This window comes from Sorex araneus, chromosome X (genome assembly GCF_027595985.1).
Source record: "Sorex araneus isolate mSorAra2 chromosome X, mSorAra2.pri, whole genome shotgun sequence".
Taxonomy (NCBI): domain Eukaryota; kingdom Metazoa; phylum Chordata; class Mammalia; order Eulipotyphla; family Soricidae; genus Sorex; species Sorex araneus.
The window spans coordinates 156569893-156711909 of NC_073313.1; the positions used below are offsets into that span (position 1 = coordinate 156569893).

A 142017-nucleotide genomic window follows, 5' to 3' on the forward strand; every position below is an offset into this window, starting at 1 on the left:
CCCAAGCCCCAGAACGTGCCCAGGTGTGGGCACTTGAGCATCCCCGGTGCTGTCACTCAGTACTTCTGAGTAGCTCCCCCATCCCAACAACAACCAATCCAAAGGAAGCCAAAAGGGCTTCCTGGAGGTGGCAGGAGTAAAGCTCAGCAATCCACGAAGGATCAGAGTCAAGGGAAAAGAGCAGCCCGAGTGGGAAAGACACACTCACTGCACAGGATGCACCCAAGAACCAACACACATCCTCCGATGCAGGGCCGTGCATTTACTGTGCGCCTACTGCATAACCGAAAGCCAGCAACCCCACGGGGAGAGGAGCTCTCAGGAGAACCTGGCCCGAGGCAGTAAAACAGAGACAGCAGTGGCAGAGACGCCCACTACCCCGCAGGACTCCCTGGGCTGGGGGCAGGAGAATTGGGGGTCCAGAGCTGACCACGCACAGTGCAGGCCAGACTCCCACGGCGAGGGCACAGCAGGGCGGGCAGGCTCCAGGCCCCCGGCTCTCAGGGGGGAACAGCCTCCACATCCCAAATTACCTTCCAGTCACTTTTCCCTCACAGGGAAGCAGGAGGGAGCAAACAGGAAGCACAAGTGGGAGCTGACAGCGTGGATGGAGAGAAGGGTCCGAAGTCACCGCAGACACAGGGATGCGCTCTGGGGCTCGGCTTCCCGGGTGGGCACAAGGCTTCCCTTCAGGCCCTCTTCACACCTGGTGATGCTCAGGATCCCTCCTGGCAGTGCTACGTGGCCATATGGAATGTGGGGGTGGAACCTGGGTTAGCCGTGTGCAAGGCAAATGCCCGCCCTGCTGGACTATGACTCCAGCCCCCACGTTGGGTCCAAGCTGCAGCCAATACCTTGGCTAAAGTCCCCATCCAAACCCTGGACCAACTCAGGCTTCAGGGCAAGTCCCCGGCCTCTGACTTGCTTCCCATTTACAAAACATGATCGCGGCCTTTTCTCTGGGACCTTCTTTCCCCAATCGGTCTGTCTCACACTCGCCCAACGGCTGCCCCGCCCCCCGTGGCCCTCCAGCCCTTTCCACAGAGCGGGGGGTCTCAGAAGCCAAAGCCTTTAAGGCTCAGGGAAGGGGCTTTACTCCTGAGGATGGCGGCTGCAGAGACCCTCCCGCTCATTTGTTCGTTTTGCGACATTTACCATACCGTTCTCTTGGGGGACGTCAGAACTGAGGCCTGGAGCGGATGTGGGCCAGCACTCACAGGCAGCTCAAGGCCTGGCCCCAAAGGTGTCTCCTGAGAGCATGTGAGCCCATATAAGGAAAATACACCAGAGCCTGGACCCTCAGGAGCAAGCCCGGCGCCCATCCCGGGCATGCACAGGCCCCTGAGCTGGGTGGGGCCCCTGAGCTGGCCCTTCCGGGGCACAGACGGAAGTCATGGGCCAGCAGGGGAGTGTCTGTGCCCCTGCAGACACAGGCCTCTGCTCCTTGGAGCTCCTGTACCAACGCGGCTGTACGGCCTTGCAGGAAGCGCCTCTGAGCCTGCCCAGAAGCAGGCAGAAGCTTGGACGAGCCTTCCCCAGTCACAGGGACCCCCAGTGAGCATGAGTCTGCGGGCACTCATGAGTATGCAGATCCCCTAGGTCTGTTCATGGAGAAATCCAGGCACCCCCTCCTGCACCCCATTCAGTCCCATACAGGCAGCTTACAGGGCTCATCTATCAACATCAGGGAGGGAGGATGGGATTGGAAAAACTGGGGCGGGGGGCAGTCGTTCACCCAAGCAGCCTGGGTCCTCGCCCTGGTTCCCAGCCCAGGTCTCCCAGGGTCTACCTCGTCTCCTTAAGTGCTATTGATCTGTTGGTCAGTCTCTTAAATATCAGCCCCGGGAAGGAGTCAGCCCGAGTTCCTACTTCAGGAGAGACTGACTAATTCCTGAGGGGTGGAGGGGCAGGAAACCTCTATCACAGCCCGCTCCATCGACACCGACACCGGAATGGCTCAGAGATCAAGTGTCTGCAGCTCCAGCCTGAATAATTCATGTCAAGGCAAGGAGCGTGCCTTTCTCAGGAGCCTGTCTCTTTAAATCATGTCTGGACCTTCTGGGGGGGGGGGGGCGGAGGGGAGAAGAGAGAGAACAAAACAAACCTATAAACATAGCAGCAGCCCCCACCAGCCCTGCCCTGGAGTCCGCTGAGATCCAAAACCTATTTTCTCTCTAGCCCAGGAGGTCCCAGGCCGCTTCCCTCCATCCCCCACCACACCCCACTGAGAGAGGCGGAGACCTGGAAAGGAGGAGGAAGGGGGTGATGTCCAAGAGCCCCGAGAGAGCGTGGGTGCCCCCAGAGCTGGGGCAGGCGGGTCCCGGTGGCAGCCAGCTGAATCACTACCCTCTCTGGGTCCCCGCGCCAGGGAAGGCGGGAGCTGCCTGGAGGAGGAGGAGACCAGAAGGAAGCACTTCCCAGGGAGCAGACCGGGAATGGGGCGAGCATCGGGCTGGGGGACAGACTTCAGGTCAGGCTGGGGTTCGGAAACGCGGGTCCCGCCTGGGCAAAGGGGGTGCCAGCACCGCCAGGCCTGAAGGCACCGGGGTGGCATAGGGACACCCCCCTTCAGGCTCGGGGGTTCTCCAACCCCTCCCGAGCACCGCTTCTCTCCGCGACTGCCAAGACAGCCGAGGAGGGGAGCCGCGGGGGCAGGGGCGCGGGGCAACTCTCCGGGCCTCGCCGGGTCGCGGCGCTCAAACATCCTCCCAGCCCTCGCGCGCCCGCGGTGCCGACCCACCGGCCCCGCGTTCCCGCCCCGCCCCGCCCCGCCCCGCACGTGCCCGGAGGGAGGAGGCGGCCGGGGCGGGGAGCGAGTCGAACTTCTCCGCGGCAGCCGGGAGTCAGCGCGGGGCGCAGCGGGGGCGGCGGCCAGCCCTGCCCAGTGAGCGGCCGGTGCGCTCCGCCGCGCGCGCTCCGGCTGCCCGTCGGAGCCCCCTCCCCGGGGCGCCTCGCCCCCCCCGCGCCCCTCCGCGACCGGCCGCCCCCCGACTCCCGGGCGGGCGCGGCGGGTGGGCGCGATGGCCCCGCGGCTGCCCGCGCTGCTGCTCGTGGCGGCGGCAATGAGCCGGCCCGCCGCGCCCTGCCCGTTCCAGTGCTACTGCTTCGGCAGCCCGCGGCTGCTGCTGCGCTGCGCGCCGGGCGCCGAGCTCCGGCAGCCGCCGCGGGACGTGCCGCCCGACGCGCGCAACCTCACCATCGTGGGCGCCAACCTGACGGTGCTGCGCGCCGCCGCCTTCGCCGGCGGGGCGGCTGACGGCGACCCCGAGCCCGCGGCGCCCGGTGTGCGCCTGCCGCTGCTCACGGCGCTGCGCCTCACGCACAACAACATCGAGGTGGTGGAGGACGGCGCCTTCGACGGGCTGCCCAGCCTAGCGGCGCTCGACCTGAGCCACAACCCGCTGCGCGCGCTGGGCGGCGGCGCCTTCCGCGGGCTGCCCGCACTGCACTCGCTGCAGCTCACGCACGCGCTGGCGCGGGCCGGCCCCGCGCTGCTGGCCGCGCTGGACGCCGCGCTGGCGCCGCTGCACGAGCTGCGCCACCTGGGCCTGGCCGAGAATGCACTGGGCCGCCTGCCGCCCGCCGCGCTGCGCCCGCCGCGCCTCGAGCAGCTGGACGCGCGACGGAACGCGCTGGCCGGCCTGGGCCCCGACGAGCTGCGCGCGCTCGAGCGCCATGGCGGCCGCCCCGCGCCGCGCCTGCTGCTGGCCGGCAACCCGCTGCGCTGCGACTGTGCCGCGCGCCCCCTGCTGGCCTGGCTGCGCAACGCCACCGAGCGCGTGCCCGACTGGCAGCTGCTGCGCTGCGCCGCGCCGCGAGCGCTGCTCGACCGACCCCTGGCCCAGCTGGACGACGCGCGGCTGAGCTGCGGCGCCCAGGACGCGGACCTGGCCGGACCGGAGCTCGAGGCCTCTTACGTCTTCTTCGGGCTGGTACTGGCCCTCATCGGCCTCATCTTCCTCATGGTGCTCTACCTGAACCGCCGCGGCATCCAGCGCTGGATGCGCAACCTGCGGGAGGCCTGCCGGGACCAGATGGAGGGCTACCACTACCGCTACGAGCAGGACGCCGACCCGCGCCGCGCGCCCGCGCCCGCCGTGCCCGCCGGCTCTCGCGCCACCTCCCCGGGCTCCGGCCTCTGAGCGCGGCGCGTGGCGCCAGCGGCTCGCGGGGGCGGCGGGGGGCTCTGAGACCTTTGTGCGATGGCGTTTCTCCGCGCCCATCCCAGCCCCGACGTCCTCAGGCCGGATCCGCCCACCGGCCGCAGCCTCGGAGAGACCTCGCAGTCAAAGACCACCTCCCCGCCGTCTGACGCACCCTCCTGGACCACCCCAGATCCTGGACCCCCTGCCGGGACTCGCCCGGAGGCCCTGTCCTAGGACGCACAAGCCCCAGGACCACCCCTAGCAGTCCTTCGGGCTCTGACCTCTCCGTCCGAAACATCAGCGCCCCCACGTTAGACAGCACGGGCCCCCCCATCCCCTTCCAGCTTGGAGCCCTCGAGCGGCCACCAGAAGGTGACTCTGGACTCAGCGCCTTTGATCTCCTCCTGGACCGCCGAGGCCTCCGTCCTGCGTGGAGACTCCCACCCCGGGGTGCCCAGGGCAGGCGCCCCACAGTCGGCGGATGTTTCCGACCACCCACCAACCCAGCGCTGGCACGCTCCACTCTTCTTAGACTCAGGCATGAGGACCAGTTGTTGCCTTGTGTCTGCCAGCCCTGGGAGCTCCCGCGCCTACCGCTGTCTCCAGTACTCAGTGCTTGTCCCCCCTTTGCTGCTGACTTCGGCCTCCGCCCGCCCCAGTCTTAGGTTCTCCCTCTCGGCTCTGGCTACACCATTGCTTGTACCCAGCCCCCACCCGCCGCCCCGGGTCAGGCTCCAGGGAGGGATTCTTCCTCTTTCCTGCCAGCAGGATGGGCTCCGGGGCGACGACGGGCACATTCCCACGGGCAGAGGGAGGGAAAGTTGGCGGTCAGGTCAGGTGGGTGTCCCCTGGAGAGGAGGGAGGGGCTCAGGGGTGCCCCAGGCCTGGGGGCTGCTCCCTGGCTCCAACCTAGCCCAGAGACACTTCCACCACCGGCGTTCGCGTCACCCCCGGCTACAGTCGTTCTGGAAGATGGTGGGGTGTCCCGGCATCTCAGGCGCGAGCCCCCCTGTGCGGGCCCAAGCTCCTGGCCTCTGCCTTCTGCATGATCCCAAAGCACAAGTGGGGACAGGGGAGGGGCCTGCCCTCCCCGACTCCCCCCCCCCTCGGTCAGGCAGAATGGCAGGCCTGGGGGGACTCTTGCCTAGGAAGTCTCCCCACTCCGCTGTCCAGGCTGGACGTCAGCCTTCCCACCCACCCCCAAACTCTTGTACCCCCTGGGCAGTTTTCTATAAAGTCTGCAATAATCTCAGAGCCTCCGCTCTTGCAAGTGATGCCTCTGTTCCTGCGGCCCTGGCGCTGGATGGGTTGGGGGGCCTGGGAGGGGACCTGCGACTTCCTTGAGGGGGTCAGTGACCACTGGTGTCTTGTGTCCTCCCACCCCCCGGGCCCTGGAGACACGGGGAGGGACTTGCTGGCACCGCTCTCCAAGCCAGGGTGTTTGCCCCAGTCCCTGGGGGTCCCGAGCATCCTCTGCATTACCGTGCTACATCTGTGCCTCATGGCGGGGGGCAGGTGGTTGGGCTGAAGGGCACGGCAGAAATCCAGCTCCAGAGAATTGGGCAGGCAATCCAGACAGTCGGGGGAGAGGAGGGGCCGCCCCCTCTGATGCTCCCTCACCTCCTGGCTATTAGAGTAAAAGTGCATTTCAGGGGTGTGAGAGGCTGAGAGGACAAGCGCTGGGGCTGTGGGAGAGGGGGTGATCCCTGCAGACGGGGACAAGGGGGATGATGAGTTCTGAGCCAGTGGGTCAGGGTAAGAGGCTTATGGGGGCCCCCTGCTTGGATTATTTGCCTTTAGGGTCACAGAATTCTAGGAAGGCTGACAGAAGTCTAGCATTAAGGCCACTTGAATCTAGAAGGTTGCCTCTGAGGTTAGGGTGCCTCTGAGATGTGAAATGGCTCTGAAGTGAGAGTGTCTGAGGTGAGGGTGGCTCTGGGTGTGGGTGGCTCTGAGGTGAGGGTGACTCTGAGATGAGGGTGCTTCTGACATGTGGGTGACTCTGAGGTGAGGGTGCTTCTGAGATGTGTGGTGATTCTGAAGTGAGAGTGGCTCTGAGGTGAGGGTGCCTGTGAGGTAAGGGTGGCTCTGAGGTGAGAGTGACTCTAAATGAGGGTGGCTCTGAGGTGAAGGTGCCTCTGAGATGTGCGAAAGGGCCTCCGAGGGACGGTGGGCAGCCCGCTCAGCTGTCTCAACCAGGAGCACCTCCTCCTGAGAAGCTTCCCCCCAACCCTGAGAGCACCCCCATTTATTGCCAGGAAGGGAACTCTGATGTCCCACCTGGGGACCCCCTAATGTCCCACCTTTTGTCTTGCTGGCTGTGTATCATCCAGGAGAGATTCCCGAGGTTGGAGTTTCCTTCTCTTCTCTTAGTTCCCGAACACCTGGTCCCCAGCCACTCCCTGGAGGAAGGGAAGCGTTGGGGAAGCTTTCCTGTCTGTCAGTCCCCTCTCAGGGGTGCCGTCAATCCTCCCAGATCAAACAGTGGTGAGCTAACAAGTCAGAGAACTGTGTTCTGGACAGATCACCTCCCAGTCCAGAGATGTGCCCGTGGGTAATGGAACCCAAGACTGGAGGGCGCGCTGGCAAAGAAGCCATGTTGTTTGCTGTGTGTTCACTGTCGGTGCAAAACCTTTGAGGGTTTTGTTGTTGTTGTATTTTTAATGAGAGCTACTGCTAAAGTAAGCATCAAATCACTAGTTTGTCAAAAATCAATTAGACTTGTGCGCCTAATATATACCAGTTGATATTGGACCTTAATGCCACTTTGTGAGCATGCCACCCTGCTTTGTAGGCTGTCAGAGTCCTTTGACCTCATGGGACAGAAGCCCCCAACCCAGTTTGCCTCTTCTGCAAATGCAGTCATTCAGCCTCTACTGCATACCTGCACACAGTTCTGTAGTCCTGGGGAAGCTAATGGCCCCAGGGAGGAAACATTTCATTGCAGGAAACTCTGAGCACCCACATCTATGGACCTCCCACCCCACCCCAACCTAGGGAGATTTCCTAGAGGAAGTCACATTGAGTGTGGAAGTTTGCAGAGCGGAAAGCTCTCAGAGGTGTCAGCTTGTGCCATGGCGGAGAGACAGGGAAATCCTGTGGGCCTGGGAATTGGAGAAGGCTGGAGGCCTGCAGCCGGAGGGAGAAGGCTGGGGGGAGGGTGTGGGGTAAGATGGATGTGTTTCCCACACTCTCCTCTGGGGGCGCTAGAGGCACTCTGCCCTCTGGAGAAGTCCGAGAAAACGGGCCTGAGCTGCTCTTTGCCTCCAGTGCCTTCTGCTCAGCCTTCACTCACGCCCTTGTATGTATTGTTGTTACTGATGTATCTTTGGTTCTGTCCATCCTTTTGGGGCCAGAGTTTATTCTGACCCTGCAGACAGAGACACCAGGCCTGAGCCTTGTCCTGAGAGGCCCCCGGGGCGGAGGGGTGGGTGGGGAGGACAGCAGTCCGGCAGGAGCCCAGGAGAGAGCTGGCAGGAAGGAGGAGTGGAGGAGGGGGGACTCGGGGGATGGGAGAACAGTGGGAGGCTCGGCGCTTCTGTACCTGGGGCCACAGGCTCCATCCCAGGCAGAAGCATACACTTCAAAGGTGCGTGGACCGCTTTGGGTGGCCCTGCCCTGCTGCTAGCCACCTCTCCACACCCCCCTCTCATCTGTGCCAGGGCCCCCTTGGGTGGTGAGCCTTCCCCCTGATCCTCTGCAGCCTTGTGGTAAAATAAGGATGCTGGGGACAGCCAGGGCCAGAGGTCTGGGGAAGTCTGGGAAAGCTCCCCCAGGCGGGCTTTGAAGGAGCGCACGCAAGAGAGAGCTCAGCTTCTGCCCTGCCCGAGCCAGCCTCACCTGAACCCTTTGGGTGGCACCCAGAAATGCTGGTGGAAACCCCCCCACACACACAACGCTGTGTGTTGGGTACGGAGCCCACCCATTGTGGGCCACCCACCTCGGACTCCACCTTGGGACCCTGGATCTGGTGTCCAGGTGGGGCGGGCCTTGTGACCTGCAGCGATGGGCCCGCCCGCCCCGTCCTGTCCACTCCTGTTCATTCCCTCTTCTTTATTTCTCTCTGGCCAGGCTTGAGTCCTAGCTCCTGGGCATGGACTTTCCCAGCTCAGTGGGCAAGGGCAGTGGTGGGCAGTCAAAGCCCCCTGGGTGCCCCTCACCGCCCCTCTCCCACCTTTTAGTGACTTTCCAGGTAGACCACCCCAACTAACCTGTAGTTTGGGGGCAGGGGACATATGGTGGAGACAGGCCCAGCATGTAGGAGCCCCTCCGGTAAAGGGAGGTGCCAGGAGGAGCGAATCCATGAATCCAGGTCCAGGATGCTGGGACTGGCCCTGCCTTGCTCTGGGGCATATGTCTGGCAGCGCCCTCCTCCCCCATCTTCCCCCTGGGGCCGTCGTGCCAGCACTGCCTCTGGCCTGAAGAGCACTGAGTGGAATGGGCGGTGGGGAGACTCAGGCTCCACAGACACTCCCGGCAGAAGAGAGAAGAGGGTTTGCACTGAGTTCCCAGACACAGACTCACGGAGTCTCCACTCGCGGGGCAGCACTAGGAAGACACACACACTGTCACTCCTCTCCTCTGAGGATGGTGGCTACAGCAGGCGGCACTGAGGGCACTAGGAAACTGCAGCGTGAGGGGGGTGCGGCTGCTGACTGCACTGAGACAGAGCGGAGAGGGCTGCCCAGGCTGCTGAGGGTGGAGGTGCTAGGCCAGCGTGTGTGCCTGCGTGGAATCTCTCCCTCTCCTGCGCTTGCCGTCCAGCCACAACAAACTATATCTTGAATGAAATGCTGCAGCCTAGGATTGGGACACTAGCCCCAGGGAGCATCGCTCGGAGCACTGCAGGGGAGTCCCCCCCTCTGCCCATGTCTCGTCACCGAGGGCAGGAGGATACCCCAGCCTCCCTGTTCCCTCTCCCTCTCCCATGGCCGCATACCCCAGATCTGTCCATGTACTCACTATTTTTCTGTCCCATTAATTGCCCCAGACTGGGAGCTCCCTGCAAAGCCTGGCCCAGTGCCTTTTGGATCTCCAGCCCTCATGCCAGAGAGATTCTGAGCCTGGATCCCCTTCAACCCTGCAAACACACTCACACATACACACACATGCACACCTGTGTGCACACCACACAAGCATACACAACATGCACACATGCACACAAGCACACATATGTGCAATGCACACATACTTGTGCACATGCATGCACGAACACATGTGCACATACATGCTCACACACATACACATCTGTACACATGCATACACACATGCACACACACAACACCAAAGCACAGGAGTGGCTCATACATGCCCTGTATGCTTGAAACTTGTGTACAATCCCTGGCACACACATAAAAGGGCACAAAGAAAGAGGCATCAAGTGGGTTCGTGGGTGTCTGCACGTCCCCCTGCACGTCAGACACTTGCTCCTCCAAGCTCCCACTCTACCAAGTCCATTTTTAAGAGCTTGTACGGCCAGCTTCTCGTCAGTGTTCAATACCCTGAGTAAGCAGGAGGAAAGGCAGCCTTAGAATATGTAATCATGCATAGCGGTTTAGCTTTTGCTTTTCCTCTTTGACTTTATTATACAATTATAGCTCCCTGGACTTCTATTTGGAGTACTTGTCCTGCCATCTGCTGCACTGGCTTGGCCTCTCGCGGCCTGGCACACTCGAGGCCAAAACCAGGAGGGACCTCTGCACCCTGATTGATGTCCCAACCCATTCTTACTGCTCTTTATAATGTGTACATTATACTGTGATATGCGCCATCTGCTGGTGAAAGATGGGTAAGTTCTTTCTTGAAACGTGAAGAAATCCTAAAAGAAATGTTATTAACTGCCTGTTATGTGCCAAATTAGAAAGAAGCTTAGAAGGCCTAAAAGACTGGAAACCAGAGGGTTATGGATCTTGGGTAGAGCACTTGCCTTGCATGCGCGAGGCCCTGGATTCAGGGAAAAAAGGGGAGGGGAGGTTCTAATAAAGTGCTATTATTTCTATTTTACACATTAAGAAATCAGGGCACATAAAGATAATTAATTTTGTTAAGGTCATTTTGATAAACTGGAGCACTGTAGCACTGTCATCTTGTTGTTCATCAATTTGCTCGAGCACGCAACAGTAATGTCTCCATTTTGAGACTTGTTTTTGGCGTATCAAATACGCCAATAGCTTGCCAGACTCTGCCTCGTGGGTGGGATACTCTCGGTAGCTTGCCAGGCTCTCTGAGAGGGACAGAGGAATCGAACCCAGGTCGGCCGTGTGCAAGGCTACCCTCTGTGCTATCGCTCCAATCCCACTTTGATTAAACAAAAAAAAAAAGAAATAGGGACTGAAACAGACTTAGATCTCAGAGCCCAATATTTAGGCCTTAAACGGGTAAAGATATAAGCAAGATTCTCCTTCTAAGAGAAAGGGGGATAATGAAGGGAGTCATTTGATGGGGTCAGCGGGCAGCCTCTGAGGCTGGGAAGGAAGGAGAGTGCCGAGGAAAGCCAGTTTAGTGGAGAAATGGCCAAGGTGCTGAGAGGCAGCGTCCAAACATGCAGTAGAGCGTCTGTGACTCCCAAGCCCGCTCCAATCTGGCCTCCTTCCACAGCCCCACCTGTCCCAGCCTTTCGCATCCCTCAGATGGACCCTTGCCCCTGCTTCCTGCCACTTCCCAGCTCCCCCTCTGGCCCACCTTCTGTACTGTAATCACAGAGATCTCACTGCTCTGCTTTAAAAGACCCCAATGTCTCCAAGATGAAGGCCAGCCATGCTCTGGGGCCAGAGAGCTCATACAGGAGGTAGGGCACTTGCCTTGCTGGCGGCCGACAGTGATTCAATCCTGGCGCTGCATACAGCCCACTGAGCATGGTCAAGAGTGATCCTGAGCCCCGAGTCAGGAGAAAGCCCTGAGCACCACCAGGTGAATTACCTGTACCCCCCTCACCGGTCAGCAGCAATTCCCTTCATCCTCAACACACAAACATTCTTCCAGTGTCCTGAAGATTGCAGGAACCTTAACACTGTGACCTTCATGTCGCTCCTGCCAGGAATGACCACAGTAAACGCCCCAGTCTGTCACTCCCTCTCATCCTTCAAACCCCAGTGGACGCACTCTGCTCCAGAAGCACGTCTGGTCCCTGTCACCCTCCTGAGCACCATAGCGTCCTCATGGCTGGCTGAGAGCTTCCGGGCCAGACCCACCTCCAGGGTCCCTCAACCACAGTCCCAGCCCTTTTGGCCATGCCTTGCCCTCCTCGGGATCTGATCTTCGAGCTCCTTGAAGAAAGTGATTGTCTTATTTATCTTTGTGTCCCCAAGGTCTAGCATAAGTCCTAGAAAATGGTACCAAACCAGTAGTGTTTGCAGCTTATGAACTAGAAACAATTTTGTTCGTTTTTTTCTTTTTGTTTGTCTGTTTGGGGGTCACACCTGGTAATTCTCAGGGGTTACTCCTGGCTCTGCACTCAGGAATCACTCCTGGCAGGTTTAGGAGACCATATGGTGTTGGGGCTGGACTGAGCTATCAGGGCGAGCCCATGTATACTGTACCGTACTACGGACAGGAACATAGGGACCCATGAAAATGGGCGAGACTTCTCGTGTGTCCTGACTGGTTTGGATGAAGCTGAACATTTTCCCCCTTCAAGCTGCCTTCAGAAAAATAATTTCAGCATACTGAAAAGAGCAGTTTTTCCTTCTCTCACAGAAGCCTGGCTGGTCTTTGACATGCAGATGGTGTTAGCCAGGCCTGACCTTTGATATTGTAAATTGTAGGCTCTGGCCCAGCATAGTCTTTGGGATGCAGATTCCAGGTGCCTGTAGAAGGTTTCAGTTTCGGTTTTGTATCTTTTCCTTCTCAGTTCTGTATTCTTTTCCCGAGGCTATAGGCCTACCCATACAAGGAAACAATATGTTTCCATTGTCTCAATGTTCTCCCTGTAACAGTTTTTGATGCCTTTGGTGATGTCACTATATTGCGTCCTTTAGAGCGACCATGATCAATAAAAGGAGGTCCACGAGGCCCTCTGCCTTTGCTAAGAGCCAGAGCTAGCCAGAGTCCTCCAATCAATGCATTTCTTCTGCGTTCCTATCTCAGCACCTCCGATTGCACGAACGTTCACGCAACAGTATGGGATGCCAGGGATCGAATCCTGGTCAGCCACATGTAAAGCAAGAGCCTTACCCACCCATTGTATTATCTCTCTGGTCCCTTTTAATCTTTTTTATACAGATACATACCCACATGGGGGGGTGAGTCCATTGTTTGCTTCTGCAGGTTTAGGAGCTTTGAAAATCAAGACATTGGGGGCTGGAGCGATAGCACAGCTGGTAGGGTGTTTGCCTTGCACTCGGTCGACCCAGGTTCGATTCCCAGCATCCCATAGGGTCCCCTGAGCACTGCCAGGAGTGATTCCTGAGTGCATGAGCCAGGAGTAACTCCTGTGCATCGCCGGGTGTGACCCAAAAAGCAAAAAAAAAGAAAAAATTAAAAAAGAAAAAAGAAAATCAAGACATTGAACAGTTTCATCACACATCATCACCCAAATCACTCCTGCTCTGCCTCTGTGGCTCATCCCCACCCCTCACCTCTGCCACTGTCAGGAAGTAATCTCTGTCCTGCCTTTCACCTTGTCAGTATTAGTAGAACGTTACATCTTTGTCCTTCTAAGTCTACCTTCTTTCATGCAGCAGAAGGCCTTTGTGACCAATCCACGTAGTCAGGCATTGCTATTTGCCCATGTTTCCTGATGGCCAGTCTCCCACCACGTACCCCGCAGAGTTTATCCACTCACGAGTTGAAGATAGCACTGTCCCACTGTAGTCCCGTTGTTCATTGATTTGCTTGAGCGGGCACCAGTAACGTCTCCATTGTGAGACTTGTTGTTACTATTTTTGGCATATCAAATATGCCACGGGAAGCTTGCCAGGCTCTGCCGTGCGGGCGGGATACTCTCGGTAGCTTGCCGGGCTCTCTGAGAGGAACAGAGGAATCAAACTCGGGTCGGCCGCATGCAAGGCAAATGCCCTACCCATTGTGCTATCGCTCCAGTTCACGAATTGAAGAACAAAAACTATTTCCAGTTTTTCACTGATATGCATAATTAACATTCATGTACAGGCTTTTGTGGGGATGTGATTTCAACTCTTTGGGGATATGACCCTTAAGTCTTTTGTTTGTTTAGGGGCCACACCCAGATGTGCTCAGGGCTTAGTACTGGCTTAGTACTTAGATCAGGGATCACTCTTGGAGAGCTTGGGGGACCATATGGGGTTCCAGGGATCAAACCCGAGTCTGCCACACATAAAGGCAACTCCCTCCTCCCTATACTATTGCTCCAGTTCCTGGCTGCTAAAATCTTACTAGCAAGTAACAATTCAATGTCTAAAATACTGCTGTGCTGTTGTCCAAAGCACTGCTTACCGAGGAGAAAACACGCAGATTCCCCTGCACCTTTGTGGAAAACAACTTGGCTCACATCCACTTGACTTCTGGGCTCCGGATTGGCCCTGTTGATGTCTTTTGCTGCACGGTGTCCCCTGGCGCTTCACAGCCAATCTTGAGAATAAGTGGTGTGGTTGAGTCTCCCAACGCTGCTCTTTCTTTTCAAAGGGGTTTTGACTATTCTAGTGTCTTCATTTTTCCATATAAATCTTACAATCAGCTTGTCATGTCCAAAAAATGAAAAATCCTGCCAACATCTTGGGTTTGGTTTGGGGACGGGTTTGGGAGGTGTTCTCCTAAGCTGTATTTGAGGGTCCTCAGGGCCCCTCCTACTGACTTTTGACAGCTCTGTGCTAGGGTCCCAGGATGTGCTATGGTGCCCGGCCAGCCTGCTGGTCCTTGGGGGCCTCAGGGCTACACTCAGTGGTGCTTGGGTGGCCATGTGGTGCCAGGGATGGAATCCAGGTTGGGTCCATGCACTCAGTTTTTCTTTTTCTTCTCCTTTTAGTTCATACATGCATATTTTGTTAATTTTATGCCTAAGTAGTTTGGTCTCGGGTGTTATTATGGAGTTGTTGGTGTATTTTGAAGTTTTTTTTCACTTCAATTTTGAATTCTTTGATATCACCACATAGAAATATGGGTACATTCTGGATGTTGGTAACATATCCTGCAGCCCATATACACCCAGTTATTATTTCTAATAACTTTCTCATTCTTGGGATTTTTCTCTGTAAAAGATGACCTTAACTGTAAACAAGAACCATTGTTTTCTTCCTTTGCATCACTAGGTATCTTACAGTCCTGTTATTGTTGCCATATTGCATTGGCAGACCTCTTATAAGATATAAAATAGGATCCCTGAAAAAAAAGTTAAAAGTCTTTACTCTGTTTACAATATTAGAGGAAAAATTTTCATTATACCACTAATAAATGTGTTGTTAGCGATAAGTTTTTGGGTTCTTATTTTTGTAAATGAACTTTATTGGATTAAGGAGATGATCTGAGATATAAAAAGTAATGATGGGGCCAGAAGAGAGCACAACAGGTGAGGTATTGGCTGACCTGGATTTGATTCCCGGCACCACATATGATCCCCCACCCTCACTGGGAGTGATCCCTGAGCACAGAGCCAGGAGCAAGCCGTGAATGCTTCTAGGGGTAGTCAAAAAAAATTATGAATGGATGTTGAATTTTGTGTTTGTTTTTGTTTTTTAATTTTTTTTTTTTAATTGAATCACCATGAGAACAGTTACACAGCTTTCAGGCTTAAGTCTCAGTCAAACAATGATCAAACACCCATCCCTTCACCAGTGCACAAGTTCCACCACCAAGAACCCCAGTATACCCCCCATCCCACCCACCCCCCGCCTATGTGGCAGATGATTTTCACTTTACTCTCTCTTTACTTTTATTACATTCAATTTTCAACAGAAGACCCACTATTATTATTTGGAATTTCCCCCCAACAATCAGACCTGCCGAAAAGGCATCATTAGATAATTTGTTTTCTATTGCAGATAATAAAGAGTATGTGATGTTGCGTGGCCGCAAGAGCAACCACACGGTTTTGGATTTCTGGTATTTTAGTAATTAAGTCCACAGGGATTTCTGCCCAAAGCTGCTGAGTTCTGAGATTGGTTTGTGTGCCTCTGGGTTCATGGTCATTCAGGAGCAGAGGAGCCATCTGTGGGCAACTGCTCAGGGTCTCGTCTGGGTGGGGAGCAGGACTGGTTCCCACTCTCCCCCATCCCTATTCCCAGAAAGTTCCGTCTGTCCAATAGGCTCTGAAAGATGGCAGTCGCCATGTTGCCACAGAGGGGAAAAGGCCGAGGGACAAAAACCCTTCCCCTCCCAGGGGGGCATGGGGCCGTAGCTTAGTTCACAGTCCAGGAGCATTTCTGCCATAAGCCGCTTCATTCTGAGATGAGTTTGTGTGCCTCTGGGATCATGGCCATTCAGGAGCGGAGAGGCCATTAGTGGGCGGCCACTTGGGGTCTCATCTGGGCGGGGAGCAGATGGATGTTGAATTTTGTTCAAATCAACAAAATGGCTTTTCTGCACCTATTGAAATAATTTAGCTGCACCCATCCATGTAGCTGTTTGTGTTTCATTTATATATGTTCTACAATCTTTTCAGGTTCTCCCTGTGATGATCTCTTTGACCCCTTTAGAAACGTGTTGCTTAACTTCCAAGTATTTGCTATTTTCCCTCAGAGTGCTCTGTCATGGTTTCTGGTTTGATTGTTATCATGGTCCTAAAACATAATTCAACCCTCTGGTTTGCTCTAGATTTCTCGTATATAACATATGACTGGATTCTTGATCAAATCTGATCATCTGACTTTTGTTATGTTTAGACAATTTATTTTATTATTTGTTGTTAGTTTTTGGGGGAGGCCACCCCCAGCGATGCTCAGGAGTTATTTCTGACTCTGCACTAAGGATTGACTCCTGGTGGGCTCAGGAAACCATATGGGATGCTAGGGATCAAATCCAGGTTGGCCACATGAAAGGCAAGCGCCCTCCCAGCTGCACTATCTCTCCAGCCCTCGACCATTTCTTTCATTTATTATTTTTATTGCTTAGGGGCCACACCCAGTGAATCTCAAGGGTTACTCCTGGCTCTGCACTCAGAAATCACTTCTGGCAGTGCTTGGGGGACCATATAAGATTCTGGAGATTGAACCTGGGGTCAGTCATGTGCAAGGCAAGCCCTTTACATGCTGTATTATCACCATTTATTTTATTTAGTTTTAAAAGCTTTTATTTTGTTTTTTACAATTCTAGAGTTGAAATTGACTAGATAGCCAGGCTCCAATATTAAAATCAATAAGTATAAAATCAATTTTTTATGTTATATCTCATCACAGGATTAAGTCCTTGTCTTAATAATTTATTAAGTTGTATGTTGCTAGTTGAGCTTTCTGTGTTATTATTTCTGTGTGTGGAGTCTAGTTGGCTTCTATGTTACTTTCCATCTAATTTGGTGTGCTCCTACTGGAATTTCAGTATTAGGAATTTGGAAGTGTCATGAGGTCCAAAGAATTCAAGGTCTATTGTCTGCACCATTGAATATTTGAAAGATTAGTATGCTTTTTAAATACGTTTCTTACTCTATTTCAGTTGTTCTAATAATCACAATGTAGCATACATATGTAGTACATAAACATGTAATGTAACCTTTTACAGTGCACTTACAGTTAATAGTGTATTGTTCGAGTATGAAAGTCTTACAAATAGGACTTTTTACCTTCCCCCACTAATCTTTACCTAATAGTTGCCATATGCATTTCATCTATGAATGCTGGTTATCTATTAAACTATGTTATCATTTTCCTCTCATCTGTCATAAAGATTTTAAGAAACATTAAGAAGACCAACATAGCCCTTTATATTTATCCAAGTTGTTACTATTTCTGTTGCTCTAAATTCTTAACAATGTGAGTTTATCTCTAGCATTATATTCGTTTGACCTGTAGAGGGTTTTTGTTTATTTGTTTTTGGCCACACACATGATGATGTTCACGGCTTATACTCAGGAATTACTCCTGGCAGTGCTCAGGGGACCATATGGAATACTGGGATCAAAACTGCTATATTGTTTCTCCAGCCTCCTTCAGCATTTTTAAAAAATGTTTTATTAGTGAATCACTGTGAGATACAGTTACAGACTTATAAACTTTTGTGCTTGCATTTCAGTCATACAATGACCCAGCACCCATCCCTCCACCAGTGCCCATTTTCCACCACCAATGGTCCCAGCATCCCTCCTACCACCTCCACCCCATCCCCTCCACCCCACCTCTGTGGCAGGACATTCCCTTCTGCTCTCTCTCTCCTTTTGGGTGTTGTGGTTTGCAATAGAGGTATTAAGTGGCCATCATGTTTGGTATATAGTCTACTTTTAGCTTGCATCTCCCATCCTGAGCGGACCTCCTAGCACCCTTTACTTGGTGGTCCCTTCTCTATCTGAGCTGCCTTTTCCCCCAGTATGCAAGGCCGGCTTCTAAGCTGTGGAGTAATCATTCTGGTATTATATCTACTATTCCAGCATGTGAGGCAGGTTTCCAAGCTGTGGAGCAGACCTCCTGGTCCTTATCTCTACTACTCTTGGGTGTTAGTCTCCCATTCTGTTACTTTATATTCCACAGATGAGTGCGATCTTTCTATGTCAGTCCCTCTCTTTCTGACTCATTTCTCTTAACATGATACTTTCCATGTTGATCCACCTATATGCAAATTTCATGACTTCATCTTTTCTAACAGCTGCATAGTATTCCATTGTGTAGATGTACCAAAGTTTCTTTAACCAGTCAGCTGTTTCAGGCACTCAGGTTTTTTCCAGATTCTGGCTATTGTAAACAGTGCTGCAATGAACATACAAGTGCAGATGGCATTTATACTATAATGTTTTGCATCTCTGGGATATATTCCCAGAAGTAGTATTGCTGGGTCAAATAGGGGCTCAGTTTCTAATTTTTTGAGAAGCGTCCATACTGTTTTCCAAAAGGGCTGAACCAGTCGGCAGTCCCACCAGCAGCCTTTCAGCATTTTTTAAGAGCAGGTCTGCTGGTAAGAATTTCTCTTGGTTTCCCTTCATCTGAGAATCTTGGATGAATTATTTTGTATCATTCTTAAAGGATTTTTTTCACTGAACACGATTCTACCTTGATCTTGTTCTTTAAGATGGACTTTCACAATGCTGTTTCAACCTTTTCTGGGCCCAATATTTTATTTGGAGGAAAATAGACTTACTAATCATTCTTTGTATGGATAAACATCTAAGTATGTGCCATTCTCTCAGCTACTTCCAATATTTTAAATTTTACTTTTGACTTTTAGCAGTTATGTGGCATTCATAGAGTTTAACCTATTAGGGGTTTGCAGTTTCTTGAATCTGTACATTTATACATTTCACATGATCTTTTTTGCTGTACCAGTATATTTCTCTACCCCTGGGACTCTGAGATTATGAATTAGACCCTGAGTATTACCCTTTATAATATAAAACTCTTCAGACTCTTTTCATTATTTTTTAGACATTTTTCCTCTGCTTTTCAGATTGAATAATTTCTTTTCTTGTCTGTTTTTGTTTCCCAGCCACACCCCGTGGTACTCTGGGCTTACTCTTGGCTATGCGCTCAGGGATCACATCTAGTGGGTTTGGGGAACCAGAGGGGGTGCTGGGGATTAAGCCCAGGTCAGCCGCATGTAAGGCAATTGTACTATCCACCGTACTATTTCTTGGGCCCCGGACTGAATAATTTCTAGTGCTCTATTTCAAGTCCATTAACTCTTTCTCTGTCATTTCTATTCTTCCATTAGATCTATCCAGTAATTTTTTCATTTTTAGATTCTGTATTTTTATTTCTACAGTTTCCATTTGGTTCATAAAGTTTCTAAGAACTCCACTGGAAACAATTTTTTTCTATCCTCTTAAGTAATCAGATGTATCTTGGATGTTGCAAATGTTACACTGTATAGATTTTCCACAATATCCTGCTATAAAATCCTTCATGAAATTATTTTGTTATGGTTGTTGAAGAAGACAACCAATTTAGGTTCAGAGTCTAAGTTCTATCTGAGCTTTCATGGATCACATTCTTTCTTTCTTTCTTTCTTTCTTTCTTTCTTTCTTTCTTTCTTTCTTTCTTTCTTTTCTTTTCTTTTCTTTCTCTTTCTTCTTTTTCTTTTTCTTCCTTCCTTTTCTTTTTCTTTTTTCCCTTTCTTCTTTCCCTCCCTCCCTCCCTTACTCCCTTCCTTCCTTCCTTCCTTCCTTCCTCTCTACCCTTTTTCCTCCCCTCCCTTATTCCCTCCCTCCCTTTTTTCCCTTTCTTCTCTCCCTTTCTCCCTCCCTCCCTCCCTTCCTTCCTTCCTTCCTTCCTTCCTTCCTTCCTTCCTTCCTTCCTTCCTTCCTTCCTTCCTTCCTTCCTCTCTACTCTCTTTCCTCCCTCCCTTATTCCTTCCCTCCCTCCCTTTCTTTTTTCCCTTTCTTCTTTCCCTCCCTCCCTTCCTCACTTCCTTCTTTCCTTCCTTCTTCCCTTCCTTCTTTCCTTCCTTCCTCACTTCCTTCCTTCCTTCCTTCCTTCCTTCCTTCCTTCCTTCCTTCCTTCCTTCCTGCCTTCCTTCCTTCCTTCCTTCCTGCCTTCCTTCCTTCCCTTCTTTCTCCCTGCAGTGATTGGATCTTACTCCTGGCTCTGTGCTTAGAGCCCGTCCCGGTGGGGTTTGGGGACAGGATGGGACACCAAGACTCAAGCCTAGGTGAGACTTGCAAGACAGGCACCCGCAGTCCTATCACGAAGCCCAGCTTCCATGGATCACGTTCTCATCTCAGCAGAAAACCAAAGGGGGGACAAGGGAAATTTATCCCATGCAAATTATTTCTTGAACACTTTCATTGGCTAGTGGAAGCTGACCCGCCCTGGCCAACCAGGAGGGCAACCCTTTGATCCAAGGTGTACGGTATTTTCCAGGAAGGTATAAACAGTGTCTCATGGAGAATTGCTTTTCTATATTATCTCCTAGAACTTTCCATCTTCTTAGTCCTGTGTGTTCTAAGGAGCTGGCAGTGGGTAAATCATTGGAAATGGATGACTTCCCAGAGACCCCACAGAACAGGACAAGAGAACTGAGCAGGCGGGCACTGGGCAGGACTCGGGGTCAGTGGGGCCAGAGAGACAGGCGGTGTCAGCCAAGAGCAACCCAGGAGACAATGGGAAGGACCAGTAGTTTGGCAACTTCTCATAGTATGAGACTAATACCCAAGGACAGTAGAAACGAGGGTCAGGATGACTGCTCCACGGTTGGAAGCTTGTCACAAGTAGTCAGGGGTGGGGGGCAGTTACGACAGAAAAGGGACCACTATGACAATGATAGTTGGAAATGGTCACTCAGAGCAAGAACTGAGTGCTGAAGGGAGGGAAAGGAATATACATGATAACCTTTCAGTAACAGTATCAGAGAGAGAGAGAGAGAGAGAGAGAGAGAGAGAGAGAGAGAGAGAGAGAGAGAGAGAGAGAGAGAGAGAGAGAAAGTCGAATGTGTGTGCCAGGTGACATTGGTGGTAGGAAATGTACACTGGTGAAGCGATCATGTTAGAACATTGTATGACTGAAACCCCATCATAAACAACATTGTAACCATGTATCTCATGGTGATTCAATTAAAAAATATATTTTTTGGCAACTTCCAGGCTAATGAAAGGCTAATGAACCTCAGTGAGGGGGAGAAGAAAGGGCCCAGCTGTCTCCAAAAGTGGGTTTGGGACAAGGCTGGAGGTGAGCAAGGGGCAAGGAAAGGAAGCACCACCCCTGGGTTCATCCCCCCATTCCAGGGATATCTGGGGTCTTTGCCCCACCTGGTAGAAAAAAGCAAACACAGCCAAGATCTGTCATGAAAGACCTTTAATGGTCTTCTAGTTAAGGTTCCTTTGTTCGTTTGTCCTGTTAGAGCTGAATAAAGTGGAATAACTTATCTGACATAATAAGGAACGCCACAGGTACGACAGATACACCTGGCCCAGGAAAGAGGGTGTCACACAATCACCATTGAACAGAACGACCCCAGCCCGGAGACCCGTCCCGGCAGTCACTGCCCAGCCCGGGGCTGGACCCACTGGCCCTCAGAGGCCACAGCTCCCATGTGCGGGCAGCCCGGGAACCCTGCACTGTGCACCCCGGGCCCCGCATCTGTCAGGCTCCCCCCGCCCGCCCCTCTCCCGTCGCCATCTCTGTGAGGGGCAGAGCCTGGCACTGGCCTGATCAGACCCGTGGGGGAAGCAGGGCCATTGGGTTCCCCAGGGCACACGCGGAGGGAGGCCGAGACTGCCAAGGGGTGCGCTGAGCCCAAACCTCACATTTGCACCGAGGAGGGCCCAGCTGGGCACCAAGGACTCAGACGCAGGCCTCAGGCGGGAGGGGGGGGGGGAACAGGCTGGCAGGGAGGGAATTCGGAGCCCAGCCTCTCCCAGGCAGCCGGTACCCACGGATACAGGGATGCGTCCCAGCGGCCTGGCCACCAGCAAGTCTGCAGTGGACTCGGCCCCTGCAGTGCTGTCTCTGGTGGCCAAGCTGGCAGCATTGCTTCCATCACGCCAAGCCCCTCTTCTCCTCTCCCCTCACCCCACCCCCTGGGCCAGGGTGGGGAAGTGGGGTGCCCTCGTGCAATGCACAGGAGTCCTGGCTGTGTACTGGGCCTCATCCTGTTCCATGTGCTCCTCCCCGTGCCCCCTTATGCTGCCTGGGCCCATGTCACAGTCAAGACCCCCTCTCTGAGCACCGGGGGGCCCCCGCACAGACCCAACGCAGGCCAGAGCTTCAGGTAGGCAGACTGCGAAGCCATCGTGTGTGTGTGCGCGTGAGTGTGTGTGTGAGTGAGCACATGTGTGCAGGTACGTTTCAGGTATGTAAGCAAATGCTTGTGCCTGGGTCTGCGACCCAGATGCCAACACAAAGATCCTGTGTACTGGAATGCTGGAGCCATTCCGACATGAAAGCAAGACTAGAGCCTGTCCTTGCTGGTCTAAATCCAAACCTCAGAATGCAAGTTTGGAGTTTTTCTTCAAAAGAAAGTGAAGGTGAGACCCCACTCGCAGCAAGACGGTGAGAGCAGAGCTGTTCCAGTGGGTGGGGACGGGGGTCTGCCGCCACCCCCCCTTCCCACCAGGCAGCCCCACAGGTTCTGCGGGTCACCGGGGTCTCCGCTGGGTGTCTGGAGACCCCGGGTCAGAGTGTCGACAGATCGTAGGGTCCTGGGGACCTGTGCTTTGACTTCCCTTTCGGGCTTTAGAGCTGGGAGTGTGATGGGAGGATGAGCCCCACGCAGGGGGAGGGAGGGGCTGCCCCTGGCCGGCCGCTGGGTCCTGGCAGAGAAGCAGGGAGCAGCTGCGGCGCCAGGACGCCAACGTCACAGGAGAGTGTTTTGGTCCTTGTTCACTTTAAATAGAAAATCACCAGAAGACCAATGGGTTTGGGAGGCCCCGTAAAAGTTCAAGCCTGGGGGTCTACCACCTGCCTGGGTAGGCAGACTGCGAAGGGAGGGGGGCCGTGTCCAATCAGCGCGGAGGTCACGGGATGGGCTAGAGCCCTTGCCCAGGGCGAAGTGGGTCTCTGCTTCCCCGTGAGAGCTGCAGCGGACGTGGTTCCTGTGTTCCTGGAGGGGCCCAGTGCGTGAAGGGGGAAGCCAGCTTGCTCTCTCCCGCCTCGGCCTGGGGCCAGCACCGGGGGGCTCAGAGCCACAGTTCCCGGCCTCTGTGGGGGCTGAGGTTGGAGGCTGCCCGTGTGCTCCTGTCAGCCCACAGGCTGGTGCCTCTGGCCCTGGGCTTGGCACTCCCGAAGGGCCTCAATTTCCCTCCCAGCTGGGCGGCCAGTGCCAGCCTCTGGGCCCCATCACCAAGGCGACAGGGGCACAGGAGCTGGAGAGGGGGGGAGTCGGCACGAGTGACCGGGCCCGCCCAAGCACAGCAGGCACCCATGGGGCGAGTATGTCTGCTGGCTTCATGCTGACCTTCAGCCTCGCTGATTCGGAGCCAGGTGGAAGAGGGATAACTGGCCCATTAGGGAAACTGAGGCCAAAAGTCGAGTGGCTTATGCAAGGCAAATTCTTGGTGGCTTAGTGGCAGCCGAAGCTTCCAGGCCACCAATGTTCCCTTAGCACAAGGGGGAAGGGGAACGGCCTGTCTGCAACAGCCGCATCCCCAGCTGAGCCAGCACCTTGGGGGGCCACAGGCTCCCATCTGCACGCAGGCAGGCAAGGAACTCGGCCCTGCCTTTGTGGGGCAGAGGAAGGCAGGCAGGCTCTGTCCTTGTGTTGGGGCTGTGCCCTGTTCCAGCCCAGACAGTGGTGGTCACTGGTCTCATGGGCAGCCATGTGGTACGCCAGCCCCCAAATACTGTTGCACCCCGATGCCATCATTGGGGTCCCAGTGGGGCTCCCCACCCATCACCTTGTGCCAAGGTCTCACCTGCCTCCGCTTGTCACTGAAGGCTTGGTCATTTGGGGGGGGGTGGCCCCAAGGAGGAACTACCCAGAATCTTGGGAGGATGGTCTGGGCCTCCCTCTAGTGCTGCTGGCCGCTGAGCAGGGAAGTACCTGGCTCAGGGGTGCCTCCTCCCCCACTCTCAGCTGGGCTGACTCCCCTAAGGAACACCCCTTCTGATCACATGGAGGCACTGGGCACCACATGGGGCACTGACTGCAGATGCCCCTTCCCCCCAAGATCTCCCTGGCCCTCAACTTCCCGCTCTGCCTCTCCCGGGCTCGGCCCGAAATAAAGATGGGGCGGCCAGGGGCGAGAAAGCATGTACAGTGGGTGTGGGGCCGGGTGCGGTGCCCCCGGGAGCTGGGAAGGTCCATCCAGCACCTGGTGAGCCCCAAAGGGTGTGTGGGGGCTGGAGGTGAGAAGGCTCTGGATATCCTCCTGGCAACTCCTGCCTGGGCACTGGGCACTTGGGGTGAGAGGCCCGATTGACACCCACCCCCGCGGTCCTGGAGGAGGCGAGCAGGAGGCAGGCATGCAGGCTTCCAGCACGGGCCACTGCTGGGACTGGTTGCTGGCGACCCCCACGGCCAGGATACGGTTCTGACCTGGAGCTGGGGTCTTTGGGGCAGAGGGTTGCATGGGGTTCAGAAGGGCAGGACTGGGGAGCACCAGGCCCAGGACATGGGGACTGTCACCAGGGAAAGAGCTGCGCAGTCCCTCCCACTCGGGGAGGGTGGCTGGCGAGGGGCCCTCCACCTTGGGTGGCTTGGCTCTTTCCCCTGGCAGGCAAAGCTGTACGGGGCAGAGCTGGAGGGGGACCGGGCAGAGACACCCTGGGTGCGATGCTTTTGCTTGGCATTAGGTGAACCGGGGGGGGGGGTTGGCAATGGGAGTCTGGAAGGTTCTGGGGCCTTACCACAAGCCCACCGCCCACTGAGTAAATATAAGTTCTGTGCTCCAGCATACTGGTGGCAGCTGTCATGAGGAGATCAGCCCCCACCCCCACCCCCCAGACAGAGATCAGGGACTCTCCAAGGCTCTGCCACCACTAGGGTCAAGCAAACCCAGAGGCCCGACGCACCTAGACCTGAGCACTAACATTCCCCCATTCTGGAAAGCCAGGTCTGGAAGGGCCTCTGTAGGCGTCTCAAACCCTTTGGTTTTCAGAGTGAAGAACAGACGCCCAGAGAGGGCAAGGACCTGCTCAAGGTCACAAGGTCACAAGGAAATCAGCCTCAAAGTCAGACAAGAACTGTGTAACATTCGACCTCATCATCTCCTGCCCTGCTGTCCAGGAAACGTGCCACGCTGCACCCACGCCAGCCAGTGTGGCAACCATAACACATCAGACGCCCCCGGGCACCCGTTCCTGGCCCCCACGATGCCCCTTCTGCACGGACAAGGCAGCGTGCTGGGCAGCCGCCGAGACTCCACCACCCCTTCTCCGCGCACATTTATAGCTGGGCTCAAACCCAGGGCGTCACATCCGGCAGTTCTGAAATAGACGCTCCGTCACCCCCTTGCCTCGGCTGCTCCTGCCGGGAAGCAGGTCGGGCCCGCCACCCTTCCCCACACCTGAGTCTGCGAACCGTCACCTCTGTCACTGGCAGACGTGGAGGGACCCAGCAGGGACGGGGTGGGAGAGCAGAGGCAGGAGTGGGCCCCACGGGAAGGCAGGGAGAACTCCCCACTCTGCCTCTCCCGGCCAGGCGGGGCCCCCGGGGAGCCGGGACAGGTGGGTCCCCCCTCCTGGGGCCAACCCCTTGGCCCTGCCTGCTCCCCATCCCAAAGCGAGTCCCGAGTCCCGAGGCTTGAGGCAAGGGGCCTTCCTGGGGGAGGCGGGAAAGCAGGATGGTGGAGAGTGAGTGCAACAGGAGGGGGTCGGGCTGGCCCTGAGGGGAGAGGTTCACCACGGTGGGCCTGGAAGACCACTGGGGTCCCCTGGTGGAAACCAGAAGAACAAAGGGGTGGGGCTGGAACCGGAAGGGGAAGGAGACAGGAAGCTTCCGAGTGCAGGGGTGTGGGAGCCGTGGGGGCGGGCATCCCCAGCCTATCTGTGGTTGAGCTGCGGGGAGCCGGTGCCATCGTCCTCCTCCTCCTTGTCGTCCTTCATGCCTTTCAGTCTCTGGCGGGCAAAGTCCTCAAACACTATGTCGTCGTCGCTGGTGGGAGGGAGAGACGGGAAATGGGGATTGGCTGCAGGGCAAGGCCAGGAGGAGGCCCCAGGCTGGCATCTGAATGTCCCCGGCAAGGGTGGATGGGCCATGTCTGCGCCCTGGGGTCTGGGTGTTTTCTGCGCAGGAAGGGCTAGAAAGGGAGCCGTGAGGAGCTACGAGGCGGGCAGAGCCGCTCTGGGCTGGGAGAGACCAAGGCAGGGCCAGTGTCTGAACCTCCGAGCACTGACCCAAGGGCGTGAGTGTGTGCACGCACACACACTCATGTATGTAGACACACATTCAAGCAGACATGCACGCACAGACACACGCACACACTCATGCATGCACAAAGGCACACATCCAAGCAGGCATGCACACACATACACGCGTGTGCACACACACACTCATGCAAGCACAGAGGCACACATTCAAGCAGCCATGCAGGCATGCACACACACTCATGCATGTATGCAGGCACACATTCAAGCAGGAATGCACACACACACACACACACACACACACACACACTCATGCAGGCACACAATGTGGCCAAAGTACTACCCTTACGATGCATTCCCGTTCCTACAGGCTTGACTTGCTAGAAGATAAACCCTGTAGGGCCCTTTCTCTCTCCTCTCCCCTCCCCCCTCCTCCCTTTTCTGTCTCTCTTCGCTCCCTCCTTCCCTCTCTCTCCCTCTCTCTCTCCCCATCTTCTTCCTCCGTCCCTCTCTCTGTCTGCCTGTGTGTCTGTCTGTCTGTCTCTGTCCCTCTCTGTCTCTCTCTCTCTCTCCCTGTCTCCATTGCCCCCCCCCTCCTTTAGCAGCAAAGCAGGACTTTGGTTAGTCCATGGCTGGCTGCCCCGTCTTTCTTCGCCCCCGCATGGCAGGGCCAGCTCCCATTCCAGTTTGAGGGAGCTGGGACAGGAAGCTGGGAGGTACAACAGTAGCTAGAGGGCAGGGCCCGGGATAGTGGGGGCCAGGGGCCCCAGGAATGGACTAGATGAAGATGAAGACTAGAGTGTCCTTGACCCCAGAACAAGGTCACTGAGGCCCACAACTACCCCCAGGCCCAGAATTCAGACAGTCACAGCAGGTGCCCTTGTGGGATGATTTGAGACTAGGGTCCCAGAGTCTCCTGGGGCAGGGGAGACAAGGGAAGGGTGGGTTTGCAGCTGGATGCTGGGGGTGCAGACCCAGCCCCCCCACACCTGCCCACGCCCCACTGTCCAGCCATGCAGGAGCTCGGGCCACAGGGAACTCCACTCAGTCCTCAGGAGTCGGAAGCGACTGGATGCCCAGAACTCTGCCCACCCGACAGTCTGATTCCAGCGGGCGGGTGAGGGCGGGCAGGACAGCCCCGTGAAAGCCGAGCAGGACAGACGGGTGGACGTGCAAGGACGCGGAAGGCAGAGAGACCTCACCAAGGTAGGTGGAAGAGGCACAGGCAGAGGGTCCTTCAGAGTCACATGCAGGGGTGCAGGAGGCGGGGAGGCGAGCAGACAGGCTCCCGGGCTGAACAAGCATGTACACAGATGCATGACCCGGCCCGCCACCACGCTGCAGGTCGCTAGGCTTACTTCGTGTCCAGTTCTATGAGATTGGTGTCCACCGGCGTCTCGCTTTCTGGAACTGAACACAGGGAAGGCGGGGGGTAGTGGTGAGCAGGCAAGGGGGCAAGTGGGCACAGTCCAAAACCAGAGCAGAGGAGGAGCAGGGCAAGGCTACTCCCCACCTCATGGGCACACCCCAAATCAGAGGCTGGACGAGGGTCCAGGGAAGGCCCCGGGAGCCCCCAGCAGCCCCAGAACAGAAACAAAAACATCCCTGGGGCCATGTTCCTCTGGGTAAATCCCCAGGAGGGCTGAGACGCACCTGCCCAGCGCCTGGACCCACCCGTCCAGCAGGACAGGGCCGTGTCATGGCTCTGGACCTGGGCGTGTCTTACAATAAATGACACTTCACAGGTTGGCTGCCGGAGCCTTTGTCTTTCTCCTCTTTCTCCGGGGCACAGCCTAACCCAATGTCTATTGCGACCGAGAGCCTCAGGTTTCCTGAAATCATATCTATCTGCTCTTGTTCGGGGGAAATGCTGGGGTCGCTGTGTCACAGGATCCAGCCCCTTCCTGCAGCCCCTTCCCCTGCACCACATGCAGCCCCTCACTTCGCCTCATGGCCCCTGAGGGAGCATCAGAGGCAAACAGGAATGTGGGCCCCACGGAACGTTCTGGGGAGCTGGGGAAGGGAGTGGCCCTGGGCGGGAGAACCCAGAGGGAGGTGCGGCGAGGGGGAGACACGGCAGCCGGTGGAGAAGGGGGTGACCCCCAGACTCTGCTTACCTTCCCGGTGTGGGGGCTCCTCTCGGGGCTTGGGGTGCATTAAGGTGAAGGGCAACTCAACAGCCACGTCACTGAAACAGACGCAGACCCAGTGAGCGCCACGGCCTGCTCAGGCCGCGATACTCGGGGTGCAGTGATGAGGGCCCACGGCAGGAGGTCAGCCCACTGCGCCCGTCCTGCCTCGGTCCCTCTAGGGTGAAACTAATGACCTCTCTGGCTCTAGAAGGAAAGGGGAGTCCCCCACCCCATTCCGAGACCATTGCATCCCCACAAGCGAAGGTGGGGGTAAGGGTGCCCGGGCACAGAGATCTCGTCGCAGGGGACTCCAGTCGGGCCCCGGGCTCTCGGCCACTCCAGCCAACTCAACTTTTTCTGCCACTGCCCTCTCCCGCTTCCTGTTTGGATCACCCCTCCTTTCTCTCCACCCCCTCCATCTCACCTCTACCAGGGATGCCCCAGCGCCGCCCCCCCACTCCCCCTCACCCCCCGTGCACTGCCGAGATGGGACCATCTCAGAGAGGAGGCCTTGGGGCTGTACCCACGGGACTGAGCCGGGGTGCCGCTGCCTGCCAGGGCCCCTGGCTCGGCCCCTCCCAGGCCAACAGAGCCCGGACAGGAGAGGCTGCTGCTTCAGGGCCAAGGACTGGCCTGTCCCTCCCTAGGTCCCGTGGACAGTGTGGGAAATTGAGCACAGGAAAGGATGGCGCTGTCGGCGAGAGGACGCGCAGAGGGCTCTGACTCCAGAGTGCTCACCCCCAGGCCTCTGGTGACAGTGCTCTGCATGATGAGGCAGGCGCACCTCCCGGCTCCCCACACCCACTAAGGCAGCCCAGAACGCTGCCCCCACCCCCAGGCTATGGCCAGCCCAGGCACGGGCTCCTTGGCCCAGCGGGGGGAGTAAACTGGGCCCCCGCCCCCACCGCCTCTCACGGCGGCCCTCCCCCACAGCTGCCACTCTCACTGGGCACATCTGGGAAACGGGGCTCCCCGGGCCCAGCTTCTCACAACACTGCCCTACGTCCAGCGTGGGTGTGGTTCAACCAGGGAAAGTGCTGGAACCCTTATTCCCCTCAGTGGGAACCTGGGGGTGGGGTGTGCCTGGTTGTGTTATGCTCTGTTTCCTTTTGTGCTTTCTAAGGTGACGGCTCTGCCTGGTCTCCGTAGGAGAAGCATCCCGGACGGGACGCCGCTGGGGGAAGGCTGAGTTTGCCAACCTTGGTTGAAGCACCGACAACATGGGTGGGCCCGAAGCTGCCGCTGGCCCGGCAGCCATCACTGGCAGGGGCTCTGGTTCTTCCCCGGGTCCCCAGCACTCTGCTTCGGGCTGGCACAAGTCCAGTTTAGGGACACTGGGGTGCCTTCTCTTGGACCACAGATCTAAGGGACGGTTCTGGAGGTGAGTGAACTGCCTTCTTGTGGCAGGGCGAGGCCAAACAACCACCTCTGGGAAAGGCATATTTGCGGAAGGAAGCTGGATTTGGGATCCCACTTGATGAAGCGGGAATCTGGTCTACACAAGCAGATCTCGGGACTTCTCCATCATTAAACAACACACAGGAAATGGGCAAGTTTGAAAGCCAGGAAGCTCCAATTCCTCCCAGACCGCCTGTGCTTATACTGACTACTGACGGGGTGCCCTTCCCCAGATCAAGGAGGGAGCAAGGGCCCTGTTCCTAGGGGAGCCAGAAGCAGGGGTGAGGTCTCCAAGGGAGAGCCCGCAGCTCCCGGCCCCCTGCAGAGGGTTCTGGTCCCATCAGTGTCACTGCCTGGTGCTGACAGGAGAATGGCTGTAGAGCTTCCTTCCAGCTCTGAGCCCTGTCGTCGGGGTGCTGGGTGGTGGGTTCGGGGCCCTCTGGGAAGGGGCTGGTCAGGCTGAAGGGAGGGACGTTACCTGGATGCCAGATCTCTCAATAGGCTGTGCGGTCGGAGGCAGGAGAGTGGCCAGGAGAGAGTTCAGAGGAAGAAAACAGAGACCACTCATTCACCCCTGCAGCCCGCCGACTGGATAACCCCCAGCCCCCATCATCCTCCCTCCCCCACACCTGGTGATATTAACCCTGAGTGGGACACTCTGAGATCATGGTGTAGCCAACACCCCTGACCCGAGGCCCTGCTGCACCCTGGGAGATAGAGGCCCGGGGGCACAGGGAGGCCAGAGCTAGTGTAGATGGACTAGAAGGAGCCCTGGGGTTCACGAGGGCCTCCAGAGAGGAGCCTGAGGAAACCGGGTCAGCCAGACTCTGACCACGGGACGGATGTCTTCCGGGATGTCCGGGCATGCAGGCAGTGCCGGTCAGTGCTACCCACACCAAGTGGACTCAGGGTCCTGGGCTACTTAGATAGCAGGAGGGTGGAAGGGGCAAGGGAAGGGCTGAAAGGCTAGAAGGGGGTGGGGGGCGCCAGAATGAGGAGGAGAAGGAGCAGAGGTCCTTGAGCCTGGGTGCCCTCGAGGCCAGAGCGACACCCCACCTGGTCCCCGGGCACTGCCAGGAGTGATTCCTGGGTGCAGAGGCAGGAGGAACCCCCAAAGTAAAAAGCCCGTGTACCCTCAAGGAGGAAGCAGCTCAGAGCTGTGGCAACCAGGCAGAGGGTCCGGGCCGGGGCCCTGGAGGCCTGGGGGGAGACTCACCCGCCCCGGGATACTACCAGCTTCACTTTGACTTTGTAGGACACGATGATGCCCAGGACCTCCCGGCTGGCTCCTTCCCGCAGCCTGCGAGGGGCAGAGACGCTGTTGGTGGGGGCTCGAGGGAGCGGGCAGGGCTCGACCCCCTGCTCCAGGCTTCCCCCTCCCTCCCACTCCACACCCAGGGGGCCCAGAGGGGCTCAAGAGGGCAGGACAGTGGTGGGTGGAGGGCCAGGCAGGACCCTGCCGGTCGGGACAGGGAGGGTCTGAGCTTGACACTGAGAGGGGCGTGACGGAACTGCAGGGCCCAGCGTTAGTGGGATGGGGGCTCCCCAGCCAACAGCCAGGCTCAGGGGGTCGGAGGAGACGTGCCTCCCCCAGTCTCCATTCCAGCAGGCGGTCTCGGTCAGAGATGAGGAAGGGGCAGGAGTGACCATTTGGACCGCAGGCACCAGTAGCCCACCTATGAGGGACACCCCCACTTATGGGCCAGTCCAGCTCATCCGGCCGTAATCCTCATCCACCCATTCTCCTGATTCATCCTCTCCTGTCCAGCCCCCTCTGGAAGCTGCTCTCGTTCTTCCAACTTTGTCCTTCCTCAAGGACCCTGCCCTCTGACGGAAGACCCCCGGCCAGGAGCTGCCTCTTACAGGAAGTCCCACTAGGTTGCCCCACTCCCTGCAAGCTAGCAGAAGTCACACCCAGAGAGGGTGAGAGGGGAGACGCAGCTCCCGTGAGGACGATGCATGGGGAGACAGTCACCCCAGACTGTGGGTACGGGTGGAGGTGGGGATGGTGCAGGGGGGGCGGAGCCAGGTAGGGAGCATCGGGAACAGGGGGCCAGTGGCAGGGCCCAGTGACCAGGCTACTGACATGGGCAGGGGCGGGGCAGGGCCCTCACAAGGTGCTGGAAGCCAAGTTCGTGTCCTCATGCTTGAGCTTCCCGTCCAGGGCGAGGCCGCGCTTCTCGCGGTTGTTGGCCAGGAAGGGGGTGAGCGTGTAGACCTTGCAGAATGTCGAGCTGGGGGCCACGGTGTCACTGGAAAGGAGGAGGCAGGCGTGTCCCCCTCACACAGCTGCCCCTGCTCCACGCCGCCCCCACGGTGAGGCACCCCTCAAAAGGCCCCAGGGCCCAGAGCCGAGCACTGTGCTCAGAGCACCCACACGGCTACAGGACCCGGCAGGACCGAAACCCCAGACAGAGGCTCGCTCTCAGGCCCTGCTCCCCGCGAACACCTATCTCACTGCAGGTCTCTGCATCTCTGCTTGCTGTTTCCACTCTGGAGGCCCTGCGCTCTGTGCCGAACATGTACCTCCTCTCTCCCCCCTCACATCTTTCTAAATAAGTTTCATTCCATAAAAACTACCTTGCTGCAGGAGAGAGAGAGAGAGAGAGAGAGAGAGAGAGAGAGAGAGAGAGAGAGAGAGAGAGAGAGAGAGGAGAGAAAGGAGAAAGAGAAAGAGGAGGAGGAGGAGGAGGAGGAGGAGGAGGAGGACTCGACCTGGTGCCCATATGGTCCCCTGGGCATTGCCCCGAGTGACTCCTGAGCACCGCTGGCTGTGGCACACAGAGTAAGGCGCTGCCATGCTCAAAGAGAAGCTTTTGTGGAGAAACCAGGGGCTCTGCTTCTGTTGTTTTGGAATCACCCTCAGCGGTGCTCAGGGATCACTCCTGGCAGAGCTCAGGGGACCCTAAGGGGTCAAACCTGGGTCCTCTGAGTGCCAGGAAAGTGCCCTCCTTGCTGTACCAGAAGGTCTCCAGCCCACTAAAGGTAATCTTAATGACCACAGAATAAGGCTGAAATAATGTGGGGGCGGGGGGAGGGGTTAAGCCTCTTCTGGGAGCACCCCCAGCAGGACAGAGGGGCCTTCCTGGCTTGAGATTCAGGCTTCCTGCGGCAGTGCTTGGGGCCTGAGCCCCAGATGCACACCCGCCTCGCTGGTGCAGGGTGAGGTAGAGGCTCAGGTTCCACCTAAACCGTGACTGCGAGCTGCCAGCGGGGCCTGTGCTACTGCGGGGAGACAGACACACGTGCGTGGAGAAACACGTACAATGCACCTGCCCCCAGGTCGCCTGCAGGTGGGTGTTCAGGAGGTGCTGCCCGCTTCAGCTTGCCCGCTCCTCAAACAGGGCTGGGGGCGGGGGATTCCTGTCTGGCTCCCACTCACCCATTTGCCTAATGACTTTATCAGACAAGGAGTGCTGTACTGCCCCCACCCCAACCCTCCCCACACCCCACCCCCCAGATGCCGGGAGGCTTGGAGCAACAGCTTCCTCCAGTCTGCCTCTCGCGCCCGCCCCACGTCCCCGCCCAAACCCCTCTGCTTCCCAGGCACGGGCGGGTCTGCATGGCTCCGGGCTTTGCCTTCTCTGGGCGCAAGGTCAGACCGAGGCGCTTTCTGCCAAGCTGTTTAGGGTCCCCTACTCTGGGCGCTGGGGAAGCTTGGGGCCACCCCCACTCCACCGGGTAGCAGAGAATCCCCTGATCTGCACCCCGACCTCCCTGCCGCCCACTCACGTACTCGGCCTCCTCCAGGGCCACGGGGCACTTGTACTGGGCAGTGTTGAAGAGGCAGATGTCCGCGTGCTGGCGCACTGGGGAAGGAGAAGACGAGGGCTGTGAGCTCGGCGCCCCCGGGAGGGGCACGGGGCTCTCTAGCCCTGAGCTGCCGGACACTGGCCCTGCCCACACCCCCAGGAGGAGAGTCCCCTACACCCACCCCCTTCCTAGGTCCCCAGAGGCCCCCCCTCCAGGAACGGCTTCACTGACCCCCAGAACCCCGAGGGGAAGAGGTGACTAGCACAGGGAATGTATGATATTCAAAATGAGCAAGGGACAATAAATGATCTAGTGCCTGTCCCTGGCAGGCAGGCTTGAATGGTGGTGGGAAAATTCGAGCAAGACATGATGCCCAAAAGTAGGGAGAGAGTATGGGGGAGATTGCCTGCCACGGAGGCAGGGTGAGGACTGGAAAGGTGGGGGGGGGATATACTGGGGACACTGGTGGTGGAAAGTGTGCACTGGTGGAGGGATGGGTGTTCGATCATTGTACAGCTGAATCTCAAACATGAAAGCTTTCTACCTATATCTCATGGTGATCCAATTAAAAAAAGAAAAAAGAAGTAACGTGGAGTTCATGCCCAGTTCAATCAGCTTAATCAATGGCTGAATAAATAGCTGTACGCCTACATGGAGAGTAATATATATATTACTGGGAGGGCTGGGAGGAATAGAGACGTTACTGGTGCCTGCTCAAGTAAATCCACAAACAACGAGATGACAGTGATACGCCTACATTTAAAAAAATAATAAATAAATAAATAAAATTTTAAATTTTAAAAAATGTAAAAAAAATTGAAACATGGACTGTGCTTTTGTGGCCAACAGTGTCATCCTTCAGAGCCTCCCCGCGCCTGCGCCCGGCTCCCTGCGCCCGCCCAGCACCCGCCCTCGGGTACCCGAGATCTTCATCTTCCTCACGGTCTTGTTGGTGTTGTTGGTGACGTGCACATTGACGCAGATGGGCTCCCCGTGGTAGTAGATCTGGGGGAGCAGAGAAGGGGGAAGCAGGTGGGGACCCCCATGGCTGGAGAAGGGGCCGCTCTGCTGGACCCCACCAGGCAGCTCAGCCCTGGGTGGGGCCGGGCAAGCACTGAGTCACCAGAGACCAGCAAAGTTCAGCCGGCCAGCCTCAGTTTCCCCCTCTGCTCTGCTGCAGGTGCACGGAGGGTGCGGGGTGCCCCTCGGCTGCCTGGGGGGGTCTTTGGGAGGTCTTTGGGAGAGCAGGGTCGGGTGGGGCGGAGGCGGGAAAGGGTTCTGAATCCTCACTAGAGACCCAATGACTCGCCTCGTGACCCCAGTCTGGCGCCCAGCTGCCCCCGGAGTGAGGGGTGCCCTCAATGACGGGAGATGTGCCTATGGCAGCCCCCATCACTCCTGGAGGCCCCTTGGGGCCCCCACCAAGGGAAGCTGCAGGGGGTGGGCCAGAGCTTCAGGAGGGACCTGGTGGCCAGAGAAAGCTGGGACAGGGTCACCTCCCCGCCCTGCGTGCCGGCCCTTCCTACCTCCTTGTCCAGGGATGCCTCCAGGTGCAAGGGCTTGTCGGACATGAGGAACTGCCTGGTGGTCTCGGCCGTGGGCTGCGGCCCAGGACTCTCGGGCGCGTACTGAACCTTCCGGATGACCAGCCGCACGGAGTTCCTAGCGGGGAGGCGAGCGACAGGGTCACCGTCAGCTCCGGCCCTTGTCCCCGCCAGCCCCCGCCCTCTCCCGCAAAGGCCCGGGCGCCGCCCACCGCCTCCCCCAGGGCCCCGCCCCCACCCCCCTCCACACTCTCCCTAGGAGACCCCGTCTCTGGAGCCTGCCCCGGGGCCCCGCCCGGCCCCCCTCTCCCCTGCCGCCCCACTGGCTTCCATCTCCAAGGCTCAGCTAAATAGCTGCTCTGGGGCGAGGGGCGATTGCTCGGGTGGGGGTGCATGCTAGCGGGAGTGAGGCCCTGGGTGTGCCCGCCCTCCCCCACCCCTGCCCCAGCGCTGGGTGTGGCCTAGGCGCCCCCAGCACCTCCGGGCACGGCCCGCATAGAGCGTTACACCCCGTGGCAGCACCGTGGGTCTGAGCCTCACTCGGGACTCTAGTCCCGACGGGGTGACACCCGGCAGCAGGGCGGTGACAAGGGCACGGGCTTCCCTCCCTGCCCCCCTCCACCCGGCCGGGCCCACGCCTGCTGGACAGAGCCGGTCTGTCCGTCTCCACTGTCCCTGCAGCCTCAGCAGCGACGGCAGCGTCTGCCCTCGAGGGAATGCTCATTAGTATCTCTGAGGTTCCAGACACGCAGGAAGGACAGGGGGCCCACAAAGCAACGGGGGCTCCGAGAGGCGAGGGGGTCCGTGGGGGCGGAGGATGCTGTGCAGGCCAGTGAAGAGCAGAGAGACCCAGTCAGAGGACAGAAGGCTGGAGAGGACAGAGCGACCGAGGGAGGCACCAGGCCCGGGCAGAGAAGGGGCTGATGAGAGCTGGCATGGGCATGGGGGCTCCAGGGGGCTGGGCTGGCACCCCCGCTTCTCAGACCAGCCCCCTCCTCCCTGGGACCAGAGCACCGGGCTGAGGGTCTACTCCCCGCTTACTATCTGCCTCGGCTACATTCACTGATGTGCCTCAGTTTCCACCTCTGAAAAACGGGTGACAATAGCAGAACCTACCTTTCAGGCTTGCTGTAAGGGTTAAATAAGCTCACACATGTCCAGCACTTCGAACAGTGTCTGTCACCCAATAAGCCCCTGACAAATGATAGTGGCCGTATCATTATTAGTGGCAACCATGTGTCGACTCAAAAATGTCCCGTTGGTGGCGGGATAAGGGTGGGTGGGGGGCTGGCCCCGGTGTCGCCTCCTCTTTCTTGCTCAGGCCTGGCCCCCTCCCACAACCCATAGCAACCCTCTTCCTGCCCCAGGTCTCCTGTCTTTGGAGGGGAAGGCAAGGCCGGGAGGGAGCCCCGTGGACACAAGGCAGGCTCTGCATGCAGGGGGCCCGGGCTGGATCCCTGGCACCGGAGTTACCCTCGAGAAATGCACCAGGAGTAGCCCCTGAGTGCACCCCGCACTGCCCCCACCCCCCATCGAGGGAGAAAAGGCAGCTGGAGAAGCTGGGGAGAGGGTCCCCGTGCCCCAGACAGGAGGGGCCCACCGTCGGAGGTGCTTGCACTACACGCTATGGCCACAAGGTGGCACCCTCGGGCCAGCCCGACATTGGCCCTCCGTCACTGTGGACGACAAGGTGGGCGTGGGAGTCGGGGCTGAGGCCAGGAGGGACAGCATGAGAGCGGCGCTGGGAGCAGTCCCCAGCACTTTCTAAAGGCCAGCCTGGGCTTTCCACCTGCCCAATCCCATGCTTCCTAATCCCCAGTCCTGGGCTGACCCCCTTGTGGCCCTGTTGGGGTCCTTCCTCCACGTCTGACCCTTGCTCAGCCTCCAGGGACCCCACTGCACCCCCTGCCCCCGGCGCTCCTGCTGTGGGTCTCCCAAGAGGACTGGACAATGGGGGTCCATCAGGACACATCTTGGTCCTTGTTTCAAATCATCTGATTTGGGGGATTGCCCCCCCCGAACAAAACAAGACACGCAGGCTGGAGGGGTGAAGCTTGAGATAGGGAGACGGTGGAAGTGAGTTCAGAGGTGAAAGGGGGAAATACAGAGGCTTGAGCCAAGGCAAAGGAGCCACCGCCCCCGGGAAGCCCTCCGTGACCTGCCAGCTATCCGCGCACAGTGCCCTACTCTGAGCTCCCGCGGCCGGAATGGGTGACCCTCCTTACACACTTCCAGGCATTGTTACTTATCTCTTCTCGGGGCTTGGCCCGTCCTGTCTCCCTCCCTTTGCCGCCAGGCAGCCCTCACCACCCGGGCGTGGAGCCCCTCACCGCTTGTGGATCTTCTCGTCCAGGTTCTCCGCGCAGAAAGCTTTGACTTCATAGTCCACGCCACAGGCCTGTGGGACGTCAGAGCCCAGCCTCAGCCCCCACCCCCAGGCTGGGGAGTGAAAGGCGAGGGTGATCTGAGGCGGGAGGGGCCGCCCAGCCCACAGCCACAGCCACTCCCCGGGGGGACTCACCTTCCCCGTGTCCTCGGGCCCCGGCTGCAGCGTCACGGAGCAGGGCAGGTTCGGGGGGATCTGTTGGCAGGACAGACAGCGTGTGCCCTGGTCACCTTCACCACCCTGCACTGGTTTCCCCGTCATCACTCGGGGGTCACGGCTCCACCATCAGACTAGGACAGGCCCCATCTTCCCCATCAGACTGTGTTTCCCAGAGGCCAATACAGGAAAACTGACGACTTGGGATTTTCTCTGACTAGAGGCCAGCCAGGCCCAGTCCCCACAGAACTGGGGCAAGGCCTTCCCTGCTGCTTCCTGGGACACGCAGACCAAGAGGCCCTGAAGACGTCCACCCCCCAGCCCCCCCCCCAGCCTGCGATGAGGCCCCCTCCCATGGCCAAAGGGTCTCAGCAGTGGGATCAAGGCAAAAGAAGATCCCAAATGATCCCAGAGCCTGACGGTCCCCCAGGCAGGAGCCGAGGCAGGGAGCAGGAGACGGAGAGTCCGGGGCAGGTGTGTGCGGCTCCAGGACCAAGCCTGGCACAACGTGCCGAGAGTAATCCCCAAGCACCTCGGGTCTGGGCCTAAAGCAACACCCACCAGAAGGCACCCCTCTGTCCACATCTGCTCCGGGTGGATGAGAGAGAGAGAGAGAGAGAGAGAGAGAGAGAGAGAGAGAGAATGAGAGAGAATGAGCAGGTGGGAAACGGGCAGCTGCTGTGGGCAAGGCCAGATCTCCTTCTCTGACCGATGTGAGGGTCAGGCTCCCGTCAAAGAGGGGAACAGGGACACACATGGGACGGGGTGCAGGTGGGATGGACAGGTGGGACGGATAGGAGGGACGGACAGGTGTAATGGGCAAGTAGGGTGGGCAGGTGGGGTGGGGAGGGGGAACAAGTAGGACCAAATGGGCCGAGCAGACCTTCCATCCTCGTAGGCTGGGTAGAGCAGGCCAGTGATATGGCCTGAAGGGGCATCTATGGGGTGACCGAGGGCTCTCCTGTCTCTGAAGCCACGCGCGTCCCTTCCCCCTGCCAACCTAGCCTCACGAGGGTCTGAGAACTAGCTTACACACAAGGGACCCTGGCGATGGCCAGAAAAGAGACCCTTGGTCGCCTGACAGAGCCCCAGTTCCTCAGGAACACCAGGAAATCCCATACAACTGCTGCCACCCCTGTGCCACCCAGAGGGCTTCCTGGAGGTGGCGCCTCTGACAGGGGCCTGCTGACCTCGAAGGTGAAGGGGTAGGCGTGCTCGCCCAGCTTCTTGATGAGGCGCTCCTGCAGCCGCGTCAGGGGCTTCCTGTCCTCGGGGGCTGGCGGGAAGGACTGCACATTGGCCACAAACAGGTCCTTGCGGAAGGTCAGGCCCAGGACATCCAGGTCCTCCCGGCCATAGCGGAAGGCACAGGTCAGCGTCACGTAGACTGCGGGAGAGGGGCACTGAGGAGTGGCTGGGGGACAGCGAGCCGCCCCCCCAGGGTGCCCCCGCTAGCATCTGACCCAGAGCTCAGGCTGAGTTGCAGCTCCGGGGCCGGGTGGCCCCCCGGGACCGGGGCTGTGGGGAGCTGGGGGAGCACTGCGGGTGAGGGCAGAGTGCTCTGGGCAGTGCAAAGGCCTCCTGAGCGCGGGGTGCGGGGAGGGTCTAGAGGGGCAGACGGACACGGCCGGGCACTCTGGTGCTGGTGCAGAGGCAGTGACTGGACACCAGGACCACAGCACGGGCCCGGAGCAGCTGTGCAGCAAGCAGGAGGGCTGCCTTGATCCCCGGCCCCCACATGGCCCCCGAGCCCCACGAGGAGAGAGCCCTGAGCCCCGCCGGGGGGGCCAAACCAGAGACCCCGAAACGTTAGCACTGCTGTCCAGCTGCCTTGAGGTGGAAGGTCCAGGAGCCCGCGGGCGGCCGGTGGAGGCCGCTGCTGTGCTGCTCCGGTTGCTGTGGAGGGAGCAGCAGCCGCGGGTGCAGGAGGGGGTGGGGGGCAGGGAGAGAGGGGCCCCTGGGCAGGCAGGGGTGGGGGCACTCACCTCTCCTCTCCTTGAGGTACTCGGGATCCACCAGCACCACCCCATCTGGAGAAGACAACGAGCAGGTAGCCCTGCCTCGCCCCCGCCCCCACCCCCACCCGGCACCTGTCTGAGAGCACCCTAAGAAAGGCGGGAAGCACCATGAGAGGTGGGGAACACTATTAGGGAAGTAGGGAGCACCATGAGAGAGGTGGGAAGCACTATGAGAGAGGTAGAGAGCACCATGAGGGAAGTAGGAAGCACTGTAAGAGAGGCAAGGAGCACCATAAGAGGTGGGGAGCACTATAAGGGAAGTGGGAAGTATCATGAGAGAGGTAGAGAGCACCATGAGGGAAGTGGGGAGTACTATGAGAGAGGTGGGGAGCACCATGAGAGGTGGGGAGCAGCATAAGGGAGGTGGGGAGCATCATGGGAGAGGTGGGGTGCATTATGCAAGGCAGGGAGCACTGTGAGGAGGAGCACTGAGGAGAGAGCACTGTGAGGGAGAAGAGGTGCCGAGCTCCAAGGCCCCCACAGGCCTGCTGGGGCCTCAGGCAGCTGCTTCAGGCCTCTCGGCCCTGGGTAAGAGCAATAGGATGGGTCCCAACCCCATGGGGTCAGGGGTACCACTTTCTGGCATTCCCTGACACCCTGCCCTGGATTGGGGGGAGGGCAGCACCTCTGAAGAAATCTAATACTGCCACTGGGAAGCGGGGAAGCACCGAGAGCCGGGGGCATCAGGTCAAGGCTCCACCAGGGAACTGTGCCCCCAAGCTCAGGGCTGTGCGGGGCTCGAGCCTTGGGGTCTCTGGGCTCTACAGATCAAGGGATGGGTGAGGTCTCGGGGCTCTCCTCTCCCCTGCTCCTCCCCCTGTCCCCTCCTGCTCCCCCTCCCTCTCTCTCCTCCTCTCACTCTCCCTCCCTGCCAGTGTCTCTGTCAGTGTCTCCCTGTGTCTCCCTGTGTCTCTGGCCACCCCCGGTGCCACCCCAGAGCTGGCGGGGCACAGGACACCGCCTGCTAAGCAAGCCCCCTCCTGTGACTGAGTCCCCTCTGTGCCAGGCCATGGGCCCTCCAGGGGCCTGGGTCTGACACAGGGCTTGGAGCCCAGGCTCCAGGGGCCAAGGGCCATCAGTGAGGTACTAGGAACCAGCAGAACAGCTTTAGAGGCTGCTGCGGGGCGTGGCAGGACCCCCAGCTGCAGGGCACTGCGGGAGGCAGTGAGGCAGGCCGTTGGGGAGAGTCAACACTGCAGCTCGGGCGTGTCTAAATAGGGCTCCCAGGACCCAGCACAAGGCCTGGCTGGAAGCAGGTGCACTGTGAACACTTGCTGAACAAACACACACGAGCATGCACATGTACCCACAGAGGTGTACTGCATGGCTGTGTGTGCCTGCATGAATATGTGCAAGGCCACATGTGTGCATCACGTGAGGGCATTTGTGTACAAGGGCATGTGGGTGTGTGTGCATGGATGTGTATGTGTGCCTGTGTGTATGTATGGGAGGTATGTACATGGGTGTGTGTGTGTGTGTGTGTGTGTGTGTGCATCTGTATGTGTGTGTGCTTGTGTGGTCTATGTGCATGTGCATTTGTGTGTGCATGTGTGGTCTGCGTGGGGTGAGATGAGCACGGCGCCAGCTCGGCCGAGACGCAGGCAGGGTGAGAACAGCCTCCCCGTCTCAGCCCCCTGCATCTCCATGTCCTTCCCTTGGCCATCGGGGTCAGTGGATCCAGACCTGGAACCAGTCACCTGGCCTTTCTGGTCCTGCTCTCCTCTGCCAAGTGGGGACAGTCACGGAAGTGACCCACAGCTCCACAACCAACAAGCCTCAGGAGAAGGGTCACTCCTCCCCTAATCTTCTTGTCACCTCAGTCCTTGACACAATGTCTGGTTCAAAGGTCAAAGGTCAAAGGTAGGCCATCACCGGAAGCCACTTCTGCTCAGTCTGGGATAGCTGTGGGGGCGTCCTGGGTACCCCACCGCTCCGGCTCCTTCCTCCCAGGCCTGCAGAGACTCACCCACAGGGTCCACGAGGTCGATGTGGTCCACAAAGTCCCTCTTCCCCAGGTAGACGGTGAGCTGTGGGGGAAGAAGGTCGGCGGGTGAGCAGTGCTGGCTATCCCCTGCCCCGGAAGCACCACCCCTCGTCTTTCATGGAAGAGGCTGTTATTGTTCCCATTTCACAGATGGGAGCACGGAGGCCCAGACAGTGCTCCCCACCAGGCAACCCCCAGGGAGGAGTCACTTGAGCAGAGGTGCTCCTGCCCCGTGCTCACCTCAGGAAGTGGGAGCTTCAGTGCTTCGGTGTCAGACCATCATCCTACAATTCCCCGGCCCCTCCCCCAGCCCCCAAATCCTGATGCCACTCCCCCTGCTGTTTCTCACTCCACCCCCCTCCCACCCCACAGGTGCTCCCACCTGCTCTGCAGCCACACACACACACACACACACACACACACACACACACACACACACGGCTCCCCCTGCACCAACTCCTCTCCCTCCAATGCACGCTCTGCTCTGAAAACCCTCCCATGGCTGCTCTGGCCCAGAGCGACAATGACAAATAGGTTTCCCTGCAAAGGCGGATCATGGCCGACTGCGGGAGCTGTGTGGGGCCCCAGGGGAGGAGGACGCAGATCCAGCTCAGCTCTGCAGGGAAGGGTGAGGGGTCACAGGTGGTGTGGGCACAGGGAAATGTGCCTGCTGCCAGCCCAGACTCCTGCCCACCACCAGGCGCCCAGGCCCAGCTCCCCTCCCGCTGCCTCTGTCTCGGCTCACAGATGCGAGCACAGTGGCCGCCTGTCCACTCCCGAGACCAGATGTCCCTGCCCAGGCACCTGCCCCGCCAGAGAGGCGGGCCTCGTGCAGAGAGGCAGCCCCAGGACTGGGCACCACTTAATCCTACACTTGCCCCTTAACTGTACTGTTCATCTCTGGGGCCTGGGGCCATACCCTGAGGGGCTCAGGGACTGTATACTCCCGGCTCTGCTCAGGCGTCACTCCGAAATGCCCCATCTTTACGGCTGCTGCCCCATGCGGCTCTGAGCAGGGCTGGCGGGGCCTGATTTACCACCACAAGGTGTACCTGGGAATGACGTTGGAGTACCTGCTGGCGGGGCTGAGGGTGGGCTGAGGGGCCTGAGAAGGGGAAAGTGGGACAGGCAGGGGTGGGGTGGGGTGGGGCGGCCCAGCTCCTCCCTCCACACCTATGCAGGAGGAATTAGGTGCCCTGAGGCCCAGGGGCGTTGTCTGATGACTGTTGTCAAATGAGTGTTTCTCTGCAGGGGCTCCCCATACTAGAGCAGGGGCCCCTAAGTCCTAGGGGAGCTGCACCCCCACCCAGACAGAACACACCCTCCCGTGCTCACAGCCCCGAGCTCAGAGCCGGGTCTCCCCCGGGGCGGGGCTGTGGGCCTGCGTGGGGAGCTGGGGGCCGGGGCAGGGGGCAGCTGTCACGACTCACCTTTCCATTGGGGCTGGCCTTCTTGAACACCCTGTGGAGAGGAAGGGGGTGCAGTCAGCATGGCTGCCGGGGGTCTCCCACGGGCCCTCCCTCCGCAGGGCCCAGCCACGGGCCAAGAGGAGCCACCCAAGCTCTGAGCTGGCAGAGCCCCGGGCCCGCCTGTCAGCCCGCACCAGCCTCCCGTCCCCGTCCGGACGCCGCGGAGCAGGGAGTGAACTAGTCAATCCAACCCAGACGTCCAGACAGACGGCAGGACAGCCCGGACCTCACTCATTCGCACGTGGCCGTGGCCAGGGAAGCCGAGAGGACAGGGCACCCCTGGGGGACAGCCCTAGAGGCCCCGCATCAGGCCCCAGCAAAGGGACAGGGGTGACAGGGCTCCAGATGCAGAGCCCAGAGTCGGAACAGGGACCTGGGCAGTGAACAGCCCGGGGACGAGACCAGGTCGGCGGACACCGGAGGCAAGAAGGCGCGGGGAGGGGCAGGGTGAGTGAGGCCGGAACAAGGGACCCGGCCCCTCTGTGTGAACGTGACCAGCAGCTTTAACTTCTGGATTTTATATGCAAACCCTTCTTACAATTTGCAAGAACCCACCAATAAGTCCACTTTCAACAGTCCTTCCTTCATCCTCCCCATCCTCCCCCCTCCCCCCTCTCCACCCTCCCCCCCACGACCCCCTTCTCCCCACCCCAGTCCCTGTCATCCCTGTCCTCCCCAACCCTGTCCCCTTCCTCCCTGTCCTCCCCTGCTCAGCGTCACCCCTCCTGTCCCTGTTGGGTGAAACATCCTGGCTGGGCGCAGCCCTCAGGTCCATCTCCCCAGCACGAGGGGCTCTCACACCATAGTGGGTAGGGGGGCCCGCAGTGAGGCAGTGAGACCAGGACAGCACAGCTGGCCCGAGAACCCACCGACCTGAGGAGAACTGTCACAGCATCCTCCCGTCCTCCTGCCCATGACACGTGCTCACCCACCCCCGAGCCACTGTGCTGTGAAAGGGGGAGCGTCTGCCATTCTCTGGAGGAACCCCGGGACCCCTCGGTTCCGGGCGCCTTCCTGGCCTTTCCCCTCTCTCCATCCTTCTTGGCAAAACCTCTGCCTAGTTCCCCCAACGAGCCCTGCCCCACGCTGCCTGCTTAGGGACAAAAGCCTGAGCACTCTGAGGCAAAGCATGGGGTAAAATGACGCCCTCACGGATCTGGGTTAAGTCTCCCTTCAGCGCCCACCAGGCCACTGGCACACAGCCCTCTGCCTGCATTTTCATCTCATCCTGTGAAAGAGTGTGAATCAGACCGGGCCCCGATCACGCAAGGCCCTGCCTGCGTGCGTGCAGGTGACGCTCCGTGGCCGTCCTCCCTGCCCTTATTTCAGGGCTCAGCGCCCCCTCCCCAGCCCTCTCCACGCCCCTCCCACTACTCCCCCCACTCCCCGCTTGTCGGCCGCCCACACCTTCCACTATATTCCCAGGCTGCTCACGACCCTCCCCACAGCCTTCACCACAGCGTCACCAAACACAGGGGACATTTAACTCATGCATGTCTACTCAGATAATGCAGAGGGTGAGGGTTGGAGAAGGGGTGCTGTTCCCCCCCCGCTGCCCCCGTCTACTCAAGTGCCCAGAAACAGGCACCTCGCCAGAGTGGCATAATCTGACACATGGGGCATCAACTAAGTACCGGTGCAAGGGCCGTAGGGATGCATTAGGGGAGGAACACGCACCCCAGTCCAGCCCCACCCCACCACTCAGCAGGGCAGCACAGAGTCTGCGAGATCTGGGCTAACTCTCCCTCCAAGGGTTCACACCTTCTAGAACATTCCAGCACTTTCCCCCGCCTGCTGGGAGCCTGTGACCTGCCTCCCAGGAGCTCAGAGAGGCTCTGGGACGCTAAGAGCCCTGCAATCAGAGAAGACATGGAGCAGAGCGGGCCCAGGGCTGCGGGCTCTGCAGGTGTGACCAGGAAGAACAAATGACAACACAGGAAAAAGCCTTCCCCCAGCACGAGGTGGAGACAGAGCCACAACGCAGGGGGCTGCAGCCCCTGGCACCACTGGAAGCATCTGTGTGAGGAGGGGGGTGGGGCCGCCCCTCCAGGAAAGATGTGCACCCCCCACCTCTTTTTGTAGAAATCTGCCACTGAGGAGCTTTGATTGCAGAGATGGGCTTGGCACCTCCCTCCCCCGCCTCCCCAGGGAGCCTCCGGGCCTTTTTCCTCCTCATAAATATTTATCTGTGTTTGGGGTGTGAAGATGTCACAGTCGGCTGGGGTGTAATAATCCCCGAGGAGATAAAAATACAGCTCACATGGTTCCGACCACGGCTGCTGAAACTGCAGAGAGGTGGCTCAGCCTCCAAGACCCCTCCTGTCCCCAGAAGCTCCAGCCCACCCCCCCACAGCTCAGGGTCAACCAGCAAGCTGAGAGCACGAGTCCTGGAGTCAGGAGCAGCCACTCCCAGGAGCCCTGAAAGGGATGAGGGGCTCCGGGCTATGGAGAGACCAGCAAAGGACAGGGAGGGGTGGGGCGGAGCGGGAGGGGACATAGAGCAGGTAGGACGCTTGCCTTGCATGCAGCTGACCTGGGTCCACTCCCCAGCACTTATAAGGTCCCTCAAGCCCCTCAGGACTGATTTCTGAGCACTGCTGGGTGTGGCCCCAAAACAAGACAGGGAGGGCATGGGAAGGAGGGAGGGATGAGTAATTAACCACGTCTCATAGGAGCACTGGGAAACGGGTGTTCAGACTCCGACTTTAGAGATATTGTGCTCCATGTTCAGAGAAGTACAGTGATTTGTCCCAGCACACCCAGCACTCAGGACTGAGACCTAATTCTCTCTGCCTCTGGGTCCCTTCGAGCCACCCCTGCTGGCTTCCTAAGGCAGGTGTTTTTGTCAACATCTGGAACAGAATCAAGGAGCAGGGGGAGGTGCTAGTGGTGGTGGAGAGCACTGAATGGGGATAAGGACTAGGGGAGTGGGCAAGGGGAGAGGCAGGAAGCCTGGTCACTGGAGGAGAATGTCCTGTGGCTAATTCCCAATGGCCATCTCCTTCCGGAAGCTGGGACACAGATGGCTTCCTCCATCAACAGCCACTGCCCCAGCCTGCAACTGTGCCAGGCCCTAGCCCCTGCTTCAAGCCTTTCCCCCACAATCCTACTGTGCCCCCCAACAAACCCATTTCACATTCAGCAAACTGAGGTCCAGAGAAGAAAAGTGGCAGCTGATCTCTGGAGCCCACACCCTCGGCACACACAACCAAGCCCTTCTCCCCCAATCTCTCCCCTGCATCTCGGCCCTGACACAGCCAGAAAGGCTCCAGCCCACCCTCACCCCCGCAGCACACGGGGGAGCAAGTTCAACGCCCAGCCCCAGGCTGAGGGATGCGGGTGGGATGCGAGGGACCTCTTGGGTCCCTCCCCAACGGCCAGCGCTGCGCCACAAGCCTGATGTCCAGGGATAACTGGTCCCTAAGAGAAGCATCCTCAGCGCTCCGGCTGGTGAGACCAGGGACAGGAGCAGGGGTGGGGGGAGCTGGGAGAAGGAGGGGGCCCGGCAAGCAAGATCCTCACGGGAAGGATGCGCAGGCAGGACGCACGGGGCCCGGGCCCGGGGCAGCCATGGGCTCTCAGGTGGGCTCCGGGGCTGCCTGGCCTGGGGCGCCCCCCTGCCTACTCCTGGCTGGTCCGCTTCTCCGTCATTCGGGCAGGCTGGCATGCGGCTCCCACTCCAGTCCCGACTTGGCCGCGGGCTCAGCTTCCAAACGGGAACTAGCTAAGTGGCCCAATTCCAAATTCCCAGGAGAGAACGTTGATTGGTCAGCTCCGTCAGGTGCCCCGCGCCTGGGCCAATGGGCTACGCAGAGGGCGTGTCCGAGACCCCTGACAGAAAGAGGGCCTGTCCTCGGGTGCTCCTCGGACTGGAAGCCGTGACCTCGCCTTTGCTACAGAAATTCATTTTTAAAAGTTGCCACGGGCGTTTTGTTGCTCTTCAGCGGAACAGGACATATTAGCAAGAAGTGCAGATTGCAAGAAGGTATCATCTAATTTACTACCCATATTTCATTCCCTCTGTGGCTGGGCATGGGGGTGAACTGAGTTCTCAGCTCTTTGAGGCTAGGTATGCCAGTGACTTACTCTAGCAAGGAAGCTAGGAATAAACAAGCATTTAAGAACTAGTGTGATTCCCCATGCCCTTGGTATTAATTATCTATGGAGGGCTTAGTTACTTAAAATGATAAATGTATTATTATCTTACAGTTCTGTAGCTTAAAGTTAGAAATGTAACTCACTGGGTTAAGAAATCAACATGTTGGGGCTGGAGTGATAGCACAGAGGGTAGGGCGTTTGCCTTGCACACAGCCAACCCGGGTTTGATCTCTGGTACCCCAGATGGTCCCCTCAACCCTCCAGGTTTCTGAGTCCAGAGCCAGGAGTAACCCCTGAGCACCACCGGGTATGGCCCCAAAACAAAAACAAACAAACAAACAAACAAAAACTCAGTTTAATTCAACTGAGCTGGACATTCTAATTACTCATTCTGAGTGAAATTAAAGAACTATGTGCCTCAAGTCCTTTTTTTTTTTCGGGGGGTGTGCATACCTGGCAGTGCTCAAACATGCACTCCCACACTTTCACTCTCTCTCTCTCTCTTTCTGTGTATGTATGTCTCTATCTCTGTCTTTCTGTCTGTCTGTCTCTCTCTCTCTGTCTCAATCTGTTTGTCTGTTTTTCTCTCTCTCTCCCTCTCCCTCTCTCTTGTTGCCTGATTCCTAATTCCGTCCATCAGGATGCTGGTGCCAGACAGTTCTCTCTATTGTCTTCTTCTGGGGGCCCAAGGTCACACCTGCAGCAAAGGTCCCTGTTCATCACCTTCCACACGAACAGTCCCGTTTCCTGTGTGAGCAGTGCTGCCAAGGCCTAACAGGGCAGCAGAAAAGGCCTGCACCCTGCAAGGCCCACAATAAAGTGATGACCCAATAACCGAGAGTTAATTGGGTTCTATTGGGTTTTGTTTGGGGACCACACCAGGGGTGCTTGGAACTTATCACTCCTGACAGTACTCAGGGGACTAGATGAGGTATCAGGGATCAAATCCAGGTCAGCCACTTGCAAGGTAAATGCCCCAACTACTGCTCTACTTCTCTAGGCCCACAGCCTAAAGATCATAAATGTGTGTGATCCAATCAAATGGTTGAAAATATTGCATGCTCCAGAATGCAGGGAGGCTCCTAGGGTATAATATTAAGCAGAATAAGTCAGGAACCAAAACAACAAGTTCCTAACATGGGCTCAACTGTACTCATAAGTACCCCCAAAGGGAGAATGAGGAAGACAATGTGTTTAAGATGAAAATCCTCCTCAAGTTGGTCTACAAATTCAATGCAAAATCTTATAAAAATCCAAACTAACTTTTTTTTTCAAAAACTAGCAGGCTGATGCTAAAATTATAGGGAAATTTCAGGCTCCAGGAATCATCAAAACAATCTTAATTTTTAAAAAGAGAGAGAGGAGCTGGATCGATAGTACAGTGGGTAGGGCATTCATCTTGCACGTAGCTGACCCAGGTTCAATTTCCAGCATCCTATATGGTTCCCCAAGCACCACCAGTAGTCTTTTCTGAATACAGAACCAGGAATAACCTCTGAACCCCTGAGCATCACCAAGTGTGATGCAGAAAGCCAGGGAGACAGAGAGAGAGAGAGAGAGAGAGAGAGAGAGAGAGCTGCAGGAATCACAACTCCTACTTTAAAACTTACTACAAACCTACAGTAATCAAGATTGCACGATACTGGTAAAGATGGGTATATAAATCAATGAAACAGAAGTGAGAGTCCATAAATAAACCCATGTATCTATGGTCAATTGATTTTTGACAAGGAAGCCAAGACAAGTCAGTGGGGAAATAAAAAAGTGTTTTCAATAAATGATGCAGAGACAACTGGATATTGTCAAGCAACAGAATGAAGCTATACTTTCCCCCCAACCTCACACCATAATTTTTAAAAAGTAATAAGAATTAATCAAAGATCCAAGTGGAAGAGCTGTTACTAATATAAAACTCTTAGAAGAAAACACATTTACATCAACATGACCTTGGCCTAGGCAAGAGTTTTCTAGAGATCACACCCGAAGTGCAGGCAACTAAATTAAATTTTATTCACCTTGTAAAATTTATAAAATGTTTGAGCGTCACAGGTCACCATCAAGAAAGTGAAAAGGTGTTCCACAGAAGAGAGAAAATAGTTTCAAAGTATGCATCTTAGAAGAATCTAATACCCAGAGTCTATAAGGACCCCAAAAGAACACAACCTTAAACAGGCAAATAGCCCAATGAAAAAGGGCAAAGTAGGGCAAGAGAGACGGTACAGCAGGTAGGGCACTTGCCTTGCATGCAGCTGACCTGAGTTCGAGTTTGATTCTTGGCATCCCATATGGTCCTCTGAGCACCACTAGGAAAAATTTCTTTTTTTATTTTTGCTTTTTGGGTCACACCCAGCGATGCTCAGGGGTTACTCCTGGCTTTGCACTCAGGAATTACTCCTGGCATTGCTTGGGGGACCATATGGGATACCGGGGATCGAACCCAGGTCAGCTGCGTGCAAGGCGAACGCCCTACCCACTGTGCTACGCTCCGGCCCCTAGGAAAAATTTCTGAGAGTAATTTTTGAACACAGAGTCAGGAATAATCCCTGAATATTGCTGGGTGTGGCCCCCAAACAAGCAAAAAACAAAAAAAAGGACAATGGAGGGGTTGGGGAGATAGCTCAAAGGGTTAGTGCTCATGCTTTGTATGCAAGAGACAAAGGTTCAATCCCCAAACTGAGACTAGCCATGAAGCACCAACACATGTGGCCCAAATATAACAAAAGCAACAAAAATGGGCAAAGGACTGGAGCAGACATTTCTCCAAAGACAAGATATGCATGAATGTGAAAACACATGAAAATGTGTTCAGCATCATTAGTCCCTGGTGGAAAAGTCAATCCAAGTGATCCTGAGTGACTCCACTGGAATGGGTGTGGCCAGAGAGATGTGACAGCAAGTGTGTCAAGGAAGGGGAGGGAAGGAGCCCTCGTGATCCAACAGTTCCATCCTTCAGCATGTCACCAAGAGAACAAAAGCCCACACTCAGATTTGACAAAAATGCTCACAGAGGCCCAGGGACAGCTCCATGGTACAGCACCAGGCCTGAGGCTTCAAGTTGGAAACCCAACACCCCCCCACACATAGAGTGAACAGGTGGCTTTGCCACTGTGTTGCTGGCACAGAACAAGTGTGTGATCTCTGGTTCATCACTACCTAATGTGTGTGGGTTGCGACTAAAGAGTACAACCCTTCCTCCCCTCTGCACTTGTCACACACCAACAGCAAAGGGTTAGGATGGGGGGAATGTTAACAGGAGGGCGGAAGAGATAGCTCAGGTGGCAGAGCACCTGCCTGGCATGTGCCAGGCCCTGAGTTCAATCCCTGAAACCTCAGGTACCATCACCAGCACACCTAGGTGTGTGCTTGGGGGCCTCCAGGCACCCCTGAGTGTTGCTCCACTGGTCCCTGGCTCTGCCAGCCCATGCCAGGCCGAGCACTGCCAGGTGTGGTGGCCTTTATTACTGGACCAGAAATGAGCTCGCCTCTCCCTGGGATGAGAGGTTAGAGGAAATGCCTGTTTATCCTCCCTGCTGTAGGCCTCACTAGTTGATGTTGAAATGGGCAAGTTAACAAAACCCAAGAAGGTAGTGCTGGTCCTGGCCTGATGCTACTCGGGACACAAAGCAATCATGGATGGCGGCATCTCAGACAGCCCCTACAGCCATGCCTGGGTGGCTGGGACTGACCATTATCCCCGCCAGGTGACAGCTGCCATGGCAAGAAGAAGACCAAAAGATCCAGTCCTTTGTGAGAGTTAAAAACTATCTTCACTCCATGCCCACAGGACACTCCGTGGTTATTCTGTTGGTCCAAACCATCACCAACAAGGATGCCTAGAGACCCAGCTCTTAACGCACGGCCAGAGAGAGGCCAAGGGCAGCTCACAGAAACATATGAGACCGGCAGGAACAAATGGTTCTTCCAGAAGCTGCGGTCTTAGATCGGTTTTGTTTCAATCATTAAAAACAAGCCAACCCTCAAAATAAAATAAAGTTTAAAAATAAATTTAAATGCTTCTATTTATTTGACTTCTGGGACCATGCCCTGTGATGTTCAGGGGTCACTCCTGGCCCTGCACTCAGGAACCACTCCATGTGAGCTTGGGGGACCATATGGGGTGCTGTGGATAGAACCTGGGTCTTCTCCGTGCAAGGCAAGCACCTTCCCCACTACACTATCATTCCAGCCCCCCAAATTAAAATGTTAACAGGAGCATTATTCCCAAGAGTCCACATCCAGCAAGTGATGAATGTATGTTTCTAATGTGGCAATAACACACAATGAGATAGTATTCAGTCATAAAAAGAAATGAAAAACAGATTAACATGACCTGGAAAAAGCTTGCAAAGCCTTTCAAGAGAAAGAAGTCAGTTACAAAAGGCTTGGGGTCTCTTCATGGGAAGGGAAGACCCTGTGGTTCTCAGGGGGGACCAGCAGGGCCGGGGGGCAGGCAGTGCTGGGTATGCACCCACAAATGGAGACATCCCTGACCCTCCATAGACTGTCTGATTCCATTTTTATGAAATGACCAAATGAAAATGAGGCCAATTTCCAAGACAGAGGGTGGGTCAGTGTTAATAAAGACAGATAGCAGGAGGATGAAAGGCAATTGCTAACGGGCTGGAGGAGCATTAGTTCCTAGGTGGTGGTGTGTGCGTTGGGTGGGGGGGGCGGGGGGGGCGTGTGATCTGGAATTAGACAGCACAAATGATTATACAACCTTGTAGATATACAATACACAAACTGAATTGTACATCACACAGGAATGTTAAAGTATATAAATTGTCTCGATTTTAAAAAAAAAGTAAAAGCCAAAAATAGTCCACACCAGGGACTGGAGAGATAGCAGAATAGGTAGGGCACTTGCCTTGCATGTGGCTGACCCAGGTTTGATCACTGGCACCCCATGTGGTCCCCCAAATTGCCAGGAGTGAAGCCAGGAGTCAGCCCTGAGCACCACTGCATGTAGCCTAAAAGCCAAAATGAAAAGAGAGAAGTCTATGAAAGGCAAGAAAGTGTGCCTGAATATTAAGGTGGGGACTGCCTCCACCAATCCCTCGCTTCCTTCTGGCTCTTGTTTCCCCAGGTTTGACAAGAAGCTGTTACTTTATCGAGAAGCCAGGACTCGCATACAAGTCCTGCCGTTGAGTCTTGGCCACAGGGAACTTTGGGAAGAACTGTAAGTGAAATGGAGAAATAGGAGACGGATACCTGCCAGTCATTCCACGAGAGTTTCTGCTTCACAAGGCAGAGCTGAATCTAAGTCCTGGGACCCTCCCCCATCCCTGCCAAGGCCAGCTGTGTCAGACCTAAGAGTCTGTTGAGCTATCTCTGCTCAGCTCCTTCCTCCAGGTCACTTTCCTTGACCATCCCACCCCAACCAGTCTAAGTTCTATGCCCCGCCCACCCTCGACCCAGTGGGTCGGCATTTCCCAGCCTGCAATGGCACACACCATATACCTCCTTCATATAACTCAAACCAGAGTCCAGATCTTATTTATGTTTCTGAACCTGACTCCTGGGGCACCGCCTGGGCAGGATGAGCTGTGCTTGAAGATGGCGAGCGTGCTGTGAGGGTGGGCAGAACTATGAAATAAATGGGGAGGGGGGGTGCTCCTCTCCAGCTGAGTGATCCCAGGGAGTTCTTTTTCTTTCATTTTGTTTTTGGCTTACACCCAGTGGTGTTCAGGGGTTGCTCCTGGTTCTGCACTCAGGAATCACTCCTGGTGGTGCTCAGGGGACCACATGGGGTCCCAGGGATCGAACCTGGGTTGGCCACATGCAAGGCAAACACCCTGCCCACCGTACTGTCAGCTCCGATCCCTCTTTTTCTAACTGTATTTCTCTTTGACCGGCAGGATCACGGGGCACTGGGCTGAAATACCCTCCATCTGTGCAGGATGCCACAACCATCCGGCTGAACCAGGAAGACAACAGAAACGCCTGAAATAGGTCTGGGCTAAACTTTAACCAAGGCCAGGCCTCCCCCATTTGTCACTCACTGCCCCCCCCCACAAACATCAACAACCCTTAGCAGGCTCCAGAAGCACTAGTATGACTCCTGGTTCCCTCTGACAAGAAGAAACCAGCGTGCAGCTGTTAGAGAGGCCCCAAGAACGTCTATTCTCATGTTTTTGTGTTTTTGTTTTGGGACCACACCTGCCGATGCTCAGGGATTTCTGCTGGCCCTGCAATCAGAGATCACTCCCGGTGGTGCTCAGGGCACCATATGGGATGCCGGGATTGAACCCGAGCCAGCCACATGCAAGGCAAGCGCCCTACACACTACACGATTTCTCCAGCTCCATCCCTAAGAACATCTAAACAGTCCCCCACCCCCACCCCCACCTTTATTTGGAGGGACTTGGACATCTCTGAAGCTGAGATTCAGAGTTCTCAAATCATTATCCAAAGTCACAAAGCCCAAGTGGAGAGACAGACATCCGGGAGTGAAAGCCCAGAATGGGCCACCTACGGGAAAGCATCGAAGCAAAACTCACTGGCTTCCGAAAATGCATCTGCAGAGAAGCCCCAGGAACTGGGAGCAGCCTGGTCACTGCTCACACTTTTATGAGCATCAGCCAAAGCACATTAGAGGAAGATGTTATTAACACAGCGGAGGTGGGGAGCTCTCCCATCCACTCAATCTCCATCACGGCAGAAAACACACCCAGGAGAGAAACCAGGTACCAGAACTACTTCCAGTTCATCCTAAATAGTAACTCATTGATTCCTGCCACAACAAACAAAGACAGGTTACTCCTAACCACAGTGTTGCTAATGAGAAACAGAGATACAGAGAGGCTAAGGAATGTTCCCGACCTCACACAGCCTGGGAGTGCCTAGCCAAAGAGAGCTCAGTGGGCATACTGTCCCCTGCTCACAGCACTAGCTCACATGTGTATGCATGTGGGAGTGGGGGGTGGGGCTGTGAAATTCTGATAGGGGTGTCCGCTAAAGCTTCAAGGGAGAAGAGGAATGATGGAGAATACCCAGTGTCACAGCATCGGGGGTGGAAAGGAAAGGGGACAGAGGTGTGGGGGCGAAACCAGATGTGGATGAAGGGGGTCCCGAGATTCAGGGCAGGGCAGGGGCGAGAGGAGGGCTTGCTCATCCCGCGGACAGCAGGGAGCACCCATGAGCACTCATTGGTGAGCACTCCTGATGCCGGTCTCAGGCTCTTGGGCTGTATCCAGGAGGCAAAGGAGCATGGGGGGGAGGGGGTCAGGGAGGAATGACCGGCCAGGGCTGTACTGGGGGCACAATGATGCCCCTAGCCCGTCACACGCCCCCACCATGCCTCTGACAGCAGCCATGATTCAGCCACGGCTCCATGGAGCAGGGTGGGTGTGTGCAGGGGGGGTGCTCACGCTCTGTACGGCGCCCTACATTCTGACCCACTTTCCCGGGGGTGAGAACAGCCACCGGGGAGCAGGAGTCGCGAGGAGCAGGTGGCTGTGACAGCAGAGAGGTTTCTAGGGCCCTTATCGCACGCTCCCTGGTAGCGGAGTTATTTGCGTCCAGCCCGTCTGCTCTGCCAGCGCCGCGCAGCCTCCTGGTCGGAGCAGCCGCCTGTTCACGCGCCCCCTGCACCTGCTTCCCAGGACCGCCCAGGAAGGGGGTGGGAGGAGGCAGGCAGACAGGAAATGTCACCCCCACGTCACTGATTTGGGGCGCCTGAGGCCTCACACTGCAGCTGGCTTCATCTCCCAGATGGAGAAATCAAAGCCCAGGGGAAGAAGGGCCTTGAGTGGGGCCAGTAAGCGCAGGCCCGGACAGATGGGCCCAGAGCCCTAAGCTTCCGGTGAGCCCATTAAATGCCCCATCCAGACCCCAAGGGACCCCAGGGCCTCCCCTGCACTCCCCAGCACAGCTCCCAACCCACCTCCTCCAAAACGCCTTCCCTGATTGGCTGAGGGCCAAGGGAGTGGTGGGTGACGGCGGGGCTCCAGACCTCTGAGAGCAAACCCTCCAGCTCCCCGAGACCCACGCATCACAGGTCCCGGGCCACCAGCCACCCTAGTAGGATGTTCAAGGGCTGCCAAGGGAGGGCAGCACCAGGGGCCATGGGCAGAGGAAGCTAATCTCAGAGAAGCCTGGCCCTGCCCATGATGTTTTCATTGAATCACGTGCAATACACAGTTACAAAGTGGTTCGTCATTGGGTTTCAGTCATATAATATTCCATCATGACCCTTCACCAGTGTCTATTACCCACGCTGATGTTCCCAGTTTCCCTCCGGTCAACTCCCCCCGCAGCCTGTCTCTGTGGCAGACACCTCTCTCTCTCTCTCTCTCTCTCTCTCTCTCTCTCTCTCTCTCTCTCTCTCTCTCTCTCTCTCTCTCCCTGTCTCTCTCTGTGTCTCTATCTCTGTCTCTGTCTCCCTCTCTCCCTTTCTCTCTCTGTGTCTGTCTGTCTGTCTGTCTGTCTGTCTGTCTGTCTCTCTCTCTCTCTCTCTCTCTCTCCTTTTAGGCACTGTGGTCTGCAATATAGTTACTAAAGCATTATCATCATTTCTTTCCCTCCTTCCAGCACACAGTTCTTGCCCAGAGTGACCATCCCCAACTATCATTGTCACAGTGGTCCCTTCTCTGTCTGAACTGCCTTCCCCCACCTCCTTGTGGCAAATTTCCAACTATAGACTGGCCTTCCTGGCCCTTGCTTCTACTGTCTTAGAGTCCTGCTCTCACACTAGCTGGCCCATCTAGGGGTATCCAACGAAACAGGAGGGGTCAGTCAGAGGCTGATGCAAACCTCTGAGTAGGCCAGGGGCTGGATCCTCACTAGTCCACCAGGCTCTCCAGAACCTTCTCCAGCCTTCTGGGGAAGATGGGTCAGCAGGGAAGGTCGTGCTGCAGCAAGCAACCCCTGCTTGGAACAGGACCTTGAGCAAAATTCGAATCCCCTGGGAGATGGACTTTCCCTTGTTTGGAAAACTGGGTGATGTGGACCCCACAGGGTGGAGGAATCGCTCGACCCAGTAGCTGGCAGGGATGAGAGCCACGATTCAGAACTGTGACCACTGCTCTCTCATTGTCCCTCCAGCCCACACTGCCCTCCTCTCCTCCGCCAGGGGCTAAGCTCTGGCCCAAGTGTCCCCTGGGTAAGAAGCCCCGGGGTTGGGGGGTGGAGACAGCTGTATTGTCCCCACTGGAGACGGGAGTTTTGGGTTCCTGCCTCCTTCGCAGCCTCAGGTGGAATATAACAGTTTATATCTCTCCCTCCTAGTTGAAATCTTTCCGCTCAAGAACCCTCCAGTGGGCTGGAGCAATAGCACAGCGGGTAGGGCGTTTGCCTTGCACGCGGCCGACCCGGGTTCTAATCCCAGCATCCCATATGATCCCCTGAGCACCGCCAGGGGTAATTCCTGAGTGAAGAGCCAGGAGTAACCCCTGTGCATCGCCGGGTGTGACCCAAAAAAAACCAAAAAAAAAAAAAAAGAGCCCTCCAGCGATGGGCCTTTCTGGCCTCACACTCCCACACTTCTCCCAGCTTCACTCCTTCCCATGTTCCCAAGGCCCCCTCACCCAAGAAGCCTTCCCTGATTGTTTCGGCTCATTGCTTAGCAAGTGCCCTGGCCCTGGCTGCTCTTATCTCTGAATCTTTGCTTGCTGCTCCCTTCTTCCTCTTTTTTCCAGGGGGTATTACACCCATGGTGTGGGTGAGGGGCTTAAGGGTGGGGCATCACTCTGGGATCGGGTGTCCCCATGCAGAGTATATGCTCCAGCTTCCGAGCCACCCCTCCGGCCCCTCCTTCCCGCCTTTCCCTCCTTCCTTCCATTCATCTTTCATGCCTTTCTTTCCTTCAAGTTCTTCCGGTTTTTCTCTCCAGAGCCTGGCACTGTTCTCACTTTCGGGAGATACAACTCCCCAGGCACCCACCACTTGGGAGCAGAGAGACGGTGCCACAGGACTCGAACCCGCGCTCAGACCTCTGCAGAGCAAGGGGTGGGCACAAAAGAGGCGGCAGCGAGTGTCAGCAGCCAGGTCGCAGACACCCCAACACCTCCAACACGAGCCTCTCTCTGCTCGCCCGGGCCCCATGGGGCTGCAGGACTCAGGCGGGACAGCATCAAGTGTGTCTGCTCCCACCAGCCATGCTGCTTGGCAGCCATCTGACGCTCAACAAATACCCCGGGTGAATGAAGAACGAACTGGGGAGGGTGGAGCCTGGGGGAACATGATTCCAAGGCCGGCAGCATCCTTCTGGGATGAGAGGCAGAACCCCATGTGCAGGACCCCCAAAGCCAAGCTCCCAGACACTCCCCAGTGGGAGGACTGTTGCATTTCCAGGTCCAAGAGATAGTTCAGTGGGTACAGCACTTGCCTTCATGCAGCTGAACCCCACGCATGCCCCGACACCACACCACCCCTGAGCACCACCAGGCAGAGTCTCTGAGCATCACTGGGCATGGCCCCAATCCCCCATATAAACAAAATAATAATAAAGTTGCAGTTTTTAGAGTGATTCCCCCACCACCACCACCATCACCAAAGCACTGCTCAGAGGGCCTTGGGGACAAGTCCTGGTGACACTTAAGCCATCCTGGTCAGCGGTTCAATGTGAGGGTCCAAGGGTGGGGTGTCGCTGGACCCTTCAGTGCTGGAGATGACCCAGGGCCACACCCAGGGAGCTTGAGGGATGGCAGATTTCCAGGGACAGAGCCCAGATGCTTTGACTGCACCCAGCGACCCTTGTACTAGCTCCCAGCCCTGTCATTTTTAAAAATCCATTTAGCCAGATATGGCCAGAGTGTACTTGAACTGGTTGGCAGAGGCTCAGGAAAAGACCACATTTTAGGAGACGAGGTAGCTGAGTGGTTAAGGCGATGGACTGCTAAAAGGTCACATTTTAAGGGACTTTGTGGGCTTGCTGCTACCCAGTCACAGCCAGGAGGTCTCCAACTAGAGGCCCCCACCCGCAAGAGTCCCAGATGCTGTCACTGTCTGGAGACATTTCCGGGGGTCACACTTGGGGGAGTAGACAGGGCTGGTGGTACTCAGGCCCAGGACACAGTCAGGACATTCCCGGCCCCCACAGAGAAGCTGCAGCCAGAAGCTCCGAGAGCTGCTGGTGAGAAACCTGATCCCAGTGACAATCGATGCTACTCCAGCCCCGGGAGACATCCTCAGAACGTCCCCGACTTACTACTTCACTGAACGCCACTCGAATGCTCTTGAGGTTATTTATGGCTGCTGGGTCCTGCTGGAGGATGCTCGCCGTGAGACGATGACCTCCAGCGCACAGCGCCCAGCTGCACAGACTCTGGCCCAGAGTCACTCAGGAGCATTCCCCAGGTGCAGCGCTCACACCGCCAAAGCCAGCAGAAGCTGCAAGTCCACCCACTTTCCTCCAGGCTCACCCCCCCTTGCCCTGGAGAGCAGGTTTGTTTGGGGACCACTCCCAGCCCTGCTCAGGGCTTATTCCTGGCTCTGCACTCAGGGATCCTCCTTGGTGGGGCTTGGGGAGCCCTAAGGGATGCTGGGGATCAAACCTGGGTCAGCTGCACGTTTGGCAAGTGCCATACCTGCTGTACTGTGCTCTGGCCCCAAGGAGGGCTTGATTTTCCCAGTGCCCCGTTGGGTGTAACCTGGTCAGGAGAAGGAAATTCAGAAACCTGGGAGACGCTTCTGGGCTTCTTGTCCAGAGTTTGGGGTGTGGTTCCACAGCAAAGCACTGACCTTGCATGGTAAGGTCCTGGGTGCAATTCCCAATAACACACACATGCGCGCGCGCGCGCGCGCGCGCGCGCACACACACACACACACAGAGTTTCCAGCCGAGGCCAACAGCTCAGCCCTAACCCACTTATGCAGCATGGACAGTGTCTGAATGGAGCCACACACTGTGACTCTCCAGGCCTTCTACACACAGACACAGACACCATGTGCGCCATGGAGACTGCATAGACCCAGCCACCCCACTTTCATATATAAAGCCCCCACAGACACAAGCATGCTACACATAAACACACACTCACCACACCTTACACCCAATGTCACAGCGTGTATGCACATCATGGTCGCCCCACATACCAAAATTCAACACCCGACCAACATCACATGCACCTCACATGTCTCATAAGCAACACACACACACACACACACACACACACACACACACACACCATATGTAGCCCGCACATTATACGTAGCAACTCGCAGATGTCAGTGAAAGTAATGTGGGTAAATAAATTAATGGGAAAAGGTCCATCTTGGGACAGGAGATTGTACAGTGGGCAGGGCACTTGCCTTGCATATAGCAGACCCAGGTTCAATCCCCAGCACCCCATATGGTCCCCAGGCACTGCCAGCAATTATTCCTGAGTGCAGAGCCAGGAGTAAGCCCTGGGCATTGCTGGATGTGGCCCACAAGTGAGAGGAAATAAATAAGGAAAGAAGGAAAGAAAGAAAGAAGGAAAGAAAGAAAGAAAGAAAGAAAGAAAGAAAGAAAGAAAGAAAGAAAGAAAGAAAGAAAGAAAGAAAGAAAGAAAGGGGAAGGAGGGAAAGAAGGAAGGAAGGAAGGAAGGAAGGAAGGAAGGAAGGAAGGAAGGAAGGAAGGAAGGAAGGAAGGAAGGAAGGAAGGAAGGAAGGAAGGAAGGAAAGAAAGACTGTTAGGTCAGGCCTGCTCCAAGCTAAGCCCCAACGGGTCCTTTTTAGGGGCCCACCCACTGTTCACATCCCCAATCCAACTGACCAAGGCAAAGGTCTCAACCCCCTCCCAGGAGCACCATGTCCAGTGACCCCCCCCAGCCATGCCCATTTGTCTTGGCCAAGGCCCTGGCTGAGGGCTGCCCCTGCTCTGTGATGTGCCCCCCAGGCCTCCCGGCTCCCCGGAGCCACTATGCTCCTCACCGCCAGAGGCTGCTGGGTCCACGCCGCCAGCTGCAGCCAGCCCCTCCCTGCCCCTGCACCCGCTGGTCTCTGGCCCCCTCACACAAGCTCAAGCCCACTTCCCGTCTGCCCACACCTGTGGCTCGCCTGGCCCCCTCCCTGCCCGCCGCACAGGATCCTGCCCAGGAAGTGCTCCCAGCGCATCCCCAGCAGAAAGGGAGAATCGTGTCGGATGTCGACTACGGCTCCGAGCATTCTTACCCCATCCTACAGAGAGCCCTGAGTTGCAGTGAAGTTCAGGGAGCGGCCTCCAGGCTGGGGGGCAGTTCTGGGTGGAGGGAGGCGGAAAAAGATCCAGAGCGGTGGCAGGCCCTCCCCAGCCCTGCCCCGCAGGATGGACGCTCTACAGCCCCGAATGACGGGTCAGTTACAAAGGAAAGGAAAAGGCGTTCCTGATATGCGTCCTGTTTCCTCTCCTCCGGGCTGGCCCTCTCGGCCGTGGCCAGCGGATGTCCCTGGGCTGGCAGCACTCGGTCTGCAGCCTGTGCCCCTTCGGGCACACTGCCGTGTCCCTTGGGCTGGCCTGCACTGAGCTGGGGGATGGGGAGGGGGCTGCAGGAAGGACCCAGCAGTCGCCCTCCCAACTTGGCGCCCGCCACCTTCTATTGCTTTCACTCTCATCACAGCCTGGCACCTCCTGCCACCCGGACCCCCACAGCGCTTCCTCCACTGGGTTGTCTCCATGGGGACATGTCACAGGGGAGTCCTCCTGACCTGGCCCCCACCAGCCAGGTCCACAGTCTGCCCAGCTCTCTGGCTGGTGCCTACCCAGCTCCCCCATGCAGCAGCAGAGGGCAGGACACACTGAGTGTGGCTTCTCAGTGAAAGGACTAGAAGAGCCTCCGTCATCTGTCAGGGCCTTCCCAGGGGCAGAGGGCACAGAGCAGCAGAACTCTTGATCCCAGAAGCAATTCTCTGAGCACAGCAGCCACGACTCCTCCACCAGCTCGAAGGCTGCTATGGGATGAAGATCATTCCTCCATCTTCAGACAGGACTACCAGAGGGCAAGAGCCTGTGCCCCCTCCATCAGACAGGGAGTCCCCAAGACCAGATGCCGGGTCACCTCACCCTAGCCATCAGACGGGAGTGTCTCTCCTGAGGATGGGGCCATACCTTCTCCCAGCAGACCAGGAGCTCCCAAGGGGGCCTCCCCCATCTGCTGTCCCCATAACAGTTCCCAGCACCGACTTCAGCTCAGACTAAGACCCAGAAGAAGGATCTACCTCTGTGGCAGAACTGGGGGTGAGGGGCAGGCTTGCCCACATCCTCCTTTGCATGAGTTCCATGCCACCTGAGGACAGCCAGAAGCCTAGACAGGGGTCTGGGCTGGGGTCTGTGGCCAGTGGACGGGTCTCAACATTTGCGTCTTATATTCTGTTTTTTTTTTAAAATTTGGGGGCTACACCTGGCAGTGCTCAAGCTTACTTCTGGCTCTCAGACATCACTCCTGGCTCAGAGGACCAAATGGGGTGCAGGGGATGGAACCCGGGCTGGCCACGGGAAAGGCAAGTGCCCTGCCTCCTGTTTCTTGGACCCTCTAAACTTTGGATCCTTGAGAGCTGCTGAAGGCGGCCATGTGGGGGTCACTAAAAGCAGTGGCCAGGGGCTGGATGCTGGGCTAGCCGGCTCTGCCTCTGACCTGCAGCCATGCCCTCCTCACCATCTCCCAGCCCTAACCAGCACCCACTCGGCAGCATCAGGAAGGGGGTGGGTAGCCCTTCCCAGTCCCACCTTGAGGACATCATGGACCTTCTCCAGATGCCATCCCCAAGCTGAGCCAGGTCCACGCCTTCCCCGTATGTCAGCTCCAGGGAGCTGCTATTAGTTAGCATCGATCCGCAAAGTGCCTTGCTGACACTTTTTATGAGCTCAGCCTCGCTGGGGCCCAAGAACCCAGGCTCCGGGGTGAAGGGAGGTAGGAACTCATCCCCGAGACAGAGTCGCAGCAGTCCAGGGACCGCACGCGGGGAATGTGGCCGAAAGCGAGACTACTGAAAGGCAGCCTCACTGGCTCCGTAGAAGTAACTTTCGTCAGGCTCGTTTTTCATATTCACTGCTGGAGAGATAGCTCAGCAGGTTGAGCACGTGCTCTGAGGCCTGCATTCAATCCCTGGCACCACCAGGAGTGACACCCTGAGCACAGAGCCTAGAGTAGCCCCTAAGCACCACTGTGTATGTGCCCCCTGCCCAAAAATACCCAGAAAATTATTATCATAACAACTGATATTTTTGAGCATTTGGTTGAAGTCAGGCACTGATCTTGACACTATATTAACTCCTTAACTCCTTGAATCCTTTCAAGAGCCCTATAAGGTAGACACATTACTATTCCTACTCTGCTTATGAAGAAACAAGGACAAAGGGAGGTTTTAAATAACATGCCCAAAGTCACAGGGCAGAAAATAAGAGATGCAAGCAGCTCAAGCCATCTGCTTACTAAATTAATAATTGAAGTATAATAAGGGGCTAGAAGAGCGAGAGTACTGTGGGTAGGGGTACTTCCCTTACACACAGTCACCAGGTTGAATCCCCAACATCCCATAAGATCCCCTAAGCACCTCTAGAATTCCTGGGTTCAGAGACAGGAGTAACCCCTGAGCATCGCTGGTTATGGCCCCCAAACAAATAAAAACAAACAAACTAATTTTAAGTATAATAAGAATGATTTTGAATTTTACAAGAATTGGATAGCTTTTGGATTTATTTTGTTGTTTCTGGGGTTTTCTGTTTTACTTTGTTTTGTCTTGATTTGGAGGGTCACACCTGGAAATGTTCAGGGGTGATGCCTGGCTCTGCACTCAGGAATCACTCCTGGCGGTGCTTGGGGGACCAATAAGGATCAATAAGGGGCCACACCTGGGTTGGCCACATGCCAGGCATGTGCCGTCCCACTGTACTATCCCTCCAGTCCCTCTTGGGAGTTTTTTTGTTTACTTTAATTTCCTTTTTGGTTGGTGGGGAGAGGAGGGCCACACTGGCAGTGCTCAGGGGTTACTCCCAACACTCTGCTCAAGGGTCACTCCTGGCAGTACTTTAAAACCATAAGATACTACAGATCAAACCCAGGCCTCCTGCATGCAAAGCATTCACTCAGTCCATCACGCTCTCTCTAGCCCAAGAATTGGACCTTCTTAAAAGATGTCATTACTCCAATGTGTTCCAAGCCCAAAAGTTCACTAAGAAATCTACCGGGGCACAGTTTAGGATGTAAGAATCCCCAAAAGAACAGTATTATCAACGGAAAACACATGCCCACCAGAACTCTCAGAGTTGTAGTTACGTTTCTTTTCAAACTTCGAACTCAGTGACTTTATTCAAATTAAGGGAGAGGGCCAGAGCAGTAATAAGGTGGGAGGGTGTCTGATTTGCACATGCTCGACCCCAGTTCAATTCCAGGCACCCCATATGGTTTCCAAACCCCCACCAGGAGTGATCCCTGAGTGCAGAGTCAGGAGAAAGCCCTGAGCACTGTCAGGTATGATCCAAGAACCAAAACAAAAACAAAAAAACTGTCGGGAGAAAAACACCATAATCACAATTGTTTTGAGACTGACCAATAATGCCTTTGTTCTCGCCTAGGTGCTTCCCTTATTCATCATGTTTAATCACGTGGACGGCTCCAGGAAAGAGACATCCTTCCCTCGCCCAATTCATGAATCATTGAAGAACGTCAATAAGATCTTCCAAGTTAAAAGGAAAAAAACGGTGTTTGTTCTCTGAAGCAGGGGGCTTCCTGGCCCCCGCCAGACGAAAGGCTCTCGTCTCTCATGTCCCCTGGGTGGACATTCCCCCAGGACGGGTGACGCTGGCTCAGAGAAAGGGCAGAGCTGAGAGCACTCGGGCTGGAGGGCGGCACACGCTCGCCTCTGCCGTCTGCAGAGTGAAGACGGGCCTGGCTTGCAGCAGGAGTCCTGCATGTGGGGAGAATACTAACGACCACCACCACAGTCAAGGCCCACTGGGCAGCGGGAGAAGGTTCTGGACGCCTTGGCCTCCTCAGCTGCCTGGCTCCCAGGGGGAGTCATGTGACCTCCTCCCCGGGATGGGCAGCGCTGATAATGGGGAGGGAGAGACCTGGGAGTCCAGCGTGCTCGGCAGAGCCGTGTGACTAGGACAAGGCCGAACTCTCCAGCATTTTAAAGAAACGCATTTCCACGACTTCCAAGAACACACAGGCTTGCAGATGAGGTGGGCACGGCCAAGGCCAGCCAAGAGCGGCTGTGCCCTGGGAGGCACGGACCAGGGAGGTGTCTCCAAACCTCAGCCCTAACCACTCCTTGGACTTGGTAATGAGCACCCCTGGAGCCACCCAGAACCTTCCACTGGCTCCTCGTACTGGTTCTTCCCCTTGTCCCGGGGAAGGGGAGGGGGCGACTAGTGAGTGGGGAAGGCCCTGGCCCTCCTAAGCACCGCCCTGCCTGCAGAGCCAGGTCAGACCCAGTGCCACCATTCGACCTCAGTGCTCCAGCCACAGTGCCCACCCCCAGGGAGAAGCGCCAGGAAAGGCAGTCAGAGGGTGAAGCAATGGGCGACCACGTCAGGCTCTGTCCCCTGGCACCGACTCTGGCTGGGGAACCGGATGCTGGTTCTGCCCATGGCTTGGCCCACACATGCCCGCTCCCCAGGCCCAGGTCAGCACAAGGGGGCTAAGTGTCTGAGGAGCCTCAGGGTCCTGCCTGAGGGAAGGAGAGAGCTGAGCAGCCGCGCTGGAGAGGTAGCACAGCGGGAAGCGCTGGCCTTGCAGGAGGCTGATCTGGGCTTGGTCCCTGGCATCCAGTATGGTCCCAGGAGCACCACCAGGAATGAGTGCAGAGCCAGGAGTGAGCATTGCCGGGTGTGGCCCAAACACCTCCTCCACCACCACCAAAAGAAATGAGCATTGGGGCTGGAGCAATAGCACAGCAGGTAAGGCGTTTACCTTGCACACACTCGCAAATCGCAAATCGAACCTGGGTTCGATTCCCAGTGTCCCATATGGTCCCCTGAGCACCACCAGGAGTAATTCCTGAGTACAGAGCCAGGAGTAGCCCCTGTGCATTGCCGGGTGTGACCCAAAAAGCAGAAAAAAAAAGAAAGAAATGAGCATAAGGGGACTCACAAACATGACTGGGAGGGGAGGGAGCCGCTACAGGCACTGTCTCCCCACCTTGGACACGGGGCTCCGAGTACTCCTCGAGCATGGAGAAGGAGCTGACCGAGACCAGGACACCTGCCGCTCCTGAAACCTTCTGTTCCACCAGGAAGCCAGGGGGCAGATGTCCCCCACCTGGGGGCCCAATTATCCACGGGAGTTCCGAGACTGCAGGCAGGAGTGTTTACATCACCGAGGGGGCAGGGCCTGGTACCCGGAGGCAGTGGCCGCCTGCTCTCAGCCAGGCCTCATGACAGAGCAATGGCATCAGTTGGTTTGCTTAGTTCTAAAGCTGGACAATTCCCCTGCCCAGGTCAGAGCCCAGAACCAGCTTCCCCCGCACTCCTGCCACACTCGCCCCTGTGCCAGTGCAACTGAGAGAGGTCCGTGACAGCCCAAAGGGAGGCACCGTAATGGGTTGGGGGATGACTCATGGACCGGTGCCAGCCTTACATGTAGATCCCGAGAAACACATGACCACTCTGGACCCCCGAGCACCGGACCTTAGCAGGGCAGTCTAAGGGCCCCCAGAACAAGGGGGCCCACAGTCAGGCTAAGTATTGCTGGGAGCATCCTGCAAGGGGACTGAGCACTGCATGGGTGATGCAACACACACACACACACACTCATGCTTGTTCACACTCATACTCTTATACACATTCTCACTCACACACACATTCACACACTCTCAGACATTCTCACACACAGACACTCTCATGCTCATTCATACACACACATTCACACACATACTGTCTCACACAGACACTCTCACATGCAAACACTCACACATATATAGCCACACAAACATACACACGCTCGTGCTCATACACACACATACTCTCAAACACTCTCACACATAGGCACTCTCACATGCAAACACACACACTTATACACTCACACAAACACATACTCGCATGTGCACGAACACACACACACAGACATACACTCACACACACACACAAGTGAAACAGTAAATACAGAGTGAGCACAACGTGATTCCCCCGGGAGGACAGCGGTGGGGTTGCGGGCTGCCGAGGAAGCTGCGAAGGGAGACGCCATTTGAGCGGGCCCTTGTGACTGACACCCCCTAAACTGCATTTCAAAATCGCACTCATTTAATCCTCTCCAACCCCATAGCATTATTAGTCCCTGCACTGCCCGCCCCCCCACCAACACACACACAAGCAGAGTGTCAAAGCCAGCTACCATGAAGGGAGATGATGAGGCCGAGGGCGGACAGTGGCTGCTCTTGGGGGCAGCAGGAGGGCGGAGGTAGCCACAACTTCTGGCCGCTGTGACACCACCTTCACATCCTGACACTCAGACACACCCTCTGGCTTCTCAGCAGGTACAGCCAACGTGCAGGTGGCTGGAAAGGGGCAGAGCTGGGCCCAGGAGGAAGCTGAGCATCCCCCGAGGTGGAGTGGAGAGCTGACTGCCCCCCACTCCCTCTGGCCTCCGCTGGTGCCCTGCACACACACACACACCCCACTCCTGGCCTCCCTCCCTCTCCTGGTAGCTGCCTCTGCCAGCCTCTTCTCCAGCCCCTCCACCCTCGCCCCCCAAGGGAGCGGTGAGCTCAGCCTTTCCCATCAGCATCCCCAGGAATGCTGGGAAATGTGCGCAGGCCAGGAACTGAGACAGGCCTGCCCCGCCTGGGGGGTGGGGTGCAAAGCAGGGCTCTGCAGGGGCGAGGACCACTGGGGGCATGCTGGGGGCAGGGTACAACCCTGCTGCTCCCCAGGAGGCCCAAGCTGGACCTAGCCACACACTGCATTCTTCGAAGAGGGGGCCCCCACAGCTGTGGCCTCATTTTGTGGATGAAGATACAGAGAGAATATGGGGGTGCTGGGATGTCACTCAGAGGCAACATTTACGCCGTGTGTGCAGGAGGCTGTGGGAAGGAGGGAGAGAAGGAAGGAGGGAAGGAAGGAAGGAAGGAAGGAAGGAAGGAAGGAAGGAAGGAAGGAAGGAAGGAAGGAAGGAAGGAAGGAAGGAAGGGAGGGAGGGAGGGAGGGAGGGAGGAAGGAAGGAAGGAAGAAAAGGAAGGAAGGGAGGGAGGGAGGGAGGGAGGGAGGGAGGGAGGGAGGGAGGGAGGGAGGGAGGGAGGGAGGGAGGGAGGGAGGGAGGGAATGAGTTCCATGTTCCCAGATCTGTTTAAGTCTTCCCCATTTCTTGTTTCACCAAATCCTCACAAACAACCCTCTAAGCCTCAGGAGTTCGGCTGAACCCAAGATGCCCCCCACCCACGCCCTGGACCTGCTGCCTTTCCTAGTGTCAGGAGCTTTGCGGCGCTGATTTGGTTTAGGGTGTGCGGTGGGTTCCAGGTCAGACTCAATGGGCCGGAGCACATGCAGGAGGTCTGGTTCAATCCCCAGCACCATCTGGCCTCCCGAACCCCACCAGAAGCACTCTTTTTTTTTTCTAGTCCTAAAGTAGAAATTAGCCCCTTGGATGGGACCCTGAGATGATGCCCATGAATGCCCCCCCCGGCTACTTATTAAGCTCCTTAAATGGCCCCCTGGCTACTTATTAAGCTCCTTAATGGCCATGATTCCAGAGACAATTAATCTCGGAACTGAGTGGCTCTTAGCAGAAATGCCTCTGGACTTCGCATTTGGCCACTTTCACCGGGCCACTCCAGACGGGAGCGGGTGCCGTCCCTCTGCCTGTTCCCTGGGAATCCCGGTGGCCACCATCTTCCAGAGCTCATTGGAAAATCCAGGTACAAGTCAACAGTGACAGCACACGCTGGGCTCACAGGACAGGGGAGGAGCCGGCCCTTCGATTTGCTCGAGCGGGCGCCAGTAACGTCTCCATTTGTCCCTGTCGTGAGCTAGTGCAGCCCAATGATATCTGCTTGCTCCAGGAACAGGAAGATCTTCAAATCGTTCATTCAGGGATTTGACAAAGATATCTGACCATCTAGTTGGTGGGCGTCAGAAGACCTCCAGTCGGTAACAGCTCTAGTCCAGCGGTCGTCTCTGAATCATTACATGACCGGCCCATCTGATTTTTGATGCCTTGGCAAACGAGACAGCATCCCTGATTTTTGACCATCAACGGAGGTCAGAACTTCGGATTCCTTCTCTCACTTGAGTGAGACATGATATTCCTAGCACAGCTCTTTCGATTCCTCTTTGGGATACCCTAATAGCATTCTCATCCTGTTTGCGTAGGGCCCAGGTCTCTGAGGCATATGTTAGTGCAGGAAGAACTGTGGAATCAAAAAGATGTGCCCGGAGTTGGAGGTTCTTTGTTCTCTTAACCACTTCTTCGATGCTCTTGAATGCATTCCACGCTGCTCTCTTCCTCCTGCGCAGTTCTGGCACCAAGTCGTTCCTCATGTTGATTTCTCAACCCAGGTACACATAGCTGCTGCATTCGGAGATGTTTGTTCCATTGAGAGCAAATGGAGCTTCAGGGACCAGTTCATTTTTCATGAACATCGTCTTGTTGAGATTCAGCTGCAATCCAACCTTTCCACACTCGTGGTCAAAGTCGGCCAGCATTTGTGCTGCTTGGCTAATGTTTGGTGTTATGAGAACGATGTCATCAGCGAAGCGGAAGTAGTGTAATTGCCGACCGTCTATCTTCACTCCCATTCCTTCCCATTCCAGTCGGCACATGATGTTCTCGAGGGCGGCACTTGTTTCAGTGAAATGGTATCACCCTGCCACACCGCTCTCTTTACATCAATGATCACTTCCTTGTAGAATGGTGAGATCCTGGTGGTGAATCCACATTACAGCTCTCGGAGGATTTTTTTTTTTACCTTTTATTTTTTTATTTATTTATATATTTTTTAATTTTATCACCATGTGGAAAGTTACAGAGTTCTCAGGTTTATGTCTCAGTTATACCGTATTCAAACACCATCCCTTCACCAGTGCCCATATTCCACCACCAAAATCCCCGGTATACCCCCGCCCCCCACCCCAACTGTATAACTGATGAATTTCACTTCATTTTCTCTTCACCTTGATTACGTTCCATATTTCAACACAAAACTCACTATTGTTGTGGGAGTTATACCCCCAAACAAGATAACCCTAATAAGGAAGCATTTGATAATTAGTTTTCCATTAAAAGATCGTATGTTTTCAGGTTTTAGAAAAGGTCTCCATCTGGAGAAGGTGTGCTGGCGGCACCTCCTCCTTCCGGCTCCCCGGTGTTGCTGGCCCCAATTCGGGTCCGGAGCATTTTCCGGGCCGCGTTGCTCACCAGAATCTCTCGGAGGATTTTGATATACTGAGTTTGAACGCCCTGTTTGGCCAGGGCTTCAATGACCGCCTCAGTCTCAACAGAATCAGAGAGAGAGTAATGTGGAAATTATCTGCCACACATGCAGGGGTAGGGGTGGGATAGGGGGTATACTGGGGCTTTTGGTGGTGGAAAATGTGCACTGGTGAAGGGATGGATGTTTGATCATTGTATGACTGAGACTTAAGCATGAAAGCTTTGTAACTGGGGCTGGAGTGATAGCACATTGGTAGGGCGTTTGCCTTGCACACGGCCAACCCAGGTTCAATCCCAGTATCCCATACGGTTCCCCGAGCACTGCCAGGAGTGATTCCTGAGTGCAGAGCCAGGAGTAACCCCTGAGCATCGCTGGGTGTGACCCAAAAGAAAAAAAAAGCTTTATAACTGTTCTCACAGTGATTCGATAATTTTTTTTTTAAGTCACAGTGAAAAAAATCATCAAATAAAAAAAAAGAAAGAAACTTGCCCCTGAGCTCCACTGGGTGTCGCCCCACCACCACCCCTGCCCCAACTCACCACCACCACCACCACCACCAAGTATCTGGACATTGAGGACTGGGGGGTTACTCTGCATGATCTGGGTAGGCCCAGCAGAATCCCAGGGGCCTTTTAAGAGGCAAGCTGGAGGGACAGAGCGGGAACAGGCAGTGTGGAGCCAACAGAGCCACAGAGAGACTCTTCAGGATGGAGGGGAGGATCCCGGGCTAACGCCTTCACACGGCTCTAGTAGAACGGCTTCTTCCCTAGAGCCTCTGGAAGCAATGCAGCCTTGTCAGTCACTGGATCTGCAAGCAAGAGACCAATGCATGTTGTTTGGGCCAGTGAACAGCGATGATGCATCACAGGAACATGAGGGGATGATACTAGTATTCCCATTGTACATATGAGAACACTGAGGCTCAGGGAAGCCCGTGGCTGCAGGCTTCCCTCCACATCACACCGTTATACCGGGAAGCTCCATGGGTGTGTAAGATCTGGAGCATCCTGACCAGGGTCTCAAGGTGAGGGCAGTGTGGGGTGGGGGAAGGGGCCTGCAGCTACAGGACAGAGGAAGCCACGGCACAGTGGGTAGGGTGCTTGCCTTGCACGTGACCAACCCAGATTTGATTCCCGGCTCCCCATATAGTCCTTCGAGCCCCAGCCTGCCCCGAGTTCCAAGTGATCCCTAAATGCAGAGCTAGGAATAAGCCCTGAGTCCTGCTGGGTGGGGTCAAAAAACTGAAACTGAAAAAGAAACAAAATAAAGCAAAGGACTGTCTGGAGGCTGGGCCCTCTGGAGCCAGCTCTGAGGCCTGACTGTCCACCCCATCCAGGTCACCAGGCCAGTGACGTGGAGGGAAGGGCCGCCAGGCACCAGGGCTTGGGGAGCAGCAGGCGCAGGTTTGCAGATTAACTCAGATTAGCCAAAATCCTCCATCATCAATCTTTGATCCTGGTAAAGCCCCTGGGAGGGAGACGCCACATCCCTCCCCACACCTCGCTGTTGAGGAGCACGCGGCCTGGAGGGGACGGCACACTCAGTGCTCAGGCTCACCCAAAGCAGCCCAGGGCCAAACGACGGCACAGTGGGGAGGGCGTTTGCCTTGCCTGTGGCTGGCCCGGGTTCGATTGTCAGCACCCCATAGGGCCCCTGGGCACTGTCAGGAGTGATCCCTGAGTGTGGATCCATAAGTAAGCCCTGAGCATGGCCAGGTGTGTGTGTGTGGGGGGGGGGGTGGGGGGACAACTTTCCAGCCTGCGGCCACCATCAATGCCAGGTGCCCGGCACCACATGACTGTCCCAGGCACGCTCTGTTACTTGAGATGCAGGATACGCAGGTCCTCAGCTGCCTGAAACCCTTTTCCTGCTCCTGCTGTCAGAATCCCCTGAATCTATACCTCCCTATTTCCCCCTTGTCCCCCCTACCCCACCCTCCAGCCACAGTGACCTGACCCTGTCCCCTGCAGCTTCCCAAAGGACTCCGCCCACCGGCCCTGGGCACTGCTCACTGATGGTTGTGAGAGCAGATCCCAGTGGACTCTGATCCTCTGAGCAGCTCAGGGCAGAGAAGCAAGGCCCAGGGGCCCCCAGGGGTGCTGAGAGGTTCGAGCAGAGAGATCCAGCGAGGAGCAGAGACATGGTAGCTGGATGCGGCGCAGCTCCCAGAAACGCAGGTTCTAGGGGCCATGGAGAGCCTCAGGGCCACTCCCGGGCTGGCGTGGCGGCAGCAGGTGAGAGGAGGGCAGGATGTGTGGTGGGAGCACCTTGAGCCAGCTGGGCGCCATGGTCTAGATTACCCCCGAGAACAGAGGTGACCATGCCGCCTTGTGCACGGGGATGCCGGGAAGGGAGGCCTGGACTCGGGCCCAGGCTCTGGGAGGTTCGATTCAGCCTCCACTGCTTCTGGGCCCACCCCGCTGGCTGATGATCTCCAGGAAAGGGTTTATTAGGGTCAGAGTGAAAATGCAGCAGGTAGGATGCTTCCTGGTATGCGGTTGACCCAGGTTCAATTCCCAACACTCCCTATGGTCCTCCAGCCCTGCCAGGAGTGACCCCTAATCACTGAGTAAGTCCTGAGCACATCGCATGTGCACCAGAGATCCCAGAAACAAAAACTAAAGAAAAAGAAGGGGCTGGGCCGATAGTACAGTGGGTAGGGTACTTGCTTTGCACAAAACTGACCCAGGTTCAATCCCCGGCATCCCATATAGACCCCTGAGGCCATTAGGAGTGATCCCTGAATGCAGAGCCAGGAGTTAGTCTTGAGCACTGCTAGGTGTGACAAGGAAAGAAGGAAATAAGGGAAGGAAGGAAGGAAGGAAGGAAGGAAGGAAGGAAGGAAGGAAGGAAGGAAGGAAGGAAGGAAGGAAGGAAGGAAGGAAGGAAGGAAGGAAGGGAGGGAGGGAGGGAGGGAGGGAGGGCAGGAGGGAGGGAAGGAGGGAAGGAAGGAGAGGAGGAGGAAGGGGAGGAGAGAAGGAGGAAGGGAAGGAGAGGAGAAGGAAGGGGAGGAGAGGAGGAGGAAGGGAAGGAGAGGAGGAGGAAGAGGAGGAGAGAGGGAAGGGAAAGGAAGGGCAGGGAAGGGCAGGGAAGGGAAGGGAAGGGAAGGGAAGGGAAGGGAAGGGAAGGGAAGGGAAGGGAAGGGAAGGGAAGGGAAGGGAAGGGAAGGGAAGGGAAGGGAAGGGAAGGGAAGGGAAGAGGAGGACCCCAAATGGGGGTGATAAGCCCCTTGGCCACCCCTGTGACGACCTCCTCCCTCCAGGTGCTCCCTCGGCCTTCCCCAGAGACCCCCTGTGACTCAGGGGAAAAGACCCCAGGATGCTCCCGGCATCCCCCCTCCCCCGCCCCTTCGAGCTGGCACCCACTTTGTCTCTCCAGTTCCTCAGAGTTCCTCAGAGAGGCCCCCCACTAGGTGAGACGCCCCATTAGGCTCACAGAGCACTTCCCTGGGCTCCTGCCGCGTGTCTGCTTACTGCCACAGTGTCCCCAGGGGCACCTGAGGAGCTGGCATGCTCCCCAGGAGTCACTATGCACTCGGTGCACCACATGGACTCTGAGCCCCAGCACTCTGGCTCCCCTCATCACACCCCTGCCTCAGCAGAGAGGCTGGGGGCAGGGGAGGGATAGAGAGAAAGAGAGGGATGGAGAGAAACTCCCTGAGTCACAGGTTTCCCCAGTGGGGTGTGAGCTGCTACAAAATGTCTGGGTCCCTGCAAAATCAAAACACGGGGCCCCTTGTTCAGATTCCCAGAGCCTGGCAGCAGCTGTGAGTCTGTTGCCAGACCCAATTCGGGGTTCTTCTAATTGAGGTACCCTTGGTCCCCCTACCTCGGCTCAGGTGACAATCAGGAGGTTCAGAGCACCCCCAGTGGGCAGGCGGTCACCATGGGAACTGTGTCTCTCTCCGGGGCCTTTCTTTTTTGCTGTTTTTTTGGGGGAGCCACACCCAGCAGTGCTCAGGGCTTCCTCTGGGCTCTGCCCTCAGGGATCATTTCCAGTGAGCCTCAGGAGTCCTTGTCTGGTCAAAAGCCTGCCTGGCCAGCACTGCCCTGCTATCCTATTGCTTCCGCTCCCGCTAACTGGGGTCCTTGCTGGAGCCACCGCTGGGCCAGGGACACCAAAGGAATGGGGGGGCATTTGGGGGCGGGGCTGGTAGCGGAGGGCCAGGCTGTCTTACGGGCAGGCGGCTGGGGTGCAGGAATCTTCGTCTCCTTCAAACCCACAATTCTCACCTACCACTCCTCGAACCGGTGCCCGTCTGCAGGGGTACCCAGGTGAAAAGCCGCAGCTCTGAATCACATCTGGCCTCCAGTGCTCTTTGCCGGTGGGCCTGGTAGTCACGCTTTACCCCTAAAACCTACCAACCCCTACACTCTTGCCAACCAGCGTCTTCTCAGTTCTAAAAGAACAAAACATCAGTGGACTGGCCCTCCTGAGTGGGAAAGGAGCTGTGACGAGGAGTGGGAAGGAGAAAAACCCCGACATGAGGCCACTGGAGAAGTGGGTTCCCTTTCCTTACTGTAGAGGAAGCCGGGGTAGAAGGGCATCAACACAGGTCCAGCACAGCCGAGAAGTAGAGAGCAAAACAGGTGTGCAGTCACCGAAGCCACGTTGCCCCAGCCAACGCCCGACGTCACCCCAAGGTCCACTCCTGTAGCTCAGGATGGGTTCACACATCCCCAGTCCTGAGTCTGTTCACACTTCGGGTCCCCACCCCCGCTCCACATGCTGCCCCCAAGGCTGGGCCTGCAGCATACAGCGGGGGACCTGGCAAGGCTGGCTCCGCCCTCGCAGGGCAGACCCACATCAATCACCCTAACGTCCCTTTCAGGGCCCAGTTAGAGGCGCCTGTGCCAGCACACGCTCTGCATGCAGGCGCCGGCTTCCAGCCCCGCCAAGGTGAGGTTCCCCCAGCACTTCCCAGAGGGAACACGAGCATCGCCAAGTGGGCCCCCAACACAAGGTTTACTTCGAAGTTTGTACTGTTCCTTCTGCCAGGAATGTTCTCCCCAACCCGCCTCTCTGGTGACTCCTACTCACCCTTCAGAACCCCAGCTCGGCTCTGCTCAATGGGAAGTCTCCGTCCTCCCCCTCTCAACCCCATCACTCCTTTCTCTGCTCCTGGCAGCTACTCCCCTCACACTCCACAAGCACTGATGAGCCCGTGCTCCAGCACCCTGCAAGGTGCCAGGGGACACAAAGCCCAGACTGTATGGAGTCTGCTCACCCCCAAACCTCTCCCAGGAGGGACTGGCACAAGGGAACCCCAGGAGGTAATGGCAGCCCCGCTGGCGGGGGTGAAAGGGCAGAGAGAAAGAAGACGAGCAAAGGCCACATGCCAGGGCACTGCCAGCTGGGGACAGCAGCACCCCAGAGTGCCAGGTCTGGAGGGAAGATCCTTGACAAAGTGGCACCAAGTATAACACTGTGCTAATGTGCCTGCCTATAAGCCACCAGCTCCCGGAAACCAGGGCCCAGAAGGGGCAAGGGCTGAGCCCAGAGTCCTCCCCGAGGAGCAGGTGCTCCTGGGACGAGCTGGAGTGGAGCTTTAGACGTAGGGAGGAAGCAGCGTGCCCTGAAGGACAGGGACCCTCTTTGCGGGCCAGCAGCATTAAGGGCCCAGGCTGGAAAGCCACAGGCCACAGAAGTTCCCCATGGGAGGACAGGACGGGAGGGAGGACTGAAGACACGGCCGCGGGCCCAGGAGGAGGGAGAGGCTGGAGGGGAGCCAGGCCAGCAGAGGAAACATCTTGCGAGCAGGGGGGAGGAAGGAGAAGGGAGGAGAGAGCCAGACACGCAGACACCTCCGCCTCCTTCCCAACCCAAACAGAATCCCCAGCAGCCGGGACCTGTGCGGAAGGAGCCGGCAGAGAGGCTGGAGGCAGTGGGCGGGGAGGTGGCACCCAGCCCTGTCCCCTGGGGAGGAAGGGGATGGAGCCAAGTGACTCTTGGACAGCTCCGTCAAAACCCGACTTGTGCCAGAGCCGACACACCCACCTCTGCGCTCCCCACAGAAGGGAGCAGACACTCCGGAAACTCTGGGGAGCAAACCTGAGGTCAGGCGGAGCCCGGGGGCAGGTCCGAGAAAGGCCTGGGAGGGAAACTGATGAGGATGTGTGAAGCAGGGCACAGTGGCAGTGCCCGGCTCTGACACCAGGGATGGGCCCATGGATCCTGCCCTGGGCCCATGAAGCCAGACATGATTCTGGGCCAGAGTCTCAGAGGAACTCAGAGGAGACTGAAGATCTGTCTCCAACACCACGCACACACTCACACATATACACACACACATGCACGCTCACATACATACACGCTCACACACGTACATATTCACACAGATACACACATGCATAGACTCACATACACACTCATGCACTCTTACACACTCAGCACAATCATTCACACACATGTACACACAGTCTCACACATATATGCACACACATGCACACACATATACATATAATCAGCTTATACACTCACACTCACACATATACACACTGACATACACACTCACACATGTACACACTCAGATGTATTATCATTGCCATGCTCATCGGTTTGCTCGAGCGGGCACCAGTAATGTCTCCATTATGAGACTTGTTACTGTTTTTGGCATATCAAATATGTCACGGGTAGCTTACCAGGCTCTGCTGTGTGGGCGAGATACTCTCAGTAGCTTGCCAGACTCTCCGAGAGGGGCAGAGGAATCGAACCCGGGTCAGCTGCATGCAAGGCAAACGTCCTACCCGCTGTGCTATAGCTATTCACTCAGATGTATACTCACAGATGTATATTCACACATCTATGCACTCACACATATACATACACACATTCACGCATACACACTCACATATATACATACCCATACATATACACACACATACACTCTTCACATACACACATTCATACCACATCTATTCACACACACACATATACACACACTTTTACACATATATACACACACACTCACACATATACACACTCAGGCCACATATACTCTTCCTGCTTGGAGCTCACTCCCAGTGGTGCCTGAGATCCCGGTGTGTTCACCCTCACACTCACGCACTCTCAGACACGCTCACGCCCAGCGCAGGGGCTGAAGGGCTGCCAGGGACTTGGGTTCTTTCTTACCCAGCTCTAGAACTTTGGACAGTAAATACCTAGACTTCCCAGGTCTCTCCTTCCCCCCTCCTGTCCAACGGGGGCTCTCGTGTCCCCCTTCCTCTCAGGGGGAGACAGGGTGAGGACGGGCCTCCAAGCAGGCAAGTGCCGAGCCTGGAGAAATGAGCAGGGGGTTGAGATTCTTCTCCCAGCCCTGCTGAAGCCCTGGCGCCCATGACCCCGCAGGCCAGGGACAAGGCTTACGGGAGGAAGCAGCCGGCCTGGCACCCGGGGGACAGAGGTCCCAAAGCAAACCATTTCCTGTCCAGGGCCCTTTCTCTGCCTCCCCGCTTCCCTGGGAAACCTCATCTTCAGTCTTACTGCGGGAACTCGGGGTCCGCTTTCCCTCCCAGCCGCCACCGCCTGGCCTTCATCTGTGGCCCAGGGCTTCCGGCTTGCGTTCCCGTTTCCCACTGTTGCTGGTGTATGGGGACCACAACTGCTGGTTCTCAGGGTAACCCAATTTCCTGCCTGGAGGTGGCTCCAGAGCTTGGAGGACCATGCCGTGCTAGGGAGGGATCAAGCCCGAGACTCCCTCATACTATCCAACCCTTGAACCGTCTCTGCAGCCCTTCCCAATCCTGCATTACACTTTAACATACTCTGGCCACTGGGTAAAAGATGGAAGGGCAAAGGGGCCAAGTACGTGATGAGAGACCGGTTAGGGGGCGGCCACAAGATGAGGCTCCTCGGGGGTCAACTCCTTAAACTGGAGTCAGAGAGGTAGTCCAGGTGACCCTGCTTCAAGTCCCTGAGCACACCATGGGTCACTGCTGAGCATAGAGCCAGGACGAGCCCCTAAACACCACCAGGCGTGGCCCCCAAAACTCAAAACAAACAAGCAAGCAAATCACTCCCCAACATGCCATTCGTTCGCTGGAATGAAGATCACAGCTCCCACCTCCACTGGCTGCAGGGAGACTCAGGGAGCAATCTGGGGCGACACCCGGGCCCTGGAGAGTGGTGTGTGTTTAGCTGATATTATTCATCCAGGAGAGAAATAAAGGTGGCCCAGATTGTGGAGGTGGCGAGTTGGGAGGAGAGGAGAGGAGAGAGAAACAGAGAGAGGTCAGGAGAGAGAGAGAGAGAGAGAGAGAGAGAGAGAGAGAGAGAGAGAGACGGGAGAGAAGAGGAAGAGAGGAGGTAGGGAGAGAGAGAGGGAAGGAGGGAGGGAGAGAGAGAAGAGAGGGAGGGAGAGAGGAAGACGGAGAGAGGGAGAGAGAGAGGGAGAGAGGAGGGAAGGAGAGAGAGGGAAGGAGGGAGGGATAGAGAGAAGAGAGGGAGGGAGAGAGAAGGAGAAAGGGAGAGGGAGAGAGGAAGAGGGAGAGAGAGGGAAAGATGGAGAGGGAGGGAGGGAGGGAGGGAGGGAGAGAGAGATAGAAAGAGAGGTGACCAGCTTCCAGGGAAAACATCAACAGGTCAGGCCTGTGCCCGGCACCCCAGCAGCTGTGCCAGCTATAACCACATAAGAGCCCAGAGCCGGCGCTACCCGGTGAAGCACTTCCCACACTGCCGACCGAGGAAACCGGAGGGGAGATGAATGGTGACATTTGGAGCCAAGGCGCTGGCTGGCTGGATATGCAGAGAAAGAAATGGAATGGCCCGTCTTGCAAACTACCTCCCGCCACAGCTCAGGCCAGCAGCAAGAAGGAGCAGGAGGGGTGTGGGAAGGTGTGCGGAGGAGAGGGAGGAGGCCGCACTCGCTGGCCTGGGACTCCTGGCACTGCCCAGATTTCCCCTCAAGAAGCAATTAGAGAACCTCAAGGCTCATCATTTCAGCCTATTTACGAGGAAGGAGATGGGGGAGGGGAGAGGGGGACAGCAAATAATTAATGCAAATGCAAAGATGGAGAAGGTTTGGTGGAATAGTAGTGCAGTGGGTAAGGCACTTGCCTTAGATGCAGCTGACCCAGATTCAATCCCAGCACCCCACGGGGTCTCCCAGGGCCCGCCAGGAGTGATGCTTGAGTGCAGAGCCAGGAGTAACCCCTGAGCACTGCAGGATGTGGCTCAAAAAGAGAAGAAAAACCAAAGCACATCCACATCAGGAATGCTCTTGCGTCTTTAATAAACACCCCGACTGGGCGAGCAAGACGGCTCTGCGGCTGCCCGGAGCCTCTGCGTGCCGGAAAGGTGGTTCCTGCTCCAGCACCACATGGTCCCCTAAGCACCTCTGGGTGTGGTTGCGGCCCAAAACCAAAATGAAATTCTGAAAAACCAAATATGGATACTAAGATGACTTCATGGCATGAAAAATACTTATGGGAAAAAGCACAAACCCCAGAGTCCATTGTGTTTGAACACACAGGCATGCGTGCGTGCACACACACACACACACACACACACACACACACACACACAGTGCGAGGAGAACATTATTTTGAAGTGATGAGATCATGGAGGACTGCCATCTTCTTGTCCAAACGTGCAGGGTTTTAAAATAACTACTGGAAGATTAATGCTCCTCTTTTAAGGTTTTGTGTGTTGCTTTGGCTGGGCCAGGGATTGAGCACCAGACTTCACACATGAGAGGCTACTTCGAAGTCCCTCTGTGTCCTTTCTCTCACTGTCCCCTCAGAATGCCACCCACGCACCTCTTTGCTATGACACGCAGAGGACTCGTGGCTGGCACACAGCAGGGCTCAGTGGGTGTTCGGGGAATGAGGGTATTTGTCAAAGTCCCTTTGCAGGCAAAGCCTGGAGTCACCGTCTGGCCACTCTGTTCTCAGGGTTCATCCCAGAGCTGGCAGGAGCAGAGCCCCAGGGAAGAATCAAGCATGGGACAAATGGCTACCCGGCAGAGCCCCTCCTGATCACTGCGCCCTCATGCTGGGGCCCAAGCAGCGTGGGTGCCCGGCAGGAAGAGGGGACTTGGGAAGGAATCAGGGTTTTGAGAACCCAGAGGCTCAGCCTGGCCTATCCGTGACCCCTCCTCAGCCCGCCTTTGAACTGCAGCTTCCCTAAGTGGATCCCTCCTGTAGAAAGCCAGACTCAGCGACCTGAGTCATAGCTTTGTTTTGAAAAAAAGGACACCGGCTCCTTCCTGAAATGGCTTTCTGGACCCTTCTGCCCTGAAGACAACCTCTGGGGTCAGCTGGGGCGGGAAGAATCTGAGCTGTGGGTGGGAGAAGGGCAGGGGGCTGTGATAGGGGGAAATGGAAGATGGGGGTGGCAGGGGTGGCAAGGGTGGGGACAGGTGTGGGTATGGGGGAGGACAGGCTGAGGGGGCGGGGACAATGAAAGTGGCGTGATGACAGTTTGAGCACAGCAGGAGGACAGAGCTAGAATCTACTTCCCTGAGGCCAGACTCTCAGGCTGATGCACGCAGACATGAAGGGAAGAACAGCAGGGGCTGGCCATGCACAACGGCAAGCAGAAGTCCAACTAACACCTCCCCAGAATAAGGCTGGAGTGCCAGGCTGTCAACCCCTCCTTTGGGTGCCCAGAATGCCTTGCCCCCAAAGTGTGTCCACATTTTGAGGGGCCACACTCAGGACTTATTCCTGGTACTGTGTTCAGGGATCAGTCCTGGATGGCTTGGGGAACCATATGGGGTGCTAAGGATTGAACTGGGGTTGGCTGTGGGCAAGGCAAACGCCTACCTGTTGTGCTCTCCTTGCGGCCCCAGCCTGTCCAGTTTTTATCAATGAAATCTCAAGAGAGGCGCCAGAGAAGGACTTCAGCGGTCCCGAGCCTGCCTTGCAAACCCAAGGTCACAAGTCCACCCCCTGGCACCGCCCCCATGTTCAGTGCCAGCCCCCGTGGCCCTGCCGTTTGGAATCCCAGTGCCAAGACAAAGCCAGCCAGCTCTGGAAGCACTGCAACCAAACTTTACCAGAGCACACCAAGTAAACGGTGCCACCCCCAGCAAGCACCCGAACCAACTGTGTGCCACCACTTGAGCATTGCAGAGGCTAACACAGGAACAAAGGAAAGGGATGAATCATAATAAAATCTAATACAAAAATCTCATTTTAAAAATCGAATAAAAGAATCGTAGGGCTGAGCACCCACTTTATACACAAAAAGCTCAGTTTCCTGATGGTCCTCACCCCCCAGCACTGCCAGGTGTCGTCCCAAAACAAAACAGAATAAAAACCTCCATGGACATGACTTATCTAGCGATAAGGTTGAGAACCCCAGAGTTCAGGCGGCTGCTCCTCCTCAGGACAGAGGGAAACTGAGGCCCATGGCTGGCACGGACATTGGGGTAGCTGGAGTGACGGGATAACCCCCATGACACAGGGACAAGGCTGCCTGCTCTCACCCGCCGGCGTTCATCATGCTCACAGCTGGGTGCCCACAAATCAGCCCCAGCCCCAGCTGCCTGGGAGAGCCCAGTCAGTGAACAAATAAATCAAAATGTGAACGAGCAATAATACCAGTAGCTAATACTTACCCAGAGTGTACTTTGTGCCAAGCACTATTTGTAGCACTTGACAAATATTAACTCATTGAAACCTCCAGAAACCTTAAGATGTCCGCAATAAGACTGAGGTTGCCAGGATGAATACTCTATTACGGTCACTTCAGAAACGAGAAACGGAAATAGAGTGGGGTGAAGTAACCCGCCTGTGATCATACAGCCCCGAACCCACTATCTTGTTCTGGGATCTCACAGTCAACACGTCCACGCACTGCCCCCCCACTCACCACTCATCCCCCTCCACCTCATTCACCCCACACCTTCCTCTCCCCAGCCACCTCATCCTCACACCCCGGGCCTCGTCTCTATGGTCTCCCCCTACCAGGCTGCTCTTTTTTATGAGTAACAATTAAAAGGCATAACTTACAGAGCCAGATAGATAGCACAGTGGGTAGATCATTTGCCTTGCACACAGCTGACCCAGGTTCCATCCCCAGCACCAGAGCCTGCCAGAAATGATCGCTGAGCGCAGAGCCAGGAGTAAGCCCTAAGCAGCACCACGTGTAGCCCAAAATAGTAATATATACATTATATGACACAAAATTTATGCATATGTAATTTAAGGGGATGTAGCTATATAGTACAGCGGGTTGGGGGCTTGCCTTGTACACACTGACCCAAGCTCGGTTCCCAGCACCCTATAAGGTTCCTTCAAGCCCTGCCAGGAGTCATCCCTGAACATATCTGGACGTGCCCCCTGCAAAAAAAGACACAAAGTACTGAGTAGAAACTTTTACAATTCCCATGGCATAAAACAGGTCACTGTCACTGTCACTGTCATGCCGTTGCTCATTGATTTGCTCGAGCGGGTACCAGTAATGTCTCCATTGCGAGACTTGTTGTTACTGTTTTCGGCATATCAAATACACCACGGGTAGCTAACCAGGCTCTGCCATGCGGGCAAGATACTCTCGGTGGCTTGCCAGGCTCTCTCCGAGAGGGGCGGAGGAATCAAACCCAGTCAGCCGCGTACAAAGTAAACGCCCTACCCGCTGTGCTATCGCTCCAGCCCCATAAAATGGGTATCTTTTTAAATTTATCTTTATTGAATCACAGTGTGATACATAGTTACAAAGTCGTTGGTGATTGGGTTTCAGTCATACAATATTCCAACACCCATCCCTTCGCCAGTGTCCATTTCCCACCACCACCAATGAAAACTGATATTTTGAAGTGAACAATTGGGCTAGAGATAGTGCTAGGAGGCCGTCAGGACACATGCCTAGCATGCACCAAGTCCAGGCTCACTTCTGGCACCATGTAGTGGCCCCCAGCATGGCCAGGTGTGATGGAGACCCCAGCTCTGCTGGGGTGGCCTGGGTATCTCCCGAACTTCAGGGCCAAGCAACAGGGAGTCCTCAGGCCTGTGTAACTGATCTGCTGGCTTGGTCGGCTAAGAACAGCCAGTGGGGCCTCAGGTCTCCTGAGCACAGCTTGGGGCCCCCTCGCCCACCCCCTGGTCCCCGGCATCATCATGACATTCAGCATCTTCACAGTATTGTGCAAAGTCACCACTGCAGGGCCAGGACCAAGCACATGCTTTGCAGACAGGAACCCCAGATTCCATGCCTGGCACCACCTGGTCCCCCTAAGAACCAGCCAAGAGTGACCCCTAAGCAACGGGCTGAGAGTCGCTCCCAAATTCTCCCATCACCACCAAAAAGAAAAAAAGCCGGGAGGAGGGGAAAAGCACCACAGCAATTCCCAAAGCATTCCTATAGCTCTGTGGCAAAATCCCCTGACCTGTGGCCCGAATCTTCAGCCATTTTCAACCGGAAGCAACCGAATGATTTATTTGTCCCTATTCTCTGCCACAACTGGGGCCCTTTCATAACTGCTGGAGGGGGGTTGGGGGGACTGATAGGGGAAATGGGGAACAGGCAGGGTGAGATTAGGAATATGGGCCTAAGAGAAGGAATTGTTGTACGAAATGTCAAAAGCGTAGACCTGGGCTTTTTGCCCAATAATGTAGATGACCTGAGGACAGAATAATATAGATGACAGGCCACCAGAAGGTAATTATCTCAACATCCTTCCCCCCAGCTTTACTAGCCCATCTCTTTTAAGCTCAGTAAAGAAATACTCACCCACCCGACCTTTGTAAAAAGATATAAAAGGAAAAAGTTTTCTTATAGAACTCTTTCTCTAGAATTCTTCAGGAGACCCTCCCATTATCTGAATTTCCCTTTCTTCTTTTCCCTTCCCTCTAAGTAAAGCAGTCTCTGAATCTTGCCTAAAAAGAAAAAAAGAAACAAAGAAAAATCCTCCCCAAAAACAGTAACAACAAGTCTCACAATGGAGTCGTTACTGGTGCCCGCTCGAGCAAATCAATGAACAACGGGACCACAGTGCTCCAGCGCTCCAGCTGGATTTGAGCACGTGGGCCCTCTAGCTCCCATGAGGCACAAGCCTTCCACTCGAGCTGAGTCTTTGTGGAAGACACTGGGTTCTGGCCACTGGCGGCTATGTGGGCCACCCCCCACCCCACCCGGCCTCCCAGAATAGGACGGCCTTTGTCAACACAGCCAGCGAGGGCCCACCCTGAGAGTCTGGCATTCTGTGGGCCAGAGAGCAGTCCCAGCCCCATCGCCAAGAGTCTGCACAGGCTCCAGCACAGGCGACAAAGACCCAACAGATACAGGATGAGCAAATGACCCTCTTCCCCTCGGACCCCCGATCTGACCTCTCCTCGCCTGCCAATGTGTCCACTTAGCCGCCAGGTCAGCCTTTCCATCAGCGGCCTGGAGGAAACAGCTTCCCTGAAACTGAGCCTCCTCCGTCAACTGGGATTCCAGTAGGAGGACTGGGGAGATTCGCCACATGTTCAGCACCCCGGCGGCGGAGTCCCGGAAAGCAGCTGAATGAAATCTTTTCCTCTGGGGCACTCCCTGCCCGGACCCCCACATCGCCACCACAGACTGCAGCCTCACTGGGCCCACCCCACCCCCACTGCCACCTTTATTCCCTAATCCCTCTCTGCATCCAGGGCTTCCGGAAAGAGCCCAACCCCAGGGCCAGCCCCAGGCTAGATATAAATGTTTATGCCAAGCCCAGCCTCCTAGGGACAAGTTATTTGCTTTGCTATAATTAATTGCAGAAGGCCCAGGCTGGGTAATAAACTCTGCTGGGGAAATATAAACAGTTTGCACAAAGCTCCCCATCCATTGTGAGGCCAGGAGAGAGGGTCTGACGGGAATGGAATGTTCTCCCCTGCCGACTCCCAGCCGGAGGCCCAGAGGTCAGCAAAAGGCAGAATGAGAAAGACCCTCAGAAACATCTAGAAACCAGGCAGCTGGCATGGCCGGGCCCCGCCTTGCTTTGGCTGGGCGCTGGCTTCCTCAGGAACCAAGGCTTCTTCCCATTTTAAAGAAGAGGAAGAGGAAGAGTTGTACAGTCTGAGGAGAAACCAGTGTGAGAGAATGGAGCCGACCGAGGCCTGGAGATCTGCCCCCAGGAGAAGGGCCGGGGGTGCCAGCAGAACCGGCTGTGTCCGAGTGGACACAGCGGGACCCTGAGCCCTGAGTCAGCTTCTGTCAACAATGACTGCGCCCACAAAAGCCAGGCAAGTACTGCCAGGCAACGTCACCTGGAAAGTGTTCCAGCCTCTCACAGCCTTTCCCGGCAGCCACTCTGTGCCTTTTGCACGTGAGTGAGGCCGAGGGTGGAGAGAGGCCTCGCTGGTCCCAGAGCTGCGCCACCAGGCCCTGCAGAGAGCGCTCTGACCAGCGGCCAGGCGTGGACGTGACCCCAGCGTCCCACACAGAGAGCCATCTGGCCAGAGCAGGCACAGATCCAGGCTGACAGGCCTGGCGCTGACAGAGTTTGGAAACCCTTTTTTTTAAAAAAAAATTAAAATTAAATAAATAATGAGAGTCCAAAAATATCTCCGTTTTGCACATTTCACAAACCCTGTGCATGGACATGTCCCCAGGCCTGGGGGCGGGCCCTGGAGCGGGAAGGCCTGATGCCACAGCCACCTCAGCGCCTCATGACAATCCGAGTCTGAGCTGGAGGAAGGGCCCAGAGGCACTCGAGCACCAGCCGCCAGCTCTCAGGCCCTGCCCTCGCCCAGCACACAGAGGGAGGAAGCTCCAATTCGGTCTTCCTTTCAGTCCCGAGAGGCGCTTCTCCAACCCCCGAAGTCTCCCGCGTCTGCCTGTCTCTGCCACTTCCCTTTCGGAAGACCCAGAAGCTTCTCGGAGTTTGGGATGGCAGGCATGGTCTGCAGGCCAAGCGTGCTCACAGGGACCGCCCCGCCGCAGTGCTCCCCACTGTCTAGGGAGCTCCTGCTCAGGCAGGCCTGGGTCAGCAGGAATGGTTCTATTCAGAACCCCAACTGGAGGCTGGGAGACAGCTCCCGAGGCTGGTGCACGTGATTGACATGTGGGAGGCCTGAGTTGCATCACCCTGCACTGTATGGTGGCCCAGGAGTCACCAGGAAAGGGGCCTGAGAGATGGCACAGAGATGAAAGAGGAAGCCTCAGTTTCCCCTTGAAAGCTGCAGGGAGCAGCTCCATTTTAGATGCCACCATCCACATTTTTAAATATTCCTGCAAATTCCTGGGCTCTAGTTAACAATTTCCCATAGATCCGGCTCCTGACCTTAGGCTAAAAGAAAACTAAAAGACAAGAGGCAATACCTATGCAAAACAGTCAAAGACATCACCCAAAAGGCCCTGAACTAACCAGGCTGCTCTGGGAAGTGTTCACATTCTCTGAAAAATTCTTGTCACTTGACAAGTAACACCAAGACCCAGTTTTCCTATAAAAACCCCATTAAAAAAAGCCATACTTAATTTGGTCTTATATTAAGTTCCTCCTGTCTCTTCTACTTCTATCTCTTCTACTTTTTGGGGGGCTGAGGGGGGCACGCCCAACTGCGCTCAGGGATTACTCCAGGTTCTGCACTCAGGAGTTACTCCTGGAGGACTTGGGGGACCATATGGGATGCCGGGGATTGAACTTGGGTCTGACGCATGCAAGGCAAATGCCCTACCTGCTGTGCTATCTCTCTTTCCCCTCTATTCTACTTTCCAATAAACTTTTCTATTTTCTATTTTCTAACTCTAAGTCTTGATATTTTCATTCCCGAAAATATTGAAGAACCTGGGATCCTTGAATGGACACAAAGTCCCACTGTCACCGCTCCTGCATCAGTGGGAAAGCATGTGTCTTACAAGTGGCAGCTGGCCCAGTTTTGTTCCCTGACACCCCATACGACCCCCTGAGCCCTGTCAGGAGTGAGTCCTGAGCAGAAAGCCAGGAGTTAGCCTGAGAACTGCCCGGTGTGTCCCCAAAAGAAAAACACAACACACACACACACACACACACACACACACACACACACACACCACAAAAGAATTTCCAGGAGAGGGGCCAGAGTCATAGTACAGAGGGCATTTGCCTTGCATGCAGCTGACCCGGGTTCAATCCCTGACATCCCATATGATCCCTTGAGCACTACCAGGCATGATCACTAAGCACAGAACCAGGAGTAATAAGCCCTGAGAACTGTTGGGTGTGGCCCCAAAAACAACAGCAAAAATAAAAGGCAAGAGCCCCTCTCCACACAAGCTGGAGTGACCCCGATGAGTCCAGATGTGTCTCTAAACAACAACCGTGCAAGAACCCGAGCCCCTGGCGCCACTAGGAGTATTTCTAGGAGTGTTATCGTTTCCCGTGTGCCCCACATCCTGCCGCCACCGGCAGCCCCGGGCTCAGCAGGCATTCGTGCCTGTCGACAGTGAAGCTCACTGCACACACGCAGGACCTTCCACAGTGCCACTCACGGACATCGTGGGAGAAGAACCACATCCCCATGGGAGAGGGCAGGAAACTGGGGCCTTAGAGTCCGGGTCGGATGGAGAAAGGGGCTGCCTCCCCACAGCCAAGCCTGGTCTCCATCGAGAGGGGGCCATTCCGAAGGCCTGGACAGACAGCCCAGTGCGGGGAGGAGCAAGAGGCCTCCAGCTCCCTCCAGTCACAGAAGGGGCACGAGAAGCCTGCTGGGGAAGTGAGACCCTCCACCCCCACTTTGCTTTCCCTCAGCCAGAGCAGCAATGGCAGGCCTGGGAAGACTGAATAAAGCTGGCTTGAAAGCAATGGAACCCCCCTCCCCAGCCCCAGAGGGCCACCACCCACCCAGTGTCCACCTACGGACCTTCGAGACCCTTCGAGACCTGTGCCCCCGCCAAGCCAGCTTCTCAGCATTTAATCTGGCTTTGCCAAGTCTTCCTGCCCTCACTATCCACTCATGCAAAGCTCACCCTAGGGTTGTAGTTAGGGGCCCAGTTTCCTCTCCCAGGACTGAGGGGTGTCTGACCAAGATGCAGCGTGAACTGGTCCCAGGAAAACTTCCTGGTGTGCCAAGTGGTGAAGACTCAACGATGAACTCGCTCAGGGAGGTACCAGCATCAAGGCACCCACGACCTCCGGAGGAAGTGATTGTCCCTTCCGTGCATCAGAAAATGAAGACAAGGGGTCCTAGAGATAGTACAGTGGGTAGGGCGCTGGCCAACACGGCCCAGCCGGGTTCCATCCCAGGCATCTATATGATCCCCCAAGCACCGCCAGGAGGAACCCCTGAGCATCGCCAAGTGTTGCCTGAGACAAAGGAGAAAATGGAGGCAAGGTAGGGGTCCCCGCCAGCCTAGAGTCCAGTCCCAGGGGCTGTAGGGGACAGACCAAGACTTGATTCTCAGACAATGAGAAAAGGCAGCTTCCAGCATGAACATGGAGAAGTCAGGAAATCACACAGGTGTGTTTTATTCCATCCAGCGCTGGATCCTGTGCAAGTCATGCCCAGGAAATGTGTGGGGAAAGGAAGAAAGCGAGAGGGTTGGGAAAGAGACAGTGCCTTTCACGCCGGCTCCCAATGCAAGACAGAGACTTCTCTCTTTCCTCAGAGTTTCAGCTGTTGGACTTCAAGCACCCAGGCCAAGGAGGAAGTGAGGCGAGGGGATGGGTGCTTCTAATTTGAGTCAACAGCTTGGGGCTAATTTCCTCTAAGAAACCATCCCTGGCTTCTCCCCAGCCCAATCCTGGCCCCCTTGTATGTGAGTACAATAGCTGTGTGCACGCGCACAGTTGTTCGTGCATATATGCATGCATGTGTGTGTGCATGCATGCGTGTGTGGTGTTTGTACTTATGCCTCAAAGTGTTTCTGCAAACCTGAAGCTCCACTGACTATGCCCACCCCTCTCAGGAGCTGCGAGGCCAAGAGCCTCAGATATCCGTCTCTCCACAAGCACTGGAAACTGATCCTGCAGCCCACTTCTGAACCACCTCATCAAGGCAGGGAGGATCAGTCCAAGAGGGCTCCCTTTCCGTACACACCAGAGATGCCCAGTGCAACTCCTGATGCACTGAGATTAGGTTTCACTCTAAAATATAGGGTGAAGCCGTGGAGATAGCTTAGGGGGAGAAGCACTTGGCCTGGGCAGGCCCTGGGGTCATGGCCACAGGCCCCAGCACCAGGTAGCCCGCAGAAGAGTCGAGCCGTCAGAGGGAAGTGATCTGCAATCATTTGCACAAAAGCAAAGAGGGGTGGAAAATAAAGAGATGCGGGGAGGAGCATTCAACACAGTCAGTGTGGTGAGCCTGTGGGCTGTGGGGGTGAGCAGGGAAAACTGAAGCACGTGGAAGAGGGGAGCAACTGATTTGGGGGGTTGGTTTGGGGGTCGTCCTTGGCAGTACTCAGGGGTTACTCCTGGCTCTGCACTCAGGAATTGCTCCTGGCAGTGCTCGAAGGATCATATGGGATGCTGGGGACTGAACCCAGGTTGGTGGCGTGTAAGGCAAGGGCCCTACCCACCGTACTATCTCTGCAGACCTATCAGCCAAGGAAGCACAGGGTCAGCTGTCACACTTAGGCCAAGAGGAGGATTGGGGGAGCTCGGAGCACAGGGACGGCGGCCAGAAGAGGGCAGTAGTCCAGGCCAGAGTGGCGTGGGGCCCGAGCTGGTGGCCGTGGAGTGGGGAGAAGAAAAGCCCTTTGGTGGTTTGTGCACAGGTGCCCGTCACCAAAAGGCCGGGTGCCCTGAGGATCCGGGCGGGGGTTCCTATTCTCCGTAGTGCCCTGTGCACTATTGCACCCGGGGCACCCAGCCCTGTACTTCTGCAGATGCCAGGCCCTGGTGCTGGTTTGCAGCTCTTCCAACGAACATTTTCATTTCCGCTTCTTTGCAGAGTTCACTGTGGAGAGGTGAATGTCAGAGAGGGCTGATGGCTTCCAGCCTGCTCTGAGGCAGGGCTGCTGACTGGCGGCTCTCAGACAATCCGAGGAAAGAGAATGTGCATATTAACCAATCCTGCACGGCATCATCGTTGTCATTTGGGGGCTATTTTAAAAAATATGCTGCAGAGAAAGAAGGCTTCCTTTACTGAATTCAAAAAATGCTTCCAGTTTTTTTTTTTCCTTTTCCCTGCCTGGGGGCTCCCCAGCTTCCCAATAAAATCAATCATTCTGGGAGCCCAACAAAGGGTTGAAATTACGTCCAGCTGCTACTGGCGTTGGGGAGGGGAGAACCCCTCTCCGCTGCCTCCCTCCACCCCACACAGCGCTCAGAGCTGCAGAAATGGCCCTGAAGCCCAGAGCTGTTTGTCCTAAGACCTGACCTCCAGATGAGCCCATGGTCAGCACAGGGGACCTGTCATCGGAGTTTAGTTTTGTTTTGTTTTTCATTGTTGGTGCCAGCAGGTCAGGTCCCACATTAATAATAGGGGCAGACATTTTGCTAGGAGAGACCCCCCCACCCCCGCAGAGCTGGGTCAGAGTTGGGGGGGGGGAGTCACCCTTCAGTGAGGCGCACCCTTCCCACAGCCCCCAAGTGCATCAGAAAGGTCTCTAGAGGAGCCAGAGAGATAGTACAGTGGGTAGGGCATTTGCCTTGCATGCAGCCAACCCAGGTTCGATTCCTGGCATCTGATGGTCCCCTGAGCGCAGCCAGGAGTGATTCCTAAAGTCAGAGCCAAGAGTAAGCCCTGACGCTGCCAGGTGTGGTCCCCCCAAAATTATTTTTTTAAAACAGGTGTGTAGAGTAGAATGGAACACACTGGATGGCGCCAGCCCCTCCAAAAGCACTTCACAGGGGAGGATCTCAGAGCAAGCCTCTCCCCCACGCTGCCTCACAGAGCTGCCCCCCAAGGCCTTCGGAGGGCAGCATGCGCGCCTCCTGCTGCAGCCTTGGGGCGGCCTAGACCCACTCCCAGCGGCAGGGTGGTCCCCAGGACCTCTGACCAGCGCTGGCCTCCTCCACGGCCCCTGTAGTGGGGAGTGGAAGGAGGCAGTGAGCGGCAGCGGGTTATGTAACCGACTTCCTCCGAGTCAGGGCCCCGTGTCACAGCCCAGCAATGCAGGGCGGGGGAGGGGCAGAAAAACAGGCTGGGGTCTAAGGGAAAGGCCAGGGCTAGCCACAACACCCACCGGTGGCCCCTTGGTTTCTCACCCCCGAAGGTCTCATCACTTCCTTCTTGAGATTGGCTAGGGGAGAAAGGGGCAGCAGGGAGAGAGGCCAGGCTGCCTCGTACCAGGCAGGCCTCCGCCCTCCATGCCCTGGTGCAGTGGCACCTCCCCTCCTCGGAGCCCTCCCAGCTCCCAGCCCAGCCGCCCGAGCACAGTCCAAGGGGCGCTCGGGGAGGCGTGGGAGTGAGGGAGTGCTGAGACAGAAAGCGGCATCGTAGCAGTCCTCTGAGCAAGGGCCTAGCCACCTGGGGCCCTGACAACTGCTTCTCCAGGGAGCCAGGCCCTAATCCAACTTAGAGGCCCTCCACATGCCAAACCCCCGCCATGTGAGGGGTCTCGGCCAGGTACCCACTGCAGATGCTCCGTGGGAAAGGTCCCACCGAGTCTGGAAGGGCTTGCGAGACCAGGGACAGGACGGGTCAGCCTCAGAGCTGCACGCACCTTGACCAAGCCCACTCACTCCCCCCCTTCAAGCTGCGGAGCCCCCTGGCCCCTAGCCCCCGAAGGAAAGGTCAATATTCCCCCACAGGGAGACTGCAGCCCAAAGAGCAGCACAGGTCCTCGCTATCACCGGACAGTGGACAGTGGGGCCCTTGCTCCCAGGCCAGAGTCACCCGACCCTCGAGTCCTTCACTTCTGGGGGTGAATCTTCTCTCATGGGTCTGGTCTGTCTCTCTCCCTGCAATGCCCTCCTGCCCGGCTCTGCCTCTACCCCGGCCTGAACCTCCAGCATCACATCCCTCCCCATCTCTTTCCTCTCCTTCTCACGAATTCTCCGGCTCCCCTCTGAGCCTCTCCACCCCTTCCCTCCACTGCTCAGCGCCAAAGAGAATCCTCAGGTGGTTTAATTAGTTGATTATGACCACAGGCTGCTGGGTCCGGTGCCCAGAACGCTGGCCCCAGTAATTAGGTGGGTTCTGAGTACTTGCCCAGTGGGAAGCCGACGGCCAAGGAAGGGCTCTCAGCGGCATAAAAAGCTCTTTGATCACGGGTGGGTCATCGGAAGCCGCGGTCCCCTCCTAGGACAGGTTGAGCCGCTCTGCACACACCATAGCCAGATCCAGATGTCCAGAGGGAAGGGGACGTGGCCCTCATCTCCCAAGCCAAGGCCATGAGCGGTTCATCAGTGTCCACAGCAGGGTGGAGGCTGGAGCCACCAGGGGACCATGGAGGGACGGCCCACAGCTGGGGCACACGCTTATAAAGCAGGTCTGGATGGATTTGGCAGAGAGAAGATGACGTGGTGGGGAGAAGGGGGTAGTCGGGACCAAGGCAAAGGGGCTGGAGGGAGCCAGCAAGCAGCCAATGGGTCTGAAAGCTCCTCTAGACCCAGGGACAAAAACTCAGACGCTTGCCCTTTGGGATGCCCAGGTTCGATCCCCAACCCCCCCCATCACCACCATGCACCATCAGGAGTGATCCCTGAGCACAGAGTCAGGAGTAACCCCTAAGCATTGCCGGATGTGCCCTCCCCACCGAAAAAACAATAAAAATGAAAACCAAGCAGCATCAGGCAGGGCCTTCAAACCAAAAGGAATCCAAGAAAAGGCTTCTTGAGCCAGGCGAGGCGCTCACCAAGTGACCTCTGCCCTTTGGGCCACAGAGAACCATAGAAAGCTTGTGGCTCAGGGCCACTTGTAGACAGCTGAGATTGAGCAGAGGTGTCCCCATTGTCCTCCCGGGCACACAGCACCCCCGCCCCGCTTTGTCTCTCCATGCGAATCACCTACGCTCAGCCTCCTCCACTGAGCAAATATTTATGGAGTGCAGCGCCATGCCGGGCTGCCCGGATGCCTGTGCCCTCGCCAGAGGACACGGAAAGTGCGCAAATAACCAGAAGAAGGCGGAGAGGGAGGAGCGGCAGGGGCAGGTGTGCCAGGAGACAAGTATGGCCCCCACGGAGACAGGCCTCTGGAGGCGGCTGCCCTGCCCAGGCCTGGAAGGGCAGCAAGGCTGTCTGCAAGGGTCAGGCCACCACCTGTGTGCCGAGACAACGGGAGACCCGGCCTGGGCTGGGGAAGCCGCTCGGTGGTGGAGCAGTTTCCTTGCAGCTGTGAGGCCCTGAGTTCCAACCCCAGCCCAGGCGGACCAAAAGGAAACAAGACAGGATCTCCCCTGCCCTGCCCTGCGGGCTCACTGCCTGGCAGGAAGGAGGTGGTCAGCCGCTACTGTATCTGGGTGCTTCGCAGACTTGCCTCTGCCTCGTATCTGTCTCTGTGTGTGTGTGTCTCTCTCTCTTTTTTGCTTTTTTTGGGTCACACCCAGTGATGCTCAGGGGTGACTCCTGGCTCTGCACTCAGGAATCACTCCTGGTAGTGCTCGGAGGACCATATGGGATGCTGGGAATCGAACCCAGACCAGCCGCATGCAAGGAAAACACCCTACCCATTGTGCTATGGCTCCAGCCCTGCTCTCTCGCTCTCTCTTTCTCTTTTCTTTCTTTCCTTCTTTCTTTTTTTACAGAATCACCATAAAATACACAATTACAAAATTGCTCCTGATTGGATTTCAGTCATAGTGTTCCAACACCCGTCCTGTCACCAGCTAGTGGACATTTCCTACCACCACTGGCCCCAGTTTCCCTCCCCCCATCCCCACCCCCGTCACCCTCACCCCTCTCCTGCCTCTACAGCGGACTTTTTTCCTTCTCTCTGTCTCTGTCTCTGTCTCTATTTCTGTCTCTCTGTCTCTCTGTCTGTTTTTGTCTCTGTCTCTTTCTCTCTCTCTCTCTCTCTTTCTCTCTCTCTCCCCACCCCCCCCCCCTTTTTGGGCATTACAGTTTTACGGTTTGCAATACTGTTACTGAAAGAGTTTCATGTATATCCCTCTACCTCCTTTCAGCACTCAGCTCTTGTCCAGAGTGACCATTCCCAACTATTGTCATAGTGGTCCCTCCTCTGCCCTCTCTGCCCTCAGACTTGCCTCTTCTCATCCCCCACGGTGTGATGAGAAAGGGTTAATCACAGGGAGGCCACCACTAGTCTGGTAGGTGGAGGAGGCAACTGAAACCAGGAAATCTGGTTCCTCCCAGAGCTGGGCCACTATGCTAATCAGGCCTAATCTATGCTAATCAGCTCCAGAGGGCCTGGGGGTCTGGGCACCCCAGGACTGTGCACTGGGGTCAGCTTGGGCGCGCCAGGGATCACCTGCTATTACAGCTTCCCACCCCCTAGGCCAGCGCCGCCCCCCTCAGAGGCCCGAGGCCCCCATTCCTGCCCTTCGTCCACCACCCACCTGGCAGAAAGGTCACTCGGTGAACTGAACAGGACCCAGGTGAGGAGTGTAGTCTTGGGAACCCAGGGAGAAGGGCTGGCATAGGCTGGCACGAAGGCGGCAGATAAGAGAGGGCGAGCACCGTGCCCAAGTCACCAAGCACTGAGTCCACACTCAGTACCCACTGAGACACCCCCAGAGACAGAGTGCCCCAGGGTCCCCACTTGCCCTGGGGCCTACCCTATGAGACCCCACATGCACCGAGGGCAGATGGTGGGCAGGGATGAAACTGTGAGAGCGCCAAGCGCACTCAGGGTGGGGCCAGGAGAGAAGGAGTTGGCATCTCTTCAAAGCCTTTGCCCATTCTATCCCCAGGCCCCTGGGCACACCCCAGAGGTATGGGGGACGTCCTACCCCAGCCACCAGACAGCTCAGACCTCCAGAGACCGGCTCTGCTCCTGCCGGACCCCAGCTGCTACATCCTGCCTTGTTCCAGGCACTTAGTTTTATTTATTGCTATTATTTATTATTATAACTAGCATTTGTCACTGTTGGAGCCACAACTGGCAGAGTTCAGGGGCTATTCCCAGCGATGCTCAGGAGGCCGCACGGGGCCTGGGACCGAACCTCCGGCACACAAAGCCCCCTAAGCATCTTCCCTCACCTGCTCGAGCCACTAATTCAGGAATATCCTGTGGGGGGTGTGTGTGTGTGTGTGTGTGTGTGTGTGTGTGTGTGCATGTGTGTGTGTGTGTGTGACACCTGGCAGTGTTGGGGGCAGGACTGCTTCTGGCTCTGTGCTCAGGGGTCACTGGCAGCGACAGAGAGCCTGGCGGTGCCAGGGATGTACCAGACGCATACTCGGGCTCCTGAGCAGGTGGGTCTCAGGCAGCCCCGCCGGACCCAGCAGAGGAAAAGCTGCTCTGCTGCCCTGGCCAGAAACTGCTGGACACAGGACACAGAGGTGCAGGGGCCTGTCTGCCCACTCTAAAGGCCAGATCTCCTGACGGGGTCTCCTAGGGGCCTATCCCAGGAAGGAACAAGCCGTTCCTCCGAAGGAGAACTAAAGAGAGGACTGGCCCTGGGAAAGAGGAGGCGTCTCCAGAGAGACGACCCTGCCAGGGCCCCTGGGGGGAGGCTGCACAACAGAGTCCTTTGTGCCCCTGTCCAGAGCAGCCACCCTGTCCCACCTCACTCCCTCTGTCCTATACCCCCCAGGGCTCCAACGGCCTCAGGGGCTGGCCTCTGGGGAGGGGTGCTTGAGATCACCTGTCCTAATTCTGGGACTCTTGCTGGAACCATGCCCCCCCACCCACGGAGACCCCAGTCAGATGGAGGAGACATCCCTCCCTCTGGGCCTCTCCAGTGCAATGCAGGAGATGCAGTTCCCTCTCCTGCAGAAGCCCGTCTGACAGAGGCAGAAGCAGATGTCACTCCAGGTACCCCACTCTTCGAGGGGGATCACTGCTCTTGCTCGGGACTTCCCAATCTGATGGGAGGAGACCACGCCCGGCACCCGGCCTTCTGTGGGAGAAACGTGACTCGGGGTGTCCTAGTGCAATGGACACCTGGGGAGCCCTGGCTGATGGCAGAGGCACAAAGGGAGGAAAGCGTTCGGTCCATCAATAATCCTCAGCCAGGCCGCCTCTGTGAACCGGGCAGAGAGGGCTAATGACCAGCACACAGGAAGCAGAAATAAGCTCAAACCGTAAGATTCTCGAGCAAAGAGAAATAATTCAACAAGAGACTGCCAGGGGACCACTCTCTGTAGCACCCAGGGTACAGGCCAGGACACCTCCTCCCTGGGGGCCAGGGCAGGGGTGACCCCTTGAACTTCTAGCCCATTCTCCACACCTTGACATTGCCTCTTTCTGCCCCAGGACCAAGCTCAGGGGGCACCTCCTCCAGGAAGCCTTCCCACCCCTGGCGTGAAAGAACTGATCCTTCCTGCAGGATCCCACACAGGTATATCTGACCTAGGCCCAGCTCACACACCTGTAGCATCCCTCACACCCCTCAGCTGAGTCTGAACCCCTACAGCCCAACCTCACAGCCTCCACACCCCTCAGGCAGGATCCGACTCCCTTCCTCCAAGAGGCTCACCCTGAGTTCTAGGCACAGAGGAAGGTGGGGCTCCCCTCTTCCATTCACCTGGCTTTGTCCTTACCTCTCCAGCAGAAGCCCTCTGACCAGGTCTCAGCCACTACCTTCTGGTTGAACCCCAGGGTCCCTTCCCTGCTTGTCCCCCGCCTGTCCTTGTGCTGGTTTCCAAATCACGGCCTCCCCTCAGAGTCCCCCCTCTCAGGTCTGGATGCTCCCCCAGATCCCAGCTGTCCAAGCTTCTCTTATCCTACTGTACACCCTCTCCTGAGCCAGCTACCTAGCTGAGGCTTCCCTGTCTCTACCCCCGCCTCCATCCCATCTACGCAGACAGACGCCTCCTTCCACTGGCCTTGATTCCCAACTGTAGGCTCAACCCAGTGGCCCCGGCCACGGGGTTTCCTTCTGTTCCAGTCATGCTGGGTCTCACGGTGCTTAAGACCAAGAGAGACGACACCACGACCTGCACAGAGCTGGTGAGCAGGACCTCCCCGAGCTGCCTCCTGCATCCGTGTAGGGAGCCAAGGAAAGTCAGAGCATTGGCCCTTTGAGTCCCACCTGGTACCTCCCACCGAGACTTCGTGTAGCCCGTGGGTCCATGGAAATAAGGACCAAAAGGCAAGCTCAGTGTCAGGGTGGGGCCAACAGGGAGAGGCCCCTGGGAGCTAGCCCAGCCCCCCTGCCTCTTGGATGGTGCGTGTGGAGGCTCGGAGAAGGTGGGTGGGCCTCTTGGAAGAAACAAAATCCCTTCATTGCATCCTCCATCCATAGAAGGGAAAGGCCCATCCGGACACTAGCAGGGTCCCTCGGAGAAGCAGGCGAGCTCACACACGTAACTCTCCTGCCACAGGGCAGACATCCACCTCCTGATTCCTGCTCAGTCCTTCCTCTCCCGAGCCACCTGACTGCTCTCAGCCTCCTCCCCCGTCTGGCCTCCTCTCTGGCCCCCAGCGCGGCATCCAGGCCCCCGGCCAAAGGGCTGGCTCTGACACAAACCGGCTCCTGCTGCCCGCTCACCTCTTTCTCCCCCTGAATCGCCACCTCTTCGGGAGCAGAGCCTCCCGGGCTGCTCGTTCCAGGGTGCTGCTGCCTGATCTTGTTTACTTCTGCACAGGCTCCACCGTCATCCCAACCCCACTGACAGATGCCACATTCCACCCTCCGCCGCTGCACCCCTGCACCAGAGGCCAGACACTCCACCCTTCTCAAGTCCACTCTCTTGCCTTCAGTGGCCTCCATGAAGGTCAGTGGCTCCGAGGCCAACTCCTTCTTTTCCCTTGCCATGACCCCCCGGGGGGACAGACTGGGGCATCTCTTTAGGCCTCTTGTTGCACGTGTCACCCTGCATTCAGGTCACCCTACGGGTTCTCAGTCCTGGGAGGACAGAGGATGCATTTTACCCCTGAGGTGGTTGAATGGAAGTTCCGGTCAAAGCAAAGCCCCCAACTCAAATTCATATGAGCCAGGTTTGTGTGTGTGTGTGTGTGTGTGTGTGTGTGTTTTGTTGTTGTTGCTGCTACTGTGGGCCCCACCCAGCTGTGCTCAGCGCTTACTCCTGGCTTTGTGCTCAAGAATCACTACCAGTGGGGCTCAGGGGACCATATTTGATTGTGGGGCTCAAACCTGGGGAGACAGCATTGAGGCTCACCTGCTGGACGATCGCTCTGCCCCTAGCTAGGGGTATGTCTCATCTCTGTTCCACCTGACTCTGACGGCAAGAGGAGGGCTTGTCACTTTCGGAGGGTGAGGGGGTGCAAATTCAAGCACAGCAATGACTGTGCCACTCCTATCCTGAGGGATATTAAATCAGCTTCCTCTTGGAATTTCGAGATAAAGTCTCTGCTTTACAGAGCAAGGCAAGGCCAGCACGCTATTGATTCGGCACTTCTCTGCTAAAGTACTCAGCAACCTGTCCAGAATGAAGAGCAGTCCTCAGGGGGTGCTGGGGGAGATTGAGAGGGGGGAGGAGGGCTGCCGCCAGGCGAGCTCAGCCAGGCCTGGGATCCAGTCTTCATGCAGTACCTTCTCCTCTACCCCAGGAATTCCACAGACTAAAGGAGAACCCTCAAAAACGCCGACACTGGGAGAGCCCATGTATAGATGCGAAATCAAAGGCCCAAAGGAGTGAAAGAATATTGCCCAACGCCTCCAACCCTCTTAAGTCTTAGAAAGAGGGGAGGGAGAGACAGGGGTTCTACCCAGGATCCCCATTCCTACTAACAAGCCCTGAAGGCAAGGGGGCCAGGCCACTTCTCCCCAGGGACCCAGGTGGGGCTGAGTCACCACCCATGGAGAAGCAGAGAGAGCTGCCCCAGCTGCGCAGTCAGGAGAATCTGGCTTTAAGGCCCATGGACATAGTGGAGGAGTCACGTGTCCTCCTGCCAAGGACAGAGGCCGGGGTCTCAGTAATGGCCCACAGACCTCCATGGGGACTAGCCACGAGGTGAGTGCAGAGATTCCTGCTCCTGCAGTGTCCCCCATCCCCGCCCATGCCAGGGAGTGGACATCCACCTACCCCCTTGACCAACCCCATCACAAGCCCAGAACCCCCAGGTCACACTGAGCCAGCGTGAACCCCAGAGAGCAGCCCGCGTGAGCTGCAGCTGCTGCCTGGCCTCTGACCCCCAGGCTTTCGGCGGGTCAGGTGGATGCTCCAGCCCTCTTCCAATGCAGGAAGCACTGTCCGCGCCCGGGGCAAGCCTGGGAAGCAAGGTCGCAAAGCACAAAGAACCGCAGCACTTCCGACAGCTCTTCTCCTGGAACCTGGAACCCCACAAGGACCCTTCCCTGGCACAGCCACAGCCCCTGGGGGCAGAGGGCGGAGACAACATGTTGACCACAGAAGGACCATAAGCCCACACTCTATACCTCCTGGGGGGCTTGGGGGGAGGACAGAGGAAGGAGGAGCGCAGCGCAAGGACAGAAGGTAAAGGAAGGAAAGTGGGAGAGCCTCTCGGAAGGGGCTAGGGGAGGAGAGAAGGCACAGGCTTCCCCCAGAAGCTGAGGGATGGGAAGAGCAAGGGACAGCGGTAGGGGACACAGCTGAGCTCTGAGCAGCCTGTTGGACTCCAGACCCCTCCTCCTTTCTCTCCCATGATTTCCCCACTTCCCAGTCAAGGCGGGCATATGGTCCTCGCTTCCCACTGCCAGTTCACAGCAGATGCCAGCCACCATGCCAGGCTTCAGGAAGTCAGAGGGACTGGCAACAGAGGATAGGACGTTTTCCCAGGCTATATTAGTATGTGTGTGCGCACACACATGTGTGTATATGTTGGGGGGATGATGTGGTGTGTGGTCTGTTGATGTGAGGTGTTTGTGTGGTTATATATGTGAGTATGTAGACTGTGGATGGGGGTGTGTACATATGTGTGTGTGTGTTTGTGTGTGTTGTGTGTGGGACTGTATGTGTGAGGTGAGTATGGATGTACTGTATATGTATTGTGTATGTGTGTGGTGTGTGTATGTGTGTGGTGAGGTGCATGTATGTGTGGTGTATGTGAATGAATTGGATATGCATGTGTGTGCTGTGTGTACATGTGTGGTATTATGTAAGTGGGTTGGGTATGCATGTGTGTATTATGTGTGTGATGTGTGTATGTGTGGTTTTATATGACATGCATGTGTAGTGGTATGTATGACTGGGATTGAATGCGTGGTGTTGTATTTGGGTTGTGTGTATATATGTGGTTGTGTGGTTGAAGTTCAGTGTGTGGCATTGTATGTGAGTTACGCATGGATTGGGCTGAGTGGGTTAGGTGTGCATGTGTGTGTTATGTGTGTGGTATGTGAAGTGTATGTGTGGTCATATGTATGGCTGGGATTGAATGTGTAGTGTTATATGTGGGTTGTGTGTATATGTGATTGTGTGTATATGTGTGGTTGCATGCAGTTAGGACTGAGTGTGTAGTACTGTATGTGGGGTGTGTGTGGGCACCCATGTATGTGTCCACATCTCACATGCATGCTGCAGTAATTCAGCAACTCTGAGCTCAGGGGGTGCAGGTCTGGTGTGTGTCTGGGGGTTCGCTCTGTGGTCTTGTGTTGGTGAATGAGGCCCCCACAAGTGCTGGTGGCACCGAGGGTGACGACATGTTTGTGCTGAGAGGTTTTGGACGTGTGTGCCGCCCGCGGGTGGGTCGGGACGTGTGCCGGGTGGGACGTGATGTGGCCCGCCTGATGTGGCCCACCTGACAGCACGATGTTTTGAACGTGCACCAGTGTGCCGGGCTGCGACTGGTGAGCAGCGCGCCTGCGGGTGAGTGCTCCCTGTCGTGCCATTGTGTGCCACCGCCCCAGGGGTGACTGCGGCCGCGGGTCAGTGCGGCTGTCAGCGGGCAGCGTGCGTGCGAGTGTGCGTGTGTGTGTGCGTGTGCGCGCGCGTGTGTGCGTGTGTATGTGTGTGCGCATGTGTGCTTGCATGTGTGTGTGTGTGTGTGTGTGTGTGTGTGTGCGCGCGCGCGCGCGCGCGCGCGTGTCAGTGTGTCGGCGGCGCGGGTCCCGGCCTCCCGGGCCCCAGGCGGCGGGGCCAGGACGCCCCCTCCGGTCCCCACCCGCTACCCGGCCAAGTCGCCCCCGCGCGCACCGGCCGGGCGCCGCCCGCACTCACCGTGTCCCTTTGTCGCCCATGGTCCGCGGCGGCCTGGGGGGAGATCCGCGACGTCAGCGCCCAGCCTGGAAAATCCCGGGCCGGCTGGCAGGAGGAGCGCGGCCCGCCGGCTGCCGGCTCCCGCTCCGCCTCCTCCGCTCCCGGCCGCCGCCGCCGCCCCCGCCCGCTCCCGCCCGCCGCGCTGCTCGGCCCGGCCGCGGCCAGGGGCGTGGAGCTGTGCGGGAGGCGGCGAGCCGGGGAGCGCGCGCCGCCCAGCGAGCCGGCCGGGCAGGGCGGCCGGCAGCCGGCCCTGAGGGGCCCACGGGGCGGGGTGTGAGTGTGTGCGTGCGGGAGGGCGCGCGCCGGGGTGGTCTGTGTGCGTGTGTGTGTGTGTGTGTGTGTGTGTGTGTGTGTGTGTGTGTGTGTGTGTGTGTGTGTGTGTGTGTTCGCGCGCGCGCGCACGCGTGAGAGCCCGCGCCTGTGCAAGACTGCGTGCTGCCTGACTACGGAGGGTATCCGTATGACCCCAGCGGGGTGCACGCCTTTGCACAGAGGTGCAGAAAAGTGCGGGGCAAGTCCGCGCCCCTTTCACCCCCCGCAGCCCTTTGTGCGTGCGGGAGTGTGGTGCCGGCGGGGCTGGGCTGGGGTCGGTGAGAAACTGGTCCCTGGGGTGGCGTTCTGCCATCCTCCAACGCCTACACCCCAGCTCCCCGCCCTGGGGGAGAGATAACACCCACCCCACCGGAAGACGGGCGGAGGTACAGGCGACTGCAGTGTCAGTGGGGACGGGTGGCCGTGGGAGGGAACCTGAGCAGGGTGAGGGCGGGAAGAGGAAACCGGTGCAAAGAGATGATAAGGAAGGGACCTGTGGTCTGCGAGTCTGGCCTTAAGGGTGAGTGTCCTCTGCCCAATCCATGGTTTGTGGCCCAGGCACCAGCCCTGTCATGTCAAGTGGGCGACTAATCCAGCTTACAGACCCTTCATCAGAGTTGGCAGGTCCCCTGCTAGAGCCCTACACAGTCCTGCCTGACCCTGGGTAAGTAGGACTCTCCATTTGCAAGACCTTCAATTTGCTTTGACCTCCTGACCCTGCTTGGTGGGGAGGTGTGGGGTGGAGTCTTTACCATCCCCTTCCTGCTGGGAATTGACTAATTATAGGGATCTAATAGGGACTAATAGGGCGCTCCATAGGTCCCTAATATTGGTGTGTTCGCGGGAGGAGAGGAAGCCATCATTTACTCTGATGTGATTGTAAACATCTGTAATTATGCTCCAAGGCAGTTAGTTACCTAGGCTGGTTACAGAGTTGGGTGAGGATAGCCCAGGATAATTACCATAATGATTTCCAGACAGAGTGGTGGAGAGTAGGCTGCTGAAGGACAGATGAGGCTAGGACCATGCACTAGGCCCCCAACCTTCCTCCCGACCTTTGCCTTGGAGTTTCCGTTCACTCCCGCAGGGCAGGGAACAGAGACCTGTGGCCGCTGCTGCAGGCAGACACTGAGAAGAATATCCAGAGTCCCTCAGCCCCCAGAGGCAGGAGAGAGAATGCTAACTGGGATAGAGCCGCCAGAACCTGCAGATCTAGGCCAGTTCCCCCACCAAACCCTAAGGCTCTTCAGTAACTCTTCCCCATGATACTGGCCCAAGCAACTGTTCTTTAAAATTCAGGCACGGCTTTCTTTCTCCTCAAGAAGAAAAAAAAAAAAATCTGTGCCTGGTTTACTATTAAACACAATATTGCCAGTGACTTCCAAAGTGAAACTTAGAAGGGTAGCTGCATCAGATGGTGTCAGGTTTCCCAGGCCCCTCCAGCTCTTCTAGACTGCCGGTTTGGAAAACGGTTCTACCATTCCAGGGGTAGAGCAGGCTGGGAGACTGTGCAGTCAACCAGCAGGTCTGCAAGCACATCTTCACTCTCCTAGAAACTTCAAGAAGGGGCATATGGTGTACCCTGCACCGTGAGATGGTGAGACCATCTTCCCTTGCTCTAACCAAGGAGTGCGCTGAGAAGTAAAATCGTTTCCCCAGGTCCCCTGGACCTTAACTCTGTTCTTCTGACCCTCCCCAAAGAGAAGCTGAGAACTTAGCTCTTGATTCACTCTCCATTCAAACGCTATTCATTGAAAGTGCTTCTAGGAACTTGTGAAGCCTTACTCAATAGGACAAAGAGAGTTCTCAGCCCTCTGAGGATCCACAAGGCACAAGAGAGGAGGAGGAACACTTTGGGGGCACTACAAGGAGCATTTTTATGGGTTTGCAGTACAATTGAAATGAATAAAAGTGTAAATAAATGTAGCCATGTTGAAGAGGGTTCCAGAAGTTGGTCATAAGAGGGTTCCAGAAGTTGGGCCATAAACTCTATCACAAGCATTTTTTTTCTTTTTGGGTCACACCTCGAAATGCACAGGAATTAATCCTGGCTCTGCACTCAGGAATTATCCCTGGCAGTGCTCAGGGGACCCTATGGAATACTGGGAATAAAACCCGGGTCGGCCGCGTGCAAGGCAAACGCCCTACCTGCTGTGCTATCGCTCCAGCCCCCTATCACAAGCATTTTCCCAGCTGTATGAGTTTGGTTGGAAGGCAATTTTGCATGAGATAAAAATAACAGGTTGGCGCTGTGGTTTGAACCTTGGTTGTGGTTCCTTCCGGGCAGTGACTTGATGGATGGCTTTATTAAACTGGTAGATGACGCGATGATTTGCCCCAAGAGTTGGTTTCTTATTTTGAAGGAGGCTTCAGAGAGACAAAGCATTGAACCCACATTTCCTATAGAATTTTGCAGATTCTACCAGTGGGCAGTGACAATGTTTCAGGCACAAGCCACTGCTCCAAAGGCCTTGACAAACCGATACAAAGCTCAGCCCCTGAGCTGCATTCTGGCAGTTGGGATTTTATACTTCTCAGAAGCCACAGAGGACATTTTGTCAGGGGGAGTGAGAGGGGTTTGATTTTAATTTTACCTTCAACTTCAAATTATTATGTGATTATGGCAGAAGAGAACAAACCATTGAGCATAAATTCTTGATCACTGATACTCTCAGATTGTGAACTGCTAATTGTCCCTTTTCCATTTGCTCGGAAAACTTGTGGTTTTGACAGAGTGGTGGGGAGATGGCATGACCACAGAAGGACTGAGTGCTGATGTCATTGAAACCAGCCTGTCAGTTGGCAGTTAGACCCGGGTTCGGCTTACCCGGGTTGGGTTCGATTCCTCCGTCCCTCTCAGAGAGCCTGGCAAGCTACCGAGAGTATCCTGCCCGCACAGCAGAGCCTGGCAAGCTACCCGTGGCATATTCAATATGTCAAAAACAGTAACAACAAGTCTCACAATGGAGACGTTACTGGTGCCCGCTCGAGCAAATCAATGAACAACGGGACGACAGTGGGACAGTGCTATCTTCAACTCGTGAGTGGACAAACTTTGCGGGGTACATGGTGGGAGACTGGCCATCAGGAAACGGGCAAATTGCAATGCCCTGACTACGTGGATTGGTCACAAAGGCCTTGTTGCCTTGCAACCAATGGGTTACACTTCAAAAAAGGAACGTGGCCAAGAATTTCTGTGGAAACCAGCAGACATTGTTGAGGCCTCTACAAACGTACACAATCTACTTTCAGACAATAGTAAGTTTTATGAAGGAAAGACACCAGTGACAGAACAGAGTGATGAAGGCACTTAGACTTGGAAAAAGGCTTCTCAGGGAGCAGGCCTCTGGAGGCGAGGGCCCATGGGCGCAGCCTACAGGGAGAGTAGACCCCGCACTGGCAGATGCTGGTTCTTTCTGAAGCCAAAGAACCACGCCTGGCTGCCTGAATTTTGACTTTAAGAAAGGAAGGAGTGGGACTGGCGAGGCCGGCAGAGACAAATCACATGGGCCTCAGGTTCGGGCTTGAGAGCTGGGTAACTGAATTAGGAGATCAGCAACAATGCCTGTTTGACACTCTTTTCTTTGTGGGGGGTAGCCACACCCAGTGGTGTTCAGATACTACTCCCAGTTCTGTGCTTGAGGATTGGAGGATGGAAGGATGGAAGGCTCAAACTTAGGCCTCCAGTTATGTTAGCTGTCTGGCCCTGCTTCCACATTTTTGGGTGTTAGATTGGTTTGGGTTTGGTGCCACATCTGATGGTGCTCGGGGCTTATTCCTGGAATGGTTCTGTGCTCAAGGATCATGACTGGTAATGCTCAGAGGACCATATGTGGTGCCGGGGATTGAACCTTGGTCTGTCGCATACAAGACACATATTTTACTCACGGTGCTATATGGCCCCTGCTTTCCACTTTTTTTGTTGTTGTTGTTTTTGGGGGGGCAACACTGTTCAATGTTCAGGACTTACTCCTGGTGGGGGTCAGTGGAGCAGATGGGATGCCAGGGGTCAAACCCGGGTCAGCCACATACAAGGTAAGAGTCCTACCCACTGTACTATCTCTCTGACCCTTGCTTTCCAATTTAAATGTCACTGTTGCTGTTGGTTAAGGATGTCTTGGAGCAGGAAGAGCAGAGGTAAGAGCCAATTCTGTAGTGCTAAGTAGGGTGACAGTGGTGGTTCACTCTAGGGTGGAAGCAACAGAAAGAAAAGGTTAAGAGATTCAGTGCTAGGGGCTAGAGCAATAGCACAGCAGGTGGGGCATTTGCCTTACACGTGGCCAACCCGGGTTCGATTCCCAGCATCCCATAGGGTCCCCTGAGCACTGCCAGTAGCAACTCCTGAGTGCATGAGCCAGGAGTAACTCCTGTGCATCGCTGGGTGTGACCCAAAAAGAAAAAAACAAAAACAAAAACAAGAGATTCAGCTCTATCAGGAGGTAAAGCCAATGATACCTCTGGAGGGATCAGCTATGGACTGGGAAGACTGGGATGATGATGTCTGGAAGACGGTTTCCCTACAGACCCTGCCCCACCCCACTCAATTCTCCAAGGGCAGCGATGCTCTTGACAGGACTGGGGTTCTCTTACTTCCTGTCTTAACCCAGATGTAGTACATCTGCCACCTTAAATAGTGGATTTTTTTTTTAATTTTAGATTTTGCTTCTGAGGTGAAGATCATCTTCAACTCTATCCAGCTTGGGACATCACATACCTGAAGCCGAAATCTCATCAGAGGGAGAAAGAGGAGAGAGAGAGAGAGAGAGAGAGAGAGAGAGAGAGAGAGAGAGAGAGAGAGAGAGAAAGAGAGAGAGAAAGAGAGAGATGCATTATTCCTGCTTTATTAATGAAAGATCAAAGACTCAAAGACTCTAAAAAGGATTACACCCAGTTGAGGATACAGCTGAATAGTAGAATGTCAGACTGAAGCATGAGTGGGGAGAGGCTAGGTGGGTGGGAGGTAACCTGAAGGGGTTTTTCTTAGGGGGGCTCACCCTGCGATGCTTAGGGCTTACTCCTGGCTCTGCACTTAGAAATTACTCCTGGCAGTGCTCAGGGGACCATCTGGGATGCCGGGGATCGAACCCGGGTCGGCAGCATGCAAGGCAAGCACCCTCCCCATTGTACTATGGCTCCAGCCCCTGAACTGATGTTTTTGACTCCCTGATAATAAGGATTTGAGGTCAAACTGGCTCACTTTTAGTAGATTTTCAAGGCTATGGGGCTGGGAAGATAGTGCCACAGGTAAGGCTGCAGTGCGCTGCTGGCCCAGCTTCAATCCCTGGCACCCCACCCAGTCCCCTGAGCCCTCCTAGAGTGATCCCTGAGTGCAGAGCCAGGTAGTAAGCCCTGAGCTCAACAACAACCAAGTTTCATGAACTAAAGTCTTTTCCTACCTCTGGTCCAGGCAGAAAACTGGGTATCATGCTTGATATCTCCTCCACAGCCCATCTCAACCCAGGTGGGACTTCTAGCCCCTGAGTGTCTCCCAAAAATGCAGAAGGAGCAGGAGATAGACCACACCTGGCCTGAAGCACTGTGCTAAGGAATTTGATCTCTATCCAAAGATCAATGAAGTTCTGAGAGATTTTTAAGCAGAGCCATGGCCTGCTCAGACATGCATCTTGAGAAGACCGCTCTGGGTGTCATGCATAGGAAGGCCTGAACACAGGCCGGAGGGGCTGCAGTGGGGGTGGCCAGTAAAAGGTGGTGTCAGCAGATTAGGGAAGAATAACTGTATTCCAGGGAGAGAACTGGCGGCAGCTGCCAAGCCCAGGAGAAAGGAAAGACTTGAACATTGGAAGCATACAAATGAGTCCTTGGGCAGAGGGCAGAGAGGGAAGGGGAGGGAAAAGGCTGCAAAGGAAAATGGGGTCATCATCCTCCCCAACATGGTAGGGGCTATTTATTTAGGTTTGCCCAACAAAGCCTCAAGTTTCTCTAACAAGGTTTCCTATTAGTATTGAACTAGGAGTACAGAAGCAATTCCAATTTTTTGTCTTTGATTAAACAATGCCAATCTGGTTGACCTAAACACAAAACTTACTGATAGGCTAGTTCAGTCACTGTTACAGCCAGACAATGGGCACTACAACTCAAACCCTCTCTATCCTGACACCCACTATTATCTCTATCACCAGACCCAGTTCTTTGCTGGCCATTCATCTGTGCGTCTTATTTCCACTTTTTCTTTTCTTTTTTCTCTTGAGGAGGGGTGGTCCTGGGTTTTTGGCTCCACTCAGTGGTGCTGAAAGCCTTCCTCCTGGTTCTGAGCTCGGGGATCACACCTGGCAGGCTTGGGACACCGTATATTGAGCACCAGGGATTGAGCCCAGGTCTGCTGCATGCAAGGGAAACACCCTTCCCCGTGCATCTCAGCTCCCGCCCCTATCTCTGCCTCTCATTAGTTAAGCTGAGTTGTGCGTGCTGTGCCACAGGTTACATGAATGGTGCTTGCCACAAGCAAACCACACCACTTTGTGGCCATTTGTGAATTGTATCCTGGGAAGCAGCTGTAGCACATTCCAAGACTCATGGGTAGAAGGTTCCCCAAAGGTCAGAAGGGAATTTTGAGGCCAAAACATACAAGGATCCACTTTTCTGGGAAATGCAGTTGAGTGAGTTACAGAAACAGCTCAGGGCCAGGAGATAACAGGCCGGGACAGAGAGCCGTGCTAACATCAGGGCCTTGGCCAGGTGGCCTCACAATTGTTAGCGGTCTGAAAAGGACACCAGGGCTCCGATCCCAGTGACAGAGTATCTCGTATCAGACTAACTCCCGGCCTGGAACACTACAGACAATGGACAAAATATGAAACTCGACTTCAAAGGCAGTACAGAGTAAATCAACAGAGTTCCAAGTTCTGTCACCCTAGTTCTGGGTAAAGTCTTCCTTTGTTGGTGTTTCTCCTGAGGGTACACCCCCATCTGCACAGGGGACCTAGCACTCATCATCAGAAATGTTGATGGCGCAGAAAGCCATTTGAAGGAACTGGAGGCCATAGAATGGCCAAAACTGGAGGTGGTGTTATGGAAAGCAGGGTGGCACGGAGGGACCACTAGCAGATGTGCAAGTAAGCTTTTCTCAGGTCCCCGGCGGCCCCTTGCTCTGCATGTACCAGATCATAGCTGAGGGGTCTGCCATTTCCTTGAGTTTTGCCAAGTGACAGCCACTTAGCAATCACTTCAGGCTCTCCACTGAAACCTGTGTCATGCCTCAGCAAAAAAAGATAGTGTCTCCAGAGCCCAATATTGAAAGGAAAATAAAATAGACCCAATAGCTAACAGTTGGAAACTATCTAAATGTTGGTCAATGTGAATATAGAAAATGGAGAGGCCAAATGACGTTTCCTTCCCTAAAGAAAGATGTTTCCTTTCAACAACGGAAAGAAATAAAATTCTGGCACGATGGGGATGCTCTTTAAAAGCGTTATGCAAAATGAGAAAAGCCAGACACAAACAAACTATGTTGTCCAATTGTACTTATATGAAATGTCCAGAGAAGGTAAATAGAGAGAAAGTTGATTAAGTGGGAAGTGGAATTAATTATAGATGGTTTTCTGGAATCTCATTGGGGTAAAGGAAATGTTCTAGAACTTGATAACTTGACTTCAAAGCATCATTGAATTGCTTGAATTTATGAATTACACAATCTGTATAATATGAAAAGATTCAATAAAATTATATCATATACTCAGGTTTTAAGTAATGAAGTGTAACCGGTCTTTTATAAATCATCCCCCTAGATCGAGGGCGGGGAAGTACCGGTCTCCGCCCACATCGGACACTTAAAGAGAGTGCAGCCACGTGGGCTTTCCCATTTCTCCGCGCCCGCACCCCCAGAATGACTGACGAAGGGGAGGGAGCTGCTTGGGACACCAGCAGCCCACCAGCAACCTGCAGTATGTGACTTGAGAGTTTCCGCCAGGTCCCCCGAGCGGGAGCCCGGCGTTTCTTTTTTTTTTTTTTTCTTTAATCTCTCTCTTTCCCTCAACTTCTCCTGGGCACAGCACAGCATCTACCCCACTTCTCTGAGCACAAAATGGAGAGACGCACCCAAATGCGCGGCGCGGCTGGCGGGGGATCGAGGGCGGGGAAGTACCGGTCTCCGCCCACATCGGACACTTAAAGAGAGTGCAGCCACGTGGGCTTTCCCATTTCTCCGCGCCCGCACCCCCAGAATGACTGACGAAGAGGAGGGAGCTGCTTGGGACACCAGCAGCCCACCAGCAACCTGCAGTATGTGACTCGAGAGTTTCCGCCAGGTCCCCCGTGCGGAAATCTCTCTCTCTCTCTCTCCTTCAACTTTTTCCCTGGACTTTAGACAGAAACCAAAAACCGCGCGGCCGGTTTTCGGTTTCTGTCTAAAGATGACCTAATGTCATCTTAGTATCAGCAATATGTAATGGTTCCTTCTTAATGGGTCGGACTTTTGTGGGTGATCCTAACAAGAATAGTAAGTATTTTGTTGAAATATTGAAGGCAATCAAAATGGTAGCCATCTCTCTAGACTGAACTAAGCTATATCCCCACGCCGGCTGAGAAGAAATATCCTTCTTTCTCGGGAAGAAACGTGGCGTGGTGTCAAACATAGTGTGATGTCCATTAAGCAAACAGACCTAGTGGCATGGGAATGGGAAATAAGGGGAAAAATTAGGTACATGGACCAGCGGGACGCTGGTGGTATCTCGAGCCGGAGCCGATATCAGCGCAAGACCTTTGGTTCCAGAAACTGCTTGCAGACACTCTACTAGACTATCAACTAAGCCAGAGCCCCACGCCGGCTGATGACGGGAAATAACCATCCTCTTCGGTTTTTTCCCTTTGTTAGACAGCGTGGCGATTACTAAACAGGCGTGAACTCGGTGGCGCGGGGCAAGGGGGAAAAAGAAAAGTTATGTAACAAACAGCAGGACTTAATATCTCTATATTCTTAGTAATGGAGAACTATCAAATGCCTCATTGGCAATAGGACTGTCTTTCTTTTTGGGGGGAAACCCCAGCAACGGTAGTGAGTTGTGTGTTGAAACATGGAATGTAATCGAGATAAGCGTAAATGAAGTGAAACTTATCACGTACAAGGGTGGGGACTAGGGAGGTGGGAGGGGCGGCAGATATACTGGGGGGGTTGGTGATGGAAGATGGGCACTGGTGAAGGGAAGGGTGTTTGAATATTGTATAACTGACATAATCCTGAGAACTTTGTAACCCTCCACTTGGTGATTCAATAAAAAAAAAAAAAATCATCCCCCTAAAAAGTAGAGACAGAAAAATTTCAAATAGAAGTTATAAACGTTCTCTTAGATTGTTTGACAATTATTAAATAAGCATTACTCAATTCCTCCTAATGAAATAGAAGGAATGCAATTAACGAATCATCGAAGACATTGAAAATTTGGTTTTATAGTATCGGACTAATACTCAAGGTCAGTGGAAATGAGGGCCCAGAGGATTTTAACACTTGCCACAAGTTGCTGGATGGGGGTGCAGTTATGACAGAGAAGGGACCACTGTGATGATGATAGGTGGAAATGATCACCCTGGACAAGATCTGAGTGCTGAGAGAAGGTAAAGGGACACGCATGATAACCTCTCAGTACCTGTATGCAACCCATAATGCTCAGAAAGAGAGGCATGCGGCAGGGAGTGGGGGGAGGGAGTGAGAGAGGGAGAAGAAAAGTGTCTGCCATAGGGTCAGGCTAAGGCAGTTGTCAGGAGGAAAGCTGGGGGACACTGGTGGTGGGAAATGTACACTGGTGAAGGGACGGGTGTGGAACATTGTGTGACTGACACCCAATCATGGGCAGCTTTATAACTGTATCTCACAGTAAGTCAATTAAAAAAGAAGAATTGGTTTACAGGGACAGAGCTCAAAGGGCTGGAGCATATGCCTGGCATGCACAACTTTTAGCCCTAGGCTTAAGGTCTCACACCTCATGGCCTCCAGCTGCCACTGAGCACAGCCCTGATGGTCCCCAGCACTTCTAGAGAGGCCCCCAAACAGAAAAAAAAGTCTGAAAATTGTCTTTTTTGGAGGGTTACATTTAGTGGTGCTCAGTAATAACTCCTTGCTCTGCAATCAGGGAACATTCCCTGGTGTGGCTCAGCAGACCCTTTGAGATGCCGGAGATCAAATCCAGGTGAGCCATGTGCAAGGCTAGTGCCCTACCTACTGTCTTATCCCTCAACCTCCTGAAAATCTGTTTTCCTGATCTAATCTAAACTACTGATACTGATGATAGAACACTGTGAGGCCCTCAATGAAAAATATGCAAAGCATAAAAGAATATTGAAGATTAGTCATCAGATATTAAAAATAATAATCAACAAAAAAATCCAACATCTTCTTTGGGCTCATATCTGAAAGAAACTTATGCAAGTGTGTGGATTGTGTGTGTGTATTTGTAATAGAGTGTCTTCTTTTTTTGTTATTGCTTTTGTTGCAGTACCAGGGAGATATTTGTTATGGAGCCAAAGGGCGAATGCAGGCACCCACATGAGCAAGACATGCTTTTTAATCACTGAGTTGTATCCCCAGCCTTTATTGTAATGATTATACCAAATTTGACAAGATAGTACAGGTAACTGATTAACTGAGAAGGAGATTAAAAAAAAAGAAGGAAAAGTGGGATTTTTAAAAACCCAACAGATTGGACCTAAGAAGAAAACAAATAGCAAAGGAGTAGCCTTCCCTCCTACCGTATCAAAAATTACATTAAATATAAAAGGAATAAACACTCCAACAAGAATAGAAAAGACCCAGCCATATGCTGCCTGTAAGGAATGTGCTTTAAATAAAGACACAGATGGACAGAAAGAGGATCAAGAAATATATACCACATGAAAACTGTAATTGTGTAAGAAGGTTAATTTAATTATATTATAGTCAAAGAGCGTTAACTTCTAGATGAGACTGTTATTTGAAATTCAGAGGGATATTTCACAGTGATCAAAGGTTAGTACATCAGGAGCTAGAACATGTAAAAATGGGTCGAACTGAACAAAAGAGCTTCAAAGGACATGAAGAAAAATGGTCAGAATTCAAAAGAGAATTTTATAAATCCACAACTGTGTTGGAGGGTTTTTTAATTTATTGAGGTAAAATTGGTTTATAAAAGTATAAATGTTTATGTTTTAGGGTGCAATGTTGCCACACTACACCCACCACCAAATGTTGGTGATTTTAACATTTATTTCTCAGTAAGAGCTTTTAGATGAGAATAAATAAAATATGGAAATATTTGAACAACATTTTCAACCACCTTCACTTAATTCTTAGAATTATACAGCCAAAAATTTCATTCAAATGCATGTAGAATACTCTTAATAGGATAAACTGCTTGTCTGGCCATTAAAGAAAAAATTAATAAGTTTTAAAAGATTAAGGGACCAGAGAGATAGTACAGTGGGTAAGGTGATTGCCTTGCAAGCAGCTGACCCGAGTTCAATTTCCAACATCCCATATAATCCTCTGAGCACTTCTAGGAGTAATTCCTGAGTGCAGAGTCATGAGCAACCCCTGAGAATTGCCAGGTATGATGAACCTAAACATATTTTTAAAAAATTGGAATCTAGAGCCTTCTGCTTGCTTTTCCACCATTCTAAGTAAGGCTTGCCTCTGACTGACAGACATCACTGGGCCGACTCAGTAATGAAAGACAGAGCCTCTTCCTCCAGGGTGGGTTCTAGCAGTCTCCACACCCAACCTGCACCATATTAAGGGCGCACACCACAGCTCATGAAGCATGTGGCTGTTGAGTAGACAGACCTACCCAACAAATCACACACTGACCTCAGTTAGGTGTCATTTGGTGAAGATGGGCAGAGATCTTCCCACTCAACAGACTGGCACACATCCAAAAGAACAAAAGCAACTGGTGTTGATGTGAATGTGGGGATAAAGGAACTCTCCTTCATTGTTGGTGAGAATGCTGACTGGTCCAATCTTTTTGGAAAACAATATGGACGTTTCTCAAAAAACTAGAAATTGAGCTCCCATTTGACCCAGCAATACCACTTCCGGGAATATATCCCCAGAGTGCAAAAAACACAGTAGAAATGACATATGCACCTATACACTTATTGCAGCACTGTTCACAATAGTCAGAATCTGGAAACAACCCAAGTGCCCAGGAACAGACGACTGGTTAAAGAAACTTTGGTACATCTACACAATGGAATGCTATGCAGTTGTTAGGAAAGATTTGCTTATAAGTGGATGGTCACGGAGAGTATCATGCTAAGTGAAATGAGTCAGGAAGAGAGGGACAGACAAAGAATGACTGCACTCATTTGTGAAATATAAAATATCACAATATGAGACAAACACCCAAGGTCAGTAGAGACAAGGGCCAGGACGATTGCTCCACAGTTGGAAGCCTGCCTTATGAACTGGAGGAGAAGGCAATTGGGATAGAGAAGGGATCACTAAATCAATGATGATTGGAGGGATCGCTCAGGATGGGAGATGTGTGCTGAAAGTAGATAAAGGACCAATCATGATGGCCTCTCACTATCTGTATTGCAAACTATAATGCCCATAAGTAGAGAGAGAGAGAGTAAGAGGGAAATTGTCTGCCACAGTGAAATACTGGGGACATTGGTGGTGGAAAATGTACACTGGTGGAGGGATGGGTATTCGATCATTGTATGATTGAAACTCAAACATGAAAGTTTGTAACTGTAGGTCACGGTGATTCAATTAAAAAAAAAAAACAGAGAGCAACCTCCAGACTAAACTCTTAACATCTACAAAGACAGACTCCCCCTAGCACAGAAGGAACACTAGAAAACCAATGTAGAATCTCACCAAGTTCCAAGAGTGAGGACAGTATTACCAAAGACATAAAAATGCCAGCCCAGCTCAATAAATCCTCAGATAATGTTTTTAGTGACACCATGATGAGGATGATCAACGAGCTCCAAGAAATGCTGGCAAAGGTGGTCAGGATAGCATATGAAAGTCAGAGTCAAATTGAAAAAAAAAAACTGTGACAATCAGAAATGAAGAGAATGGGAGTTGTTATTAAAAAAAAACTCAGCAGAAGTTCCAAACAGCAGAATAACAGCAGCTGAGCAGAAGATCAAGAAGCTCCGAGGGGAGGAGAAAACAGATAGGAAACAGCAGAAGGTATAAGACGGTCTGAAAATAAACGAACCAACTCCTAGAAAACTATGGGATTAGCTCAAAAGAAACAATATAAGAATCATCAGAAACCCTGAAGAACAGGAGGGCAAATACGATGAAGAAGCAATAGTTAAAGAAATCAGTAAGAATTTCCCAGAGTTGAGGAATAAAGGCACACAGATCCAAGAGGTCTAAAGGGTCTCAGCAAAAGCAAATCCAACTTGGAAAATTCCAAGACATATTCAAATTGACAAAATCCAAAGTTAGAGACAGAAGGAATAGAAAGCAGCAAGATCAAAAAAGGAACTTACATACAAAGGACAGCCCAAAAGATGTACAGAAGATCAAATAAGACTCAAATGAGCCAGGAGAATATGTAAGGAAACAGTACAAAAACTCAACAAAATGAACACCTCACCAAGAATACTCTTTTCAGCTAGATGCTTTCATTCAAGAAATCACCTTGAAGAGATTATATGTACAGAGCTTGATGGACAAGAAACAGCTTAGGGAATGCATAGCCTTCAGCTTTGCAAGAAGGGTTAAAGAAAGTTCTTTAAACTTTCCAACATGTGGCATTAAGTATGAACTAATGGTGCATATGGTTGTCCTCTATTACATTAAGAAAGGTGGGAAAACATATAGCAATTAACCATCACAAACTGACTTTTGTTGATTTATTTTCTGACAGATCCACTTGCCATTCCTTTAAGTTTTGTTCGAGCAAGTAATATGAAATAAGTTTCTTATATGTTTGCCAAAGGGGTAGACTGAGGGTTGGGGGAGGACATTGGTGGAGGGGAGGGGACATTGGTGGTGGGATTGGTGTTGGAATATTATATGCCTGAAACAAGTGTATTATAAACAACTTTATAAATCACGTCATAATTTAAAATTTTTTGAATTAAAATCTTATAGACTGCATTATCAGAACACAATAGAATCAAACTAGAAATCAATAAAACTGCACTGGAGAGATAAGTCAACAGGCTGAGTGCACATTTTGCGTGCCGGTGTCCTAAGTTCGATCCTCAGCACAAATAGGAGTAAACCCTAGGCACAAGACAGGAGTAGCTCCTGAGCATTACTGGGTGTGGTCCAAAAAACAGGAAAAAAATGAATAAAACCAAGATATTTTGGTTTCTTTTTTCATTGTTACAAATGAGGTGACATGGGTCCAGAGAGATAGTACAGTGGACAGGCACTTCTTTGGCATGTGGCCAATCCATGGCCCCCCCAAAACCCACCAGGAGTGACCCCTAAATGCAGAGCCAGTAAGAGGCCCTAAGCACAGCCAGGTGTGGTCCAAAAACTAAAAAGAAACAATAACAATGAAATGAAACAACAGAGACTTCGAAATGGTCCATGAGTCAAAGACAAAACCACAGAAAAATTAGAAACATTTTTATGTGAATGGTAAAGAAAATGCAACACTTAAATATTTGTGGTATAGCTAAAACACAGCTTTGTGGAAAGTGTATAATTTAAATGCTTATAAGCTTATAACACAGAGGTTAAGGAGCTTGTCTTACATACTGCTCACCCTGGCTCAAATGTCCAGGCACCCCATCTGGTCCTGAGCCCCACCAGGGGTGATCTCTGAGCTCAGAGCCAGTAGTAAGCTCTGAATACTATTGGGTATGGCCCCCAAACAAAAAAAAAACCAAAATAACCCCCATTTTTTACATCACCATTTATAGACACAAAATCAAAATAAATAAACATTGTAGAAGGAAAAAAGAAAAGGTTTAGACTCAATCATATGATTATTATCTCAATTAAAAAATTAAAAAGCAGATCAAAAGCATAGAAAATGGAAGAAAGAAAAATACACATAAGAATATAATCACTTTTATCACTTCTCGTTGATCTTCAATTTGCCCGGTGGGCGCCAGTAACGTCACCATTTGTCCCTTTCGAGTGCTAGTGTAGCCCAATGGTATCTGCTCGCTCCAGGAATAGGAAGAGCCTCAAACAGTTCATTCAGGGTTTTGACGAAGAAATCTGACCCATCTTGTTGGTGGGCGGCCACAAGGTCCTTTGACGTCCCGTGGAATCCAGTCGGTAACAGCTCTAGACCAGCGGTTGTCTATGAATCACATTACATGTCTGGCCCATCTGATTTTTGATGTCTTGGCAAATGAGACAGCGTAGATGATTCTTGACCATCGACGGAGGTTGGAACTCCAAATTCCTTCTCTCACTTGAGTGAGACGTGATACTCCTAGCATAGCTCTTTCGATTCCTCTTTGTGATACCCGAATACGTTCTCATCCTGTTTGCATAAGCCCAGGTCTCTGAGGCTAATTATTCAGAATTCTTCTGAATTCTGAGCCTAATTCTCACTAATTCTTCCGTACGTTAGTGCAGGAAGAATGGTGGAATCGAAAAGATGTGCCCGGAGTCGGAGGGCCTTCGTCCTCTTAACCACTTCTTCGACGTTCTTGAAGGCGTTCCATGCTGCTCTCTTCCTCCTGCGCAGTTCTGGCACCAAGTTGTTCCTCATGTTGAGTTCTTGACACAGGTACACATAGCTGCTGCATTCGGAGATGTTCATTCCATTGAGAGCAAATGGAGCGGCAGAGACTAGTTCGTTTTTCATGAGCATATAAGAATATAAGTCAATTAAAAATATAAAATTGAAGTAAACCTATACAATCAAAAGTTGGTACTGTTAAAAACAAAATAATTTTATTATTAAACCTCAAGTAACTCTGACTTTTAAAAAAAATTATTAGTGAATCACCATGAGGTACAGTTACAGATTTACAAACTTTCGTGCTTGCATTTCAGTCATACAATGATCGAGTACCCACCCCTCCACCAGTGCCCATTCTTCCCCACCAATAGTCCCAGCATCCCTTCCACTACCCTCACCCCACCCCTCCATCCCACCCCGCCTCTGTGGCAGGGCATAAGTCTAACTTTTTGAAGGAAGAAACACAAGTTACTAATGTCAAGAATGAAAATGGGGGCCAGAGCAATAGTACAGTGGGTGGGTTGCTTGTCTTGCAACACAGCTGACCCGGTTTCAATCCTCAATATCTTTTATGGTCCCTAAGCACCATCAGGGGTAATCCCTGAGTGCAGATCCAGGAGTAATCCCTGAGCACTGCCGGGTAGGGCTCCAAATCAAAACAAAACAAAACAAATAATGAGAATCATATGAGATCCAAGGCATACTACAGATGAGCAAACCTAGGCCAATATATTCAACAATTTAAATAAAATTGATCAATTTCTTGAAAGACACAAATTAATAAAACTGACACCAAAAAATCTGAGTTCACAATCAAATCTGATTCCATTATCAAAGATCTTGTCACAAAGAAACTCCAGGTTGAAAGAATTTCAATGGTGAATTACAAATCAACCAACCAACAAAAATGAAACAAAACAAAAAAACCATTTTAAAGTAGAAATAATACCTTCCTGACTTGTTTTATACTGCCAGGCTAACTCTAGTATTACATCCTTAAAATAAATTACAGTCAGAGAGATAGTACAGTGGGTAGAGCAGTTTCCTTGCACGATGTCAACCTTGGTTTGATCTCTAGCATATATATGGTCCCATATGGTCCCCAGGCACTGCCAGGAGTGATTCCTGAGTGCAGAGTCAGGAATAAGCCCTGTGTATCACCCAGTGTGACCCGAAACAACAACAACAGAATGACAGAGGCAGACAATACAGCAGGTAGGGCGCTTGCCTTGCATGCTACAGATCTTGTTTGATACTGGCACTCCCTGTGGTCCCTGGAGTCAAGTACAGATTCAGGGGACAGCCCTGGCTTACTCTAATTTAATCTAAATTGTTAAAAAAAAATTGATAAAATTTAATTTTTTCCATGATTAGACCTCTCATTTAGCAAATTAGCGCAATAGAAGAGTTCTCTGGGGATGGGTGCAGTATGATGTATGCATGAAAAAGTATAACTAACAGTATTGTACATCCCAGTACAGTAAAAATGGTTAAAAGAGAGAAGAAGTAGTCTGACACTACCTGTGTTCCCGGGAGCCCATTAGGAGTGATCCCTGAGTGCAGACCAGGAGTAACCCCCACCCCGCCCCCACCAGTAGCCCCAAACAGTGGAAGGGGTGGAACGTCTTTAATTTAATGAAAGGAAGCTATGAAAAGTCTGCAGATGACACGATAGAAATACTTAGAGCTGAAGGGTTGGAGCAACAGTATAGTAGGTAGGGCTTTTGCCTTGTAAGCTGCTGACCCATGTTCAAACCCTGGCACCCTATATGGTCCCCCAATCCCCACCAGGAATGATTCCTAAGTGCAGCGCCAGGAGTAAGCCCTGAGAACCACTGAGTATAGCCTGAAAACCAAAAACAAAAAAGAAAAAAAACCTTCAAGTTGAAACACCTCGTACTCTCGTGACCTGTAGAGCCAGCTAAGCTGGAGTGTGAGGTCAGGATGCAGAGCCCAGGGGTTCTGACTAAGTTCCACATCATTGTGCTTACCACCGGGATCAGGGAGCCACAAGGTCCCCTAAGGAGGGGCAACTGGCCCAGGTAGAAAATACTAAATGTTTTCTCCCTAAGATCAGGGATGAGATCTGAGATATAGTACAGTGGGTAGGGCGCTTGCCTTGCATGAGGCTGACCTGGATTTGATCTCCAGCATCACAAAAATGCCCCCCAGCCCACCAGGAACAATCCCTGAACATAAAACCAAAAGTAAGCAGTGAGTATAGCTTGTTGTGGCAAAAAAAGAGAAAAAAAGATTGGGGGTCAGGCAAGAATCTCAGTTCTTGGCACCTCTACTTAACTTTGCTATCAGAGAGCCTAGGCTACAAAAATGCATGAATAAGAAACAGAAGCCTGAACATGCAGCTCATCAGAGCACCTGCCTTGAGTGTCAGGCCCTGAGTCCAATCCCTGCATCCAATCCTCTGTATCATACACACAGGAAGGAAGGGAAAGAGAAAGGAAGGAAGGAAGGAAGGAAGGAAGGAAGGAAGGAAGGAAGGAAGGAAGGAAGGAAGGAAGGAAGGAAGGAAGGAAGGAAGGAAGGAAGGAAGGAAGGAAGGAAGGAAGGAAGGAAGAGAGAGAGAGAAAAGAAGAAAGAAAGAAAGAAAGAAAGAAAGAAAGAAAGAAAGAAAGAAAGAAAGAAAGAAAGAAAGAAAGAAAGAAAGAAAGAAAGAAAGAAAGAAAGAAAGAAAGAAAGAAAGAAAGAGAAATAGAGAGGGGAGGGAGGGAGGGAAGGAGGGAGGGAGGGAGGATGGATGAGAACAAACACCAGGAAAAGTAAGTCTGTCTACTGGGTCACGAAGATCATTCAAATGGTAGAGTGCATGTCTCTAACATACGAGGTGCTGAGTTCAAACCCTGTGACCACATGCTATGGAAGCAGACACCACTGACTACAACCCTAGAGGCCCCAAGAACTTTCAGGTGTGAGTCTATAATAACATAAAAATAAACAAATAAGGCTGTTTTTGATGATGACATAATGGAGACTCTAGGTAGCATATTAACAACTAGTAGAATCAATAAATGAGGGATGAAATAATAGTACAGAGGGTAAGGTCAGCCTTGCAACTGACCAACACAGGTTTTATTGCCTACACTCTGTTTTATTGTCCTGAACCCTGCCAGGAATGATCCCTAAGAGCAGAGTCATAGTAACCTCTGAGCACCACCAGGTATAACTCCCCATCAAAAAAAAAAAAAAAAACCTGGAGTTGGAGCGATAGTACAGTGAGTAGGGCAGACATTTGCCTTGAACGCGGCTAACCTAGGTTCGATTCCCAGCATCCCATATGGTCCCCCGAGCACCACCAGAAGTGATTCCTGAGTGCATGAGCCAGGAGTAACCCCTGTGCATTGCCGGGTGTGACCCAAAAAGAAAAAAAAAGCACCTGAATTAGTAAATAAATAAAGTTAATATATAAAGGTCAATTGTGTATCTATATGCTATAGCAAATAACTGAAATTGATATTTTAAATTTCATTCACAAGAGCATTAAAAACTATAAAATAACCTAAGAATAGAATTATCAAAAAAAAAGGTAAGACTTCTACCCTTTCACTAAAAACTATCAAGCATTATTGCAAGAAATCAAAGAATATCTAAATAAATAAAGAAATTCCTGGTTTGGAAGACTCAATATAATAAGGCTGTTAGTTTCTCCAAAATGGTCTATAATCTGAATGCAACCCATTACATTTTTATATAAAGAGACTTTATTATATATTTACTATATAAAATATTAGTTAATATTCCAGATTGTTTTTTCTCAAATAGAAACGAGACAAAATAACATTTCCTCTTTGACTGCTGAGAACCTCAAACCCATCTGTCTTTTGTGGGTTCCATTTTTTATGACATCAATGATACCTTGAAAAGAAGGAAACTTTTATGAGGATACCAACAGTGCCTGGTAATAAAGAACATTTTGCTAAGTTGTTCTATCATGAGTCCTTGCTTGAAGTATTTACTTTTTTCTTGTTATCTGGTTTTCACTTAGTCATATGTTTCTTCATTATTACTATCTACAAGATCTTCTCAAGAGACAGGTTTTGTGGGTTTGAATGAAATGTCCACAGAAGGGCAGTCGAATGCTATCATCCTCCCCCCAGAGCTCAAAACAAGCTCTGTTCTTCAGTTACATTCATCTCAAGCCTGCCCTCTTGTCTCCTCATTAGAGGTTAATATTATTGTGAACATTTTGGGGAAGTAGTCAAGTCAATCTTGGGGCAAAAAAGGAAAAGGACAAAGCTGGAAGGTCCATATGCCTGATTTCAAAACTCATTTTCAAGGTCAGGTCATGCAGATAAGGTGGTAGTGGGGCAATAATAGATAAATTGCTTGATGGAAAGAGAACAGGTCCAGGGTCATTTGTCAACATTCCTTTCCAGACTGTAAGCACTGCTGCATCTGTATCTGATTCTGTCCCTTGCTGTAGCCCTAGAGTCTAAGAGGGGCTGAATTAATGAATAAATTTAACAAGCAGAGCACAACATATAGTAGGTGTTCAGTGTATCAAATAAGTGTATTTTGAGAAATAGAGTCTCCTCCTAAGGTCAGACTCTCATTTAAAGGCAAAGCAACCACTCCACCCTACATTATGTCCCCACATGGACTGCATAGTACAGTGGGTAAGGCTGATCCAGGTTCTAATCCCAGCATCCCATTTGGTCCCCCAAGTACCACCGGGAGTAATTCCTGAGTACAGAGCCTCAGCATGGCCAAGTATGGACCAAAAAATAAAACAAAGCAAAACAAAAACCAACTTTATGCCCCCAACTCTCCAGTTTGCTTCCTTGGCACCCATTCTTGCATCATTTTATTTATTTAATTATTCATTTATTTTGCTTTTTGAGTCACACCCGGTGATGCACAGGGGTTACTTCTGGCTCATGCACTCAGGAATTACTTCTGGCGGTGCTCGGGGGACCATATGGGATGCTGGGAATCAAACCCGGGTCGGCCACATACAAGACAAATGCCCTCCCCGCTGTGCTATCGCTCCAGTCCCCCATCATTTTATTTTACGTTTTTTCCTTTGCAGGGATCCCAGACTATGGACTGTGTGGCCCATGTACTGCCAGGCCATAGGCTCCTGTCTCCTTCAGCAGAGCAAGGCGGAAGAGGACGAGGGAGCTGGCCTAGAATTGTTCTTCTGGAAAATGTGACCAAGTGCCCAGGATTGCCCAGGACTGCACAGGACCCAGGACACGGGGACATTGCATTTTAAAAACTGGGAGAGTAGGGAGAAGTAGGACAAGGGTTAAAGCCCAGGCCTGGCATGTGGCACAACCCATGTGGCCAATTTTTACAGCCCTGGGTTTGCAAAAAAAAAAAAAAACTGGAGAGTGATGGGCAAGCTAAACTAGTTAGTCACCAGCTCTTGGAGATCCTCCCAAGGCCACTTGCTCCTGAGAAGAAAAGTGCAGATAGACAAAACTGGTGTCTGGCCCCAGGATGCAGTCTTCCTGCTCAGAAGTATAAGTGTCAGAAGCAAGGACAGTTTCCAATCCTCAGCTTCCAAACTAGGACCAGAAACCCAGCGAGTGTCAGGTAAATAGTGGGTAAATGAACTGACATGCTGAAGGAGCAGAGGGCGGGGCTCCCCAGGGAGCACCCCTCCCTGAGGTGAGCTATGTGCTGCAGATCTACACAGCACCTCGGGAGCTCCTTTCAGCCTTCAGACCCTTGTCCACCTGGCACATCCTGTCGAATGTCAGCAAGGGTCTGCCTTCAGTGTTATTTACCTACAAACCAACTTTGATCTGGAGGCCCAATGGGAAGTGCTTAGGTCTACTCCTTTATTCTAGGCTTTTGGTGTGTTTTTTTTTTGGGGGGGTGTGGGGGGATGCGAGTGGGTGGCTATGCTTAGGGTTTACAGCTGGCTCTGTGCTCAGGGATCACTCCTGGTAATGCTCAAGGAACTGCACGAGGTGCTGGGGATCAAAGCCAGGTTGGCTGCATATACAGCAAGGTGCATTGTCCCTGGTAGTGCTTGGAGGTACCATGCGTTGACAGAGATCAAATTCAGGGTTCCAGCAAGCAAAGTAAACACTTCAGTCTTATACATTTTATTCTTGTTTGTTTACTTGATTGGTTGGTTTTGGTCCTGGTTATGCTCAGTGCTTACTCCTGACTGCTCCTGGCAGGCTCAGGGACCCCATGGGGTGTTAGGGACTGAACCCAGTCCCCTGAGTGCAAGACAAACGCCCTACCTGCTGTACTTTCTCTCTCCAGCCCCTGTTTTATTCTTTTATTATTTATTTGTTTGAGGAGGGTGTGCCACATTTGGCAGTGCTGGGGCTATTCTGATTCAAAAGTTTGTTTAAGGTGGCGCTCAGGGAACCATATATGATGCTGGATATCAAACCAAGGTTGGCGGCAAGGAAAGCAAGTGTCTTAAATCCTGTCCTATTCCTCTAGTCCCCTCTATGTTTGTTTTTTTAATCCTTCAATACAGAACATTATGGAAAAAAAAGACTAAGTCTTAATGACCTTTGTCCACCTTCTAGACGAAATCAGATACTTTTCTGCCTTTTGTTTTTGTTTGGGAGCACCCTTGGCTATGCTAAGGGCTCTATGCTCAAGGATCACTGTTGAGGGGAGGGGAGGGGAGGGGGCTCTGGGGGGATTGTATATGATGCTAGGGATTGAACCTGGAACCTGAATCAACTATATGCCAGGCAAATGCCCCAACTGCTATACTATCTCTTTAGCCCTTTTTATGCTTTTTAGATATGGCAACTTTCACCACAAATCTGATTAATATGTACATACCTTCAATCCTTGATTGATCAACTGAATTAGAAAAAAAAAATTTTTTTCTTTGCTTTTTTGGGTCACAGCCAGCTATGCTCAGGGGTTACTCCTGGCTGGGAATTGAACCCGGTCGGCCACGTGCAAGGCAAACACCCTACCCGCTGTGCTATCAGTCCAGCCCCCACCACAAAATTTTTGTTTTGAAGGGGCCATACTTGACTGCGTTCAGGTCCTTCTCCTGGCTCTGCATTCAGGAATTACTCCTTGAGGGCTTGGAAAACCATACGGGATGCTGGAAATCGAACCTGAGTGGGCTGCATGCAAGGCAAGTGCCCTGCCCATTGTACTGTCACTTCAGCCCCCTGAATTAGTGATTCTTTTGCTCCCCTTATGAGAAAATGAAGAGTTTGCTCACTTGCATGGCTGTTCATTTTTTTCAACGGCTTCCACACTGTGCTAGTTACAGTCTTAGTTTATTCTAGGTTCTTGGTGTTCTTTTTATTCGGGGGGAGTGGGTGGCTCTGTTTAGGGCTAACTTCTGCCTCTGTGCTCAGGGATCATTCCTGGCAGTGCACAAGGTACTACATGAGGTGTCGGGGGTCGAAGCCAGGTTGGCTGTATGTTAGCCAGTACCTTAGCTGATATGCTATCTATCCAGCCCCCTGTTCCAGTTCAAGACCACTAGTTATTCAGAACTTTAGTTTCTGGTTCCATGTGCTTCAGCTCTATCTCCCAACTTCTATGAAAATTGAGGAAGTTGGCACTTATATTCCATTGTACTTCCTCTATCTCGACCTCTGACTCTTATACTATTATTTTCACATTGCCAGATGTTATAATATTTACATATGTTCTGAAAACACAATTATGTCTTTCGTACTTTAGAGAGTAATCCTGATCCTATAAATCCAAAAAGAAATATTTACACGATGATTAGGAGTAAACTGTAGTGTGAGACTTTATTGGACCCATAAAACAAGAAAGGTTGGCTAATTTTTAAAAGTCAACTTTAAAAAAATGAGATCTGAAGACATGAAAAAAAGAATAATCCAAATGCCTTGTAGCTTAAACCAGAACATAAGGGATACTTTTAAATAATCAGGATGGAGCTGAAGTGATAGTATGGGCCATGAGGCATGAGCCTGGCCCCAGTGGAGCCTGGTTCAAATCCTGGAATTGCATGGTCCCCCAGTCACCATCAGGAGTGATCCCTGAGCACAGAGCCAGAAGAAAGCCCTGAGAACCTCCAGGGGAGGCAAAGAAATCCAAAATAAAATAACCAGGACGGGTCTCTATCTTTAGGTCTCCATGATCACCTTCAAGCACCACTGGGCATGGACTGGAGGTCCCCACGCTCCTCAGGCTCCAGCATTTCTGGACCAAGCACCACCAGATATGACCCTTCTTTTATTTAAAAAAAAAAAAGGAAAAAAATTAAAATCCTATGTGGGGCTCACCCCAAGGAGTTCCCAATGGCCAAAGCTGGACAATAGAATACATTAGATAATGTGGTATTGGCTTACAATAAAGAAACATAGCCCAAACTGAGCTAAGAAGATAAATTAGTAAGTGCATAAGGTAGGAGGAACAAATCTCCCTTTCAGAATTATACCAAGAGCATATGCAGCTACTCAGCCCTCCAGATGGAGCTTAATTGGCTCCTCCACTGCTGCTGGACTCAGTGACTCACTTCCAAGAACAGAGTGCGGAAGGGAAGAAATTAGTCACTTTACAGTGGAGAAATCTGACCACATTTGATCAAATGATCAGATTTCTGTCACCAGCTGACAGCAATCGATAAGAAAACCTCCTTGCCTTTGGGGTTTTCTCCCCACCCCACATGTTTAATAATATAATCATGAAAAAAAACTTTATTTTTCAAATTCTACAAATACCTGAAAAGTACTCTTTGGAACAGTCAGAGTAGTTGGGAGGAGAAGGGAGGGGGATTAGGGATGGTTAGGAGGGGAAGGGACGATGTACAAGGAAAGATTGAGAAGCAGTCACTGTCACAGACTCATGGGGCAGGATAGTGGTGATCCAGGGCATTCCTGGAGAGGAAAGGACCCAGACGGAAAACTTGAAATTCTGGAGTTCAGGTCACAATACCACATATGTTCATTTCCTGTTAGATGTAACTGGGCTCATGTGAACAAATGCATATGATGTCTTTGTAACTTCTCTACAAATCTAAAACCTTTCCAAAATTAAAAATATGGTAAACAGAATTCTCCCAAAATACAGAGACAGGGGCTGGAGCGATAGCACAGCGGGTAGGGTGTTTGCCTTGCACTCGGCCAACGCGGGTTCGATTCCCAGCGTCCCATATGGTCCCCTGAGCACCGCCAGGAGTAATTCCTGAGTGCAGAGCCAGGAGTAACTCCTGTGGATCGCCGAGTGTGACCAAAAAAGAAAAAAAAAATAAACAGAGACAAAATTTAGTTAAATGAAGGAAGGTAGGAATTGAGTATGAAAGGACCAATTCAAGAGGCCAGAGAACTATCAGAGAATTTCAGAGAGCTAGAAAACAAACAAAAAAATAAAAAAACCATCAGAGAAATAAGGAAAGGAACTTTCCCAGAGTAATTTCTCAAAATTCTCTAGATTAAAAGTGGGAACCAGGAGGGCTGGAGCGATAGCACAGCAGGTAGGGCATTTGCCTTGCACACCACTAGCCCAGGTTCGATTCCCAGCATCCCATATGGTTCTCTGAGCACCGCCAGGAGTAATTTCTGAGTGCAGAGCTAGGAGTAACCCCTGTCATCGCCAGGGGTGACCCAAAGAAAAAGAAAAAAAAAGTGGGAACCAGTGGTGCAGCTCAGCGACAGAGCACTTGCCTCGCTTGTGTGCTGCCCTGAGTTCACACCCCAGCACCACACAAAAACATATACATGCATAAAAGTGTCCATTGTACCTAGAGGGATCTTACAGAGGCTTAGAATCCCTGTGCTGCAAATGTACATCTGCACTGTAGCACTGTCGTCCCATTGTTCATCGATTTGCTTGAGCAGGCACCAGTAATGTCTCCACTGTGAGACTTGCTGTTACTGTTTTTGGCATACCGAATATGCCACAGGTAGCTTGCCAGGTTCTGCAGTGTGGGCAGGATACTCTCGGTAGCTTGCTGGACTCTCTGAGAGGGACGGAGGAATCAAACCTGGGTCAGCTGCATGCAAGGCAAATGCCCTACTTGCTGTGCTATCGCTCCAGTCCAGTATCGCTCCAATGAAGTACTAGTGAATGCACTTCACTAGTTCAAATCCCCAGTGCTCCACATACTCCTAGCACAAGCCTGACAGCTCTGCTGTCTGGGTTCCCCAAAGGCTTAGCAGTTACCAGCTGCATTGGAGGCAGGTGTGAGCACCTCAAAAGGGGGCTGTGACCCCTGACAAGAAGCAGAACTGAAAAAAAGCCATGTAAGGGGCTGGAGAGATGGCAGAGAGGACAGACACGGACTTTGCACACAGCCAACCTTGCACACAATCCCCAGAACCATATTTGGTCCCCCTTGCCCCACCAGGAGTGATTCCTGAGCATAGAACCAGGAGTAGGCCTGAGCACAGCCGGATTTGGCCCCCAAACAACAACAACAATAGCAACAAGTTCCACAGCCAGGAAGTGTGACATTTAGTGAGCACCAACAACTCTGATTGATGTGGTTCAGCTAAAGACTGGGCAGGGTCAGGAATCAAGTGTGCTTGTGCCACAGCTCAAGGCGTGTGACCCTCAGTGAGCGTCATGGCGAGAACTTGCAACCTGATGTGCAGCCGCTAGTGAGCACCACAGCTCAACTATAGATGCAGGTGCCACACGTAGGAAGCTTGAAGATTTCAATCACAAAACCCGCATACCCGAATCTTCAGCAGATTAGGTGTCAGTGAGGTCCGTCCTGAGACAGTGAAGTCAAGCCGGGGATATGGTGGCGATTTTGGATGGTGAAAACAAGCAGCTGCCGGGGGCTCTAGCAGCAAGGGAATTTTAAAAAGTGCCTGTTGGCCCTTGAGCCCTGCCACAGAGACTGGCACACATCAAAAAGAATAAGAACAACCAGTACTGGCTCAGATGCAGAGAGAAAGGGACTCTCATTCACTACTGGTGGGAATACCAACTGGTTCAGTCTTCTTGGAATAGCAGAAAAACAAAAGCACCCATTGAATGTTGAGCAGAATTTAAGTGAGGGAAAGCAAGAATATGTGAGCTTTCAGAAAGTCTAAGATCTTCTGGAAATTACAAGCAAACAGGGACTGGAGCAATAGTACAGCAGGGAGGGCTTTTGCCTTGCACGCGGCCTACCCGGAGTTCAATCCCCGGCATCCCATATGGTCCCCTGAGCACCACCAGGAGTGATTCCTGAGGGCCAAGAGTAAACCCTAAGCATTGCTGAGTGTGACCTAAAAAGAAAAAAAAGAGCAAACAAAACTTATGTGTCAGGGAATTAAAGATCCCAGGGGCATTGGACTTCTCTGTAGCTAAAAGCTTTGAAACAACACAGAAGTCTAAAAGCAAACAGGTTGAAAATAAGCTTTTGAGAGTGAATCGAATTTACCTCCATACACTCTTTTCTAGTTTATTTGTCTTTGTTTGTTCTGTTTTGGGGCCACACCTAGCAGTGCTCAGTGATCACTTCAGGTGGGACTCCAGGAACCATACTGAGACTGGAGATTGGACCCAGTTGACTGCATGCAATGCAAGCCCTACCCTCTGGACTATCACTCCAGTCCCTCATACCCACACACTTTTGCTGCCAAAAAAAAAAACAACCTTTTTTGGGGGGTGGGGGTGTCATGATGATTTGGTCCCCATCTTGCCATGCTCAGGGGTTACTCCTGGCTCTGCACTCAGGAATCACTCCTGGAGGTGTTCAGGGGGCCATATGTGATGCTGAGGATGGATCGCAGGTCAGCTGCTTGTAAGGCAAGTGCTCTACCCACTATACTATTGCTCTAGCCCCTACAAAGAACTTCTTGAAACTGTACCCCAAGGAGACAGAGGAAGAAGACATAGTGCAGAGTTTAGATTTTCAAAGTGCAGTAGCATAAACAACATGCTAGAAACATAAATTCTCAAGTATTGACAAAATGAAGAGGCACCTACTAAGTGGGAGAAGATATGTATAAACCGTATATCAATGGGATAATTCAAAATATATAGCAACTCATCAATAAGAACAAAATGGAAAAAAAAAACACATACAGTCCAATTAAAAGACAGAGGCTCCTTTGCCTGCAGCTGACCCAGGTTTGATCTCTAGCATCAAATGTGGTCACCACCAAGGAGTGAGCTTGTTTTTGTTGCGGTTGTCATTCTCTGTTTTGTTTTGTTTTGTTTTGGGCCCACATCTGGCAGTATTCAGGGCTTACTGCTGGCTCTGCACTCAAGGCTCACTCCTGGCTCAGGGAACCACATGGGGTGCCAGGAATTGAACTCGGGTTGGCTGCATGCGAAGAACACACCCTACCCAGTGTACTATTGCTCTGGCCCAAGGTGTGATGAGAGAGCACAGAGCCAGGAGTAAGACCTGAACACTTCTGGGTATAAACAGAAACAAACACACAAAGGGGCTTGTGTAGGCTTTCCACCGAAGATACAGGGTCAACAGATGTGACAAAATGTTATACGTTATTTACATATGGATGGTGGCAATCCAAACCATATTGAGCTTTCACCTCGCACCAACCTTGCAATGACTATGATCAAAACTCAAGGACAAGGACCAGGGCTGTGTCTCAGCAGCAGAGCGCAGGTCTGGCATGAGTGAGGCCATGGAGTGATGCCCAGCAATGCAAAGAAATTATCAGCAAGAAGCAGCATGTGGGCGAGAGTGTAAAGGGAAAGAATCCCATGCACCCTTGATGCGAAGGTAAAATGGTCCCACCACTGTGAAAATCTACAGCAAGGTTCCTTACCAATTTAAAAATAGAGCTTCTCTATGATCCACTGAGCCTTTCTGGGTATCTTCATGGGACTATTCAAAACCCAGTTGGAAGAGATATGCTCTCTTCATAATAGTCCTGATCCAGAAACAATCCAGAGGCCCAACAGAATGGTGTGATAAGGAAGGGCTGGCACACAGACCCAGTGGAATGCCACTCATCACAAGACTAAAAAAAGATGACATTCTGACATTTGCAACGTGGACGGACCTAATAAGAAAAGCAAATTCCCGGGCCGTACCCCTGACCTAAGGAAAAGAAAACCGGGAGAACAACAAAGACCACATGATTTGAGTCATTTGTGGAACATAAAGAATCAAAGCAAAAGATCAAACAAAACAAAAATAAAAACTAACTCTGGACTCTGACAATGGCATGGTGGTGACAGAGGGAAGGGTGTGGCAGTGCCAAGGCTCACGGGGACAGAGGGTCAATCAGATGGCAAAGGTGGTGTGTTCTGATGGAGAGTTGTTGGGATGAGAGCACTGGGCCCTGAACCCTACACGGTGGGGTTGTTGTGTGAAGAAATCAAAGGGGGAAGAGACAGACAGGAAGCAAGGGGGTGCAGGGGCCCGGGGACCCAGACACCAATGGTGAAAAGGAGCCATGTAATGAAACAGTCAAAACACAGAATCCACAACACTGAAACATGAGATCCGAACTTCAACAACCAAACTTAAAAATGTGCCTGTCAATGTGACAAGCTGACCAGGGGACGGGGTACAGAGAAACTAGGAGCCCTGGCGGAGGAAAGCTGACACTAGGGGTAGGGTTGGTGTTAGAACATCGTATGTCTAAAACTGGACAATGAAGAACTTTGCAAACCATGGTGCTTTGATAAACTTTTTTTAAAAGATTTTTGTTTGTTTTGAGGTCACCCTCAGCGAGTCTCAGGGATTACTCCCAGGTCTGCACCCAGGAATCACTCCTTACCGTGCTAAGGAGTCCACATGGAATGCCAGAGAGCAACCCCAGGCTGACTATTGCAAGCAAGCGCCTTACCTGCTGTTCTATCGCTCCAGCCCCCCAGATAAATTTGGACTGGGGTATAACTCACCTGTAGCGCTTTCGCTTAGCAAAGCAAAAGGTCCTGGGTTTGATCTCTGGTAACACACACACACACACACACACACACACACACACACACACACACACACTTATTGTTGAATGGAAAAGTCTGGGATGGGGCCTATCCTCCTGCACTCTCGCCAGCCCTCCGGATCAGTGCAGTCCTACTCGTGTGAGACCTGGTGCATGGTGCTGCAGAGAATCCCTGCACAAATCACCTCCCCCTGCCACCCCTTCTCAAAGGAGACTACCTCTAGAGCCTCTGGGGACCATCCTGAAGCTCTGCTTCCTCCAGCAGGTGATGCTTCCTAGCTTAGCTGGTGGGCACAAAGAACTCCAAGGATGCACCACAGCCTGAATCCTGGGCTCAGGCTTCTGTGCTTCTGCAGAGTCTGGCCTCAGACCCCCAATAGCCAAGAAACAGCAGAACCAGCCCAGACGCAGGGAGGATGGAAACTTCAGAGTGCGGTTCTCCTGGAAGAAAGCCATTTAAGGGGCCGGAGCGATAGCACAGCGGGGAGGGTGTTTGCCTTGCACGCGGCCGACCCGGGTTCGATCCCCGGCATCCCATATGGTCCCCCAAGCACTGCCAGGAGTAATTCCTGAGTGCAAAGCCAGGAATAACCCCTGAGCATCGCTGGGTGTGACCCAAAAAGCAAAAAAAAAAAGAAAGCCATTTAAGTTTGAACAGGAGGTCAGAGGCCCTGCAGCAGTCTCTGCCTGTCTTCAGGAAGATGCTGAGGGAGCACATATGCCTCTCATGCATAAGGACCTGGGTTGGAGCCCAGGCATCAACAGGAATCAACAAAAGATGCTCAGCACAGGGCCAACCCAAGTTCCATCCCAGCACCACAAAGGGTTCCCCAAGACCCGCCAGGTGTAATCCCTGAGCACAGAGCCAGGAGTAAGTCCTGAGCACCACCAGGTGTGGCACAAAATCAAAAACAAATTTTTAAAAATTTATAAAGAACCAAAAGGAAACAAACAGTGGACTCCAGGCTATAGAACAAGTAACACACTCTTAGTTGAACATGACAAAGAAGGAAGATGTTTCTTATCTCAGGAAGGACTAGAACAGGTACCAAGAAAGGATAAGAAAAATGCAAAACTGTACCAGAAAACTACTGTTTCTTATTGGAAGTAAACCAAAAATGTGACATGATTTTTTGTTTGTTTGTTTGTTTTAATTTTTATTAGTGAATCACCGTGAGGTACAGTTACAAACTTATGAACTTTCATGTTTGGATTTGGTTTACATCCCTCCACCGGTGCCCATTCTCCTCCACCAATGTTCCCAGTATCCCTCCCACCACCCCGATCCCAACCCCCACCACCCCACCCTGTCTCTTCGGCAGGGCATTCCCTTTTGTTCTCTCTCTTGTTGGGTGTTGTAGTTTGCAATAGAGGTATTGAGTGGCCATCATGCTCGGTTTATAGTCTACTTTTGGTACACAGTTTTCAACCCGAGTGGGTCCTCCCAACATTCTCTACTAGGTGTTCCCTTCTCTATCTCAGCTGCCTTTTCCCCCAGCATGTGAGGCCAGTTTCCAAGCTGTGGGGCAGACCTCCTGGTTCTTATCTCTACTACTCTTGGGTGTTAGTGAATATGACATGATTTTTAAAGATTTAAAATCATTGATGAGATGTTCCGCACAGCAGAGCCTGGCAAGCTGCCCGTGACATATTCGATATGCCAAAACCAGTAACAAGTCTCACAATGGAGACGTTACTGGTGCCCACTCGAGCAAATCAATGAACAATGGGACGACAGTGCTACAGAGTGCTACAGTGCAGATGAGATGTTGGTTGGGGGAGTGCTCTCAGGTTGGGCTCACGGGCACTACAGGGGATTCTCAGCTAATACAAGGGCTTGAGGATGTGTGTGGTGGTGCTGCTGTAGCCTTGCAATGCTGGGGATCACCCAGAACACCTCAAAAGTGCTTGAGGGCCTCCAGGTTCACCCTGACAGTGCTCGTGGGCTCATGCGATCCTGGGAATGAATTGGGATCAGTCATGTGCAAGACCTTAAACCCTAAACTAGCTTTCTGATCCCTGTGATATGTTGGTGCTAACATCTGAAATGTTCAAGTTGACTTCCGCTCTATAATTTCCACCCTTCAGAGTCAAAGGAATGAATCAGTCAAAGGAATAAAAAGGTATTCTTTTTATCTAAAGCAGACTTTTCATTTTGATTTCTGGGCCCCACCTGCAGTGCTCAGGGGTTATTCCTAGCTCTGTGCTAACAAGTGACCCCTGAAGGTGTGTGGGGATTGAGCCAGGGTTATAGTCAAAGCAGCTGCATGCAAACGAAGAGTGCCTCACCTCTTGTGCTTGCTCTCCGTCCCCAAAAGATCCAGTGTCCACATAGAAATAAGGAACCCTGGACCAGAGAGTAGGGCCTCTGCCTTGCATGTGACCAACCCAGGTCTGACTCCCAACACGCATTGTGGCTCCTGAACCCCTGTGTACAGAGCCAGGAATAAGCCCTGAGCACTAACAGGTGTGACCCAAAAAGAAAAAAAGGAAAAATAAGGAACCCTCCATCCCAACATAAAAACCAAGGCTGTGCCCAAGGTCTAGTTGTCTTCTGCACTTATCTGTTTACTCAAGTTTGGTGAGAGCTCCCGTGGTTACACAAGCTGCGGATACTTGAGTGTCAGACGAGATTAAAGATAATCAAACAAAGCTCTGATTTATATCTGAACGCCTCAGAATATTCAGGCAGTTGGACCAGGAGCCAAAAAGGTGGGGAACTGCGGCCACAAGAGGCCTTTAAGAGTGTCCTGTAGCCCCGGGTGTGGCCGCAAATTACTCAGAGCCAAGCCCTTGAGCGCCAAGTTGAAGGCAAGCAACTGGCAATCAGGGAATCATCTGCAGGGCCCAGCCCTGAGTCCCCTGCTCTAGACTTTAGCCTTTTCTCCGCTCTACCAGGGGGCGGTTCTAGGCGGGGCTGGAAGGCAGAATGAAGGGTGCTTTGATCTCCACTGACCTCCCAGCCACTCAGCGTCTGTGTTTGAAGGCAGCCCCGATCCATTTTTTTGCCTCTGCTCCTTCCTCCCCTTTTCTGTGGCAGCTGAGAGCCCAGAAAAGGGTCCTGGCTGGAACGGGGTGTTCTTCGAGGGCCCTGTGGGGAACGCCTAGGATCAGAACAGCAAAGTTTCCTGCAGTTACACAGTTGCCCCGGTCAAACATCAACAGACACACCCAGAAACATGAAGCCACACGTCAGTCAGCCCAGCCACCCACTGAAACGGTCCTTTGGGTGGTGGAGAACCTGGGAATTACGTGACGTGACCTCGTCACTGGTGCCCAGGTGTCTGGGGAATCTCTCGTTTGTGTCTGCTACATGGGGATGCGTGTGAATAACTGGAGTATCTTGAATACTCCAGACACCAGCCCCTGCCCCGAGGGAGCCCTCCTGGGTGCCGTCTCCTATGGGTGCAGACTTCCTGCTGTTCCCGGATTATTTTCCACATAATCTCCTCTCAATTGTCTTTGCTGCTCAAGGTGCAGGCACAAAATATGCTCCTACTCAGCTAGCGAATTTCACTTTGGGAAATCCATCCACTCCCTGCGCCAGTTTTGAATCATGAAGCACGTGAACATAGCAACCATAAACCAAAATCTTATTTTGCTTTTGTGTTTCTGTTTTTGTGCCACACCCAGCTGTGCGCAAAGCTTTCTCCTGGCTCAGAGCCCAAAGATCACATTCCTGACAGAGCTCAGGGTGCCAGAGATCAAACCCAGGTCGGCTGCATGCAAGGAAAACGCCTCAGCCCTGTACAATCTCTCAGGCTCCAAACCCAAATGTTAATTGGGGGAGGGGAATGTACCATACCGAGCAGTTCTGGGGAAGTAGTGGTGGCTGGGGGCGGTGGGTGGGGGGCGTTGCCCACGCAGCTCCTGGCTGTCTGCTGGGGAATTGCTCCGGGCACTGCTCGGGGTAGAACCATAGGCAGAGCCCTGGATAGACCCTGAACTGGCTGCAGCCGAGCCTGCCTTAGCTTCTGCATTATCTCTCCAGATGGCAAATGGGGAAAAATTAAGAAGGGAAGAGGCTCAGGAAATTAGGGGTAGTCACACCCACTAGTCACTGTCACTGTCATCCTGTTGCTCATCGATTTGTTCGAGCGGGCACCAGTAACGTCTCTCATTGAGAGACTTATTGTTACTGTTTTTGGCATATCCAATACACACGGGTAGCTTGCCAGGCTCTGCCGCGTGGGCTCCATACTCTCGGTAGCTTGCCGGGCTCTCTGAGAGGGGCGGAGGAATCGAACTCGGGTCAACCGCTTGAAAGGCGAACGCCCAACCGCTGTGCTCCTTGAGGTGCCAGACCATGCTGTGCTGGGGATCAGGCCCAGAGTTCCCACAAGCAGAGCACGCACACGGGTCCTTGCCCCCCCTTTTTATAATGTAGGAGTTCTGTTATTTATTCAGCCATTGGTTAAGCTGATTGGATTGGGCATGGACTCCACATTACTTTGTGTAATTAGAATGTTAATTTTATTTTATTTTTTAATTATTATTTTTAATCACCATGAGATGCAGTAGTTACAAACTTTCCTGTTTGAGTTTCAGTCATAAAATGATCAGACACACAACCCTCCACCAGTGCACATCTTCCAACACCAATGTCCCCAGTATCCCTCCCATCCCACCCCTCCTCTATGGCAGACAATCTCCCCACACTCTTTTGTAAGATGCCATGTGGGCACAAGAGTGGCCGCATGCTCCTAGAACTCTAAAATTTCAGATAGATAGTGTCTGAGAAATCTTTCAGTGAGCTGTTTGGTTCAGAGATTCTTTTGTGTGCCTCTGGATCATGGCTGTTAAGGAGCTTAAATAGCAGCCAGAGGCAGTTTGTGGGTGTGACCCACAAAAAATTCATGGGGAATGGGGGATGAGAGGGACCGGCCCATCCCCTATCCCTTGAGGCCTGGAGTTAGTCATCACTGAACCCGCGTACCTGCACTTCTCATTGGGTTCTGGAAGTTGGCAGCCGCTGGGATTTGTAGGGGGCAGTTGGAGTTGGGGCCCTTTTTGGCTTGTTCAGCCTGACCTGCTGTCCTGGGCCCTTAGCCCCCCCCATTAGTCATTTTTCCAGCCTGGTGTCCAGAATGCAGGCTGGTTGTCCGGGAAGGTCAGATGGCGATGAGCAGGCGAGGATGCCATCCAAGTGAAACCCAGAGCAGAGGACCCTGCTGGCAGAGGGCACGGTGGGTAGCAGCGGGGCAGGAGCACCCGCATTACCAACCCAAGGCTCTGTGTCCAAGGCGCCCTGGGGACTCCCTCACGCTGGCACCCCCTGTTCGTGCCCGTGTTCCCCCGATGACACCACCCCTCCCTGCACCCCCTCTGCCCATCCATCTCCTGTCCTGTCATGCCTTGGGCTGGGGGCAGCCTGGCTGTGTCCGAGTGCCGCCATCCCCACCACCCGGTGCCTCTCAACTGTGGTACTTGTTGGCCCCTGCTTCCTCCTGGGAACCCTCCCCCCGCCCTCCCGCCTCCCTGTCCATTTCTTCTCCACCCTCCTCACTGCTCCTGGGCCTGCGCCCTCTGTCCTCCCCGTCTCCCGCCTCTCTCACCAGCTCTCACCAACCCCTCCTCTGGCTGTGGTCAGCATGGGCTGCCCTGGCCAGGCCCACAGCCCCGGCTCCCTGCACCTGAGCCCAACCAGCTCAGGCCTCCGGGATCCACATAGTCCAGAGCTGGGCTGGCTCCTCAGCCAGTCCTGAGACTCATCTTCCTGACGGGGTTCCACTGCCCTTCCGGTCTTGGGGTCACTTTGCCCAGGGAGCACCCCAAAAACAAACCTGACCAAACCACCATCTCCAGCTCCCGAGTCCTCTTCCTCTCCCGCTCCTGGGCAGGACAGGAGGCCACCACCATCCCCAACCTCACAAGTGCCCTCTGGAGGCTGCGTGCTGTTGTTTATAATTATTTATTGTTGGGGCCACACCCAGCTGTACTCAGGTACTGACTTCTGGTTCTGTGCCCAGGGATCACCGCTGACAAGGCTCAGGGGACCATAAGGGATGCCGGGGATCAAACCTGGGTCAGCCATGTGCAAGGCAAGCATCTTGCCCACTGTATTATCTCTGCAGCCACCTGGGTGCTGTCCTATGGGTCTCACGGACTCTCTCTGTGGGGACCAGAGTGTGACCAGGGAATGACAATCCTTAGGGAGAGCTGAGCAAGGAGGAGGAGAAGCAGAAGGAGGAGGAGGAAGGCAGCTGAACAGAACTCAAGGGTTCCACCCAGCCAGGCACCTGGGGGACCTCCATGAGACACCCCCTCCCGCAGGCCCTCTACTGGGTTCCCCCCACCGGGTTGGGCGGGGATCTCCCCAGAGGCCCATCCCCCACCCCCCAGAGCTGCTGCCAGATAAAGTGCAGGCGTGCAGTCATGCAGTCAGGGCTGAGTCTCAGATAAACAGGTCACGTCGCTGTGGACGTTCCTCTCCCAGCCGGCATGTCCTCTGGGATGGACTTCTTCCAACAAATCACTTGGGGTTTATTTGAAATCCAGATTCACACGAGCAGGCTCTTTACATCTCTCAGCTGGAGCTGGCCGCCCCCTTGCCAGGGGATGGATGTTGGGCAATGTCTGCAGATGTCTGTCTAGGACTGTCAGGAGGTCGGGGGTGGGGCGCCATTGGCATTTAGTGGAGGGGGGCGGCTGCTGACAGGACTGGACAGGCCTGCACTGTCCAGCATCACCCAGAACAAAATGATGATGCAGTGGAAGAGATAGCGTGGGGAGGGCATTCGCCTTGCACACGGCCAACCCGGGTTCAATCCCCAGCATCCCGATGGTCCCCCAAGCATGGTCAGGAGCAATTCCTGCATGGAGAGCCAGGAGTAAGCCCTTATCGGTGTGGCCATACACAGGAAAAGGGAAAAGAGAAAGGAAGAAAAAGAAAGTGCTACCAATCTGATGGGCAAAAATGATCATTTCAGGGGCCAGAGAGAGAGTACACTGGGAGGGTATTTCCCTCTACCCTACTCAGTCCTGACACCCCATATGGTTCCACCAGGAGTGACCCCTAAGCACAGAGCCAGGAGTAAGCCCTGAGCACAGCCGGGTGCGTCCCCGCAAACCGAAAGAATTCTAATCTCATTGTTGTGTTGCTAGTTTGGAGGCCACCCCTCGGCAGGGTGTTGGGGACTGTGCAGGACTGGGGTTCCAACCCAGGCCTCCCACGTGCAAGGAATGTGCTCCAGTCCTTTGAACCATCACCCCACACCCTAATCTCATGGTTTTAATTTGCAGTTTCCCTATTGTAGCTGAGAATTTTTCCCAGCTTTATTGATGTGTCGCTGAAATATGACAGTGTCAAGCACAGACTTTGTATAATCTCCGGGCAGCCAGGGAGAGCCCCGGCAGCTCTCCCTCTCACCAACCGGGTTAGGGGGTGGGTCTGGTCCGGGCCATGGGGCAGATGGAGGAGGAAACGAGGGCCAAGCTGGTTGGTTGATCAGTTGCCATTTATTCCATTCTCCCCACGCACCAGTTCCAGTCTCTGAGCTCCCCATTCTAGCCTCACACCCTCTCATTCCCGTCTCCTCCTGTCTCTCCCGCTCATCTCTCTGCGTTCCATCTAGCTCCCTGCTCTCTTCTCCTCTCTAACTCTTTTGTCTCTGTCTGCACGCCCTGCACTCGGGGCTGATGCTACACCCAGTCAGGTAGTGAAATTAGCATAAGAAAGCAAGAAAGCCCTTCCTGACAGCCCATCAGGCTCAAGGGGGAACCACCTCCAGGGGTGTTCCTCTTCTCCTAACATCTTAATAAACATCTTAATATTAGTTATTTTTTATGGACACAGTAAGAGATACATTGAGGCTTATAGGGCAGCTCTTCTGGGAACATCTTGCCACAGACTCAGACTGCAGTGCTCAGGCCAGATTAATCATTTCTTTTTTAAAAATTATTTATTTATTTTTTTATTTTATCACCATGTGGAAAGTTACAAAGTTCTCAGGTTTATGTCTCAGTTATACAATATTCAAACACCATCCCTTCACCAGTGCCCATATTCCACCACCAAAATCCCCAGTATACCCCCCGCCCCCGCCCCCACCTCCAACTGTATAACTGATGAATTTCACTTCATTTTCTCTTTACCTTGATTACGTTCCATATTTCAACACAAAACTCACTATTGTTGTGGGAGTTATACCCCCAAACAAGATAGCCCTACTAAGGAAGCATCTGATAATTAGTTTTCCATTAAAAGATTGTACGTTTTCAGGTTTTAGAAAAGGTCGCGTGGCTGCGTTAGCGGCCGCGCAGCTCAGATGTGTCCCAGTCCCGAATCCCGGAGCCGTGTTAGTTGCTGCTCAGTGTCACCAGGGCTCCATCTGGAGAAGGTGTGCAGGCTGCACCTCCTCCGTCCGGCTCCCCAGTGTTGCTGGCCCCGATTCGGGTCCGGAGCATTTTCCGGGCCGCGTTGCTCACCAGAATGGCTGGCTGCTTCTCTGTTGAATGTGGCAAGATGGCGCCGAAGGTGGGTCGAGGGCGTGACTTCCGGCGGCCGGGACCACGTGAAGGCTGGGCTGGCGCCGCCCCACTCTAGTGCCCCCCCTCGGCTCGGATGTGTCCCAGTCCCGAATCCCGGAGCCGTGTTAGTTGCTGCTCAGTGTCGCCAGGGCTCCATCTGGAGAAGGTGAAGATTAATCATTTCTAACCTTAGCAGGATCCAAATCTAGTTATTACTTTTTAGATCATGACAGAACTTGTCCATGACCAAGCTCTTAACTTACAGTTAAGCATTAGGCACTTTGGCCAGGCCCATCTTAATGCCAGGGTAGTACATAGCTCATCGCTTGCTCTGGGTCCATCCAGTCCCTCGTCGGGACCCTGGTTTTGGGGGGCTAGGACGTAAGGGCAGCTGAGGCTTAAGTTGAGAGAACAGATGCTCAGAAGGTATATATCACTGAGAGTCAATTAACTCCCCTGTTACAAAAGCATAGCATTTACTGTCTTCCTGTGTCCATACAAAAGGACATGGCTCTGAATAAACTATACAAAGGACTTAAGGAGAAGAGGAAAACGATATTTACAAGGCAACAGAGCACAAAAAAAGAAGTTACAAATAAACACAGAGGAATAGGAGCACTGTGATGGGAGTAATCCAAATAAACCTAAGCTTCCTGTGGCAATGTTATCCTACAGACTTGGTGATGGCTTAGTGTCCATAGACAGCAAAATAATTCCCACAGCCAGGGTGTGTGTGTATGTGTGTGTGAGTGTGTGTGTGTCTGTCTCTCTGTCTGTGTCTGTTTGTGTGTCTGTGTGTCTGTGTCTGTGTGTCTGTGTGTGTGTCTCTCTGTGTGTAGAACTTTCCAGATCTGCTCTCAGCCACGTACTTATAGACAGCACGGTGCTGTTAGCTAGTCACCTACTATACATGACGTCCCTGGAACCTCCTATCTCAGAATAGATACTTATGGGCCTGCAGGGTGCTTGTCTTGCATGTGGCTGGCCTGGGTTTGATCCCCAACACCCCTTATGGTCCCCCTGAGCATCGTTAGGAGTAATTTCTGAGTGCAGAGCCAGGAGTAAGTCCTGAGCATCACTAAGTGTGGCCCCAAAATAAACGAACAAAATAATAGATGCTTATGCCTTTAGAGCCACTTGTGTGCCTTTTCCCCAGCCAGTCTACCCTCGATTTCTACAAGTAGAAGCTCACACCATACCGGTCTTTGCCTGACATTTCGCTTAGTGCAAAGTCCTCAGCCTCCATCCACGTGGTCACAAAGGGCAGAATTTCCTTCCTTTATGACTGAATAAATAGTCAGACCACATTTTCTTCTATTTCTACATATGTTGCTCCCATGTCTTGGCTATTGTTCTTGGGGGGCCTAGAGAGGGCCACACCTGATTCTGCTTGGGCGCCACTCTGGGCTGTGATGGGGGGACTGTGTACAGTGCTAGGACACGAACCATAGTAGCAGCCTCACCTGCACAGTAGGCGGTGCCCTAACCTTTGTATCACATCTGCGGCCCCAGCCTTGAGTAGTGGCAGCAATGTTGCCTTGTGGGGGGTGGGGCTGCGGGACCTCTCTGAGATGGTGCCTTCTGCTGCCTCTGTTTTTAATTGTTTGGAAGATCTCAGAGAGCTGCACCACTCTCCCTCCCCGCCACAGAGCAGCACTTCCCCTGCTCCACATCCAAGCCAACACTGGTCATTTCTGGTCCTTTTGATGCTAATCATTCTAGCAGGGAGAAGAGGATCATCCATCCTGCTTCATTTTACATTTCAATGATGATCAGTGCTCAGAGGCTCTTTTCATAGATCTGTGTGTTGTGTGTATCTCAGCTTGGGGGGAAAAAAATGTTCAAACTGAGATTGAAGAGCCAGGGAGAGAGTTTAAAGAGCTGGAATGCATAATTTGCTGATGTGTTTATTTTTAGGCCACAGCCAGCAGTGCTCGGGGCTTACTCCTGGCTCTGCGCTCAGAGATCACTCCTGGTAAGACTCAGGGGTGCTGAGGATGGGACCCAGACCCATCCTGTGCTAGGCAGCACTGCTGCACTGTCTCTCTGGCCCTGAGCACAGGCTTCTCAGGTGGAAACTCAGGATCAATTCCCAGCATCACAAGGTACCCTGACGGCTGCTGGGAAAGACCCTAAAGCAGTCTGGTGAGGCACCCCACAAGGACCCCAAACTGAGATGGAATCTCTGTACATATAAATAGAGATATACAGACAGATATATAGATATGGATATAAGATATATAGCTATGGGTATATGTGTATAATTTAAGCTGTAGGCAGACTTAGGAGATAGCGTAGTAGTAGTGAGGTTCAATCCCCAGCACAAATACTCCCTCTGCTCCCTCTGGGCACAGTCTGGCTTTACCAAGCTGAGTGAGCATCACTAGCAGTGACCCTGGGCCCATAAAAATAAAATTTTAAGGGTCCAGAGAGATAGTACAGCAGGTCAGGAACTTGCCTTGCATGTGGCCAACCCAGTCTCCATCCCTGGCATTTAAGATGGTCCCCCAAGTCCACCAGGGGTGATCCCTGAACACAGAGCCAGGAATACACCTGGAATACTGTCAGGTGTGGCAAAAATAAAATAAAATAAAATAAAAATAAAAGCTAAGTTGTTATACATGCATATCAGACATTCAAAAAGGGTTATTGATGGGCAGAACAATAGTATAGCATGTAGGGCACTTGTCTTACACCAGGATAACCCGGGGTTCGATCCCAAGCATCCCAAATGGTCCCTCAAGCACCTCCAGAAGTGATCCCTGAGTACAGAGCCAAGGGTAACCCCTGAGCACCGCCAAGGTCGGCTCCAAACCAAGCAAACAATAAATAAATATATAACAAATTAATACTAAGCCCTCCAAATGTGGTTAGTCCAAATGATGAAGTGCATTATAGAGAAAATGTACATCTATTTCAAAGGCTAAATACAAAAAAAAGGAAGCAAGCACCGTCATTGTTAATTAATTTAGATTATTTATATCAATATTTTTTACCCGAAAACAATAACATTTTGGATATGTAAGTGCCTACTTAAAATATTACTGTTAAGTTCGGAGCACTAGTACAGCGGGTAGGGTGCTCGCCTTACATGCAGCTGACCTGGGTTCAATTCCTGGCACCCCATATGGTCCCTTGAGCACCACCAGAAGTAATTCTTGGATGTGACCCAAAAGCAAACCAAAGAAAATCTAAATTAATAAAGCAATAATGTTAAAATTGATGTCTTTTTCTTTTTTAAGTAACTACTGGAAAACTTGAAATTACAGTCTTGTTCACAGTTCTCTTTCTTTTTTGTGGTGCATTGGTCCCTAACCTTGCTCCCTGCCCCCTGCCCCCTCCTACCTCCCTACCCCCCCCACACACACACATATACACACACACCTTGCTCCCTGCCCCCTGCCCCTACCTCACACACACACAGACACACACACACAGACGCACACGCACGCGCGCTCGCGCAGAGTTCCCTGAAGTGTGCCTTCTCTGGCCCGCGGATCTTCTGCGCTCTGCCGCCCTCTAGCGGCTCCCCAAGCACCCTGCTCTTCAGGGTTACAGTCCTGGGGCACTGTGTGGTTCCAAGGTTCCTATTTTAGTTCATTCAAAACACGTTGAAGAAAATTCTAAGTTACTCGCCTCTCAACAAGTCTTAGTGTAGTAAATGTGTCTCAGCTATCTGCTCATCTCTCCAT

General features: G+C 53.7%; 2 protein-coding genes across 5 annotated transcripts; one reads left to right on the plus strand and one right to left on the minus strand.

The window, feature by feature from the left end:
- Positions 1-2160: 2160 nt before the first annotated feature.
- TPBGL (trophoblast glycoprotein like) lies at positions 2161-5394 on the plus strand. The gene has a single exon (XM_055120997.1). The coding sequence runs from the start codon at positions 3021-3023 to the stop codon at positions 4140-4142; it is 1122 nt and encodes a 373-aa protein (XP_054976972.1). The 5' UTR covers positions 2161-3020; the 3' UTR covers positions 4143-5394.
- Positions 5395-20968: 15574 nt separating this feature from the next.
- Positions 20969-100300, minus strand: ARRB1 (arrestin beta 1). 4 transcript variants are annotated; one of them, XM_055119982.1, is made up of 17 exons: positions 100108-100300; positions 42735-42765; positions 41287-41347; positions 39288-39332; positions 38493-38689; positions 37282-37341; positions 37091-37158; positions 35877-35954; positions 34743-34878; positions 34137-34221; positions 33200-33272; positions 31578-31715; positions 30680-30763; positions 29942-29965; positions 28051-28121; positions 27292-27343; positions 20969-25721 (listed from the first exon to the last, which is right to left on the minus strand). In XM_055119982.1, the coding sequence occupies exons 1-17, from the start codon at positions 100125-100127 to the stop codon at positions 25610-25612; spliced, it is 1335 nt and encodes a 444-aa protein (XP_054975957.1). In that variant the 5' UTR covers positions 100128-100300; the 3' UTR covers positions 20969-25609. The 4 variants fall into 4 exon arrangements, with proteins under 4 accessions (XP_054975957.1, XP_054975956.1, XP_054975958.1 ...); XM_055119981.1 differs by lacking the exon at positions 100108-100300 and adding an exon at positions 46296-46445; XM_055119983.1 differs by lacking the exons at positions 38493-38689; positions 100108-100300 and adding an exon at positions 46296-46466.
- Positions 100301-142017: the final 41717 nt, after the last annotated feature.

Excerpts from the sequence above, each read along its gene's own strand:
- TPBGL (XM_055120997.1), top strand. The coding sequence starts at position 3,021 with ATGGCCCCGCGGCTGCCCGCGCTGCTGCTCGTGGCGGCGGCAATGAGC.
- ARRB1 (XM_055119981.1), bottom strand. The coding sequence starts at position 46,345 with ATGGCTGCCCCGGGCCCGGGCCCCGTGCGTCCTGCCTGCGCATCCTTC. Across the intron at positions 42,766-46,295 it reads CCTGCCTGCGCATCCTTCCC|GGTGTTCAAGAAGGCCAGCC; the intron begins GTGAGGATCTTG and ends TCCTCTCCACAG. Across the intron at positions 29,966-30,679 it reads CTGGTAGTATCCCGGGGCGG|CCTATTGAGAGATCTGGCAT; the intron begins GTGAGTCTCCCC and ends CCGACCGCACAG.